Source organism: Pleuronectes platessa, chromosome 2 (assembly GCF_947347685.1).
Source record: "Pleuronectes platessa chromosome 2, fPlePla1.1, whole genome shotgun sequence".
In the NCBI taxonomy this organism is placed as follows: domain Eukaryota; kingdom Metazoa; phylum Chordata; class Actinopteri; order Pleuronectiformes; family Pleuronectidae; genus Pleuronectes; species Pleuronectes platessa.
The window spans coordinates 30,517,864-30,660,442 of NC_070627.1; the positions used below are offsets into that span (position 1 = coordinate 30,517,864).

Here is a 142,579-nt window from a genome sequence, read left to right on the forward strand (position 1 = left end):
AGGATCCTGACTCATTCGGATTGAGAAGCAAGTGACCCGCTGAGTCCAGAGGCACAATGATCACATGGTCAACAGCTGAGATGCTGAAACAGGAATACTCGAGCAGCAGCGGGGCAAGCAAAGGGAGTGATAGGAAATTATATCTGCTGAAATAGATGATTATAGAGAGTGAGGTATGCCAGAGAGGTGTAGACTGAGAGGTGTTGCCTTCATGGGTCTGAGATTAAGGTAGAGAACAAGAGTTTTTTACATAACGTTAAGTAAGTACTAGTAAGAGTAAGAGATATCTGAAAGTTGAGGGTTTTATAGCATTTTATGTTCATTCCATGTAGACATACAAAACATATTTACCTAAACACACACTTTACCCTCCTTGAATATGATAATAAATAATTCAAAGATAAGACCTATTGGGTTGAATCAGCTCAGTTTAACCGTAAACAGAACTTCTAAGAATAAAGGTTGCTGCTATCCACTGTTGCAAAGTGTTTGCTAATTGTGGGAGATGTTGGGTTTCTCTCCACACTATTCTAAGGTCTTGACCTTATTATGTGAAGTGCTTTGATTTTTTTATTCATAAAATTTGCTAATTTGACCATGTCATCCTACTGTGAACATAAAATGTTTGAGGTTAACTGATAGTTGAAGTGTTCACATTGAGGTGTCCTTCCTCTTCTTTGAGACTGTGTGTCACACCACTTTGAGTGTTCTAAGGTCGACCAGCCAGCTCCACTCTTATCTCATTGTCAGCGAGGGAATATTGTGGACCATAAAGCCAAATGGACAGCTGCGGAACATCTTGATGTTCAATGGTCATGGCCGTTGTGCAACAAAGTACAGAGATAAAGTGATCAAACTGTTAATCTGCTGTACGGACAACAACAAGAGAGCCCTGTTTAAGTTATTTTATAATGTATCTATATATTTGTTATGAATTTCATTGTGTCACATGTTTATCAGTAGTTAATTCAGTGGGAAAATTTTTATACCGTAATTGTATGAAATTATTTGAAATACAGCACTTTTTTATTTTGAAAGTCATAAATAAGAAAATCAAACTTAATTTATGAATTAATAATTACTTGCTCACTAAATAAAATAGTTGTCAGTCTATTACAACTATATTGTATTTTTTACTTTTATAAAATACAAATTTCGTGACCTGATGTAAGATACATACCATTTAAGTACAATATCTCTGGTTCATTTTTTATGCAGAAACATTGTCTAACACAATTTCCCTCCATCTCTCCATGTCTCCAAGTCATTGCCAACATACACCCATTGCTCAGTTTCAAATGATGAACTTTTACATACTTAAAATTACAGTTTAATCTCGAGTCAAGCTACCATACAACGGTCATAACAATTTACTCATCAGGGAATATGATCCACAGTATTCTAAGGTAATTTGGCTGATTAATGATATGATAATGAGTGATACATCCACTGACCTAAACAACAAACTGATAATGTGTGTACAGAGTGCTGCGTTGAGTAAATGATTGCCTACATATGTTTCATACTTAGCAGGATCTTATCAAAACATGTTCTAATAGTCATTGGGTTTATGACCCCAATTTATCAAAGGCTGATTCACCTCCTACTTTCTCTGTGCACACTCAACTGTATAAAAGCCCAAACTTAGCTGCTGTTGCTTGGCTCTCACATCTTGTCCCAAGGTTTGTTTACAGAGGAAAATCCGATGAATATATCATTTTAATTGTGATTATGTTGACAATTGCATCTTCCTTGTGTCTCTTGACCCTGGTACATTTGTTTTGGTTTTCATCTTATTTTACTTAGCATCCAGAGAAGGTCAAGCTCAAGATGACCAGGCTCACAGTTCTAGCAGGTACCTATCCTCCTCATTTTCTCTCACACGCACACACACACACAAACATACTCGTGTGTGCTTTATTTCTTAAACTCGTACCTTTGTATATTCTTCAGGGTTATGTCTGGTGATGTGCCACCTGGGTAAGTCATAATTGTTAACTTGCTTTAATACACCAGAATATGACTTAATGTTTTCATTTGAATTTCATTACTGAAATCAAAGCTTCAGTGCAGCTCTGCTCCAACACAGGATCTGCCAACCAGATGGTGTGCTACTTCACCAACTGGTCCCAGTACAGACCTGGTGAAGGCAAGTATATGCCACAAGATGTGGACCCCTTCCTTTGCACCACCCTGATCTATGCCTTCTCCATCATCAACAATAACAATGAGCTGGTTACCTATGAGTGGAATGATGATGTCCTCTACAAGTCCTTCAATGCTCTAAAGACTAAGTAAGTTGGCAGTGTTAAGGTACACTTGTATTGCATTGAGGAAAAAGTATCCATAGACTTACAAAAGGGAAGTTCCCACAAAAAAAGCCTTCGGTGGGTTAATTTTTTCTCAATGAGAGATTTTTGCTGACTCAAGAATCTTTCCAAAATGCTAAATGCAAATGCACTAGTTCTAATTAAGCCTCAATTATACATTGTTCTGGTAACCTGTTAGAGGCAATACAACGCTTAGCTTAAGTGTGATAGAAATGTAATCTAACCTCTCTGTTGTTTCCAGGAATCCTCATCTGAAGACTCTTTTGGCTGTTGGTGGGTGGAACTTTGGTTCAAAACAGTGAGTAACAGTTAAAAAAAAATTAACACAATGTATCAATTACTATAGTCATGTTCAGACAGGAGTTATGTCTATGCCCTATAAGCTTTACTGTTGAAACATTCTGAAAGCCTACCAAAGTTTTAAGTGTGAAATTCAGTTTTCTGTAAGATATCTTTCAACTAGTCCCTTCTAATTCTTGAATCTATTTTACTGCATGCTTAGAACAGCAATAAATAACTAACAACAGAATATGGCTTGGCAGCCATCAAGCTGCAAAAATGGGTTCTGCCTCATGCCTCATTTGATAACAAAGCTCAATGTTCCCTGCAGGTTCTCCATCATGGTATCCACTCCTGCCAACCGTCAGTCATTCATCCAGTCTTCAATCAAATTTCTGAGGACTCATGGATTTGATGGTCTGGATCTCGATTGGGAGTACCCTGGTGCTCGTGGAAGTCCTCCAGAGGACAAACAGAGGTTCACGTTACTCTGCAGGGTGAGTGTAGATCTCTTTTGCTTTACTTTTAAGCGGAAACCCACAGCAAAAATTGCATGGTCATGGTTTGCGACTTTGCAGGAACTTGTTGAAGCCTATGCAGCTGAAGCAAAGGCCACTAGCAATCGTCAGCTCATGTTGACTGCTGCAGTGTCTGCTGGAAAGGGAACCATCGATGGTGGATATGAGATTGCTGAGATTGCAAAGTGAGTGTCCTTTCTCAAATAACTATTTAAAGGAAAGGGTTCAGCAAAGGTTTTTGAAAATGTTTTTTAAATTTTATTAGGGAACTGGATTTCATCAATGTAATGACCTATGACTTCCATGGAACATGGGAGACGTTCACAGGACACAACAGCCCTCTCTACCGTGGCTCCCAGGATTTTGGAGACCTAATCTACTTCAACACAGTAAGTAGAAATTAAGGATTGAAAAAAATGACTCAAAAGAAACTATTTCAACAAATTTCACTGCACCTGCCACCAACCTTTGTAGGACTTTGCTATGAAGTACTGGAGAGATAATGGCACCCCAGTGGAGAAGCTGAGGATGGGATTTGCTACTTATGGTCGCACCTTCCGTCTAACATCATCAAGCACTGGAGTTGGAGCCCAAGCCAGTGGCCCTGCTTCAGCTGGTTCATTCACACGTGAAGCTGGATTCTGGTCCTATTATGAGGTGTCATTCATATAGATAGGGTGGAAGTTAACTTTTTATGATGTATAGAATATATTTGTTACACTGGCATTAAATGGTTTTAATCACTCATCATACTGTCTAGATCTGTGGTTTTGTGAAAGACACAACCATTCAGTGGATAGAGGACCAGAGAGTGCCCTATGCTACTAAGAACAATGAGTGGGTTGGATTTGACACCAGGAAGAGCTATGAAATCAAGGTATGTTGAATGTCAATACTATAACTTAAACACATTTACAATGTATCCAGGGTAATTACACCAATTTCTATTCAATTTTGCATCAATAGGTCCGATACCTGCAGGAGCAGAAGTTTGGTGGTGCCTTCGTATGGGCCCTGGATTTGGATGACTTTGCTGGACGATTCTGCGGAGAGGGAAAACACCCTCTGCTGGCTCACCTCCGCAAGCTTCTTGATATTGGTGAGTTTATTGTATGTTTCTCCCGATTTTTTTATAAAGTTATGTTTTTTTTAACATTTTTGATAATTATATCCTTTTATGATTTAAGTTTCATTTGTACTGAAATCTGGTACTTCAGACTCCTATAATTGCCAACATTCATTACATCAAATGTCCTCCCTTTCTCATCCAGAGCTGCCACCACTGCCCCCAACCACCACTCCCAAACCTGGTGCTACCACCACTACCCAAACCACCACCACCACCACGACCACCCATGCCCCAGGACCTGGCTTCTGCAATGGCAAACCTGACGGCCTGCATGCCAACCTAGATGACAATAACAGCTTCTACATGTGTGCTGGTGGTATCACCCACGTGAGGTACTGTGGAACTGGAACTATCTATAATGACAGCTGCAAGTGCTGCAGCTGGCCCTGAACCATGAATGAAAACCAAATGTATAACTGATGCAAATTCTATTAACATCTATTAAACAAAATATAAAAAAAAAGGTTTACAGTCATTTACATGAATAACTATCATTGGTGTATGGATACAATATATTTTCTTGTGAAATGTGAAACATTTAAAAAGCATTGAAGTCCATTCATTATTTCAGTCTGCTCATTTATTTGTTAATTTGAATCACTAGTTTCTCCCTGCACACAGTTCAGCTGTAACACTAGGTGTATTTCTTCAGCACTGGTGTATTTCTTCAGCACTGGTGTCAGCACAATACCTTTGTATTTGTGCTTATATACAGGTTTAATTAAATTTGTATATCATATAGTCATTATTATTACTCTTTAGTATCTTTCACAATGACGGTGAAGTGAGACAGGAAAAAGTGTAGAGGACTGACGTTCAGTAAATAGTTAGGGCAACTAAGTGGTAGTCAAACCAGCATTTCACTGATCTCAACAGGTCTTCACCAATGTCGGCGCGTCCATACTAGAAAGACGCACCTACAGCTGCGTCTTTCACCCCCTCCCGTCCCCAGCTCTCAAGAGCCAGTGGTCCTCAACATACTGTCGTCGCCAGGCACTAAACTTGACCTCGCCTCCGGCGATTGGAAAAGCGTGTTTGTTGATCCAGGATTTGAGAAGGAATAATTAGACACTTATACATGAAGTTCTGGAAATTGAACATTTATTGTATTCAATGAAATACTTACAGAGAGTCTCTGGGGTTCTGCCGGACACGTCACCAGGTTCACTGGATCATGTCGAGAAGACGCCCACACTCATCCTAAGTCCACAGTATATATAATCAGACACAGGGTGGGCACAGAGGCGGTTCTTTTTCCCTGAGGGAATTCAGCCATTGGCCAGATGTACACTGTTTCCTCAAAGTGCAGTTTTTTGCAAGCACATCACTTTCAACTGACCAGGTGTCCCACTACTGTGGCCTTGGCAAACAGGGAGCTTGCTACAGTGGAGAGACCCAGCAGATTAAACATTTCAGGAGGATTTCATATCTTTTTCTCACCACGTTTCATGAAGCACCTCATTGTATTAGTTCTGGCTCATACAATGAATTTCCATCACACACTTTTCTCCGAATTGTATTTTGGGTCAGATTGACATTCAGATTGACACCTGCTCTTTCTGTGGTCGTGCTCTGGGCCTGACCCTGCGTCTGAGTCGAAAAGATATACATCATTCCAAATATAAGAAACAGTTGTAGCATTATTGATTATATGGATTATACATCCAAAAATGTTCATAGGATATAGGTAAAATATAATCACAAGATACAGAGAAACATAAATATCTCAACAATCCCTCTGTTGACATGTGTTAATCACATGTCACTAAAATCAGGGTAAGGCTCCCAGCATTTCATCGGGCTATTGCATGAAGTAGTAAGTTTAGGGGTTCTAACGACTGTTAGGGCTCCTGTGAGAGATATTGTGTCGGGAAAGTCAAAACCGTGTCCTGTAAGGGTCCATACATCACCATTTGGGGCTATGTGACTAATCATAATTGAGCATCAACTTATTGGGGAAGTCCGAAAGCAGGGGTCAGAACGACTGAGGGGACAGTCTGTAACGCAAGAGCAAAGGCATGGTCAATATCTGGTAAGTTGTCACCATCTGGGCAGAAATCATAAGAAACGCAGTCTCTTATGTCCCTTGTCTCCTCAGAGTGAGCTAGCAGAGGCAGTTGTAATGCACGTTCAGTGTCATTCTTTTGTATCGCAGAGTCTATGACACGGATGCACAGGGCTCGAATGCAGGGAATACAACAACATCCGCAGATGGCGAACAGGGCTATGAACACTGCGACAGATAGTATGAAGGCCTTAACCAGTTTAGACCATTTGCCAAAGAATTAAGTCATAAAATCATCCCATGGTTTCACGCCAGAGTGTTCCTTCATTTCCACAGAGAGTGAACGCAGTCCATGGAGTGCTTTAGATAAGGTACCGTCTGGGGCTGTGTTGTTAGGGATAAACATACAACATTGTGCGCCCATCATAGCACATACATCCCCTTTCTCTGTTAACAGGAAATCAACTGCTACACGATTTTGAAATGAAATCAAGGAGGTGGCAGACAGCTGTTCGTGTATCGCAGATACTGCGTCTCTGGTGAAATTGGACAAGCGTTGGATGTTATAGTGGAGAGCTGATTGGGAGTAACTGGGAACATAGCACTAAGGATATACATGCTAAAAAATCATGCTGCAATGTTATTTGCCAGTTTATACTCATCTGGGACCCCCTTGGGAATTCCTATAGCATCCATGTACACCGGACTACTGGAGAATGCATCAACTGATCTGCGTGCCCTAGGGATGGCAGTTGGAGTCGGGGGGGACGTGGTGGAGCTTGGGGTTAGTTTCTTTTCGAACCATAGTAGAGGAAAAACTATCACTAAAGGGATTAAGGTCAAAAACAGTACTGTCCCCCTAAACCAGTATAACCCAGGGTGTCTGAAAGGATGCCAAGGTCTTTGCCTTGGTTCTATTTTTCCTTATTATTTAATTAAAACACATGCATGATATTGTGGATTTATTTCAGAGAGAAAATGGAACAGAAGAAACAAAATTAAACTCTAACACTTTTGACTCTGTTAAATGATTAAAATGAATAGAAAAATTGAACACAAAGGGTAAAAATAAAACTCTAATACTGTGGACTCTGTTAAATGATTAAAATGAATAGTAAAATAGGAAATAAAAGTAAAAAACTCCGTCGTCGGTTCACAGGTCCCGCCGAGAAGGTCTTTATCAGTGTGTGAGAGGGGGTGTGGTGTAGCTCTGAGAGGTTACTAGCACTTCAGGCTGTATCAGTAGTGTGCCTGGGGGAAGTGGCAGAGACCCAGCAGAACGCATCAGCACATCAGAACGCATCAAACAGCCGGTGTCTGTAAGATTTTATAACAGTAGGTCTTGGTTCTTCCTCCTCGAAAGTGCGCACGCGTAGTCCATCCTCTTGGCATTTGGAATAAGTAAGTGAACAGTAGACACTCTCAAGGCCTTGATACAGCTGATGCCATGAGGGCCAAACTGTTGTTGTTGGAGAAAAGGTATTATTGTGTTCCTGCTATATCGGCTAAAATGTTCTGTTTGTACAGAAATTCGAAACAACTAAGCCAAAACAACGAAACAGAACTGTGACCCACATACATTCTAATTTCAAGATGACACAGTAGGAAGGAAAAGGTTATTTAGTTATGATTTGTATAAAGGCCTAATATCTGGCTCAAACTGCTCATGCTTCCACCCCCCCTTTAGTTGCAAATAGTTTCAGTCAGACCCCCACTATATAGAATTATTCAATCCTAACAATCCCTCTTTTCACACCATTTAATGGTGTGAACCACTTACTGGGGAGTTCATGTACCCCTCAACCGTCATCCCATCCAGTGCAAACCCATCCTCATACATCATCATCATCGTCGCATCGTCATCTCCATCGTCCTCAGCTTCCTCAGCTTCAGCTCCACAGCATCCTTCATCAGAGCCGTGGCGATCTATTCAGCAATTTCAGAGTCTACATCCATGTTGTGTCATGGTGCGTAGAGGTGGAGAGGGCACTGGTCACCCAGCCACCAGGGGCAGTTTGGAAAAAAAAATTATTTTAAGAACTTCCTATAGCAGTGCACACACATAACCCTCTCCTGCCAGTAGCAGATCCAGGGCCATTCGTTTATATGTGACCACACAGGGTACAGGAGCAAGCTGTTCAGATATCAGCTTCTGTCAGATCTGCTCCAGGAACAAAATTGTCAAGAATTGTCAGTGAGGCTTTTTTAATTTTAAGAGTCCGTGATCTGGATCTCAGCCTTGTGAAGATCCTTTCGTGGAATTGATACTCGCCTACAGGACAGGTGTTTAAGCTTGCACTGTACAAGCCAGGCGCAGGGCGTAGTCGGTCAGGGTGGAGGAGGTGGAGTTGACACCGGATGGGAGTGGGTTGTGGAGACATGAAGCCCAGATCCCAGAGATTGAAAGGAAAACAAACTGAAAAGTGATTAATATGCTGCAGTGCGTAACTGAGTTTACAGTAGATTATATAAGCTTATATTTGAAAAGGAAAATAAACAAATAATCAAAACAAGACATACAGGTAGACCCATCTTTTTTTGGTCAACAATTTCTTTACAATTTTGAGGAGTAATAGCCAAATAAGTGGACATTAAAAAATAAAAGATTCAAAAAGTGGCAGAAAAGCGACAGAAATCTTTGGCATTTCATGAAATATTAAATGATTAACAAGCTGAATTTCAATAAGCAGCAAATTTAACAGCATTTGAGTATTTGTGTTCAAACCATTTTCCAAAAGTCATCGACTGCTTCATTACATCATAATTCAGAAGCTTTGACGTCAAACTGCCCTGTGGTAAAACAGGCATCACATACAAAGGACAAATGTGTGAGACAGCTGAAACAAAACAAAACAAAATTAATAAAAGTCATTCTGCCACACTTTCCTTTATGATAAAATAAAAACAAAAAGTAGAGCTTAACAACATCTTTCAAATTAAGAACATTGGACGTTAAGATAATTGGTGAAACAAAACAAACAAAAAGAAATTCCCTTCTTCTGGTTCTTTAAAAGTTAAAGTGTTGCAAAAAAATTTAAATATAATTATTGATATGGTATTCAATCAAGTGTGTCAACAAGGGGGCTTGTACTATGGTTTGTGCTTTTCATTTAAGATTAAACACGCTATGAGTTAAAGTGTTTAAGACATCTGTCCCTTTAATTGGAATAAGATTTATTCTTCTTTCAATGGTGAAACATATTTATTTTTAGGTCGCAAGAGTCTAACAATAATTACATGGAGGGTGAATCAAACTCCTATTTTAAAGGCCAACTGTAAATAGATTAAACATGTCTTGATTATTTAATCTTAAATGGATGATTTGAATGTGGAATTAAAGCAACTTCAGGTGAAACCAAAAAAAAAAAAAAAAAAAAAATCTAATTCTAGGCAGCACAGAATTAAGTTTAAAGTAAAGTTTGAATTTCTCATCATGATATGATTGATTTTGCTCATATAGAAAGCACATGAATGATTTTCAGCTCTAAGAAATACAAGTAAATAGAACAGCATTTCCTCTTCTCATCAAACCTGAGCAGAGCAAAGCAAGATCAGCTCTGTCTAGCTTCACGAGGCTCATTGCATCAGAGAAACAAGTTCTCCATACTAAAAACAAAAACAATTATCATCTTCATTGTCACAAAACCACAGTTGAGGGTGACACTTTTGTAAAGATGTAAAATGGCTCAAAAATAATACAAAACAGAGAAAGAAAAATCCCCCCCAAAAAAAAATTTAAAAAAAATTCACATTAACTGTACCTAGAGATGGACTTTTAAAGGACACATTAATGTGATTTGGTTAATCACTCATCCTTGAAGTTATATTAAGAATCAAATAATAAATTGTCTGAAATATTAAACTGGTGTATCCTATTATCCCTGCTGTGTGAGAATAAGCTATTTAATGATTGGATTTTGTGTAATAATTTGGAGGCCAAAAGCTTTTCTCCGTTCCTCTAATGGACAGGATATATTGGAAAAATCCAAAATAACAAATTGGTACCAAAAGTGTAAATTTAACAATTTCTTTTGGAGTTTTTTACTTCTGAATGAAGCAATAGTAAAAACAAACAAACAGACAAACAAACATCCAAGCCTCCTTATGGTCTCAATGCCAGTTGCAACCTGTAAGGATTCTGGCCTTTCCCAGATGGCTTTCCGACTCCCAAACACTCTTATCTCCCTCCTTTCATCCTGTGCACTTACAAAAACGTTCTATTCCCACTTCTCTTCCCCTATTTTCTTTGCCACTCAAGTTTTACATTCTATTATCCATCTCAGAGCAAGATATTACTGAATTGAAACATCTCACTCCTATAGATCTTTCTTATTCCTAAACATAGCTTTATCTTTCTCGTCCTTAGTTCATCTCTCAAACCTTCAGTCAACATTCTTTTACTTTCTTTGGCAAATCCTTTACACGTTTACCCTCACATCCATACATACAACATACATCAAATGGCAGGCGTATATCGCCTCTAGTCTAGTTTTTGTATTATTTCTGTCTTTCCTCTGTCAGTCAGTCGGTTTTCTCTCAGTCTCAGTCAGTTTTTTCTGTGTCTCAGTCAGTCGTTTCCCTCTGTGTCTCAGTCAGCAAGCTGACCTTGACTCTTTTTCCTCTCCTCCTCTCTCGTTTTCACAGACACACTTTTTCATTCACACTAGTTCTTTCAGAAAGAACTCCCTATATTATATAATCAATATTAATTTATAATTATTATATTAGTAATTCTTTCCCTTTTAGTACCGACAGCCTATGTGTTATTGGGGGAAGTGTTTTTTTTTTTTTTAAATGACTGGGATCATCCATCCCTGTTTAATCCACCTGTGTAATTTTCTCTGTTCCTCTTTTCTGGCTTTGTCACGATCCACAGAGTGTTCTATGGCTTTTAAAATGACCGCCTCTATTTTATTACGGCAGGTCGACATTTTATTTTCTTTCAAAAGGGCCAAATGAATCACCTCCTGGAATGTTGCATTAGTAGTCGTCATTTTGTTTGTTTCTTTAACTACTTTTTTCACAATTTTTATCAAATACTGTTGGCAGAACTTAGATGTGGAGGACGCATTGCCATGTATACTTGGTCAGAACAGGAAGCTTCTACTACAGAAATATTTTCAGTAGCGCCCGTTCTCTGGGTGTTTAACACAACCAAAATACACACTTTTCCACAATCTATTAATATTCTGCCAATATCTATTCCAACCCTCAATACCCTTTCAGAACTGTGACTCAAAACACTCTTTGTGTTCGTAATTACCTTGATGTCACAGGAAACCACCCCACACTTTTCCCCTTTAGTCCCAGACTAGGAAATCCCTGATTCCCTTTTTCACTTCATATCTGACTCCGGACACAGATATGAGTGTGGCCTCAGGCCATTGGATCCCAAATCCTTTAAATTATAGTGCGTGCCCCAAGCACCACTTTATCAGTGTTCCATACACTTCTCAGTGTGGCTCCTGGCCATAGGATCCCAAATCCTTTAAATTATAGTGCGTGCTCCATGCACCACTTTATCAGTGTTCCATACACTTCTCAGTGTGGCCCCTGGCCATAGGATCCCAAATCCTTTCAATAAATGTAAATGGTTCCAAACCATAGGGTCCCAGACCCTTACAATTTCCTTCACTTCACTCTTATATACTTACATCTCGTATTTCTCTTTGTTCACAGTTAATTTAGTTATTTTTCCAATCACAGCCGTTTTAGTTATAAAAAGGTCGCTGCTCGCCTGTTTTAGGTTGACCGGTCTTTTCACTGTGAACAACGAGATCCTCGAGATGTCATTTTATCGTCAATACGATCTGTCCTTTTTTCCTTCACTGGATCACGTCGGGGTCACCAATTTTGTCGTCGCCAGGCTTTTAAACTTGAACTCGCCTCCGGCGATTGGACAAGCGTGTTTGTTGATCCAGGATTTGAGAAGGAATAATTAGACACTTATACATGAAGTTCTGGAAATTGAACATTTATTGTAAAATAAAGAAATACTTACAGAGAGTCTCTGGGGTTCTGCCGGACACGTCACCAGGTTCACTGGATCATGTCGAGAAGAAGCCCAGTTCAATCCTAAGTCCACAGTATATATAATCAGACACAGGGTGGGCACAGAGGCGGTTCTTTTTCCCTGAGGGAATTCAGCCATTGGCCAGATGTACACTGTTTCCTCAAAGTGCAGTTTTTTGCAAGCACATCACTTTCAACTGACCAGGTGTCCCACTACTGTGGCCTTGGCAAACAGGGAGCTTGCTACAGTGGAGAGACCCAGCAGATTAAACATTTCAGGAGGATTTCATATCTTTTTCTCACCACGTTTCATGAAGCACCTCATTGTATTAGTTCTGGCTCATACAATGAATTTCCATCACACACTTTTCTCCGAATTGTATTTTGGGTCAGATTGACACTCAGATTGATACCTGCTCTTTCAGTGGTCGTGCTCTGGGCCTGACCCTGCGTCTGAGTCAAAAAGATATACATCATTCCAAATATAAGAAACAGTTGTAGCATTATTGATTATATGGATTATACATCCAAAAATGTTCATAGGATATAGGTAAAATATAATCACAAGATACAGAGAAACATAAATATCTCAACAAGACCAAATACATCGGCTCTGAGTTCATGGGCCATTCATATGTGCTTGATGTCGTTGGGAAAATGACCAACCTGCTGTCAGAGATTGGAGTCAACAACCTTATCCAAATCTCTATGGACGGCCCGAATGTGAACTGGAAAGTGTTTCGAAATACTCCAGAAGAGTATGCAAAGGATGTGAGAAAGTCGCTTGTCAACATTGGTTCGTGTGGGTTGCATATACTCCACAACACGTTCAGAGCTGGATGCAAATATACAGGTTGGGAAGTTGAACACACACTCTTCAGCATTTACTGGCTGTTCCAGGAACTGCCCTGCTCGTCACGAAGATTTTGTGACAGCAACTGGTTGTAGCACAAACATGCTACGATTTTGTAATCACCGATGGATAGAAAATGTCCACGTGTCGGAACGAGGAATGCTGCTCTGGCCGCACGTAAAAGCCTACGTTGAGGAAAAGGTGAACTATCCAAAGGTGAATGCATGTGAGGCTCGGAAGGACCGCTGTGCAGATCCACTCTTCACCGTGAAAGTGGCAATCTTCAATAGCGTTGCAAGAGAGGTCACTCCTTTTCTCACCGCCTTCCAAACAGACAAACCTATGCTTCCCTTCCTCAGTGAGGACATGTTCGAACTAATGTAAGGTAAGCGAAATATATTTTGAAGGAATACATGTTCATATTTGTTTGAAGCATTGCAATGAAACAGAATTATATTTTGGCTTTTAAATATGTCTTGTAACATTTTGAACATTTTAATTAGTCTTGGATTAATATGTTGGATAAATGCAATAGGTTAATAGAACACCGCCACATAACTGGATGATAACAAATTATGATTAAATATGTATGTCTTTGTAGAGCATTTGAACATCTCTAAAACTTTCTCTGTACTGTACCTATTAAAATGTAGAAGGTGGGTTGGGAGGGACCCTCCCTCTTCTGGTGTAATGAGGGTTAATTTGAGTTAATCTGCATCTGGAAAATGTATTTATGAATTGGGTGCTATTCAATTGTTTGATCAGATAGTGTATCACAGTGATTTTCAACCAGTGTGCCGTGAGAGATCGTCAGGTGTGCCGTGGGAAATTATCTAATATCTAGTGTTGCACCGAAGATGTTTTCCGACATCTGCACATCGGTAATAAACTTGACTTTCACTGATATCATTGGTATTTGTGGTTAAACCGCTGGGCACGTGCCGCAGCTGGGGGAGCAGTCGCCCCGTCGCCCTCCTCTCCACGCCTCCGGAGACCCGGCGTGCGGCACGTCTCAACGTTTTAATGGGGGGGGAGGTCCTCTTCCGCGGTGCCTCAAGGCTTCAGTGGTGCGGGGGCTTTCTTTCTCTTGGACCGCGGGGTGGTGTCCCCCGCCGGTGCGGAAGGCGTGCCGTTGGAGGGGACCGGGTACGGCGGTCGGCGGCGGCGGCGACTCTGGACGCGTGTCGGGACCTTCTCGCAGATCACCTCAGCTACAGCGCCCGCTGGGGGAACCCTCCGTTCGCGCGGGGGGCCCCTTCCGGCGGTGCGCCTCGGCTGGCGTCTAGCAGCTGACTCTGGTGCGGACCAGGGGAATCCGACTGTTTAATTAATACAAAGCATCGCGAAGGCCCACGGTGGGTGTTGACGCGATGTGGTTTCTGCCCAGTGCTCTGAATGTCAAAGTGAAGAAATTCAATGAAGCGCGGGTGAACGGCGGGAGTAACTATTGGCACTCAAAACAGGTCAATCTGTTTTAGACAGGGTTAAAATGTCCTGTTTTAAATGATCCTTGTGGTATTTTGACCAAAATATGTTACAGACATTTCATTAAGACCCCAAGGAACCATATCAACTGTGATAAAATGGGTATAATATGTCTCCGTTAAATAAAGTTTAGTTAAATCAAAGATTGTTTCATAAATCTGATTCAATACCTCATTAAAAGGTAAGAGTAATAAAGGGCTGCAATAATTTAAAATAGTGCTTTTTAATACATACACACACACACACACACTCGCCCGCTCCTGATATTTCATTTTGGCCTGATACGGTGATGATTTAAAAAATGTACGTGACGTTCACTCACGTTCATCGTTACGTTCATGTTAATAATATGAAAACTGATTCGTTAAGTTCAGCGTTCGCGTAACATATACACAACATTGTACTGTACAGCCACTGCAGAGGGGCCGAAGAGCCGCGGGTGGCCGAACCCTGTGTGGAACCGAATTTCTATGGTGTATTGGACGTTTTTGTGGCAGCAGTGTCCATCACTTTTAGCTGTCCCCTGGAAACACTTCCGTTGTGTTGTGGACTCTTCTTTCTGCGCGTTTGGCTTTTTGCAGCACGTTCCGGTATTTGCAACGCGTTCCGGTATTTGCTGCGCGTTTCTCTATTTGCAGCTCGTTCCGGTATTTGCAGCGCTTTTCTCTTCTTGCAGCGCGTTGCTGTAATGTGTTGTGTTGTGTTGTGAAATTGATGAAGATGTTTTTTTACTTTGCTGGTGTTTTGTCAACTTGCATGTGTTTTCTTAAGTTGCCGTTCGTTGAGCTTTCAGGGGCACCGTAATAAACAAGTTAGAGATAACCAAAGAGCTGTTGCTTTCAGCTGCAAGTGCCAGGCAGAAGTACCATGGGTATCTGAATGAACAGAAGATTAAGATTAATCAGCAGATCAATATGCTGAAGAACTGACCTTCATCACAAAATCCAACAGCTTCCGCCGATCTGCAAAGGAGAAGAAGGTATCTCTGCCGGAGACTGAAAAGCAGATAGATGCGAAGCTAGCAGAACTGAAACACTAAGCTGGCAAGTGACTGTTCAGTTAAGGTCCTGTGGACAGTAAGACACGAGAAATAACTTTTTTTTCTGTTTACAACTATGTCAGGTTTCCACCAGCTATTCTCTCTCACTAGCCTCTCAAGTGGACAGAACTGTTTGTATGTCAACCAGAGTATATTTATAAATGTTTATTCTTTTAATCAAACTACAGTCTCTGATTCATTTGTGTCATTTAAGGTATACTGTATGCCTTGGAATTATCATTGTTAGTTTAATTACTAAATTTTGTCCCTTTTTCATGTATACCACGAGATTTCACAAAATGTTTGGTCATGGAAATTGGTCATGGTTAACCCTAACCCTAACCCGTACTCGTCAAGCTACACTGGCGGAGTGCAGCAGAGCCGGTGCTCTGTCAAAAAGACGACAACAAATAAGCTAACTAATGCTATCGCTAAATGGGTCGCAATAGACTGCAGACCCACCAAAACGCCTTCGAGGAGAACTATTGTCACAAGAATCCATGAACTCTATGGAAGTGAAAAGGCAACGAAAGTGGAGCAGCTGGCACGAGCTTAAGTTATTGCACTGATAGGAGACCACTGGACATCAGTAAGCAACCATAACTGCCTCGGCATAATAGCTCATCTAATAGATAAAGTTCACAAGTTCATTGTAGAGTTTGAAAAGGGACTGTGTCTTCAAAGAAACCATGGAATTCATTTTCTTTTTAAACCTTAAGCCTACTCAATGAAAAAGTCATATGGATAAAATGTAATTTTACAAATTATTTACAGGCAAGCAGTTATTTTTGTACTTGATTTGGTTGTCTGCTAATTAAGTTTGCATTTTATGGTTGTTGTTGCTCAGTGAATTAAGATATTCTAATTGCCCGAGATGTAAAATAAAGTTTAAAAAAGCCTTAACCAGTTTGTTATACATTTCTTTATTCAAACACCGTACTTTTAAATAGTATTAAATATTATTTAATTGTGTGATTAATCATGATTAATCACAGCCTATTGACGTGATTACCGTGAAAAGTCATGGAAATCAATTGGTCAAAATGTGTATGAACCCTGGTTTTTACCCTTCTTGGTGTTAAATCAATGGGTTAAATCTAACCCATAAAGTAAAATAAAAGTAATACAAATATGTAAACATAATCATGATGAAGTTTTCATATTTTCCTTTTAGTCATATATTATAAGTGTCCATTTATGATACAAAACCTTAACTACGACAACATAAAGAAAAATAACTGGGGTGAATGGTCATATCCAAGTTACATCAACATACAGTATCTTATTTAAAGTCCTATCTCAGGGGCCTAATGAATTTGATCCACCTTAATCATGTACCGTTAAATATGTCTTGACTTTACTTTTTTACCTGGAGCCCACATAATTACCATAAGGGATCTATCCAGGGAACACAGCCTTTGTGGGGTATTTCCTAGATATATAACATCAAATCTATAAGGGATATCGATTCTTCCAATAGGTGGAAAGAATAGGGCAAGACCAAAATATATGATAGTGGTCAGCATTGTTGACCTGACATTGTCTCCAACAGTCTGAGTTACTTGTCCTGTCCTCCTTGTGAAGAGGAGTAATGAAGAATCGAACCAAACTATTCCAACTGAATTCTCTCAGAACAAGGGAACTTTTAGTTTTCCACTGTATTTTGCAAATTGTGTGCCACTTATCTCAAGGAAGAGCTCTGACACTTTCCATATCCCATTTTTCCTTAATATATAATGCCCCTTGTGATTTTCTATTCTAGTCAATAAAGAATTGTATATCCTTGAAAAAATGTTGGTATTGGACTCAGATTTGTATGCAGATATAAATATTTCCATTATTTCATCTTCTAAATCTTCCAAGCCAATGCCCTTCATGATTGTTCTAAAATAATGCTGCATATGGAGTAATCTGTAGAAATCTTGTTTGTCAAATTGATATGTTTCTCTCATAGACTGGAAACTCCTTAGAGAACCCTTGTCTATCAGACTACAATAAGCTGTCACCCCTTTTCTTGCCTGTGTACCAATCACTTATTAAGATACATTTATTTGAGATTAGCATACATTTATTTGTCCCAAACACATGCACAGACATGCACAGGCACACTCATGCAAGTAGGGAAATGTAACCTCTGCTTTTAACCCATCTGGTGAAGGACACACAGAGCAGTGAGCAGCCATGTACGGCGCACGGGGAGCAGATGTTGGGGGAGTAAGGTGCCTTGCTCAGGGGCACTAGACAGGGTAGGGAGAATCCTCTTGGATTTTTGGACAGATCAATCCAGGTTCGTCTTTTTGTTGTTTCTCTGTGGAGTCGAACCAGAGACGAACCAGAGACCTTTTCTGCCCATAGTCCAAGTTTCTAGCACTAGTCCACCATCAATCACATCGGGGGGAAAGTCGCTATCAAAGGCCCACCACCTTAATAATTTAGCTATTTTCTGTATATTGCACAGTTTTTGAGTTTCCTTCCAAATCTTTAGGGACTAGCTCATAAAAGGATTTGTTCTATCCAATAGATGTTTGATTAGTGTTAGTGTGATCAGAGATAATTGATTGAAGTGGGACCTTGTCATTGCTAGTTCCGTCCACCTAGCCGATTCAATTCTTGAATTTATATATAGGAAAGGAATGGTAAATGGTAAATGGTTTTGTATTTATATAGTGCTTTTCTAGTCTTGATGACCACTGAAAGCGCTTTACAGTACAGTTTTACATTCACCCATTCACACACACATTCATACAGTGCATCTATTCGCAGCGCTTTGTTATTCTATGGGGGGCCATTCGGGGTTCAGCATCTTGCCCAGGGACACATCGGCATGCAGATGGGTCAGACTGGGGATCGAACTGCCGACCTTCAGGTTGGAGGACGACCACTCTCCCCCTCAGGAATAACAACACCTCCTTATATCAGCCTTTAGTTTAGGGGTCAAAGTTCCAATATTAATGTTAAACCGATTTGTCAGGCTTTTTGGTGAGTACACCCCCAAATATTTTAATTAGTCAGCTTCCCATTTTAGGCAATATTTTTGGATAATATCCTTGGTAGGAGTATAATTCAAGGTGAGGACTTTTGTCTTCGATACATTACATTTATAGCCAGACATCAAGACATTTAAGTCTTCCTGTTGGTTTATCAAAAATTTCCACTGCTATTCAGATGACACCCAGTTATACTTATCAATAAAACCAGAACAGTGTAATCAATTAACTAGACTCCAAGCATGTCTCAAGGACACAAAAACCTTGATGATCCGCAATTTTCTCTTATTAAACTCAGATAAAGCAGAGGTTCTAACACTTAAACCTACACACCTTACATACGACATTGCCATTGCTTCAAATGAAATAGTCAGGAACTTTCTATCTTTAAACAAATTTCTAGGACCGCCTTCTTTCACTTGCGTAATCTCTCAAAATCCGACATGTCCTTTCTCATAAAGATGCAGAAAAACTAGTCTAGCCTTTGTGTCATCCAGACTTGATTATTGTAATTCCTTATTATCAGGCTCCAGCAGTAGGTCGATAAAGACGTATCATCTCCCTCTTTCAGTTCGGGAGGCCATCTGTACGTTTAAGAGTAGGCTTAAAACCTTAATTTACGATAAAGCTTATAGTTAGAGCCAGTCCAGGCTTGTCTTGGACCTACTCTTAGTTCTGCTGCTGTAAGTCTAGAATGTCTGGGGACACATGACACGCTGAGCTTCTCTTCCCAGCTTCTTCTTCCTCTTCTCCCTCCTTATCACATTAAAGAAATTAATATCTCATCAATACATGTTATTGACTTGACTTCTTCCCGGAGTCCCTTTGCCTTATCGTCAGAAGATCCAGGGCCGCGAGTGCAGCCACATCGTGGATTATGATGGTGAATAGCGTATCAGAGATCGTCATGGTGGATCCTGCATGGCGGATCCTGTATCGTGCTGGCTGATCGTGATAATAATGGTAGATCCTGTATCAAGGGGCTGACCTTTGCTCCCCATAAAATTGCGTGCCACCTGGATTGTTAAAGTAATTTGTCGGCCGATGTTCTGTTGTTTACCTGATAATGAATTGGGTTGATGTTCCAACAGTGTCAGCTAATAGAAACTATGCACAGTGATGGAAACTCTGGTCACCAACGGATGCAGGCTGATGGCCCCCTCCAGATTCCTGCTGGCACTACAGTTATGTTCTCAGCCACAGGCCCCAATGGTAACAAATACCACATACAAACCCTACTATTAGAACCGGATAACAACACAAATAAACTTCCTGCAGGCCTTCTGATCTCCACAGCATTGGTAGCTCTCAAAAATGGATTGGCCACTGTCTCAGTTTCCAATGTAAGCAGAGAAGTGGCTTACCTTCAGCCACAAGTTACCCTGGGCTTGTTGCACTCCGTTGATGTAGCTGAAACTAATAAGCCAAAAATAGTTTTCAGTGAGGAAGTCAATTCCCAGGGCACAGTGATATGCCTTTGCAATGCCACAATCACATTTCAAAGGTTTATGGAAAGGATATTGTCCCTTAAAGATCACTGGACGGAGGTACTGTATGTTGCAGACCTTTAAGACACTCAAAACCAATCTCACCACAGCACCAATATTGGCTTCAGCGAATTTTTACAAGCCATTTATTTTGGATGTGGATGCGAGTCATAATGGCCTGTGAGTAGTATGGTCACAGGATTGATGAGAGTACAACTCCATCCCTTATGGATATGAAGTTGGTGAGACAATGGGATAGGAATATATGTATATACGGATATGGAATTTTTTTAATTCTTAACAGTTCCGGTTAGGTTTAGGTGTGCGTTTTACTATCCTAAGGTAAATCAAATTTACGTGAGTGTTCTAGCTAACTATTTAACTTGAGTTACGTAACCCAAGTTATAACGTTATCAGTCCTCACACTTAATGTTAGCGTGCTACTTTCCAGCCGATGTTAAGTTTTTGTTGGTTGCATACAGGAAAAATACTATAAAGCGTTTAAGAGTTGTTGGACAAAATTGCTTTATAATGCCACAAGACGGTTTAACTTCAGCTTCTTTCAGACATACTTTTACATTCCTCCGGATTTTCTCTGGAGGAGCTGCATGTTGAACACAAATGTCAGAGTGAGAGACTTTCTTTGCCTGTCTTCCTGATATAAAGTCCATCGAAATCCAGGAATAGTTGACCTGTGAACACAGCGGAGAATCTCCACTGGATTCGCTGATTCAACGCAATACAGTGGGGGGCATTGATGACGCTTCTAACACATGACAAAGCAGACAATGAAAAAAACAAATAGAAAACAAATATCTCCCTGTAAGAACACACAGGGAAGACACTAACGTTTGTGTTAACAGAGTTTGTCATGATAAGAACCTGTGCAGAGAACCGCCTGCTGTGTTGTGTATGTGTGAAAGGCAAACTTTGGGTAAACTCTGTAGTGAATCTCCGGATTTTACCCACTGGTCATGTCTGACAACAGCTATAGTAAATGCAGACGTGTTGTGTGCCTTATTGTTATTTACAATGTTGTGCTGCAGAGCCATGACACATCAGGTCATTGTAGCTCCCAAATTCTCTGAGTCAAAGTGTATAACTTAATTGGGGCTGTTTTATATTTAGAGAGAATTGGTATCAAATACAACTATTACACTTGTTGCTATAGATAAATGTGCTATCTTTTTTCTGCTTATGAATGAATTTTGTAATTGTCATCAGTGTTGCTGGTGCAAGGTAGGCCCTTCATGACCAAACAGGTACTGTAAGTCAGATCTGTTGACTATCCGTTAACAATTACATGTCCGATTTATGGCTTGTATGCCTCGTTAGATGTACATGTGGTTTGCAATGTGATTTCATGGTGGTTTGTGATGTGATTATATGCTCCCTTGAGTAAGTATTATTTTGGATTTTTAAAATGCAAAAATACAGTAGTTTATTTTGCCACATGGCACGGCTGGTGTGTTTTGTTGTTTGTTTTTATACACTAAGGTTATCTGATCTTTTGTACATCCATATATATATATATATATATATGTATGTGCTGGCCCTGATATATATAGATATATATATATATCTATATATATGTATGTATTTAGGTTCCTGATCGACAACCCATACCAGCTAATGGCGGTAATGCACCATAAAACTGTTTGCCAACGATCATGAAAAACAACCAAAAAAAGAGGAAGACGTTTTAGAGGCTCCTCTCCAGAGGGTGGCGGTAATGCGCCGATAAGTTGTTTGTCAACCCCCATTAAACATCAGAAGAAGAATGAAAAAATTATAATAAGAAAAATAAGTAGTAGAAGAAGACGTTTTGCAGAGTCTACTTCCGGGATTTGTTACGCACAAACAGCGCAGCCCTGTTTGTGCGTCTCTCTCGGTTTTATCATGTCTGTTTAGCTGCATCGTAATGACGCCACAGAGGGCGCACTCGCTGTGCTGGCTCTGATATCCAAGTTAGGCTAAGATAACAAGCTAACATTGGCAGGACTTAGTACTTGTTTGTTTACATTTTTTCCAAGATGTATACTTTATTATCTGGTTTGTATAAATACATGTTCCAAAAGGACGAATACTGCGTTTTGATTCTTGGACTGGACAACGCCGGAAAAACTGTGAGTTGCATTAAAACCTTTACTAAATGTATGCAAACCTGATTAGAGAAGTCTGGATTAACTGATTTAACACAGCTGCGATTTCATAACCGTAAGAACTGTAAAAACTACGGTGCCCTGCCTCTTGCGAGCCACGTAATCTATATATGCTTTGCGGTGAAATCTCTCGCCAGTCCCGTTTTCCGTCTGCGAGCCACTGAAACAGCCTTATTTCCACACTCACTGGCCGAAAAACTGAAGCGGAGGAGAAAGGCTCGTTTAGTTTCGGATTCTGACCAGCATCGAAGAAGCGGCTCGCAAACCCACTGTTGCTCCATCTCTCAACTTCTATTAAACATTTTAATGTAGCCAAGAGTTTACTTCACTTTTACTGAGTCCATAGTATAAAAAAGACATGAAGAATGTCTACTTGAACCAGGATACGCTCCGTAATCAGAACAACTACCGTCGGTGACCCATCACAATATACGTCCCATACAGGTACACTGCTTATGATAACAGGAAACACATTTTATTTGAATGGCCTATATTCACAAATCACAATTTGTCTCATAGGGTTTTAACAAGGTCTGACATCTTCTGCCCATAACCCTCTAAAAGAATAAGGAAAAACTACAAAAGAAAACCTTTTAACAGGGTAAATAGAACATAGAAACCTCAGAGAGAGTAACACGTGACGGATCCCTCTCCCAGGACAGACAGAAGTGCATTAGATGCCACGTGTAATGGAGATCAGAAAGATAAGGGTATTTTACAGCATTGATCTTGCTGTAATATTGTCATATTCATTTGATATTTCTGACATATATGTGAGTCACTGCTCCATCAAAGGTTTGGTCGGGTGTAGTATTCACAACAGGAAATACAAATATAAATGGGAGACATGACATTGATGAAGCAGTAATTTAATAAAATAAATGTTACACAGCATATTGATTTCTCCTAGAGCAGGGTTGTCAAACTCAAATACACAGTGGGCCGAAATAAAAAAATTGCTACAAGTTGTAATAGAATATTTAATTACATTTCACAGCAATGACAATTATCAATTCTGGTTGTTTAATTGTTACCCAGCTGCGGCTGGGGGCAACTTGCTTGTACCACTGAAAGATCCGAGCAAGCGCACATGAACAGTGAACTCACAATGCTTTTATACAAGTCAAACCCCTCCTCACACAGATGCAGAATGTTCATCCAATCAGATCTCTGCTTTGTTGTAATCAGGCTTACATTTGGTCACCTTCAATCTGAATGAGGACCCCTTTGAACGTTACAATACAATGGCATCAGGCGTCTGCTTAGACTCCAAGTTTCTCTTAGACCCCCGTCTCTGCTGGATGACCCATAAAAGAGTCTAGGTGTGAAAACCTTTTGTCTCAGCAGAGGCACAGAGGAGTCTCCAACGAATACACATCTGAGTCTCCTAAGCTGCCCCCCACATGTTTGCAGTCTTAAAACACACTGGAACACATCTCAGAATAATATTCTCCATCTATACTTATCATTCCTTCATTCAACTTAACTAAATATAAAATCTGCCATCACAAAGTCAAGGGCCAGAAGGGTTCAACGTTTATTGAAAACTTATTGAAAGAACCTTAGTGCACATATTGAACCTGGAACTAACAAGGCCTATAGAGTATCGACAATGAAACAAAATTAATTATGAAATAAATTAAATAAAAATTAGGGATGCACCGATATGGAAATTCTTGGCCGATACCGTTTAAAACAACAGTCTAGCCGATAGCCGATACTGATGTTGGTTTATTGTGTTTTTGTTGTTATTCATTCACCCTTTTGTGCCAGGAAAATAATTAAATCATTATTTAAAAAAACACAATTCAAAAATATTTCAGCCCTTTATCACTCTTATCTTTTAATGAGCACAAATTCAATCAGATTTATGAAATAATCTTTGGTTTAACTAAACTTTTTTTAACTGAGACATATAATGCCCATTTTACCACAGTTGATATGGTTCTTTGGGGTCTTAATGAAATGTCTGTAACATATTTTGGTCAAAATACCACAAGGATCATTTAAAGCAGCACCTTTTTACCCTGTCTAAAACAGCCCTCCTCAGATTGACCTGTCTTGAGTGCCCCTCCCCCCTCCTTAACGAGATGCGCTCGCCCAGCTGTTGCTTTCCTAGCTACCCATTAGCTTTGAAGAAATATGGCTACTGCAGACGAAGATAGAATCTTGCAACCATAATTGCAGAAGAATCGCCCCGTTTATCAAGGAACATAAATATGAATTCAGTAGGTTTTTATAAATATCAATTCTTGAGTGTGAGTGATGACAAAACATCAGAGGAGCAGAGTCTCTTGTTGACCAAGGAATAATATTCATCGGTGCATTGATTATTCATATAACTGTATAAAAACGTACATGTAGTGTATGTTATTGTTTTAGACTGGTGGCATTCTGTAAAACATTTAGGGCTGTATCCTTGGACGTACAGGCCTAACGGCACCTATTTGGTGAAGGGACAGGGTATAGCATGCCCCTTAACATTGCAATATTGGGCATAGGGCTGCTGCGATTAGTCGACGTCATCGATGACGTCGACGCTGAAAATGCGTCGACATCAATATTTTAAACTGACGCGTCGGACCCACACATATTATGAATTTACCTTTTCGATTTCTAAAACGTTTAATTTCAATTAATTATAAGTTACAAATGTTCTTCTTCAATAACACTACGTAACGCCTGGTTTACACCGGACGCGGAAGCGCTGCGCTGCACAGCACAGCGCTATTCTAAAGCGTATGCAGGTGCCCGGCTGTTCACACAGGACGTGCATTTCTCAGCGCCGGTGAGCAAACGATTCTGCTTTCTCCGCTTGTTTTTGTATGTAACCCGTTCAATGTACTAGTTTGGGGGTAAATTATGATGGTCTTTTTTAGGCCCCCCCCCTCTCGCTCTCTGTCTATCTGCTTCTGTGCTTGTAGTGGATGGGCAGAGGGGGTCATTTAATTATGTGATTGGGGAAATTGGGGAAATTAAAACTCTAGGACAACAGAAGGGGAATAGAAAAAATGGGATGCATATTTGATCATTTATATCATATAAAATGTGTCATTAATATAGTTTAAAATCATTTTCCAGTGTGTTTCCTGGCGTGATACGCTTGCAGCGAGTGGAAAAAATAGACTGTGGTATCGTTCAATGTTATTCAGAACAGTTGATTGACATGTAGGTTGAGCTAATATGAAGCCCGTATGTTGTGGACCAATAGGATGAGGCAATGAATGTGGGGGGCGGGATCAGACACGGAAGTGAGGACCCGAATAAAGAAGTCAACATTGGTACAAAGTCTGTCTCACGCACATTATTAAGCAAACTCGACAGACTCGATGCTGAAACCATCGGTGCAGCCCATGTGAACCGCACAAAGGTTTAACGGGGGTGGATAGGAGGCGCCTGGCTTTCATTGGCGCTGAGCAGTGCGGTGCGGCGCTTCAGAAATGACATGAAATGGTCAATAAGATTTTTTTTGGAGGAAAATTAATCGTTTAGATTAATCGACTTATCGGTTAAAAAGTGGACAAATTAATCGATAGAAAAATTGTCGTTAGTGGCAGCCCTAATTGGGCATTACTCAACATTTTTCATGGATTTTTAAGAAATCATGTCACTTTCATTACACTTTGCTCAGATTTTCCTAAATAGTAATGCACAGCCAGTCAGTATAATTTTCAAGTCATCAACTGTTGAACAAACCTCCCAATGATTACAGTATTTTTTTTCAAAAATAAATAAATAAAAATGCAGTGTTCCAAATTATTATGCAGAATTGTCATTTGTTGAATTTGCAGCATTAAGAGGTCATATTTACTGAAATCAAAAAAAGTTTTAATCAAAAACATCTTAACAGGTCAAGTTACATGTTACCATAGGACCCCTTCTTTGATATCACCTTCACAATTCTTGCATCCATTGAACTTGTGAGTTCTCTGATAGTTTCTGCTTTAATGTCTTTGCAGGATGCCATAATAGCCTCCCAGAGCACCTGCTTGGATGTGAACTGCCTTCCACCCACATAGATATTTTGCTTGATGATGCTCCAAAGGTTCTCAATAGGGTTAAGGTCAGGGGAGGATGGGGGCCACACCATGAGTTTCTCTCCTTTTATGCCCATAGCAGCCAATGCCCCAGAGGTATTCTTTGCAGCATGAGATGGTGCATTGTCATGCATGAATATGATTTTGCTTCGGAAGGTACGGTTCTTCTTTTTGTACCACGGAAGAAAGTGGTCAGTCAGAAACTGTACGTACTTTGCCGAGGTCATTTTCACACCGTCGGGGACCCTGAAGGGGCCTACCATCTCTCTCCCCATGTTTCCGGCCCAAAACATGACTCCGCCACCTCCTTGTTGACGTCTCAGCCTTGTTGGGACATGGTGGCCATTCACTTATTGAAAGGAAGATGGCGCTGCGTGAGTGGCAGCCTGTTACAGCAGCTCTCACTTTTCGTACCTCTTTTTAGTGTGTAAATAGTGTTTTTAGTGTATTTTTCTTCTTTTTTATTGTGCTTCGGCACTGTTACTTTAATTCTGTTTTCCTTTATTGCTGTAACAAGTGAATTTCCCCATTGTGTGGATAAATAAAGAAATCTAATCTAAAAAATCTAAAAAACCAACCATCCTCTACTCCATCCATCAGGACCATCAAGGGTTGCACGGCACTCATCCGTAAACAAAACAGTTTGGAAGTTAGTCTTCATGTAGTCCTGAGCCCACTGCAACCTTTTTTGCTTGTGAGCTTGGTTTAGGAGTGGCCGAATAACGGGTTTAAGGACACTTGCAAACCTCTTGAGCATCCTACATCTTGAAGTTTGCGAGACTCCAGAGGCACCAGCGGCTCCAAACACCTGTTTGCTGCTATTCAATGGCATTTTAGTGGCTGCTCTCTTAACCCTACGCATTTGTTTGGCAGAAATCTTCCTTATTTTGCCTTTGTCTGAACGAACCCGCTTGTGCTGTGAATCAGTGACAAATTTCTTCACCGTCAGATGATCACGCGCAATTCTTTTGGAAATATCCAATGTTGTGATACCTTGACCAAGGTATTGCACTATTTGCTGCTTTTCAGCAGCAGAGAGATCCTTTTTCTTCCCCATTTTGCCTGAAACATGTAGCTTGCTTAATAATGTGGAACATCTTTCATAAGTAGTTTTCCTTTGATTGGGCTCACCTGGCAAACTAATTATCACAGGTGTCTGAGATTGATTTCAATCATCCAAATAGCCCTGAGACAAAATACCGTCCATGAGTTTAATTCAAAAACTAAAAAATGAATGTTTATGACCCTTAAATTCAATTTGCATAATAATGTGGAACGCGTTGTAATCGTGGAACTTCAGGTTAAAATTCTTGGTTTCCGGTTCTACAAAGTTTGTTCACTTCTTATCGGGGTAAATCACCATGGTAACTTATGCTGAACAGCTTACCTGCTTCAGAGCAGTTTAATTTGGAGATAAGAGCTCAAGCAGCAGGGAAAACTCCGCCCACTGACTAATCAATTTGTTTAAAACATGACATCACCGTTCTTAGAGGATCCTGTGGCGCCGGGTCTTAGAGGGTCTCTGTAGAGAACAAGGGTCTTCAGACAGACAAAATCCGCTTAGCTACTCTGATGAGTATCTTTATAAAAGATATAGATTCTTATCAGATGGAATAAGTTAGCTGAGCATGACTCTATGATTCCCTTTAAGTAGGCTTATCCTATGAAATGTAATATTTATTTGGAATGGGGGGGAAATCATTTACAGATTTACCCCTCTCTCTCTCGTCACAGAGTTAATTAGGTTGTCAGTAGTGTGTATGCAAATCTGCTGTTTGAGCTTTATCACCATGAAATGCCAGACTTACAGTCGCAAAAGTACTCACTCAGTGATAAACTTTAAATTTAAATCTGTGAGGCTGACCCTGAAATTATCTCATTCTTTTCTATTCTAGTCATGTGATCATATTGTACCCATGTTGCCCCGTTTTTACCGTTGTCTGGCATTGTTAGTGAGTTTAATCATTGTAATAAGTAAATGTTTCTGTATAACATAGGGTTGGTAATGAATAGGCAAATATTCGATTATTCGTAATTAAGAATTCATTCGAATAAAAATCCAAGCCTAAGGAATAATCGCTCTAGTCCCACGTATTATGAGAACAACATCTTCGGTATCTTGCGTGAGCGCGACTTCCTACAGCAAGTGTAACGGGTGCTAAATCCCTGTCAGATATCTTGACAGACTATTAGTTCAGGTCAGTGATGTGTACATCTAAAGAAAATATGTATTAACTCTAACCGCCCCATCCCTTCCTGTAAACTCACAGACCAGTGTTCCTTAACTGAAAAATAAACACAATTATTTATTGTATATATGTATATTTATTTATCATTCAGATAATGGAACATAATATATTTTCACAGTGAGCCTCTTTAACACAATTCAATTCAAGCAACAAAATGGAACTTCAGTATATATTTTAATTTAGTATCAGCGAACAGATAACCAAATATTACTTCAACAAGTCATTTAAGTGCACTGCACCACGGTGGGCATGAAGTTCAGATATCGCAATGGAATTGTCCATAGAATTCGTGCCGCGCACCTTGCTCTGTAAAGTCAGTCAACAGTGTCCATTTTACTCATCGGGCACCCGGTAGGTGAGATGTTTCGTTGTAGCAGGAGCTGTAGCAGGATCTAACTTCAAGCCCAGTGCTGCCGTGGAGAAAGTCAGCGGCAGAGTACTCACGGGAGGAGACATGAGGAGAGGAGGGGAAAGAGCATGAAGAGCGCAACACACTTGAATCTGCCGTGCGAATCACCGTTCACCGTGGACTCCGACGCCGTCTTCTCGTTAAGACTCGCCAGCCTGTGGAGATGAAAATACAAGCATGTCAAAATGTAGAATCTATTTTAAGAATACATTGGTTGAGGCTTAAGCAGAGAAATGTAAGGTTTTAGACCTTTTCTGAACTAGATTATTTGATATCTAGTGGCAGTCTGTTCCACAACGTTGGAGGGTATTAACAAAAGATGCATGTCTAATTTTCTTTTCAAGTAGACTTGCTGCAGATGATCTCAGTTAGGGCTGCACGATATATCGAAAATCTATCGTCATCGCGATATCAACGTCCGGGATAGACCTATCCCAAAACACGGCCAAAACTGTGATAAATGGTGTTTCATGTGCCATTTGGCCAATCAGATGGAGTCCTGCTGCCCTAGATATATACTAAAGACATTCAGATCATTTACAGGCTTTTCCATCAATGAATCATAGTCAGAAAAAGAGAATAAAGAGAAAACAGAGTATGACCACAGATTTGACGGAGCGACACAGGTCAAATCTCCAACAAAATTCTGCTGTCAAAACTTCTAGTGATCAAGTTTGTCCCTAGTCAGATCATCACTAGCGGTTGATTTGAAAGAAAAATTGTTTAGCTCATTTATGATCCCAGAACCTGAGGTAAAAGTAACAGTGCAAATACACAACACACAGTGTGATTGGACATACTTGTAAAGTCAGACTGGGTAAAAACAACAGACTTTGTAAACTTAGTAAATGTATGGAAAGCTGTAGGAGATGGGGTCGAGTTACGTTTGGTTTGAAAGTGCGGGTGATTAAGACACAATAGGAGTAACCCAATGTGTCATATATATGATGTGATCTAAGGACCTTTCTGAATATCTTAGCTTGTGCAATTAAATGTAACTTGTTACACAACATGCATGGTCTGACTTATCCTCTAGACTAACTGTTTTCTCTTTCTGCAGACCTTTCTGGAACAAACCAAAACAAAGTTCAGTAAGAACTACAAAGGAATGAATTTATCAAAGATCACAACCACAGTTGGTCTTAATAGTAAGTGAATGGTTCAATGAGTGTTTTTCATGAAGAATGATACACTTGTGACTACCCTGGGTGCATCACTGTTCGGTTAGACCCTCAAGATTGTGTACAGGTGTACATGTACACAATTTGTACTTACACTGCATTCGGAAAGTATTCAGAGCGCTTCACTTTTTCCACGTTTAGTTATGTTACATCCTTATTCTTAATTTGATTAAATTCAAAAGTCTACACACAATACGCCATGATGACAAAGTGGAAAAAGTTTTTTAGAAATGTTTGCAAATTTATTAAAAATCACATGTACCTAAGTGTTCACAGCCTTTGCTCAATACTGTAACGGACTGGGTTTATGTTTATGTGTGGTTTTGATGTTGATCAGTAAAACACTTTGTTTAAGGAGCGTTCTGATATCCTGAGGGTCAGTGAAGGGGTCGGGGTGGGACATGTGACTGTTTGGACCAATAGGATGGGGTTGTTTGGGGAAGTCAGGCTCTCGTTGGCTGGTTTTGGGGGGATCGAGGGTCAATGAGGAAGTGAAGGGGTTGTTGATGTGTGCGAGTGACGGAGTGAAGCAAGAAGTGGACATGTTCGTGCAAATGTTAATAAAAGTCGCTAAACGACGAAGAAGTTCTTTGTCCTCTGTAAGCGGGGACGCTACAATACTTTGTTGAAGCAACTTTGGCAGAAATTACAGCCTCAAGTCTTTGAGTATGATGCTACAAGATTGGCACACCTATTTTTGCCCTTCCTTATTTGATGGACCTCTCAAGCTCCATCAGGTTGGATGGGGAGCGTCGGTGCACAGCCATTTTCAGATCTCTCCAGAGATGATCAATCAGGTTCAAGTCTGGTCTCTGGCTGGGCCACTCAAGGACATTCACAGAATTGTCCTGAAGCCACTCCTTTGTTATCTCAGCTGTGTGCTTAGGGTCGTTGTCCTGTTGGAAGATGAACCTTCACCCCAGTCTGAGGTTCAGAGGGCACTGGAGCAGGTTTTCGTCAAGGATGTCTCTGTACATGGCTACTTTCATCTTTCCCTCGATCCCGACTAGTCTCCCACTTCCTGCCGCTGAAAAACATCCCCACAGCACGATGCTGCCACCATCATGCTTCACTGTAAGGATGGTATTGGCCAGGTGATGAGCGGTACCTGGTTTCCTCCAGACAAGATGCTTGGAATTCAGGCCAAAGTGTTCAATCTTTGTTTCATCGACCAGATAATTTTGTTTCTCATGGTCTGAGAGTCCGTCAGGTGCCTTTTGGCAAACTCCAGGCGGGCTGTCATGTGCCTTTTACTGAGGAGTGGCTTCCGTCTGGCCACTACCATACAGGCCTGATTGGTGGCGTGCTGCAGAGATGGTTGTCCTTCTGGAAGGTTCTCTTCTCTTCACAGTGCAACTCTGGAACTCTGTCAGAGTGACCATCGGGTTCTTGGTCACCTCCCTGACTAAGGCCTTTCTACCCCGATCGCTCAGTTTGGCCGGGTGGACGGCTCTTAGAAGAGTCCTGGTGGTCCCAGACTCCTTTCACTTACGGATGATCGGGGCTACTGGTCTCATTGGGACCTTCAATGCTGCAGAATTTTTTCTGTGCCTCGATACAATCCTGTCTCGGAGGTCTAAAGACAATTCCTTGGACCTCATGGCTTGGGTTGAGCTCTGACATGTACTGTCAACTGTGGGACCTTTATATAGACGGGTGTCTGCCTTTCCAAATCATGTCCGCCTTTCCAAATCATGTCCAATCAACTGAATTTACCACAGGGGGACTCCATTCAAGTTGTACAAACATCTCAAGGATAATCAGTGGATACAGGATGCACTTGAGCAAAATTTTGAGTGTCATGGCAAAGGCTGTGAATACTTATGTACATGTTTTATTCGTTTCTTATTTTTTATAAATTTGCAAAAATTCTAAAAAATAGAATAAATAATTTAATCCATTTTGGAATAAGGCTGTCACATAACAAAATGTGGAAAAAGTGACGCGCTGTGAATACTTTCCGGATGCACTGTATGTATGCGTCGACATGTACAACTCCTGAAGATGAAGTGATTAATAATTTGCAATAGTAATGATAACTTTGAAAAGTCATTAATGTCTCCTTTCCGAAAGACTTTTTATTTTACTTAACTCTTACGCTTTGATCACCTAATGCTGCTTATCTTATAGTTTACAATTGGCGCTTGATTATCATTGTCTCACTGTCCTCCCTAGTTGGTACAATTGACATGGGCAAGGCTCGTCTCATGTTCTGGGATCTGGGAGGTCAGGATGAGCTTCAGTCTCTGTGGGACAAGGTGAGTTAAAAATTACCACCAACAATATCCTGAGAGGAATTTTTCATTAGCCACATACTTTTTAGATTTCCTGAAGTATGTTTTAAATACCCTGACCAAACCAACATCGGACTGATGGCATTATATTCTGTAATGAATTATTCTAAATATATATATATATATATATATATATATATATATATATATATATATATATATATTTCAAAGTCAGGGGGCTAAATAAAGGAGTATTCAAAACAGTTTGGAGGGGGGGCTTGGATATTTTAAGATTAAAGCGGGGCTACATCCACATTACTATGTTTTAGGTTTAAAATGCATTTCTTTTTCTATGGTTATTCCTGGTATCCACATAACTCCTGAGTTTTCCAGCCCCAAAAATAAAGAGATGTGGAAAAACTGCTTGCCCAATTTATAGGTCCAGTGTGTAAGATACTCAACGTGTGTGTGTGTGTGTGTGTGTGTGTGTGTGTGTGTGTGTGTGTGTGTGTGTGTGTGTGTGTGTGTGTGTGTGTGTGTGTGTGTGTGTGTGTGTGTGTGTGTGTGTGTGTGTGTGTGTGTGTGTGTGTGTGTGTGTGTGTGTGTGTGTGTGTGTGTGTGTGTGTGTGAGAGAGATGGGGAGTGTGTGAGTAAGAGAGAGACAGAGAGGGGGAGTGTGTGTGTGTGTAGCTTAATTTGTAATATTTTTTATACCACTACTACCTAGAAAGTGTCAGACACTCAGTGTGTGAAGTAAAATAAAACTGGTTAGAGCCAACTGACGGTTTAAAAAAAAAAACTCCAACGACCGGCAGAGAGAGAGAGTAGCCAGACGCTAGATAGTAATCAGACACTCAATGCGTGAAGTAAAAAAAAAAAAAATCTCCGACAGGCAGAGACGCAACGCGAGTCGCTTTCTACCAGCACCACGTCTGAACGAACCCACGTTTAACAGAACTCTACTGGTTAATAAGTAAGTACAAACTGAAATAATCTTCAAGCTGAAGAAACCCTAAACGTTAACGGAAAAGACCCGCGAACCTGAGTGACTGAGAGACAGAAAGCTGTTCTGTGAGTGAGTGAGCAGAGCGGTGTGTGAAGGGGAGGAGCGCTGTGACGCTGTGTGAGGATTTTCATTCAGTCCGAGCACAGATATTGACTCGTATTACTCGTATAATACTCGTGCTCGGCAAAAGTGCTTTATCCGTACCGGATACCGGCTATGAGCCGAGTATCCGGCTCATCTCTACTAACCACACTTTGAGTTTTTATGAAAACTGAAGGTTACCACAGGTTATCTTTCATGTTTGGAAGGGGAGGATGAGGTGAGGGGTATTCAGCTGCTTAATGCAACTTCACCGCTTTTATGTCACTAAATTCTACACACTTCTGCAATGTTTGTGTGCCTGTGGCTGTGAGGTATGGCAGTTTGATTCCAGTCTTCCCCATTATTATTATTATATATTCATAGAGAAAGATGCATTGATGTACTGTAAAGACAAGAAAGGTTATGCATTAATACCAATAATTTACCACAAATCAAGCTGATTTAAAGGGCTTTTGTTCTGAAAAGTTGTAAACTTGAATCTGAAGATTGTGTTGATCACTTTACAGACTTCTGAAATAGCCGGCATACATTGTGTGCCAGCAGTTCGGTATATTCTTCAATTCTATAATTAATCCACACTGGATTTAATTTTATGAAAAACATGAACTAAATTATCTTAATTGCAGATAAACCAGATGTGATGAACACAAAATGATCTTACTTCACACTGTAGACTGTATATAAAAAGCTCTACACATAATATCCAGCACACAAACAATAAAATAGTGCCAGTATATTGTAAGACTGTTTTGAGGGGGAATCACTAAGGAATGATTCTGTAGTAGCTCCGGAGCATCAACAGGGGCAGCATGGTTGGAATCAGCACTGCACTAGTATTATATAGGTACTTCACTTCTGCCTTCATACCGATGCTGTTGGTTCTTTAAGAAAAGGACCCTGCTCTGACATCCTGTGTCTCTCTCATATGTGTTTGTAGTACTATGCTGAGTCACATGGAATCATCTATGTGATAGACTCAACTGATGAAGAGCGCCTGACCGAATCAAAGGAGGCCTTTGGTGAGTTACCCTCTGTCCTCCAGTATACTTAAATTGGTATCTGTGTCTGAAACAGTTGTAGTCAAACTTTTGATGCTGAATATAATGGCCTATTTATGGTTTGTATTTGCCATAACATTTCAAACTTCAACAGACCAGTGTTTGAGTTCAGTGTAACATAAGAATATATTTCAAAACAATACGTGCAACATAAGGTATCTGAGAAAGGTATGTGATGATAGATGATAGGTGTAGATTGTCTTCTTTTTTTGTGAATATTTGCATTTTGTCTCCTACAGAGAAAATGATCAACAGTGAGGTATTAGAGGGTGTTCCTCTCCTTGTGCTGGCTAACAAGCAGGATGTTCCGGTACTCTATGATGTTTTTAATTCATTAAGACCATGTCCAGGTTAAAGATGATGATCATTTAAAAAAATATATGATTCATTATGTTTTTACCCTTTGTCCACATTCCATTATGCCTCTGTTGTGGCCAGAGGAGTTTTGTTTTCAGTTTGTCTCCGTCTACTTTTGTCTATCCTATTCTCGAGAAAGTCCAGGATGAAATGATTAGACATTTTGTGGTTTAAAGGTCAGGGCCCCTGTGATCTCACGTATCACATTCATTCTTTGACTTCATGTTTGAACACGTACAAGGGGCCAGAGTGATTGTTTTTCTTAATAATCTTACTTAATAATAGGCATACAGCAGAGCAAGAAGATCAAAGCCAAATCAATTAGATTTAATTCATATATCACAGATCTACAAACATACCAAAGGTGCTCTAAATAGCTAGAGTTTTCATAAATATGAGTTTGAACAGACATTTATGTAAAGTTCAACTTGACTGGTTGGTGGAGGTATACAAACATAAGGCAGTAACTAGTTGTGAACTTGTTTGACTCATATCAAGTGAAAATGTACCATTCTCTGCTTCAAGGAGTTTTTCTCTTTTATATCATTGTAAACTAAAAACCTTTGTGGTTTTTGACTCTTGGTCAGATAGGCAGGGGGAACACATCATCGGGAGGCTTGTGATCTACCTTGTTTGTCATTTCAATCTATTTTATAGACTATTTTATGCATATATTTATCAATAATGAAAACAATCAGTTGCATTAGCATCTGCCCTATTATAGAGGTGACCCAGGTCATCCTAAGCTAAATTTGTATTTGAGATTTTTTTTTTACCATAGCAGAGCCTTCACACTGAGGCCACTTTGTGCCGCAGAGAGTTTAATCAATCAATGTTTCGAGAAGTTAACAGTCACATTTGTTGTTTTATCCAACTGACAGTAGATGTATATTTAGGAAAGAAAAGCATCAGTCACATCTGAGAACCTGAAACCAAGGTACTTTTTGTGTCCGCTTGATTGACTGGTTTTGACAGCTTTATCTTTGCAGTTGTAGCCTTCAGTCACATCTTGTGTTTCCTCTTTTTTCAGAACTGTTTGTCTGTACCGGACATTAAAACAGCCTTCAGTGACTGTGCCCCAAAAATTGGAAAGAGAGACTGTTTAGTCCAGCCTTGTACTGCCCTCACAGGGTAAGATGCTACTCTATGATAGACTGTACATAATTTGGGGATGGGAAGTGTATATTATTAACACCGTGTCACTAGTTAAAAAAAAATTACAATTCTCATCATTACCAGGATATCACAACAGCCCTAGCATGATTCTTATTGATTCCCTTATTCAATGTTTTTACATTCTTGGAACAAGAATCATTAAGTCGATTTCCAGCATCAAGTTTTATTATTTCTGACTGTGACACTGATTCTGTGACTCTATTTCTGGAGACTTGGGCTGCTTTCAGACATTCATGGCACTGTTCAGGATAATGCGTAACTAACTTAAGACTTGTTCTCTTGCAGGGACGGAGTAAACGAAGGCATAGAATGGATGGTGAAATGTGTGGTCAGGAACATTCACAAACCTCCAAGACAGAAGGACATAACATAAGAAGTCATCAGAACTCTCTACCCTCATTTGGAAGTGAGGGTTTCTCCTTGAGGACATTCCATTAAAACCCTTGAGCTGATGAAAACTCCACTCTTCTTTAGTCGGCTGTGACTTTTTGATGTCCTTAGGAGTTCATTAAAAACTTGTGGCAGTATTTTTATCGTGAAAAATAATTGAAGACATGCTTTGGAAAGCTGTCTCTTTTCAACTTGTTCTCCTTATTGATAATGTGGTTCACTGTTCTCCCTTTATCAAATTAACTTAGCCTATTTGTAAAAAAAAATGGTAAGTTGATTAAAGTAAAATATTACAGCTATCGTGCCTGTTTTAGACATTTTTGTTTACATACTTATGGGAACAGCAATTTACACTTAAAGGCTCTAGTTGTGTGGTGTTCTTAAACGTTGAAGTTGACAGAGCCAGGATTGCAACATCTTCAAGCGTGCTTTTCAGTCATCATTCATACTAAAGCCGTTTTCAGAAATGGCCTTGAGTGTTATGTTCTGGCAGTCTTGAAAGTTGTGTATTCAATCCGCTGCAGATATGAGTCGGTGTTCGAACCTGACCTCTGTATCACTTATTGATCTACACTTTTTAAAATTAACTTTTGTTAATCTGATATTTTGCCAAGACTCTACAGATGGTTTGGTAAATGGCCATGATATTCGTAACAACTACACCCAAAAAGAGTACTGAACACACAGGAAGCTGTTGACCTCTGTATACCAGCATGTGTTCTGTGGTTAAAAGGTGATCACACATGACTATAGTAAATGTATTATTTCAAATAAACCAAATAAACCAAAATATGTACTGTATGTTAGATTTGTGTGTGTGTACGGTCACATACGGTTATAACGAACTTTCATAACGGGGCTAGCGGGCTAGCCACCATGCTAACTGCGGGGCGAACAGCGCAAAAACCCGCTGCCTTTAATCCCACGGCTGTCATGACACTGTTTCTCAAACACCTGGTAGTAGTTAGTATCGGGTGTCCATGCTGACTGTGTAGAAGCTGGGGGGGAAGACAGCTGCTTCCGTGTAGCTTCAAGCTGTTGCAGCTGTTGAATTAGCAACGCAGTTTGGAAACAAGACCGGGGTACCGCTGCGCTAAGACACGCTAACATAAGCATTATAACCCGCTGGGTGTCACTTTATTTCAGGAAAAACTGTCGCGTCATCAACAGCCTTTTTCTGTTAGTTGCCATCGTTCACTGTGTGTGAGGAGCCGGGGGGACGTAAATAAACCAGCGTGGACTTCTTCTACAGTGCCTTGCATAAGTATTCACCCCCCTTGGACTTTTTCCCATTATGTACTGTTACTAACTGGAATTCAAATAGACTTAAATAAACTTTTTCCCGTTTGATCAACAAAACATGCATAGTACTTTGGAGGTGCAAAATAAATTTTATTGTGACACAAACAATAATGAGAACAAAAAAGTTGACATCTGTTGGGTGCATAAGTATTCACCCCCCTGTGTCAATACTTGGTAGAACCCCCTTTCGCTGCAATTACAGCTGCAAGTCTTTTGGGGTATGTCTCTACCAGCTTTGCACATCTAGAGATGGAAAGGTTTGTCCATTCTTCTTGGCAAAAAAGATGAAGCTCAGTCAGATTGGATAGAGACCGTCTGTGAACCGCAATCTTCAAGTCTTGCCATAGATTCTCTATTGGATTGAGGTCTGGGCTTTGACTGGGCCATTTTAAGACATTAACATTCTTTAATCCAAACCATTCCTTTGTAGCTCTGGCTGTATGTTTAGGGTCATTGTCCTCCTGGAAGATGAACCTCCGCCCCAGTCTCAAGTCTTTTGCAGACTGCATCAGATTTTCTTCAAGGATTTCCCTGTATTTGGCTCCATCCATCTTTCCCTCTATTCTGACCAGTTTCCCTGTACCTGCTGAAGAGAAGCATCCCCACAGCATGATGCTACCACCACCATGTTTCACTGTTGGGATGGTGTGCTCAGGGTGATGGGCAGTGTTGGGTTTTCGCCACACATAGTGTTTTGCATTGAGGCCAAAAAGTTCAATTTTGGTCTCATCTGACCAGAGCACCTTCTTCCACATGTTTGCTGTGTCTCCCACATGGCTTCTGGCAAAATCCAAACAGGATTTTTTATGGATCCCTTTCAACAATGGCTTTCTTCTTGCCACTCTTCCATAAAGGCCAGATTTGTGGAGTAGACGACTAATAGTTGTCCTGTGGACAGATTCTCCCACCTCAGCTGTGGATCTCTGCAACTCCTCCAGAGTAACCATGGGCCTCCTGGTTGCTTCTCTGATTAATTTTCTCCTTGTCCGACTCTTCAGTTTGGGTGGACGGCCTCCTCTTGGTAGGTTTGCGGTTGTGCCATATTCTTTCCATTTTCTTATGATGGATTTTATGGTGCTCAGAGAGATGTTCAAAGCTCTGGATATTTTTTTATAACCTAACCCTGATTCATATTTCTCCACAACTTTATCCCTGACCTGTTTGGTGAGCTCCTTGGTCTTCATGATGCTGTTTGTTCAGTAATGATCTCCAACAAACTCTGAGTCCGTCACAGAACAGGTGTATTTATACTGAGATTAAATTGCAGACAGGTGGACCCTATTTACTAATTATGTGACTTGCAAATGTGACTTTAAAAGTGAGGCGTGTGAATACTTTTCGAATGCACTGTTTGTGTCGTAATTCTAATTCTGATCTGCTCTCATCCATCAAGTTTGTAAGAGACATGGAGATGGCGATGTACAGACTCGGGAGTGCTGGTCTGTACTGGTAAATTGCCAGCTTCTGTTTCCTCTTCCTCACCATAAACATAAGCTTTACTTGCGTGACTGTCGTAAGTCGTTGCACTGACTTTGTGTCTAATTCGTCTTAAACGACAGAGCGATTATGGGTAGTGAACAACTACTTAACGTCAAGGAGGTAAGTTTAGAGCAGTGATTGCATCGAAAGGAACAGTGTCTCTCTCTGAGGAATAGGGCTGCAACTAACGACCATTCTGATGTCTGCATAGTCGATTAATCTATAGATTATTGAAATGATTAATCGACTAATCGGATTAGGAATCACACAAATACTCACTTGCTCTTATTTAGCCATCAGCTTTTAAATTTAGCATGAGGTTTTACGCGGCATGTGATGACTGACAATAAAGATAATAAAGATCGATACTTCATTCAAAGATGTATTTTAATATACTTTGCTGCATATAAGGCAACTATTGATACAAAAATAAAGAAATCTAGTTTTTGTCCATTTAAAACCAAGGACAGGCAAAGTGCTAATATACCAAAATAAATTAAAATTCAAGTTTACCTTTTTCCCGTGAATCAAGAAAAGGCAAAGTGCCGATACAAAAAATAAGTAAGAACAAATTAAACTAACAGCCTCTTATATACTAAAACATCTAACCCAGAGCCATTGAGTTTCACTGTTGCCTCAACCAAACCTGTACGGTTATGTCTTAATGTAACACACCTGTGTTGGTTGCCGCAACCCCCTCCTCACTTGTGCTCTGATCTGGCTGCCCACTGAAACACCTGCGCTAGCTGACGCTACCAATAAGCTGCGAAATGTCTCTCTCAAAGCTGAAGCGTCTTAAAGTTGACGGTGAAGCCTGGACACTAACCAGACAGAAGGGCCTCTTCTGTCTGTTTACCGAGTTGGAGACTGCTAAAGACTGCATGCTTGCAGTTATTGATGAGATGATTGTTGATGAACAAGTGAAGGAAAGAGTCACTTCATCCATTAAAAAAGTGCCTCTCTCGGACACATCAACTCTCCACGGAGTGGAGCTACTGGCAACGAATGTCGCAGGGAAGCTTTTGGAAAACCTTCGAAAAGCAGAGTTTATGTCTAACGCTGTGGATGAATCGACTGACTGTACCGACAAGGCCCAGCTGTGCATATATGTGAGGTTTTATGAATGGAGTGCTATTTCGGGAGGAACTACTGGGGCTCGTTCCGCTGGAGGAACACACTACAGGTGAAGTGATTGTTTAAAAGATTGTTACGTTTTTTAATGAGCATGAACTGGATATACAAAAAGTCTGCTTGTTGGTTACGGATGGAGCTCCGGCTATGACCGGTAGAGTGAAAGGGCTGATGGCCAGGTTGGCAGAATTTGAATTGAATTTGGTGAATTTCATCCGTTCAAGCCTTCAACATTGCCTCTTCCATATGTTGCTTGCTGACGCATCTGCAGAGCACACTGACTTGCTGGTTCATAGTGATTTCAGGTGACTCAGCCAAGGAAAGGTTTTGGACCGTTTCTGTGAACTCCGCCAGGAGATTTTGTCTTTCCTTTCGCACGTGTAAACACAAACGGTCAGCACACTTCTTGGAGCGCATGTTGGATGAACAGTTTATGGCAGAAGTCCACTCTCTGTGTGATAATTTTGGACACTTGAAAACTCAGAATCTGGAAGTTCAGGGGCGGAAAAAGTCTACAGCGGATTTGGTTGAGAGGCTGTGCGCCTTCAAAACAAAGTTAAAGATTTTCACGTCAGACCTAATGGCAGAAAGGTTGCTGCACTTCTCACAACTCTGTGCGTTCATGTGTGCATTACCTGGGGCACACATATTGCCAGTCATGACAAACTTTATGAGAAAACTGACTGATAACTTCACTGAGAGGTTCCAAGGCTTCAGTATTCTATTGAGGTACTGCAATTTGCTTGTGACCCATTCTACATCAAACCTGAGGCAAACTTCTGTGTAAAAGCAAAAGAGGTAATGTCTTGCATTGATGAGATCATCCTTCAGATTGAAATGGTTGATGTCCAGTCCTCATTTGCTTTAAAGCAGCACTTGCTGTCTGTGGGTGCAGTGAACTATTTGTGTAATCATGTTAGCCAATACCAGTACCCTACAATCAGGAAATTGGCGCTGCTAATACTAACAATGTTTGGTTCCACCTGCACGTGTGAGCTTTTCTCACATGAATGCAATTAAAACAAGGGCACGTTGCTCCATGACCAATGAAAAGCTACACGAGTGTCTCAGGGTTGCCCTTACTACTTATGAGCCAAACTATGCTGAAATTGCCAAATCAAGGCAATGTAGTTTCTCTCACTGAGTTAAACAGGCTCAAAACAACAGAGGTCTGATAAGTAAGGTAGTTTTGTAGTAGAAAAATACCCTGACTGAGGCATGTGATGCTATCAAACTGAAAATGCACAGACTACAAATCTGTTTTATTGTTCAGCAGGCTCCCCTTTGGTTTGCCTTGAGTTTTAGTTTTTACCTTTAATAAATATAGACATGAACCTGCTATACGTACCTTTTTTTTGGCTTTTTTATGATAATATCATGAGTCGGCCCATTTTTTGATAATCTGGTGGATGCTGTTTTACCAGATTCATCTGGCTGTTTGTGTTTATGGATATGAACCTGCAAAGCACCTTATTTCTGCTTGGAAATGTGGTTGAAGGCTTATTTACTATTATTGTGATGGATACTATTTCAAGATGTTCAGTTTACAGTATGTATTTTGGGATATGGACCTGCTGTGGGTACCTAATTTTAGCTTGGAATTGTTTTTGATAGTTTCCTGAACAGGCTCATTTATTGTCAATCTGATAACTGAATAATATTATACTATTTTAAATAGTTTTCGACATATATGGATATGGACATGTCAGAATAGTACTTTTATGTTTATGTTTTTTATGTAAATTTGCCCTTCTGTATCAAAGCTTGATAGCCTTCCTGTGTTTTGGAATGGAATGACAGTCTGTTACTGATTATATAAAGTGAAAGACAAGAGATGCTGTGTGATTGTTTACTTGTGGAAATATACATTACTGTTTATCATTTTTAGCCATTAACTGATCAATATTCTGTGCAGCCCTCACCACCCCCTGGGATTTTCTTATTTGGCCCGCTTGCTAATTGAAGTTGAATAGCCTTGATGTAAAGTATGATGCGAAGTAAAAGTCTGCTTCTTTTGCAGAAATAACTTTAAATCTTCTTCGGACTGCATAATTTTGATTAAAAAATACGTTTGTCAGGCAAAATGATAACATTACGCTTTTAAACTCGTTTTAAAACATTCAAACCGTATTTTTGTAATGGATTCTAGAATCCTGCACACGGATATTGAGGTAGTTGCCAAGACAACTCCGTATATAGCAAACTAGATAATGCTATCTTACAGAAACCAGTCTGCATCATCTACGTTATGATGTCCAACATGCTTCCTCTTCAAATAATCGCGCATAAAGGACGTGCTCCCATGGAAAGCAAGGTACGCCCTACAAAAATTGCAGGTAGTTTTTTTTCCGGGCTATGTTGAGGGTGAAGTTCTCCCATACTGTTGACTTTCTGGTACGCGATGGTGTTGCAACCGCCGCCTTTGTGCTAATTTTTGTCGGTATAGCACATGCGCAACTTTTGGAGATAGGAAGGGAGCGAGATGGCTACCTCCTCAGCTACCACCGGTAGAACGTTGTTTAGATCAACTACATGGCACGAAAACCACGTGCTATGACGTAACCAACGTATTTTTGTCGTTGATTAATCGTTGCATCCCTACTGAGGAGCAGAGCTCAATGACCGTTACATGGCAGAAGCCAAGTAAACTGCATTTGCACAATGTACCAGAGGGTGGGTGCAGTTTGCATGCTGTTTAGGCCTGCCGGTGAACATGGGTTTTTAGTGTGATGTTCCTGTGTGAGGCAGGCCTGGGGTAGGGAAAGAAAGATTCATGGTGTGTGTTGAGATTGAGCAATACCCCTGTCTGCTCTTCAGCTAGTTGAAGAGCCTCTCCTGCAACTGGATGGGCCAATTTAAAGAGCCATGCTCATCTATCGTGCCATAAACAGAGATATATACATGCTTGCAGAAAAAATTGAACATTTGAGTATTCTGAATTTATGGGTGGAGACTTTGTGCCAATTCAGAGAGAGGGGGGCGCTCTAATTCCATGAGCTCCTCAGCTCCTGCATAAATAGCGGTTCTATCTGAGCAGCTCACTTCTTACCATGTTTTCAGACATCCCCTAAAAAAGATCTGGGGGGATATTTACATTTTCTGTACGGCTATGTACCCCAGAGATTAAAATGTTCAAAAACACTGAAAAGTGAGGTTTTCTTGACATGACGCCTTTTAACTATGTAACTGCATATGGGACTTTTGAAATGTCAGTCTTCTGAGGAGCTTGAATGGTTTTAGAGCTTTAGTAAAACATTTTTTACAATATCAGTTGATATTGTCCCTAATTTGATTAGAAAGTGTTTACATGCACTGTAGTAATCAGATTAAACATGCAGATTTCCCCCTTACCCATTCATATTGCAAAAGAGGGTGCTATCAGATTTAGTTTTTTCTCACCAATTCCAGACATTTCCATAAGAGACCCTGCATGTTGTTTTTACCGGATCTCACATGCAGACAAACTCTCAAACTCTTATTTTTCTCTTGTCTCTGCAGACACGTGTTGCTGCCTGGAGCTTCTACAGCAGTGAGGGTCTCCCTGTGTTGATATAAAGCCTGAAAAGGAAAGAGATGAATGGCTGTCCACACCAAGAATGATAACTACATATAATAAATAAATCGTACTAAGAATTATTTTACCGAGTTCATACCAGTAATATACCAACAGTGTTTTCCTACAATGTTAGGATCACCTTGTAAATGGTAAATGGTTTTGTATTTATATAGCGCTTTTCTAGTCTTTATGACCACTCATAGCGCTTTACAGTACAGTTTTAGATTCATCCATTCACACACACATTCACACACCCTCCGCTTTGAGGTGAGCAGAAATATAGTGTTAGTACCTCAATTTTGGAGGCGGAAGTAGACGCGTATTTTACTGCCTTTGAGCGAGTTGCTACCTCACTGAAATGGCCAAAAGAGGTCTGGTCGATACTGCTTCAGTGTAAATTGACAGGTAAAGCCCAGGAAATTTTAGCTGCACTCTCTCTAGAAGATAATTTGTCTTATGAAGCGATCAAGACAGCCGTGCTTCATGCCTACGAACTAGAGCCTGAAGCATATAGACAAAATTCTAGAACGTTTAAAAAATTGTCTAGTAAAACATTCGTGGAGTTCGCCCGTGAGAAAGAGACTCTGTTTAATCGATGGTGCAAGGCAAGCAACGCGACTTATTTTGACACTCTATCACAATTAGTTTTCATCGAAGAGTTCAAGAATAGTCTGCCTGATCGAATGGTAACTTATCTCAATGAGCAAAAGGTTGGGACAGTAGCGCAAGCTGCTGTGCTTGCTGATGAGTTTGTGTTATCGCACAAGCAAACATTTGGGATTCCCCGATATGAGAGTAGGTCTTTTACTCCTTCTGCCTCAGATATAGCTGCAGCCTAATAGCTTAAAAAAAATATGGTTGGCGAAATATTAAAACAAAAAGCGAGAGCAGGACAGACTGGAGGCGACCACAGATACTGAAGCTCGGTAGAAACCAACTGTAGCTTCTGCTTTGATCAAGAAGCTGAGGCGCTGATCTCTGAAAAATAGTATTAAAGCATATAAGAAGATCCTCCACAAAGCAAGAGCCACCAAATATAGAGAAGAAAAATTAAAATCAACCCAGGTTTCTCTTCAGCACTGTCTCGATCCCTAAATAGCAATATCTTTATGAACTTCTTTAAAGATAAAATTCTGTTAGAAATAAAATCCGCTGTTTGAGTTTCTCCAGGAAAGTAATGTAAATGAAGACTTTCAGTCGGGGTTTAGAGCCAATCACAGCACAGAGACAGCCGTGGCAAAAGTCACTAATGACTTTCTAATAGCTTCAGATCAGGGATATGTGTCTGTCCTCAATCTGTTAGATCTTAGTGCAGTATTCGACACAATTGACCATCAACTTTTATTAGAAAGACTAGAACAGTTAATTAGCATTAAAGGAACCGCCCTAAACTGGTTTAAATCATATAATTTCAGATCGATTCCAATTCGTGCAACTTAATGATGAGTCATCTGTGCACAACAAAGTTAACCACGGAGTTCCACAGGGCTCTGTGCTCGGCCCAATTTTATTTTCCTTATATATACTTCCTCTAAGAAACATTATCAGGACACACTTTAAATTCCCACTGCTATGCGGATGACAACCAGTTATACTTCTCAATAAAACCTGAACAATGTAATCAATTGACTAAACTCCAAAAATGTCTCAAGGACATGAAGACCTGGATGACCCGCAATTTTCTCTCATTAAACTCAGATAAAACCGAGGTTCGAATACTTGGCCCTAAACACCTTAGAGGTACATAAATCGAATTATATACTTTAGCTGCACTACACGACATTTCCCTTGCTTCCAATGAAACAGACAGGAACTTGGGAGTGATCTTCTCACCCGATTTGTCCTTTAATTCTCACTTAAAACAAATTGGAGGACCATCTTCTTCCACTTGCGTAATATCTAAAAAAAATTCCTTTCTCAAAAAGATGCAGAAAAACGAGTCCATGCCTTTGTTAAATCCAGACTTGATTATTGTTATTCCTTGTTATCAGGCTCCAGCAGTAAGTTGTTAAAGACTCTGCAGCTTGTCCAAAATGCTGCAGGATGTGTCCTGACAAGAACCAAGAAGAGAGACCACATTTCTCCTGTATTAGCTTCACTACACTGGCTTCCAGTTATATCTAGAATATAATTAAAAATTGTCCTCCTCACCTTCAAGGTCCTTAATAATATGGCACCATTATACCTTAAAGAGCTGATAGTACCTAAACACACTAAAGCACTGCGCTCCCAGAATTCAAGCCTTTAAATGTAGAGTAGGAGCCAGAGCTTTCAGCTATCAAGCCCCTCTTCTGTGGAATCATCTCCCACTTTCAGTTCGAGAGGCAGACACCATCTGTATGTTTAAGAATAGGCTTAAAACCTTCCTTTACGATAAAGCTTATAGTAAGAGCCGGTCCAGGTTTGTCTTAGACTTGCTCTTAGTTATGCTGCTATAGGTCTAGATGTCGGGGGACACATGACACACGGAGCTTCTCTTCCCAGCTTCTCCTTCCTCTTCTCCATCCTTATCACATCAAAGAAATGAATATCTCATCAATACATGTTACTGACCTGACTTCCTCCCCAGAGTCCCAATTCCTTATCATCCGCAGATCCAGGGCCGCGTCTGTGGCAACAACGTGGATTATGAAACCTCTGGATCGCATATCAGAGATCGTGAACATAACTGTGGATCCTGTATGGCAGATTCTGTATCGGGCTGGCAGATTGTGATAATAATGGCAGATCCTGTATTGTGTGGGCATCTGATAGTGGTGGTGGACCACAATTGAGGTGGCAGCTGATGGTGAATCCTGATGGCGGCAGTGGACAATGACTGGCATCCGAGCTTGATGGTGGATCATGTTCATGGTGGCTGCTGACCATGGACTATGATTACAACAAGCTTGATATATAATATTTCTCCTCAGATACTCGACTATTATTGACCTTCAGTTATGCTACAAAGTGTGCATGTGGTGACCACAGACAATTGCTCTCTCCTTATCCTTCCTGATTTTTTTGTTTACTAGTGTCCTTGTCACTAATGGTAGCATGAGGCGGTACCTGCAGCACAGTTTGTCCAGTTCCTCCAGGATGGCACATCCATACGTGTGGTCACAAGAAGCTTTTCTGTGTCTCCCAGCACCGTCTCAAGAGCATGGGGGAGATACCAGGAGATCGGCTGTTACACAAGAAGAGTGGATGGGGCCGGAGAAATGCATCAACACAGCAGCAGGACTGGTATCTGTTCCTTTGTGTGAAGAGGAACAGGAGGAGCAGTGACTGACCTCCACAAAATAATCTACAGCAGGCTACTGGTGCGCATGTTTCCGATCAATCTGTCAGAAACAGACTCCATGGGGGTGGCAAGAGGGCTGGACGTCCTCTTGGGGGGCCTGTGCTCACAGCCCAGCAACGTGCCCGTCCATTGAGAGACAGAGAACACTGAGGTCATGTGACAGATTTTTTTTTTTTAATTGAATAATTTGTTTATCAAATAAAAAAATTAGGGCAGTGTACGTTCCTTTTTTCAAATGCATAACTAAATATGAAAAAAGGGTGCTGTCTCCACCTTTTCGCTAGGCTTTATCTCTCTACATTGACAGTTTGGGGTTATTTGATTCATATTTGCACTTTGATAATCAATCACAGGAACTGGTCCACAGGGCAGAGAGAAGCGTTAGAGTTTATGGTGATAAAACTTCTACACTGTGTGTGTTTGGAGAAAAAGCTCCACCATGTTTGATAACGTGATGTAAAGTTTTTTGATCGCCAACCCAGTTGTCTTGACTGTACGTTAATGTGAGTAGCTCAGTATTAATGTCATATTAAATTATTGTTGCACAAATAACTTTAGTGCAGCTGTTGCAGTGTTAAACTGGTTCAGCTGGATTTTGTTATCGGAGCTGTATGGTAAAGTAACATTGAATTTAAACAGTTTAATAATTACCTTAACAAACCAAGATTGTCATACTGCAGAAACGGATTTACTGTGATCAACTGAAATGTGAATATTTAACGTCACACCTGCATTTTAAGAGCAGTTGTTTAGCATAACTTCTCCTAAAAGTCTTTATTCAAAGTATTGGTTTGATGTGTAATGTGTCATAGTGAAAACTAAACCTGTCTGCTACATTCAGTTTTTACATCGTTAATTTCAAGCAGACCTTACTTTATCTTCAATTTGTGTGTTGAATAAGTAAACATGCAGATTGATGTCCTTGTTTGTGAAATGAAACTTTACTAGAATAGACAATCAAAGAGAAAACCTGAGGCTGATGTCAACCACCTACTTTCTTACCTGAAGTGAAGTGATCATACGATGAACTTGGAGCTAATGAACTTTTATCTTTATCATGTATCTCTTATGGCAACGAAGAAATTTAAAACAATGGGCTTTTATCTGAAGTGTATCAAATCAGAAGGTAAAAGATTAATAATTTTAATAAAGTAAATTTTTTGTATCCAACCATAATGAATATAGAAATTGACTCAATATTATCCATGAGACTTAGCAATGACTGCCAACTGTAAGCAGTTGCAAGTTCTCTTTAGAGATGAAGCTGATATCCTCATGTTGACCAGCCTGAAGCTGCCAATCTCCACCATGTTGATGCTGCCACATTGGATGCTAAGGTAAGGACATCAGGTGCTGCAGTGCTTCATGTAATGCATCGGTTCCCAAACTGGGGTACATGTACCCCCAGGGGTACGCGAAGTGGTTCAGGGGGTACGCGGGGAGAACATTTTATTTGCTTACATTTTATTCCCTTACATTTTCAAACTGAGCTATAAATAATCATGCAATATTAGATAGTCTGAATAGCCAAGTCGCTTGCCAAAAATACTCTTGTATACACATATTCAGCTAAATAATTTCGTCAATGAAATTTTTTGTCATCAACGTTATTCTGTTGCGTTCACTGCCAACACTGCGAAGCTACACGTCTCCATGAGCGCCTGAGGAGTATACTGCTCTTCTTCAAGTAGGACGGAATATCCGAGTTGCCTGGAATGAAGCACAGTGAGGATGCTAGCAGCTCAAGGAAGCCCGTAGCTATACTCTTAAGCCCGCTGAGAAAGCAGCAGCTAGCCGCTGAGAACTAGCTGGATTTGACAGTTCTCGACCTCACGTCCTCACTCCTGGAACCCCTCACCCTGACCTGGTTCTGTCCGGGGTTCCCTTCCATGTGGACTGAGGGTCCGTGTGGAGCTCCAAAGCTAGCCCCTTCGGACCTGGACAGAGCCGGGTCTCGGTGAGGGGTTCCGGGAATGAGGGACGTGACAACCCCCTGTTTGAGAGGTCGAGAACCGTCAAATAGAGCTAGCTCTCAGAGGCTAGCTGCTGCTCTCTCAGCTGGGCTTAATAGAGCAGCAGCGCATATTTTCAAGTGTAACCATTGAACGGATCCCGTTTAACTGCCACAAGAGTTGTTCATCTTGTAATAAAGATCTCAATGAGGAAACAGGCTGTGTTTTTTCTATTTTCCCTGCATTTTAATATAGCCTATAAAGAGTGGATTTTTATATAAAAATATTAACGATTAATCAAATATCGAATTGTTAATTCTCCCGACGATCGATTAAGACAATTTTATCGAATGGCCATCCCTAGTCAAAACATTGGCACAGCGGTTAGCTCCCCCGTCAGAATTTCGGGGGGGGGGGGGGGGGGGGGTACGTAGCTGGAGATTGAATGTCTGAAGGGGTACGGGACTGTAAAAAGTTTGGGAACCACTGATGTAATGAAAGAGAAAAAAAAGTCACTATAAAGGATGTTTTATGCTGAAATCACCATGTCACATCTGTAGGATAACATGGAACAAAGGAGCAACACCTCAGATTAAAGACAGTCTGTAAATACCTTTTGGGCTTTTTTGTGACATAAATTCTCAATCAATCAATCAATCAAATTTTATTTGTATAGCCCATATTCACAAATTACAATTCATCTCATAGGACTTTAACAGGGTGTGACATCCTTTGTCCTTAACCCTCAGCAAGAGTAAGGAAAAACTACTAAAAACCCTTTTAACAGGGTAAAAATATGTAGAAACCTCAGAGAGAGCCACATGTGAGGGATCCCTCTCCCAGGACGGACAGAAGTGCAATAGATGCCACGTGCAGGAGAACATCATCAATAATCAAAGTCTCTAGCAGCATTTGATGAGGGTAGACATCCCGAAGGACAACCCCAACATGACATGCCAAGCAGTCCCGCTGCAAGGAATGTCCATGCTCAGCAACCATCTAGACCACGATCCACCATCCAGACCAGACGCCACTCCAGTCCTCAGTCACCGTCCACCGCCGCCCACCAGGACCCATCACAAGCCACCACCGCGGTCCTGGTCCACCGCCCGTGCCCAATGCCAACGCGACACAGGGTCCGCCACCAGCACCACGATCAGCCCACATGACTCAGAATCCGCCACACTGGATCCAACACCGCGACCCCCGGTGCGCGATCCACAAACCGCAATCCATGGTGCGGCCACAGAGGCCCTGGATCTGCGGGTGATAAAGCAAAGGGATTCCGGGGAAGGGGGATAGGGATGGAGAAGAGGAAGGAGAAGCTGGAAAGAGAAACTCCGTGTTTCATGTGTCATAAAATAGAACAAGTAACGTTCTGGCGCACTAATTAGCTCTAACTATAAGCTTTATTAAAAAGGAAGGTTTTGAGCCTACTTTTAAACGAAAAGATGGTGACTGCCTCCCGAACTGAAAGTGGTAGATTATTCCACAGCCGAGGGGCTTGATGGCTAAAAGCTCTGGCTCCTACTCTACTTTTAGAGAATTTAGGGACGACAAGTAGGCTTGAATTCTGGGAGCGGAGTGCTCTAGCGGGTTTATAAGGTACTAACAGCTCTTTAAGGTAAAAAGGCGCCATATTATTAAGGGCCTTGAAGGTGAGGAGGAGAATTTTAAATTCTATTCTAGATTTAACTGGAAGCCAGTGTAGCGATGCTAATATTGGAGAAATGTGCTCTCTTCTCTTTGTTCTCGTCAGGACACGTGCTGCGGCATTTTGGACAAGCTGTAGAGTCTTTAACGACTTACTGCTGGAGCCAGATAATAATGAATTACAATAGTCCAGTCTCGATGTAACAAAGGCGTGGACTAGTTTTTCTGCATCTTTTTGGGAAAGGACATGTCTAATTTTTGAAATATTACGCAAGTGGAAAAAAGCGGTCCTAGAAATTTGTTTTAAGTGACTATTAAAGGATAAATCAGGATCGAAGATCACTCCCAAATTATCTTCTTTGTTAACCAACCAAGACTGGTACCTACAGTTTATGTACAAATATAAAATGTCTTTCTACCTCATTTGAAAAACAAAAGATATTCTATTCAATATTAAGCACCAAATCACATCATTACAGTCAAGACCTTCAAATTTATAGAGAAACCCTACAGTTCCCATAATGAGCAGCACTTTGGCGACGGTGTAGGGAAAAACTCAAGTAGTGATTTGGAGAGACTAAACAGGGAGTTCCAGAGCCTCTGGGCCCTGACGGAGAAAGTCTGGTCACCCTTGTTGAGGAATATTTAACCATCCTCACACATTAATGTATATAACTCAGACACGCCAGACAGAGAGGCATCAATTTCAACTCTCACCAGCTGTAACTCTTGCGTATTTCCCCAGTGGCAAGACGCAAGGACACCATGTAATTTAGTTATATATACTTTAGGCTTAACTATCTAATAGGATGCAAATGCCTACATGTAACATAGAGAGGGACAGCAATTCTAGCTATTTTTGGATGTGCTGTTGGAATGGGTGACACAAGTAGAGGGAATATATTGGGATGCTGTGGGAGACATCTTCAGACTTGGGGGTAGAAATTGCTCATGTGACTCTGTTAGCATTTGTATATTGTTTCACCTTCTGGTCTCCTTGATGCAGCAAGTCTACATTAAAACCATCTGCATAACACATCAGATGCTGCCTGAGTTCTCCTTTCACCAGCTTCCAGAAAATGTCCATAAGAACCCTGGGTAACCCTCATGGTTGAATGTACTTATTGTAAGTCGGTGTGGTTAAAAGTGTTAGCTAAATGAAATGTAATGTAATGCAACTGAAAGGAGGTAAGACTGGAATTGACCTACGGCATAGCTTCAACACAGAGGCAACAATCAGCCTTAAGGCGGGGTAAAGTTAGGAAACTTCCATCGGCCCAGCACAGACAGGGGCCCTCAGAGAACACTGTTGTTATTATTAGTTAGTTAATGTTTTTAGCAAAATTGTAAGGATAGCCTTTATATTTCACACCCCTCTCTATTCACTGTATGATTCAGTTTTGCTTAATTTCAAGTAGATGCTACAAGCAAAAAAGAAGGAACTGTCAGGCCCTGAATACAATGGCTGCGGTTGCGCAAAAAAAGAATGATTCAGTCAACAGAATAGCTTGAGACCGTTTATTTTGAAACGGGTATAGGAAGTGTTGCCAACGTTATGTTTGGTTTTTGATTCATTGGCACAGCTGGGAGAAAAAAGTTAAGAAAATGAAAATGTAAACAAAGTGATCTTTAAAAGACCTATTTTAATAAAATAACACTCTGCCGAATTAAGGATATATTGGCAGGTATAATAACAATTTTTTTATGCATCCATCCCCTCGAAGCACATTAGGACAAATTTATTGATGTAAAATTCACTATTTTTTTTTGTATGTTTTTCATCTCTATTGCACGAAAAGCTCCCTTAGTCACTTTGAAAATGTATATACTGGTTATTTAGCTCGTTTTGGGCGGACGAAGAGTGCTTATGTAGCTCATGTACGGTTCTAGCTTTTTGTTTTGTTTCTTTAATTTTCTCTATTATTAGACTATGGATCATCAAATAGGTTTCCCTGTTCGCACATACAGTCCCTGCGGAGAAACGGATCTCTAGAGTCCAGTGCATGTCTGGAAGCACCTTTATACAACACAAGCGCAGATCTTCGTAATGTGAAAGCATTCACAGAATCACTTCCTGTTTGACAATTTGTCTTCAAAGTAAAAGCATAACGTTCACTTTGTTGTTGCATCCGATGCTTTACACTGAGCGGAATTGCAGAGCTTTAATTTTGAAAAGCTGTGGACTTTGATCTGATGAGATTGATACAGACCTCTGATAATGAACAAATAAAAGCAATTCAGTAAATCTAAAGGTTTAATGAAGCAGACACACTTGCTGCGTGAGAAACAATATTAGTATTATCTGTCACACCAAATTGCAGCTCAGCGCTGACAAGATACCTGTATAAACAACAGACGCCAGTGACAAGAAGCAGACCCGTGGCGCAGGCGTCATGCGCTTCTCATGCAGCCAGTGTCGCCCGGGCATACTGAGGATTTCAGACTAAACTCCTGAGTCCAGCACATAGACTGTGGTCCAGCACTTAATTGCAGCTCTGTTTTAAACCTAACCTCGCGAGAAACAACATTATCGGAAGCAAGTACACGGATTTACGGACAGTTACTACAATTTGTTGGTCTGAAACCGTGCAGCCATGGGAGCTGTTCTGGGAGCCTTGACATTCGCCAGTTGTGTAAGTTCTGATATTAGGAAAATTAACTGTGCCATCGATGTAAGTCTTATACCTTGTGTTTTAAGTTTCAATACTGCCCTTGTTTTTGGGCTAAGATAGAGCAGAACGTTACGTACAGCATTTAGTGACTCTTGTTCGAGGTTGACGTATTCATAGAGCAATGGTTACATTCGTCATACTAAATCGATGAATTTCTTTATATTCATGTTGAGTGTTTGTATATTTGTGGGAAGAACGGAAACGAGCATATTCTAGTAACCGGCGTTTTGATCACTTGCCTTTCGCTCACTGCTTAGTTTGGCCAACACCGTCACTTTAGACAGTTTCCGTATTGATTTCATTTCACCAAACGTCCCGTTAATTACTGAAGATGTGGAGTCCTCACTGATCTCACAAGTCATTTATGTCTCATTAAAGAGATGGTGATAGAACTTGTTATATCTACAAGGACATAATCAAAACGTATAGCGACTGGTTCACAGCAATGTAGCAAGTTACACCGTGTGACCAGTATCTAACCGTTTAAAGACTGAATGGGCAGAGAAGAGGTGATCAATTATCGCTTTAAAACAAGGCAGAGTTTCAATCCTTTTCGCCGCTTCAAGCATCTTTACCGAATCAGCGCAAAAAGACGCGCATTAATAAATGATGCCTTACTTGACCAAATTGCTCAATCCATGTATCTCATCTAAAAATGATCACATCCGCCAAGTGGTGTGATTTCATCTGTTGCTAGTTAGTTTGCAGCAAAACGGAAATGTTGTGTAATATAAGAGAAGAATTCTGAAAAATTGCGTTTTATTGACATTTTAATGGATTTGCAAGGACATCATTTTAAAGATTCCTTATTAAATAAACAATTTATATTTAGGGGACTGATTTCTATAAGTATGTTTATTTTGGTACAGCTTGCTGGAATTGAATGGTACTATTGGGCCCTGGTGGAGGTATGTGCTCTACTGCCATTGTAGTTTCTAATAAACACAAAATAAAGGTGTTGTGTGTCTAATAATTGAAATCATAGTGGCCACTGCAATGTAAATAGTTGATCATAACAGACTTGGTCATCTGCTTACAGATTATTAATTGGATTAACTCGGCTCTGTTGCCTTGAGCAGGGTCTTGAAAAGTTATCAGAAATACCTTCAAAATAATGGATTCAGGTGATGATAACAGCAGGTATATGTACTGCAGCAGGAGAGCATATGAGTAGATAATCAAGAATATGGTAGAGGATCCATTTTAGATAAAAGGCTTGAGTAACAACAATTACCATGAGAGGATAATAGGCTTAGACTGCTGGGCAGTACAAATGCTTTATTCGGTTGTTGTTTACCTGTTCAATTCGGAATTTAACAACCTCACAATTTATACAAATGATTAAAAATAATCACCCCGTCACAAGCTTTGCAATAATCAAATATTAAAACATATATATATATAAATGATCATTATATTATGGAAATTGTCATCAATTTAATAAATTACTAATAATTGCAGCAATGTGGTTTGCTTGGCTCTACTCTTGAGTAAAGGATTATCTAAGGTACTGTAATATTCAAGCAAAATAAAGACCATGCCTCTGTCACTTTTACACTAATGAACACATTATCATGGTTTGTGTTGGTCTTAAGCTTGGTCAAGCTGGCCATGTGCTGTTATCTGGCACATATTACCATGACCTAGTCTGTGCTTGTACTAAGCTGACCTTGTCTGGCTAGGTATTAACTTGTTGACTATATCTGATCCTCTGTATCGCTTAACACCACCTTATCAGTGTTTCTCTGTGTGTTTGAGAGAGAGAGAGAGAGAGAGAGAGAGAGAGAGAGAGAGAGAGAGAGAGAGAGAGAGAGAGAGAGAGAGAGAGAGAGAGAGACTTTTATATAGTGCAAAAAGTATTTATCATGCATCTGGTGAAATTTTACCTGTTGAGGCTTAATAAAACATCCCTGGGGTTAGTCATTAGACAATGAAGCTGTCAACTAATTATTACTGTAATCTACATCTCAACATGAATGTTACAAGTGAAAAACTTCCATGTTTTTGTAGCTGGAATTTAAATGTAGACTGCTCGACTTGTCTAAAAGTGAGAAAGAGCGCGTCATCAAAATTAAACTTTATTAAAATTCTTTTTTTTTTCACAGTCAAACTGTATCCATGCCATCATTAGCAGCAGTTTATCGTATTTCTGTGCTGAATGTGGTTGAGCATTGCTGTGTTCAAGTGGAAATGGGAGTATACTCTGAAATCCCTTCAGAGGAAAATATGACGCAATGAGAAAAATATTAAAATAGCAGGCCTACCTTTGTTGCAAATGCCTGGGTTAAGTGTTAAATACAGAGATGTTCTCATCCAATCCTAAGCATCACACAGTTCCTTTTCAAAGTAGAGGAGGGCCAGGTTAGGGGTTGTCTGACAAAGACAGTTTATATATTACAGTATATAATTCTCTAGAGAAGAGGCATTTTCAGCAGTTGCGGGAAGCTCTAAAGATGCACACATTTGCATTTCCTGGCCACAAAATTGTTAATTAGGTAAGTCATCATATGAAAGCTTCTGAGGGAGTTGTGCATGGATGACAGCAAGACCCAATTCCATTCCTGTTGTGTTTGCGTGTCTGTGTGTGTGTGTGTCTGTGAAAGAGAGAGATAGAGAGACAGAGAGGGAGATGGAGAGAGGGAGCCTACCTACTGCCCATCACCTGAAGGTATTTAAGTTAACTTTTAAATAGCTACAGCCTTTGTGAGGTTTATGGTATGACAACTGTATGTCCTTGTTTAAAGTAGCAGGTACTCAAATAAATACCATACAGTTTGAATCAATCTCTCTCTCTCTCTCTCTCTCTCTCTCTCTCTCTCTCTCTCTCTCTCTCTCTCTCTCTCTCTCTCTCTCTCTCTCTCTCTCTCTCTCACACACACACACATTTAAGACCATTTGAACGCAAACCCTGTGTAAAAATAGTGCTGGCAGTAGCAGCTGGACCATGCTGCCAGTGGGAACAACACACAATCGCGACACACAGCAGAATCACGGCGCAATCACAGCCATGGGTCCTTGTCATAACGCAATGAGAGCTCAACAGGCTGCACCTGCAATCGTGGGGTTGGGGGACGGAATCACAAAACTGTGCACGTTTGGACCAGATGGTTACAGTCCTACCACAGATCTTCCAAGTCTCTGAGATGTAATATCCTGTCTCATGATTGCATTTCTCATTATCAGCTCCTCTGTTAGCTTTGTCACTTGTTCAAAATCATGCTGTAAACCGAGCAAAATTCTTGTTAAGTCCCTCAATTAGGTTGATACACTGAGATACTGACAGTTTGAGCTTTGTAAATAATTTGTGGCAAAATTTTCCAGGTGGGATGAGTAAATAATTTAAAAAAAATTGCATTTGGGAGCAGACAGAGACCACGCCTCAACTTTCACTAGACGAAAAAGCAGAATTTCAGTCGAAGGAAATCTTTTGGAACTCACCTAGTCCCCTGCAGTTTGTGACTGTTTACAGAACCTGAGTTCCGCTTTCTTCCGTGACGATAACCTTAGGGTAGCGGAGTAAACGAACCGTGGGGAGGGGGTCTGGAGAACAAAGGGGGAGAGGAGAGGGAGGGGGGGGGGGTCGCAGAGAAAAGGTGTGATACAATTAGCATATGACTCGTGATTGGCTATTAGAAGTGTTGCTATTGGTCACTCTGGGTCATTGCAGTACACACGTGGGTAAGCCCCTCCCACACAATATTAATAATACAAATATATAAATTTATAGTTGTTACTAGAGATGAGCCGGATACTCGGCTGAAACGAGTATCCGGTACGGATAAAGCACTTTTGCCGAGCACGAGTATTATACGAGTAATACGAGTCATTATCTGTGCTCGGACTGAATGAAAATCCTCACACAGCGTCACAGCGCTCCTCCCCTTCACACACCGCTCTGCTCACTCACTCACAGAACAGCTCTCTGTCTCTCAGTCACTCAGGTTCACGGGTCTTTTCCGTTAACGTTTAGGGTTTCTTCAGCTTGAAGTTTGTTTTTATTTCAGTTTGTACTTACTTATTAACCAGTAGAGTTCTGTTAAACGTGTGTTCGTTCAGACGTGGTGCTGGTAGAAAGCGACTCGCGTTGCGTCTCTGCCTGTCGGAGAATTTTTTTTTTTTACTTCACGCATTGAGTGTCTGGCTTCTCTCTCTGGCTTCTCTCTCTAGCGTCTCTCTCTCTCTCTCTCTCGCGTCTCTCTCTCGCGTCTCTCTCGCGTCTCTCGCGTCTCTCTCTCTCTCTCTCGCGTCTCTCACGTCTCTCTCTCTCTCTCGTTGGATTTTTTTTTTTTTTTAAACTGTCAGTAGGCTCTAACCAGTTTTATTTTACTTCACGCACTGAGTGTCTGACACGTTGTAGGTAGTAGTGGTATAACAAATATTACAAATTAAGCTACACACACACACACACACACACTCCCCCTCTCTCTCTCTCTCTCTCACGATCAGTGATACAGAATAATGAGTGATACAGAGAGTATTTCAGCTGACACTGAACCGCCAGTCAGAGTTTGCTTAACCTTGCAGGACAGTGAGGGTGGCAGTAGCACCCACCTTTCCCCCACTGAGACCAATATTGCATCTGGTGATGGAGGTCCTCCTCCACCAAAGACCAAGAGGACTTCTGCAGTATGGGACTCTTTCACTGTGTCTGAAAATGATCCCTCCAAAGCCATTTGCAAGCTTTGCAAGTCCAAGCTAAGCAGAGGTAGAGATGCAAAACATTACAACACAACATCTCTACATAACCATCTGCTATATGCCCATCACATTAGAAAGCCCACTGTATCAGCCACCTCCTCCTCCTCTCCTCTTCCTTCTCGGGTCACTGGTGTTCAGCTGGGTGCTACTAAGGGCTCACATTCATCTTCCTCTTCACCAATACTCACTGCATTTGCAGCAAAGCAGCCATTCTCAGCAAACCATCCCCGGTCAAAACAAATTACAGAGATGATTGGTAAAATGATCTGCACTGATCTTGAACCTTTCTCTGTGGTGGAGAGGAGAGGCTTCAAGACACTTGTTGGCTTTTTAGAGCCCATGTATAAGATCCCATCGAGGCACTATTTCAGTCGAACTGTAGTGCCTGAGCTGTATGGGGCAATGAGAGGGGAGTTGGTCCAGTCAATTAAGGCAGCTGAAGGAGGTGTCATCAACCTCACTACAGATCTCTGGACCAGCAATCACAACGCACATGCATATCTCTGTCTAACTGGGCACTGGTGTGAACGTGTAGGGGAAGCTTCAGTACAGAGGAAAGCAGGGCTGCTAAATGTTGGTGTGCTGGACATTGAGCACACATCAAACAACATTCTGTGCTGCCTTAAGGAAAAGATGAGAGAGTGGGAAGAGTCTGTTGGTCAATCTGTCACAATACGGTTTGTTGTTTCAGATAATGCAGCCAACATGGTGAAAGCTTTGACTGAATATGGGCACATCCGTTGCATGTCCCATACGCTTCACTTGGTGGTGATCAAAGCACTGGAGAAGGACAGGGTTGTGACATCCCTTCTCTCCAAAGCCAGGATCATATCTGGCCATGTTCATCGCTCAAGCAAAGCCAGCAACATGAGCTGCAAACACAGTTGAATCTCCCCCAGCACACGCTCATAACAGATATAAAAACAAGGTGGAACTATACGTTCTACATGCTCCAGCGGCTGCTGGAACAGCGCAGGGCTGTGCAGATTATGACACAGGAGTCTAACATGGGTAGAGCTCCAACAATCATCTATCCAAATGAGTGGAGGTTAGCATCAGACATGCTCACTGTTCTTTGTCCTTTTGAGGAGGTCACAAGGGCACTCTCAAAACACAGCGCCTCCATCTCTGAGGTCACCCCCCTCCTGCATGGCCTCTGCTCCATCATCAGGTCACTGCATGTGGGAGGTCTTGCAGCTGGTGAGGAATTTGAGGATGAATCTGATCAGTTCATGGCTGGTGATGATGATCAGGATGCCACAGTGGGGCTGGGCCAAGATGTTGCGGCTGAGTCCAGGGAAAAGTTAGGCACAGCAGCAAGGAGACTGGCAGCCAATCTGAGCAAAGAACTAGAATGGCGTTTCCAACCAATTTTTGCAAACTCCACATTTCTGCTCGCCACTCTCCTTGACCCCAGATATAAAGCCAGCTGTTTTCCAGACAATATTGATGTGGAGGCACTGAAGAGGACATTACTCCACAGGATGGAACTCTGTAACCCTGTGGCTACACCTGCAAGAAACACAGAAGAGACACCTGACACCAGCAGCACTTCAGTATTGTCTTTCCTGCAGAAAAAGAAATCGGCTATTCCAATGAGGACACATTTACCATCAGGTGATGTGGAGGCCTACCTGGCAGATGGGGACATCAGCCTTACCGATGACCCAGTGAAATACTGGTCAGGCAAGCTTCAATGCTGGCCCAATCTTACACGCTTTGCACTGCAGCATCTCAGTTGTCCACCTACAAGTGTCCAGTCTGAGCGTGTTTTTAGCACAGCTGGAAATGTGGTCAGTCCACAGCGTGCAAACTTAGACCCTAGCCATGTGGAACAACTGGTCTTCATTAAAGTCAATGCAGATCTGAAAAACAGCATCGGACTATTTGATCCGTAGAACACAGTCTCCCCGCCCCCCTCTCTCTCTCTCTGTCTCTCTCTTACTCACTCATACACACACATAAACATACACACACACACACACACACACACACACACACACACACACACACACACACACCTGGTGTGGAAATAAATTTAAAAAAAAATAAAAATACAAAAATCATAAAAAAATGTCAAAGTTAAAAAAGAAGGTTATGTTGATTATGAAAATACTTGTTATTACATTTCACTTCATAATTGCAACAGCATGTGTTGTATTCATTGTTGCAAAACTTGTTCTGTAAAAAGTTAATTTGCTATTGTGATCAAAATCATTGATCTGAAGCTCAATGCTGATGCTGCTGTGTATAGTTCTCTAATCAGCAATAAATATAACAATTTTTGATCAACCCATATCAATTGCATGCTTAAAATAACATACTGGTTAAAGCCCCGCCCGTTTCAAGACAACCCGGCATACTTCCGGGTTAAATCCCGCCCACTTCCTGGTTAAATCACACCCACTTCCGGGTTAGGCCCCGCCCACACCGAGTACGGATACGGATACAGATAATTCATATGGTTAACAGATACAGATACAGATACAGATAATGCTGTACTCGCTCATCCCTAGTTGTTACTAATAATATATATATTAATATATATTATAATTTATTAGTAAGCCTTTACCAAAAGCACTGCAGTTAATTAAGACTATTCGTGTGATGCTTGATGTTTTATGTGCAAATATTTTACAGGGGAAAAAACATGAACGAGGTATATGTTGAGTCAAAGCTTTATTTACATACAGCACAAATATTGTACAAACAAAATTGGCCTAGCCAGTGAAAAACTAATCAGGTGAAGCTTGAAATGTCTCTTTGCAGCCTCTGGGTCATATGTTCTTTGTGGGACTCTGTCCGAATCTGCCCCAGTGTGTAGACGTCTGTGGTGTGTAGCTGTGAGATCCAGTGTTGCTTCTAGTCTTATTTGAAGTATGGCACACAGGTCGGTGAGCTCCTGGCTGTGAAAGGATGGATCCAATTCATCTGCCCCGTTTCAATCAGCTGTAAACACAATCAGTACAATTAGCACAGTTCAATGACAACATACACTTATACATGTTACTGAAAAAATTATTTAATGAATCTTTATGAAAAAACTTACCGAGAACAAACTGTAAGATTTAAGTAGTTCATACATATTTAAACATGCACTAGTTCCGCTAAAGCATTCAATGCTTTATTCTACTTTATCAACTTTCGCGCTAATCCCACAGTTGTTCACACTTTTTTCTGATCTGAGAGTTAGCTTAACAGTTAGCAAAGGCTTCGCTCTCTAGCGGGGTCTCACCGTAATTTAGGGACTGTGCGCCCGTCTTCTCCGCCTCGACTCCTTCACACCGGGCCCGCGGCTTTGCTTTTCCACGCACTCATCTTCTCCTCCAGGGAAACAGTGTTGCGTCGACTTCAGCAAGTTATTTACACTGAAAACAGAGTCAGTCGTACGGAACAAACTTAACACGAGCCTCTCATGTCTGCGGCAGACAGACTCTGCATTCACGAGGCTGTGATCGGACGAGCCCGTCAGGTGATGACGTTAAAGACTGACGTGAGGTTTTCAGAGTAAAGTTTCACAAATGTCCTTTTCATCTTAAAGCAGCGGTTATAACAGCTTTTAAATTGTACTTTTATATGGGATGAGTATGTGACTGAGGACCCGTTTATTCTTTTTGGTGTTAAGTAATTGTACTAACATGATTTTGGCTGTTCTATGTTTGTTCCCTCATAGTTGAATGCACTTGTTGTAAGTTGCTTTGGATAAAAGTGTTTCGTGTTTTAATGGAATACTGAGAAAGTTTAATAAGAAGTTCAAATTATGAGGGAATTTCAGCAGAGTCAACAGCTTAGTTTGCCATGGACATGTTAATATGGTGCTGTATTTGCCAGTATTTTGGGAGGACAGATATTTTTATGGAGATACAGTAGAAGTTTAGATTCTACAGGGCACAGACTCACAGTACCCAGCATATTTTCTGCCTATTGAGCGGATTGCTGGTTGGTTAAATGCACAGTGGATGTGTGGTTAACACATCCACTGTGCATTTAACCAACACAAGAGAAAAAGTAGCTGTGATCATGCCACTCTGCACAGTGGTTGAGACTTAGGATAATGATCATGGGCAATTAAGGTTGAAGAGGTGGGTTGTCACTTCTGTCCAGGGAAACAGACTTACTGAAACCTCATTGCTTCGGATAATACAATTTTTTTTAAATAAAGTGCACTGTTTAAAAAAAAAATCCTAACAATGACCTTTGCTCATGGTTTAAACTGTAATTCATTATAGCACACTTACTAACTTAAGGCTGAATTATAGTCCTGCGACTGCAACCACGGAAGGCCACGCAGCTGCATCGACGGACTCGTTTTGGTTTATAGTTCTCTAACGTGCTGCGCGTGTTGCAACGCAATTCACCGCCAGAACCCTAGACGGAGTAACGTTTTTTTTCAAAGAAAAAAACACACAAAGAAGAGACTTCTTCTTCTTCGTCGACTGTTTATTTAGATCGCCACTCCGGCTCCTCATAGCCTATTTCTGGTGGACAAATCGGCCAGTCATTGACGGGTTATACAAGTGGTCATACTTTCGGATCTCTTCTGCCAAGTGCTCTTCTATTTGGTCCATATTCGTTCTTCTAAATCTTCCGTGATTTCCGCGTATTGTGGGGCATGAAACCGGAAACTAGACTCCGGACGGGATGTAGTAAGCAGACCAATCACAAGCCTTGCGGGCTGCGTGAGGCTCGCGTCGCTTTGTCGTGTAGTTAGAAAAATTGGCGGACGCACGCAAGCCCGCAGAGGGCACGAAAGGGGCGTGTTGCGTGTCTTGCGTGCATGCGTGCGTGCGTGCAACCCGACTATAATTCGGCCTTTAAGGGAAATAATTTCAGGTTTTATATTTATTTAAAGCCTTATGTACTTACGCCAGATAGTTTAGTTGGTACCTTTTAGAAAAAGATGTTGTCTGCACTGAGGGAAACTATCCTGATTTGCATTTGTAAAGCTCGAGCATTGTCATTTGCATGTGAAAGCCTCCCCAAGGCCTGGGAGCAGGGGGGTCACCTCCCAACATTCTGAGGCTTGTAAAAATTGAAAATTAAAATTACACTTTTTGTTAAAAATCTGCATCCTGGGTCCATCTGCTTCCCCAAATCCTGACAGTCTTGAGGTTGTCCTCATTAAATAGCTGATGCAGGTAAACCAATCCCATATCTGACTACTTTCTAAAGTCTGTTTCTAGATTGTTAGGTGTGAAGGTCTTCATGGATCCAATGCTTGTTAGTGATGAAATTAACTTCGGAGTTTTGTAAAGGCCGGCGAATGCTTCTGCAACTGCGTCGGCGGCTTTTCACGCAGCTGTGTCGCAAGACTCTTTGCCACTCATGCTTCCCCAAGTGTTGCGCCTCTTACAAAGCAATTCCCCTCCAGAACACTAGGCGGAGTAATGTTTTTTGTCGAAGACGACCTTAGAGACGCCTTTCTTCTTCGTCGATTGTTTATTTACATAGCCACTGCGGCTCCTCGTAGCCTTTTTCTGGCGGACAAATCCGCCAGTCAGTGACGGGTTATACAAGCGATCATACTATCGGATCTCTTCTGCCAAACGCTCTTCTATTTGGTCCATATTCGTTCTTCTAAATCTTCCGTTGTTTCTGCCGGTATTATGGGACATGAAACCGGAAACTAGACTCCGGACGGGATATAGTAAGCAGACCAATCACAAGCCTTGCGGGCTGCGTGAGGCTCGCGTCTCTTTGCCGTATAGTTAGAAAAATTGGGCGACGCACGTAAGCACGTAAGAAGAGATACACAAGCACATAAGGGGCCCGGAAAGGCTCTTGCGCTTGCGGGCCCGTGAAAACGCAGAAGCATGCGCCGGCCTTAAGGGCTCTGGGCATAGGTTTTTCTCAATATTAAGCCAGCGAGTGTATGTGCTATTCTGAATCCACGTTATCAAAGGTTTAATTTGTGCTGACCAGAAGTAATATTTTAAGTTTGAAAGTTTGAGGCCTCCGTTTACCCTAGATAGTTGTAAGGTTCTTAGTCTAATTCTAAGCAGGGCCATGTAAGAGAGACTCCCATTTAGCCTGTGACGAGGGAAGCATACGGAAGCTCATTCGCAGTCACTCACGCATGACGTTTCTGACATAGAGGAACCATAAAAAATCGCAGGAGTTGTTTTTTTCCAGAGTGGGTAGACATGCCAGATACCCAAATTAACGTGTAGAAGCACTACAAAAGTGGAATTTTCATAATATGTCCCCTTTAAACCCGACCCTCACACTTTAAGCAAGTCACTCACAGACCTCTCCAGGAAGTTTTGAGAAAAGGATGCAATACCTGGTAACTGGAAAAAGGGCTTAATTCTCAGCTCCCTTAAAAAGGCAAACTCCAGAACTACGAATGCTGATGAGGTAACACACTACTTTTCATTCCATCCAAAGTCTTCTGCAAAGTTCTCCTTGACAGAATTGATACTACTATTGACTAGAGGGTGAGAAAGGTGCAGGCCAGTTTTAGAAGAGGCAGTGGATGAATTGATATTTGCTCTTAGAAACATCATTAAGCAGTGCATTGAGTTGAACAGCCCTTTGTTCATTATTTCCATTGACTTCAGGAAAGACAGTCTAAGTTGTGACATTGTGAAGATCTTGTGATCATATAGAGTTCTTCCAAAAATGCTCACACTTATTGGGATGTTCTATCATCAGTTTTTGTGCAGAGTCACAGTGAATGGATACCTGTAAGATTGGTTCCCTGTAGCAACTAGTGAGCAACAATTATGTCACGTCAGATTTGTAATCGTCTTATTCAGGTCCTATGTATTCTTGAGTTTTTACTATAATTGTTTAAGCTTCAGTCACAAAATATGTCTCCTCCTAAATTCTGAAATGTATGATTTTGTTTGTTCCCAGGTGCCATGCCTTTGCAGCAGTGCATCATGTCTGATGTGCAGCTGCTGCCCAAGCAGTAGAAACTCCACTGTCACCAGAGTCCTCTATGCCTTCATCTTGCTGCTGGGGACCATTGTCGCTTGCATCATGCTGTCCCCGGGAGTAGGCGAGCAGCTCAGAAGGGTATGAGGGGATCTCTCTCTCTTTCTGTCTCTCTCTCTCTCTCTCTCTCTCGCTCTCGATGGAAATCTGGAAATACAAGAGACTGGAAACAACAAAGTTATCTATGTGTATTTAATTAGGGGCTTTCTGCAGAAAGGATCAACAAAGAGAGTCACCTGGATCTCAAAGTGAAGATGGAGAACAGTCAAATGCAAGGATCTTATATAGGAGGACTAAAGGCCGGCGCATGCTTCTGCAACTGCGTCGGCGGCTTTTCACGCAGCTGTGTCGCAGGGGTAAAAAGGGGGGACTGGGATTTAGTGAACTATCTTCAGACGTAAATACTGCCTCCTTACTGCTCGTGTGGTGTCATACGAGTGTCCGTAAGCCCAACATTCAAACTCGAGTTCAAACAGCTACATTTCCATGAGGGCTGAACGATATTTGGAAAACATGTGATATACGATATCCTTGTTGAATATTGCGATAATGATACGACTTGCGACACAGCCGAGAGAAGGCGCACAGCCCAGCCGCAGCAACACCAGGTCCGGGGCAGACCCCTGGGGAGTCATGCACAGCTCCACTAAGATCCCCTACAGTGTTTATGTGGGGTCTTTTAACTTGTTTGGACAATAGAAAGTAATTTTTTGAGTTTTTTGCGGCTCAGTCAGTAATTTACTACGTCTCTACCATTCGGGCTGTGAGCGTGTCCGGTCACACTGTGTGTGTGTGTGTGTGAGAGAGAGAGAGACAGAGTATTGATCATTAATTGATGATCAGTGTTGATATTGTGACGACAACAAATCAACTTTGCGATATGTCTATAGCCAAGTTTTGACATCACGATGACGATAGCCTAAAAGTCAGCTGATATCTTCCGATGAGGTGCAATAAGGGACCGTCGGAAATGCTAACTTCCTTTAACTTTAGCCACTTCTGGTGGACCTTTGGGCTTAAAACACATAGTAAATTAGAGGTGAGGAAATATCTTGAATCTTAGATGCACCGGGATGCAGATTTGAACGACTCTGCATCGATGCAGAGACCGAACATGAATGATTCATGTTTTCCGCTACGTTCAATGGAGCTTCCTCCTCACTCCCACTCTGACCTGTGCTTACTTTACATTTTAAAAATAAACACCATCACTGATCACAAGTTATTAGGATACGTACAGGACTGACATTTACTTTGTGTTTGTTTGATTCTCTAGAGTTTATGAGACAACTGTTTAAGCCAGCTACACAACACGAGACATTACGTTCTGAGCACAGTCAGGACATCAGGGTTAAAGGGACTGGAACGATCCATAGTCAAGATCCGACATCATCGATTCATAACTAAATACAAGTGATTATCAGTTCATGTGAAGCGGGACAGAGACGAGCAGACACACACACACTCACACACTCCTGCCGACAGAAGTTGTTCTCTCAGATTACAACGTAACGTGACGTGCACAGCCAGGACATCAAGGTTAGGACGTAACGCAATGTTTTAACTTCAGTGTTGCAGAAGAAGCGACGACCTGTTTATCCAGTAACATAAATATTGATCCAGCAGGTTTTTATAGAGATAAAATGTAAGTGTGATTGATTAGAAAAAATGAGAGGAGCAGAGTCACTTGTTGACCTTTCAGAGTAATTAGCCTCATTGCAGTGGTGCTGCTAAGGAGGGCCAGGGGGAGTTAAGCAAGGTATCAGTTTGTCAAGCACAAAAGTCTAAATTGAATGAATGTCAAATCAGTGCGGAGAGCACTGGCCACTGTCATAGACTTACTGTTGTAGTCTGATTTTTGAATTGAAGACCTTATTTAGTAAAAATACGTTATTGTTATAATGTTAACAGTCTATAATACTTTTTAAAGCACTTTCTCAATAAAAGTCATGTTTGTCTGAGTGATTGTATTAATCGTGCCAAATGCAGTACTATTGAAAATTGTAGATGTGATTCATTAAATGCATGGAAATGCATTGAGATGTGAATCTAATCATTGAATGCTAAATCGCAATCGAATCGTGAGGCTAGTTAACCAATGGAAATGACCTTGTTTCGATTTGAATGTCATGGCTTGCGGACACTTTGATGAAATCGCAAAAGCAGTATAGATGCATGTTATGTTTTTTTTAATTTTTATTACTTCTAAAGATAGGTCACCAATAACTTCAATTTTATTGAATTCTGCTGCTACACTGTTTACCCCTAAAACTCCAAAAGTGATTTGTGGACTCAGAAGCTTCACCCAGTCCTCCATCGGCATAGTAGATAATGAGTGAATTTTCATTTCTGGGTTAACTATCCTTTTAAGGTCGTTCATAATGTTTATTTTGTTTTGCCCATCCTTGGTCAACGAGGTTCAGCTCCTGATCATCTTGGTGTTGTTTATTGATACTTTGTACAGTTAAAATGTAAACTCCTTTTGTTTTGCTGTAGATCCCAGGCTTCTGTGAAGATGGGGCAGGTTCTTCTATCCCCAGCCTACAGGCTAATGTCAACTGTGAAATGTTTGTGGGCTACAAGGCAGTGTACCGTATCTGCTTTGGCATGAGTATGTGGTTCCTGGGATTTTCTTCTCTAATGATCAATATCAAGAACAGCAGAGACCCCCGTGCTGCCATCCATAATGGGTAAGGATTGAAGTTAACCCACAATGCACTCATTTATTCCATATGTGCTGAGCTTAAGCAAGGAGGTGTTTGTGGAAGAAGCAAACAAACATGTTGTTGAGCTACCGCAAAGAAATATTAATATAACGCAAAGAAATTAGATATGGGAGAGTATCTGCGAGAAAGTAAATGCTATGGGTAAAACAAAAATAGCGACTGATGAAATTAAGAGAAGAAGAAAAAGTTGCTATTAATAATCCCTCAGCAAATAAAAACTGGTACGGGTCCGTCTTCTTCCACGCCGTCTCCTTTTCACCACAATGAATGCAGCCATCTGTGCACAAAGCTGTGCAGATTAGCACCTACCTTTCAAACTTTAATATAGATGCAGTCACAACCACCAAAATTATTTTCAGGCTTTGTAAATCACAATGCTTTTACATTCAAGTATTTGCATCTATTCCTCACAATATTTTGCGCTCTCCGGTAGAAACGCCTAATATTGCATATTAATTTAAGTAAACGTACTAAATGGACAGTGTTATTGTTTCTGCACGCAAACGTCAGTGCCCACCGTCAGTAGATCAGCTTGCATGTTTTTTTGCGGGTGAAATCAAGTTTGCACATGCTTTGCACGTGATAACCTTTAGTAGATCAGGCCCCAAGTGTATTTAATTTGGCTTTTTGTGATCATTGGAGATCATAGGTTTCATAAGTTTTACAACATGTTAATCAGCAGCTACCTTTGTTCTGCATTCACATTTGGTGTATTTAGATTGATCTATTCATTATATTTTTGATGTTCAGAAAAAATTGTTCAGTTTGTTCATCATATTACTTGGTGAACAGCTTCATTCATAAATTATTTTCAGGAGTTGTGTACATAGCTGACTGAAAAATAAGATAAGATCATCCTTACTCAGACAGGGGATATTTGCCATGTTACAGCAGCAAAGATGTCAGTCAAAATAGACATCAGTTAAGTAATGATAAATAAACATGCAATACCTATAAATGTAAAGAAATATAAGAAATATAAAAAAACGTCATTGAATAAAAACTAATATATACAGTGTAGACAGAATATATACAATGATAGAATATAGTACAGATAAATGGATTGGCTATAAGCCATTGAATTGCACAGACAGAAATGAATATTGCTATTAGCAGAGTTAAACCTGAGCTAAAGTGCAGTCCATAATAGGAGTAGGGCTGCGTGTACAGTCTTCCTGTTGCAAAGAGGAACGACCTGCAATACCTCTCCACTAGACACTTAGGGTGCATTAGTCTGTCATTGAAGGAACCTCCGCTGGGTCATTGGGGTATCCCAGGACTGAGCTGGCCCTCTTGTCAGATGTTGAAATGCTGCTCCCCCAGAAAATCCCTCCAAAGAAGATGGCTGATGTCTTCACAGAGGCACAAAGACAATGATAATGTCTGCTCTGACCCTACTTGTAAAGTGCAATGGCATGATCAGTTCAGTCAAGATAATTTTTCAGTTGAAGTCCCTGAAGGGAGGGAAATCTATCACCAGTTCTTTAATTTCCCCCACATTGATCTAGGGGCAGTTCCGTTGGCACCAGTCCACAAAGTCTTCAGACACTAGAAATTTCTAATAAAAATTGTTTTCACAGCCATTCAAGTACAATCAACACAGAGTTCACATTTTAATCCACAGAAAGGACAGGATGTCACATGAAACATAAAATATAATGACTGACTTTGATGCACAGCTATGTCCTGCTTCAGTCCCCATCAGTGATGAGGCTCACGATTGCACAGTAATCAGAGAACATCTGCAGGTAACAGGCTGAGTTGTACAGAAGCCAGAGCCGTTCCTTGTGGGGCCCCCGTGTTGAAGATAGCTGTGTAAGACACACAGTACTGGGTCCACATATACTGTGGTAGATGGTCCAATATTCAGGATGTGAGGCGTAGGTCTACTGCAACATGCTCCAGTTTGTCTCTCAGAAGGGCAGGTGAAATGGTGTTGACATAACATGGAATAAGACAACAGAGAGAGAGAGAGGTAGTTGTTCATGATCCCTCTAACGCCGGGTTCATACCAGACGCGGAAGCGATGCCGAAGCGACGCCTAAGCGCAGCACCAAGCCAGAAAAGCCAGCTGGCCCCATCCACCCCCATGTTAAACCTCTGTGTGGTTCACACCGGACGCTGAAGCCCCGCCCCAAGGCTGCCTAGCGCCGTGCAGCGATCGTTTCGGCGTCAAGTCTATTTTTTCCGCTTGACGCGAGCGTATCGCGCCAGGCAACACACAGAAAAATGATTTTAAACGATATTGATGACATATTTTAAATGATATAAATGATCAAATATGCATCCCATACTTTGTATTCCACTTCTGTTGTCCTGGAGTTTTAATTTTACCAATTTTACAAATCGCATTATTATATGTCCCCCTCTGCCCATCCACTACAGCCACACAAGCAGTATAGATAAAAAGAGAGAGAGTGTGTGTGTCATGACATGACTGGATAACTTTCCAAAACATTTCAAAGTAAATCTGCACAATGGCTTCAACACTCTTACCCTTTATTGGCCATGACAGGGCAATTCCTTCATGTACATATGCTATAAGAAGCTACAAAGGGAGAGGCGGTGGACTAGTGGCAGAAACTTGGACTATGGGCAGAAAAGGTCTCTGGTTCGTCTCTGGTTCGACTCCACGGAGAAACAACAAAAAGAAGAACCTGATTGATCTGACCAAAAATCCAATCCCTACCCTGTCTAGTGCCCCTGAGCAAGGCACCTAACTCCCCCAACATCTGCTCCCCGTGCGCCGTACATGGCTGCTCACTGCTCTGTGTCCTTCACCAGATGGGTTAAAAGCAGAGGTTAAATTTCCCTACCTCCATGAGTGTGCCTGTGCATGTCTGTGCATGTCTGTGCATGTGTTTGGGACAAATAAATGTATCTTATCTTATCTTAAACCAGTTTAATGAGTTCATTTGTTACTTGAAGTCTTTTCAAGGGTCAATTTAAGGGTCAGTTTGTCAGTTTCATATGGAGCCAGAACAGTCTCAAAGGAATAAATGCACACAGAAATGAATACATGCGCAAAAAAGATCCACAAATGTATTTGGGGATTTATATATATATATGTGACTCAAAACACAAATACATTTTCAATGCACACACAAATATGTTTCATTCCATATTCATATTCATTCCGGTCTAAACCCGGCGTAAAAACCTCCAGGCTGCCTGCGCGCGTTTTAATGACTTCGTGTGGAGGCTCACTCACGTGATTGGCTGTAAAGGAGTGAGACATCTGATTGGCTACAGACGATCCCCTCTTAGAAAAAACGCATTCGTGGATCACAGTCACGCCAGGGGAGTCTCAAAAGTCTCACACACAAATGCAGCGAGGTTTACAAATTAAAAGCACTTTGCAAATGCAGGTCCAACAGTTTATATATGAATGTAACAAGCTCCAAATATGTATTTGATGAAGATTGCAAATACTTTTACATGCATTTTTTTTTCTATTTGTGTGTGCATCGGAAATATGTTTATGAATCTTGTGTGAATTTTTTTTACTTATATATGGAATGAAACATATTTGTGTGTGCATTGAAAATGTATTTGTGTTTTGAGTCACATATATATATAAATCCCCAAATACATTTGTGTATCTTTTTTGCGCATGTATTCATTTCTGTGTGCATTTATTCCTTTTGAGACTGTTCTGGCTCCATAGTTTCACAACCCATGTTCATCTCCATTGATTCAATTTGAAGGTAAATCAGCATTAAAAATTAGTACACAACATTTAATGTGGTGCAACTTCAAAAACGCAATCTAAAAAAATACATTTTATTATTTTTATAATTTCGGGTTTAAATCAAATTATCTTGGATCAAAGCAAATAAGGGTTAGGTGTATAGGGTCGTCTCAATATAGGTCAGTTAGTTGTGGCTTGTCAGGTCATGTTTTTGAGTAGGCACAGTTTTGTAATGGACCTGTCTATATCGCCTGGTCTCAGAGTTCCTTTTATCTGATTCCATTTCTGTCTATCCTGCATCAGTGGAAGATACTCTTGAGTTCAACCTTTCCAAAAAGAGGTCTGATGTATTGGACCTGTTTCCATCTTCTTCTTGAGTAAGTGTCCCATTTGTCCAAAAGTCTGTGTGGAAGAATTGGCATACCCTTTATTTGAAGCAGGTGGTTTGAAGTTAGAGGTCCTAGGCCTTCTGCATTGTTGGACAATGCTGTGAAAGGACAATTGTTAAGGACTGCCCTTAATTCCTCGAGCGTTGTTTGGAGACTTTTGACGCTTGAGGTTTGCTCCTTTGTGATTGAGTAGGGAATCTTTTTGATTGTTCAGATGAGATGCTCCCATACAGTTGCAATCAGAAATATTCAACCCCCTCACCTCAATAGACATTATAGTGATGTGGATGACAGATAATGACAATAAATAACAAAAAAACCTCATCAAACAACAAAAGATATTTATTGATGCGTATTTTCAGAATTTGACGTAACTTTGAAGTTCAAATGAAAAATGTAACTCTTTCAACACATGTGCATGCTCAGTATTATTCAACCCCCCAGCTTCTGTACTTTGTGGCGCATCCTCTAGATTTTATAACTTCTAAAAAATGTTTTCGGTAAGTGCGGACAAGCTTCTTACACCTCTCGATTGGAATCTTTAGCCTCTAGATCAGTGATGTTTGATGGCTTCCATGCTGCAACTGCCTTCTTTAAATCCCACCAAAGATTTTCAATCAAATTTGAATCTGGTGACTGTGAATGCCACTCCAGGACGTTCCAGGATCTTTTTCTCAACCAAGCTTTGGTAGACTTGGAGGTTTTGCTTTGGATCATTGTCTTGCTGGAAAGTCCAATGATCACCAAGGTCTAATTTGTCAACAGAAGGCATCACATTCCTCTTTAAAATGGCCTGGTATTTCTGTGAATCCATGATGCCATGTACACAATAAAGATTGCTAGTTCCTGCCGCAGAAAAACAGCCCAACATCATCTTTGACCAACCTCCATGCTGGACTGTGGGGATGGTATTCTTCTGGTCGTAAGCCTGGCCTTTCACACGCCAGACATACCGCTGGTCCATACGTCCAAACAGTTCCAGTTTGGTTTCATCAGTCCATAGAACTGTCACCCAAAACTCAGTAGTCTTATCCAAATTCCTCCTGGCATATTCTAGTCGACTTTTGATGTTCCTTGTGGTCAAGAGCTGAGTGTGTCTTGAAGCCGGCCACGAAGTCCTTTTTTATTCAGTGCACGTCTTATAGTTGCCACTGACGCACTTGTACCAGCCTTCATCAGGTCATCCTGTAGGTGTCTTGCAGTCACACAGGGGTTTATCTGAGTTGTTCTGACTAAGTTGCTGAGGGTCCTTGATGAAATGTTGGGCTTTTTTCCACGGCCAGGCAGGTTTGAAGGTAAAGCTAAATAGAGATAAGAGATGCGATTCTCAACAAACGTTAAAATGGGCTAACAAGTCTTATCTCTCACCTCAGACCAGTAGCCACAACATTGCTAGCTCTCAAACCAGTTATTGTACCTCAAGAGGAGAAGCTTCTCAAACTTTTGATCTGAGAACCTATTCCTCTTTGGAGAGAGAATCAGGTTCCAAAGGCTAAAGAGTCTTTCCACCAGGGCACTGGACGGAGTGGCTGCATTATATTTAAGTGATACCTTCTTTATTATGGGAAACTGATTCAGAGCCCATTCTTGTGGCTCCTGATTTAAAGTTATCAGCTACTTCATTTTCAACAGAGACATAGGCATCCTCCTCACTCTCATCAAAGTTAAAGAATTCATCCTCTTTGGTAGATGGCCGGCGCTGTGTTGTTAGGGTTTCCCCTGGGTGCTCATCCTGCTCTGTGACATATTTTCTGCATTCTGCTACTAGACTTGCTTTTACCAGGTCCTTCCTCTCCTGGTCACGCAGCCAACGTAACTTGAACTTGGGTATGGTTGCAGCTGCCAGTGGAGCATCATTATCCTCAAGAACACGTGCAAATCTTGTTTTGATTGCCTGAAATACATGACACAAAAGACATAACAAGAGTATTAAAACAAGTGTATTATACAATATGCATATTTGGCATATATCATAAATCTGACTACAGAGCAGTCACTACTAAATTGACCTGCACTTATAAATTCACATTATCTAGACCCAAATAAATGCAAATGAGCTATTGATTGGATAAATATAAATGCAAAATAAAATAGCAGCTCTTACCTGAACAAATGCCTCTGGTAGGCCATCAAGGATTGCAAGGTGTAATTTTAATTCCAGAGTCTTAGACATCAACGTCTCCAGAGTGGGCAAAAAAACAATTGTCCTCTCCTTGCAGAATGTCGAGAGCCACAGTAAGTGGCTTCCTCTCAACACAATACTCTTTAAGGACCCGATGTTCCCTTTCACTGATGCATTTCATCTGAAGTTGGGATGATATTGTATTCAATTCGGCCACAGGTATCTCAGAAATTCGAGCTACCGCGTCATAGAGCAAATTCCACCTGGTGGTGCAAGGTACAAGCAGCTTCTTAGCAATAACGCTGTTGATAATCTCCGAAGCCACCATTGACCGACTTGCCTTGTTCCACAGCCCTGTGCATTTTGTGGTAGCATATCTGTAGATAGATTTCGTTTCCGGCTTTGACACTAGCCACTTATCGACATCAGTGCATGAGATGAGGTTCAATATGTGCGATGCGCATCTGTGATGCGGGGGTAAACACACGTCATTGACATCGACAGCATTATCTAGCGCATCCCCAATGTTTGTAAAAGTCGCCTCATCCTCCTCCCAATGATCTTCAGTGTCTGATTCAGGTGGCTGGTACATTTTAAACGCCTTGACAAAATTAGAGCCATTGTTAGTAACAGTTGCTGTCACTTTGAAAGATTGCCATAGGATGAGTGGATGTTGTCTATTTTGGTTGCAATAATGTCATACGTATGTCGGCCCTTGAATCTCTGGCATGCCAGGGCTGATTTTCCCACGGATTAATCCAGTGTGTAGTTACACCTAGACAGCTTTTGTCCAGACGTCTGTTGTGGTAGAGACATGTTGTAAACCCTCAAATGTTTTTTTTAGCTCGACCTGCATTTTCGCATATTCTCTGTCTAAAAAGCTGAAAACGTCTTCCTGCACATTTGCCCTGAGCCTCCATTTAGCACTGGTATTTTGCTAATTAGTTGCCTGAAGGCAACTGACTCGACAGTTGACAGAGGATGCATGTCATCGACAACATACCTACCAATCAATTTATTCAGCTCTGCCTGGCTTAACGGCTGCACTGCAGTCCGTTTAATGCTCATTGATTGATTCGATTGGTGTATCTGTAACTGGCTGCTAAACCTGATAGGTTATGCAGATTGTTTCATTTATTATTTAGGTTGGGTTTCTTTTGTTATTTATGTTCAAAGTATGTATAATGTTATTTAAGGTAGAAATTTTTTGTCTTTTTAAGCAAAGCGTTTTTTACATTTGCTCCCCTCTAAGTGAGCTAAAATGATATATCAGCTAAATTTACACATTTCCCATTAATTCAGGATATTTTCTAGCAATGGAAATGATCAGAATGTCTTCAGGACAAAGGGCAGTGAAAATATGATTGTTTTAAAAAAAGTGGTCTTGTGTCCCACTTTACCCCAGCTACGGGGTAAAGTGGTCCACTTACTTTTTCCACTTTAAAACTACCATAACAACACATGTTGTAATAGTTAAAATCCTGACAACCACACATTCCAAAACTAATATCGGACTAGTAACAGAATCATGGGGATTGATCAATTAAGCACATTTATGCAGTGATGCCGGTAACGCGCTACTTAGTAACGCGTTACTCTAATTTGACCGCTTTTTTCAGTAACGAGTAATCTAACGCGTTACTATTTCCAAACCAGTAATCAGATAAAAGTTACTTGTCCAAGTCACCTTGCGTTACTATTTCGGTATTTGTGGTTAGCCCGCTGGGCACGTCCTGCGGCTGGGGGAGCAGTCGCCCCGTCGCCCTCCTCACCACGCCGCCGGAGGCTCGGTGTGCGGCACTCCTCGACGTTTTTTTAGGGGGGGAGGTGCTCGTCCGCGGTGCGGGGGCTTTCCTTATAGTATGCCGCGGGGCGGTGTCCGTCGGCGCTGCGGAAGGCGGGGACCGGTTGGAGGGGACCGGGTACGACGGTCGGCGACAGCGACTCTGGACGTGTGTCGGGCTCTTCTCGCGGATCACCTCAGCTACAGCGCCCGTTAGGGGAACCCTCCGTTCGCGCGGGGGGGGGGGGGGGGGGGGGGCCTCCGGCGGTGTCTAATAAAGTTAGTGTTGGCCAAACCGGTTGTCATTTTTATGTTGAGGCGGCGGGGGTGTTGTCGGCAGCTGCTGAATGTAACTAATAAAGTAACTTGTAATCTAACTTAGTTACTTTTAAAATCAAGTAACTTGTAATCTAACTTAGTTACTTTTAAAATCAAGTAACTTGTAAAGTAACTAAGTTACTTTTTCAAAGTAACTATGGCAACACTGCATTTATGATTATTATGATTCATGTGATTTCTTGCACACCCTAGCTCAGTGGTTCTCAAATGGGGGTACGCGTACCCCTGGGGGTACTTGAAGGTACTCCAGGGGGTACTTGAGTTTTTTTTTTAAATATATTTAAAATTAGCATCCATTCAAAAATCCTTGAAAAATGGTTATTTATCAAATATTCAATAAAATATAAGTGTAAGTTCATGAACAAAATGTTATATTAAGTAGGCTTTTCAATTTCATTATCCTAAAAAAACAGAGTCTCCCCCATACCGATGGTTTGACCCAACTTGGCACACGCCACCTGTCATCACCTGTCATCACTGCCGCCTTGAAAGCTTCAACAATGGAGTCGAGTTGAAGTGCAGCAGCAATGCTGCTGAAACACGGAGGGACAAGTACCAAAGAAGGCGAAACCAGAGCAGAGAGCCTTCCCTAAACAACACCGTGAGAGCTTGTGCCTCTTCGGAAGGTTGCTACAACGTAAAAGTTTTCCGTTGTGAAGTTAATGATTCATAACAAGAAGTCCGCGTCTCTACCGGTACCCTTTCAAAAATAAAAGCATGTAATACAAAAACGGAAATGAAATTGTATGACCTTAAAGCGAGCAAATATTTTCACAATAAAATAACAGAAAGACACTTCAACAATATTAACAATAACATAGATTGGGTTATTTACACTACGTTTTTTTCTGTGGGGAGAGATTAGCCAACAGTGGCATTAAGCCACCACATCTTCAGCGGTATCTCCAGACAAAACATGATAGTCATGTTGATAAGCCACCTGAGTTCTTTAAGAGGAAACTTTCTGAATTCAGGTCATCTCCAGACACGATGCGAAAAGCCTCCCAGAAGCAAACGGAAACAAGCTACCTGTCAGTATTCTTTTCGATCCTTAAAGAAGATATTTTAAGATGATAAATATTGAAAAAATATGTTTTGAGCTAATCTTTTATTTAAAACTAAGTTAATGATTTATTTTTTGGGAAGAAGTGTTTAGCTATAATTAAGTTCATGAGTTCAGCTTGAGAACATGTCTTTATTATGATCCCAAAAGAGGTCACTTTAAGTTGATAATTATTTTGATGTACACAAATATTTATTGATATTGAGATAATAATAAAAGTCTTTAGTTATTTTTATATCTTTTTATTTCCAAATAGTTCAAGAGAGACCACTACAAATGAGCAATGTTATGGACATTGATGGTGTTTTAAATTTGAATGTTTCTAGTTACAAGGATTAATAAATCACATTACATCTTTCTTTCAAGCAAAAATGCTTTACGCTGGTTAGGGGGTACTCGGCAGAATTTTTTTTTTCAAAGGGGGTACGTCACTGAAAAAAGGTTGAGAACCACTGCCCTAGCTTACCTGCACAGGGACAGGGATATTGTTTTTCTCTGCGAATTCAAATGCCAGTTCACGGCACTTAACTGGAGCAAGGCCATGGAACTGGTCAGCTAGTTGTTTATAGTGTTTGGCAAGCTCCTCCTCCATCTCATCTGTGAATATTCTCTTTACCTCAGCTACTGCACCCCAGGCTACTGATTTAACTTTCCCTTTCTCTTTTTTCTTTATGAATCTTTTGAGGGTTGTCTTATCAATATTTCTATCCCTTCCAGCTTTTCTTAGGGACTTCTTTCCTTGCATGACCTCAGCGGCTGCACTCTCCATCTCTGCGAGGGGTGTTTGGCCCCAGGTTGTCTTCCTGGTGTGTACTTTCTTGGCATGATGGCTTTTCTACAATGTTTATGACATAAAATTAAAACATATATAATGTAATATAACACTAAAATATATTTAAGACTAAACTTAACTTGTGCTTTATGGTGGGGTAAAGTGAGACACTGTCCCACTTTACCCCACAGCATTTGTCCCACTTTCCTCGAAGCCACAATTTTAGAAAAACAACATCTTTTAGCAATTCAGGCTAATCTTCAGCTAGCATCAATCACATGGTTTTATATGTTGGAAGTTCACCAACATGTATGATATAATTTTTTCTACCTGATTCAATTTGTTTTGACACAACAGTTGATTAAGTTCAAAGCAAGAAAATTTACTTTTACATGCAAAAAACAAATTTTTGTGAAAAAATATACTTTCCACAGCACCTGCACCAACTTCTCCTTCATGGCAAGGGGGAAATGGGAGGGGCTTGAAAACATAAAAGTCACATGACCACAAATGTGTTCCGTTGCCTAGATACAGGGGGTGTTTCACATCACCCGATGTCCCACATTACCCCGCTCTCCCCTATTGGTATTTTACTAAATGTTTATGTTTACTTGTTGTCTTTTAGTTTTACGGTGTTTTCTACGGCGCCTCGATGTGATGTTTAAATAAAGAGCCGTGACTCATCAGTTTGAAACTCTCGTCATGCTTTGCCAGCCAGGGGCTGTTACAGTATCATTGCGCCACCAAGGTCTTGTGACATCATATCAGAAGCAGCTAAAGTAGGCCTATCTTGTCTTCTTGTCTGCAAGTATTCATTTTTCACAAAAGGGAGTAACGCGAGTAATGAACTCATTTAAATTTCAGTAATTGTAACTGCGTTACTTGATTTAAAAAAATTAGGGCTGTGAAATGATTCAAATTTTTAATCAAATTAATCACAGGTTTCTATGGATTAATCATGATTAATCACATTACCGATTTTTTCGGAATATTTTTGTGAAAACAAGATTTATGACATTTAACTTTTCTTTTGTGCTGCAACTCAGCAGTTCTTCAGCAGTTATCATTGCTTTTCCATATGGAACATTAATATAATCTTCATCCTAAACAGAATTCGGGTTCCTTAGCCATTGTGTGGTTGAATAAAACTTTTTTTAAAAAATTAAACAGAAATTATTTGAGCTTCTTAGCCATAGGATGGTTGACATTTTTTATATTTTTTGTCACACAACCATTAACCACACCATGATACAATCTAATGCCTCTAAAGGCCCTCTTAGCTACTCGGTCTTTAGCCAGTTAGTGAGGCAAACTAACTTGTTCAAATTCTCTGACAGTAAAGCTGACCGCTTCTTTTGCACAATGTGTCCGGCGAGTGAGTCTGGTTTGGCGCATTCCACTTGAACGCCCCTCGCCGACCAACACATGCTTCGCGTTGCGGTGGTTAGGTGGGTATTGCTACGGTGAAACGATAACGTCTTCTCGCAGAGTGTGCATATCACCTTGGTTTTACTGAATGTTCGATCTTTGTTTTTTTGGAACACGATCTTCCCGTCCAGAAGGTCCTCAGGTTCATCAGAATTATCCATGTTGTTTGTTTGTTTGAATGGCAGCTGCCGTCTGACTGCATTACGCCGGGTTCACACTGGACGTGGAAGCGACGCCGAAGCGTGGCGTAAGCGCTAATCCCTGGCGCGCCGGCGCTTGGCTGGTCACACCGGACGCGGTAGCGACGCCGAAGCGCCGCGCATTACTAATAATATCACATACTTCTGCTGTTATCAGCCTGCAGTAAAAACGGCATTTAATCATTTTTTTCAAGCATATACTTACTTGTTGCTCCAACATTAAGCAACAGCATCCCAACATGTCTTTTTTGGTGTTGTCTTTATACAACAAATGCTGAGAATCAACAACTCAGGTTACTTCTCCACTTCAATGATTAATTTAATGTCATCCATGTTGAAGAACTTCTCCGCTGTTTGCTCCGGTAAATGTCGGGTGTCGAGGGTAAATTACGTATTCTCCACTCAAGCCTATGTGGAGAATACGTAGCCCCCCCCCCCCTCTCTCTCTTTTTATCTTTATGACTGCTTGTGTGGCTGTAGTGGATGGGCAGAGGGGGACATTAAATAATGTGGTTGGTAAAAGTGGTAAAATTAAAACTCCAAGACAACAGAACGTGAATACAAAGTATGGGATGCATATTTGATCATTTATATCATATAAAATATGTCATCTATATCGTTTAAAATCATTTTTCAGTGTGTTTCCTGTCGCGATACGCTCGCGTCAAGCGGAAAAAATAGACTCGACGCCGAAACGATCGCTTCACGGCGCTAGGCAGCCGCGGCACAACGCTACACTTCAGCCTCCGGTGTGTTCAGCGCTGCGGTTTAACATGGGAGTGGATGGGAGCCAGAGGATTGGCGCTGCGCTTACGCCTCGCTTCGGCGTCGCTTCCGCGTCCGGTGTGAACCCGGCGTTAGAGCGGCGACTAGTGCAGAGGCGGCGGAATTGGAAGGTCCTTCTGCGCATGCGTTAAATGCGTTAAAAAAAACAAACAAATTAATCCTGTAATTTAATCATAACGCGTTAACGCGTTATTTTTCACAGCTCTAATTTATTTATTACTCTTGCATACTTATTGAGTACATTACTGAGTGGTGGTAACTGTAGCAAATAAATTTAATTTCAGGATAAAGTTTTTTTTATTACATTTTGCTTAGAAATTAGAACAGTTTAGAAGATTATTCTCTATTTTCAGCATGTAGAGACTATCTGTATCTGTGCTCTCTTTTGGATCTGCTTGAAGCTCATCTATCTTTTTGTTAGTGTAGTGTTTTGACATAATGGAAAAAAACTGTTTCTCAATTTTGTTTGTCATTTATTTATTCCATTTTGCTACATATTTTCAGCCTTAGTTGCTGTTAAATTCAAGATAAGATTTTCACTCAATGGATTAACTTAACTTGTGTTCTGCTGCACTGTAAAGCTGAGTTCATCCCAAAATGTAGATTTCACTATTTTTCCCATAGTTGCTTGTTATTGTTTTAATAAACATATTCATAACAGTAACAAGACAATTGTTTTACCCAGTTAAGAGAAAGAAATCCAGTTGATCCAGACACTGCAAGAAATATATGAGCAGGTTCAGCAGGCTGGACAGTTTACACTACACAATGTCACAACTGCTGTAAATCTCAAATATTTATTTTACTTTAATATTTCCACATTATGCTACTTCATACTTCTACTCTCATACATTTCAGAGATAATTATTGCATTGTATACTCCGTTACATTAATTTGACAGCTTTATTTCCTTTTTAATGAAGCTTTCAAACAACAGATAATATAAGAAGCTGTTAAAGACAAAATCTGTGGTTTCGAAAAAAATTTCATTCTGAAAAACTTGCTGACAAAACTTGCACCATGTCACTAGAATTGTCAGCTACACAGGCTGTGACTCTTACCGTTTAGCCTTCATTGTTCAGTAGAGCTGCAAAGCCCAATCAAAAATAATAATAATACATTCCATTTATATAGCACTTTTCAAAGTTCTCAGAGACGCTTTCCATAGTGGGGGAAAATAGTGAAAATATCAAATACTCTTTAAAATCAAAAAACGCTAAAAAGTCAGGTTTATTAAGAAAGATATAAAAATTTAATTGAAAAATAAACAGAATAAAATGATGGGGTGGGGAGGTTTAGCTGGGGGTGGCGGTGGCAAGTCTGAAGAGGTGGGTTTTGAGGGCCTTTTTGAAAGATAGCAGTGTGGGGTCATTTTTAAGGTTGGGTAATATAGAGTTTAAATTTCAGATTGGGGCGGGTAAGGGAGGCTAGGATTTCAGATTAATTTCAATTTAGTTTTAGAATGTTTCTTTGCATCCATGTTTTAATGTACATTAGGCAATTAGTGAGGGTGGAGTGAGTGGCAGCAGTGATGGTCTTGGAGGAAAGGTAGTTATGAGTATCGTCGGCATAACAGTGTAATTGGAGGCCATGGCTGCGGAGGATCTGTCCAAGTGGTAGCACGTAAATGATGAAGAGAAGGGGACCAAGCACTGAAACCCTGGGGGACACCAAGGTTGACAGGAACGTTGATAAACTTGCAGTTGTTGATTAAAATGAATTGATGTCTGTCGGAGAGGTAGTACTGGGGAAGAGAGGGAAGTGCAGTAATGCCTAGTTAGGGTCCGAGCACTGACAGTGGGAGGCCCTATTGAAATTGTAATGATTATTAGGGCCTGAGCACTGACAGTGGGAGGCCCTATTGAGATTGTAATGATTATTAGGGCCCGAGCACTGACAGTGGGGGGCCCTATTGAAATTGTAATGATTATTAGGGGCCGAGCACCGAAATCAGTGGGAGGCCCATAATGAAATTGAAATGATTATTATTAGGGCCCGAGCACCTCCGGTGGGAGGCCCTATTGAAATTGAAAGGATTATTAGGGCCTGAGCACCTCCGATGGGAGGCCCTATTGTAATTGAAAGAATTATTAGGGCCCGAGCACCGAATGGTGAGAGGCCCTATTGAAATTGTAGGCATTATTCTTATTATTAGGGCCCGAGCACCGAATGGTGAGAGGCCCTATTGAAATTGAAAGGATTCTTATTAGGGCCCGAGCACCGAATGGTGAGAGGCCCTAATGAAATTGAAAGGATTTTTATTATTATTAGGGCCCGAGCACCGAAATCGGTGGGAGGCCCTATTGAAATTGAAAGGATAATTAGGGCCCGAGCACCGAATGGTGAGAGGCCCTATTGAAATTGAAATGATTATTATTATTATTATTATTATTATTTTGCTAGGCTTAAATTAATTGGCTTTTTGAGGGCTTTAACATGCTTAAAAAGTTTTAAAAGTTTGCAGTAAGTTAGAAAGTCGTGAAAATGTACGTATTCTGGGGTATTTGGAAATGGGCGTGGCAAAATGGCTCAACAGCGCCACCAACGGAGAGCCCCTCATTTTTTACTTTAATGCACTTGTCGTAGAGCTTTCATCAGATCAACTTAAAATTTAGATGACTGTCATCACAACAAAATGAAGATCTAAAGTTATCAAAAAAATCTACTTTTCGTCACACCGTCTGACTGTGGCGAGGCGTCAAATCAGCTCGCCATGACACACGAAAACGCTTTAACTTCTGTTTTCATGGGTCCATCTCCCTCAAACTACATGTGTGTATCAACAGTCCCCCCCCCTGACGATATTCAGATGGATTTAAGGAATGGGCGTGGCAAAATAACTGACTAGCGCCCCCTAAAGGGCAGCCCCGGCACTACGATTGGTCTACATCTACAAAAATGCATAGGGACATGTGTCTTTTCATGACAAAGAAATATGTCTCTTGAACAGATAATCTACACCACACAGGAAGCCCGCCATTTTGAATTTGGAGACCATTTTGCCCATATTCCACACTTTTACTTTGATGTACTTGTGGTAGGGCTTTAATCAGATCAACTTAAATTTGAGATGAGTGTCATCACAACAAGATGGAGATAAGAAGTTATTAAAAGATACATTTCTACTCAGACGGTGTGACCGTGGTGTGGCGTCAAAGTCTGATCACACGCCATCAAAACACGAGCTTCTGTATCTTGGACATATTTGGTCCAATCGAGTCCAAACTAGACATGTAAGACAAGAGTCGCGACAAGATGACATCTACAAAGACACCATGACTTAAAATCATAGCGCCACCTGCTGGCTACAGGAAGTGAAGCGTTTATCCTTGCTGCAGAGCTTAAAATGCACGCAAGGCAGAGACGTGCGCTTGGTCATCGATCACGCTCTCTTCCCCGACCGCAACAGACTTGAAATCGCCTGTGCTCGGGCCTGTTAGTGCTACAACGTAGCCCTAGTTATTATTATTATTTTTCTCCGCTTAAATGAATTTGCTTTTTGAGGGCTTTAACGTACTCAAAAAGTTGTAGGAGTTTGCAGTAAATTAGAAATGTGTGAAAATGTACGTATTCTGGAGTATTTTGAAAAGGACGTGGCAAAATGGCTCAACAGCGCCACCTACGGAAAAGCCCCTCTTTTAGCATACACCGATCCTCACCAAAAAAGACAGTTGTGTATCATGACTAGATGCATAAAAAAGTCCACCAGTGCATTATGAAAAACGCAACAGGAAGCCCACCATTTTCGATTTAGTGGCCATTTTGGTCATATTCCATAATTTTTTACTTTAATGCACTTGTCGTAGAGCTTTCATCAGATCAACTTGAAATTTAGACGACTGTCATCACAACAAAATGAAGATCTAAAGTTATCAAAAAATCAACTTTTCGTCACACCGTCTGACTGTGGCGGGCGTCAAATCAGCTCGCCATGACACACGAAAACGCTTTAACTTCCATGTTCATGGGTCCATCTCCCTCAAACTACATGTGTGTATCAACAGCCCCCCCCCCCCCCCCCCCCCCCGAAGATATTCAGATGGATTTAAGGAATGGGCGTGGCAAAATAACTGACTAGCGCCCCCTAAAGGGCAGCCCCGGCACTACGATTGGTCTACATCTACAAAAATACATAGGGACATGTGTCTTTTCATGACAAAGAAATAAGTCTCTTGAACAGATATGCTACACCACACAGGAAGCCCGCCATTTTGAATTTGGAGGCCATTTTGCCCATATTCCACACTTTTACTTTGATGTACTTGTGGTAGGGCTTTCATCAGATCAACTTAAATTTGAGATGAGTGACATCACAAAAAGAAGGAGATAAAAAGTTATTAAAAGCTACATTTCTACTCAGACGGTGTGACCGTGGCGTCAAAGTCTGATCACACGCCATCAAAACACGAGCTTCTGTATCTTGGACATATTTGGTCCAATCGAGTCCAAACTAGACATGTAAGACAAGAGTCGCGACCTGATGACATCTACAAAGACACCATGACTTAAAATCATAGCGCCACCTGCTGGCTACGGGAAGAGAAGCGTTTATCCTTGCTGCAGAGCTTAAAACGCACGCAAGGCAGAGACGTGCGCTTGGTCATCGATCACGCTCTCTTCCCTGACCGCAACAGACTTGAAATCGCCTGTGCTCGGGCCTGTTAGTGCTACAACGTAGCCCTAGTTATTATTATTTTTCTCCGCTTAAATTAATTGGCTTTTTGAGGGCTTTAACGTGCTCAAAAAGTTTCTAAACTTTGCAGTAAATTAGAAAGTGGTGAAAATGTACGTATTCTGGAGTATTTGGAAATGGGCGTGGAAAAATGGCTCAACAGCGCCACCTACGGAGAAGCCCCTCATTTATGGAGAAGGCCCTCATTTAGAATTCACTGATCCTCACGAAAATGAAGACAGTTGTGTATCATGACCAGATGCACGAAAAAGCCTCAAGGGGCATGAAAAACGCAACAGTAAGCCCGCCATTTTGGATTTAGTGGCCATTTTGGGCATATTCCATGTTTTTTACTTTGATGGACTTGTCATAGAGCTTTCATCAGATCAACTTAACATTTAGACGAGTGTCATTACAACAAGATTGAGATAAAAAAAATTAAGGGATTTATTTTGCGTCACACCGTGTGACCGGGGCGTGGCGTCAAAGTTTGATTAAACGCCATCAAAACACGAGGCTCTGTATCCCAGACATAAACGCTCCAATCGAGTCCAAACCAGACATTTAAGACAAGAGTCCCAGCCTGATGACATCTACACAGAAATTATTACTTGATATCACAGGGCCCCCTGGTGGCTACAGGAAGTGACATGTTTTATACTTTGATGAACTGCTCCTGGCTGCTTTACGATATACAGCTCAAAAGAGCTCAGTCAAGTCATTGGATCATAGTCAGAATTGTGACTTTTCCACAAACCGTGTACACATTGATGTGCGGCGAAGGATTTTCCTTCGCCAAACGACACGATGTTGTCATAACTCCAGTGTTCATTGTCCTATCACTACCAAACTTCTGTCACATGATTAGAGTACAAGCCTGAAAAGCTTTATGTGTCAATATTTCCTCAGTATCATAGCGCCACCTACTGATTATCCATGAAACAGGAAGTACTTTGTTAATCCACTCTGCCTCATCCAGCCGGCTCCAAACTTCTGACCTATGGTCACAATCGTGACCTGAACAGCTCCATATGTAAACATTAGTTCAGGGTCATAGCGCCATCTACTGATCAGTGTGAAAATGAAGTTGTGTTAACATTGTCCAATTGACACAAAATTGCTCACGCTACATCAGAGCGGCTACTTGAACAGATCTATATGTCTGTGCGTAATAATAGTGATGGCGCCACCTACTGGCAAACCTACTGCCGCAGAGTGCAAAATGGATGCAACACGGAGACATGCGCTTGGTCATCGATCGCTCTCACCACCGACCGCAACAGGCTTCAACGTGCGGGTGCTCGGGCCCGCCAGTGCTACAACGTAGCCCTAGTTATTATTCTTATTCTTATTACAACCCCAATGAATTGGCTTTTTGAGGGCTTTAACATGCTCAAAAAGTTGTTTAAGTTTGCAGTAAATTAGAAAGTGGTGAAAATGTACGTATTCTGGAGTATTTGGAAATGGGCGTGGCAAAATTGCTCAACAGCGCCACCTACAGAAAAGCCCCTCATTTAGCATTCACTGATCCTCACGAAAATGAGGATAGTTGTGTATCATGACCAGATGCACAAAAAAGCCTCAAGGAGCATTATGAAGCAGTCCTGCTGCAATCATAGTCTATGGTCAGGGTTAGGGTTAATATAAAAATATACATTACTGCCTGACTAATCCCATTTTAGTTTTATTGCAGATATGTTTATGTGCCTCCTGTATGCTTAATAACTGTCAGTTCATTTGTTTTCAGATTTTGGTTCTTTAAGTTTGCTGTCTTGGTAGCAGTTACTGTGGCCGCCTTTTACATTCCAGATGGGCCTTTTACCTACTGTAAGAACTTTATATTTGAACTTTTTAAAACACAGATCAGTAAATCCAATATACAATATTACGATAATAGATAATTGTAATGGATAATAACAGATATTATATGATAGATGAGTAATTTAATGACCTGTGGGCCTATTTCGTTGCAGTGTGGTTTGTGGTGGGCTCTGGTGGAGCTTTCTTTTTCATTTTGATCCAGCTTGTGCTGCTGGTGGATTTTGCCCACTCCTGGAATGAGTCCTGGGTAGACAAGATGGATAATGGCAACTCCAGTTTCTGGTATGCAGGTAAAAGACTGAGCTCTGGCCTACTAACATGCTGTATATGAAAACATGCATTCACAGTGCAATATACAATACAATAAGACTGCTCACAACTGAAATAAGTGACAACTATATCAAATTAACGCAGATGCATAGGTTGAACACCAAATAATTGAGATACATATCTTGAGTTTTTTTGTATACCTATTGCTGAATAACTAACATTTCTGCATTCTGTTTCTAGCTTTGTTGGTGGTTACAGCGTTCAACTACATCCTGTCATTTACTGCCGTCATAATATTCTTCATCTTCTACACCAAGCCTGATGTATGCTTCATCAACAAGTTCTTCGTCAGCTTCAACATGTTGTTCTGCATTGTGGCATCTGTTGTCTCTGTCTTTCCCAAAGTACAGGTACAGAACAGAGAACAGTGCTTCACCATCAAACATCTAGTCAGGCAAATGTAGTCATTTGATGCAACATTGCCAAATTGTGACATGCACAGTTTAAAGAATATGTTTACAGTCTGGTAATATTTACCATATGTACAGGGATTGCAATACAGTAAGATATTCTTAATACAATTAGGGATGAAATTTGTCCATCACTTTGATAGATTTCCATCAATTTGAATCCAGACAGGACATTTATGAGATCAGTGTTGATTGAAATGTTATTATAACTTCAAAGGTCAAAACCTGGAACTAATTTGTTGCTTAAATTGCTATGCACTTGTTATGTCAATAGACTTCTGTCAAACCAAACCAGGATTTAAGTGTGCCGAATGCAAGCTACATACCATGAGCCCAATTACTGATTAAGAAGCATATAGGACCAGTTTCTTAACAGTAGAAAAATACCAGACTGTTATGAATGGTACTAGCATGTACTCACCCCTTGCCCTGGAAGTTGTCTGACGTAACTTAAGCCATTTTCAGACATGCACTCAAGATAAGACAGGATGTCTGTTGACATTCTCATGAGCTTGCCTTTTCATACATGACTGTTCTATCTGTGTGTGTCCCTAGGAATCTCAGCCACATTCAGGTCTTCTACAGTCCTCCTTCATCACCCTGTACACCATGTTTCTGACCTGGTCTGCAATGACCAATGAACCTGGTGAGACTGTTTGTCAGTTGCAAGAAATATTCCTTTGATTACAAAATCTGTGGAGTTATGGGTTGCAGAAACAACAGTGATCTATTAGAGAGGGAGCGAGACAACGACAGCATGGAAAAGAGCACTACACATGAAATGACACTATTATATTTCAATAAAGTAACTATCGGCTGATTTGGATATAACGTGCAGGATATGTATCACCATGCTGATTCTTTAAATTTTGTATGCAATAAATGTTGCTCTTGGTTCAACTCAATGTATTTGGTTCATGTTCACATGCTATAGTTAGTGGACTTTCTAGACAAAAGTACTAGAAACAAAGCATTATTATTACTTGAAACGGTTTAAGTAGAATTTTCAAGCTAGTGTCCTAGAGCTCAATCATTTTCTCTCAAGAACATCTGAATGTGAGGAATGTATCTGCAAATGAGGTCACACTTTTTCAGAATATATCTCATTACATTCCATCTCATAAACTATGCTATAGATAAAAACATGTACCTTTTTTCCCTCCTCCCAGACAGAGTATGTAACCCCAGCCTGCTGAGTATCTTTCAGCAGATAACAACCCCCACGCTGGCCCCTCTTGAGATAGAGAACCAGACGGCCGTGGTGATCATTGGCACAGAGGAACCTGTCCTATCATCTCCATACCTGCAATGGTGGGATGCCCAGAGCATTGTGGGGCTTGTCATATTTGTCCTGTGCATTCTCTACTCCAGGTAGGGTTATTACCCCGAAGTAAGATTTTAGATGTCATGATACCAGTAGTTCAGTAGTATCAATATCATTGAAGTTCAATACCACAGCAAAAATGTGAAAGCAACAGAGTTTGCTGTACACAAGTGTGCATGCTGTAATGTCATGAGAGGTCACTAGGGGGGGTTAGGGTTGGTTAGTGCAATATAATTGAAAAATAACAGGCAAACATTGAAGGTTCAAAAGAAGGTGAAGTCTTATTCTTCCATAAACAGGTAACTCAGGTAATTATTTTTTTCAAAATTCTAAATCCAACAACAAATGTAAAACATCCCAGAGGAGAACAGGGTATCCGCAGGGTCTTGAATTTTTTTTAAGTTGATATATCAATTTAGGGAAAATCAAGACCCTTAAAAAGTATTAAAAAGTCCTGAATCTTTTTTAAATTCAAGACTCTTTAGATGTGTAGGCGATGTTTTTTACCACTTATACCAGGAGTCGGCAACCCGCAGCTCTTCAGCCCCTCTGCAGTGGCTCCCTGTGCATGTTGCGCATATTTTTCGCGAACGGTGAACTTAACGAATCAGTTCTCATATGATGAACGTGAGTGAACTAGCCTGGATGCCAGACAAACTTAGCCCCGCCCACAACATTTGAGGTCGGGAAGTTTGGTCTGGATTCGCTCTGTTGGGGAGAAATTATGCCCGAACAGAAACTGTTCGGACCAATCAAATTGTCAGGGCGGGCTTTATACGATGATGGACAGATGATCAACAGTAACGTAATCAACTACGTCATCAAATTGCGTTTGGGTTGAATTCATATTCAACAAACATGCCTGCCGCTGGAGAGCTGAGATGTGTAGATGCTGCCATTGAGTTTGTTTTAGAAGACATCGACAGCGCATTCATTTTGAAAGAGGAACAGAGAACGCGGAGGCGACGCCAAAGCACCGCGCAGCGCTAACCCCTATCGCGCCGGCGCTTGGCTGTTTACACCAGACGCTGAAGCGACGCTGAACCGCCGGGCAGCACTAATAATATCACCCATTGATCCAGTAGTATTCAAGCATATACTTATTTGTTGCTCCAACATTAAGCAACAGCGTCCTAACATTTGTCTTTTTTGGTGTTGTCTTTATACAACATGTTCCGAGGATCATTCAACTCACTGTACTTCTCCACTTCAATTATTAATTTAATGTCATCCATGTTGAAGAACTTCTCCGCTGTTTGCTCGGTTAAATGTCGGGTTTCGAGGGTAAATTACGTATTCTCCACTCAAGCCTATGTGGAGAATATGTGGCCCCCCCCTCTCTCTCTTTTTATCTTTATCACTGCTTGTTTGGCTCTAGTGGATGGGCAGAGGGGGACATTTAATAATGTCATTGGCACAACAGAAGGGGAATTCAAAGTATGGGATGCATATTTGATAATTTATTTCATATAAAATATTTGATCAATATCGTTTAAAATTATTAAAAAATAGACCCGACGCCGAAACGATCGCTGCACGGCGCTAGGCAGCCTTGGCGCAGCGCGGCGTTTCAGCCTTTCGGTGTGACCCGCACAAAGGTTTAACATGGGAGTGGATGGTAGCCAGCTGTTATTTAAGGCTTGGCGCTGCGCTGCAGCGTCGCTTCAGCATCCGGTGTGAACCAGTGGTTACTAAATAACTCACAATGCATCGCTTAACATGCGTCACATACTACGTTGCTCTGATTGGTTGTAGGTCTATCCAAATGAGACAAGAGGCATTTTTTTTTCTGGTTCGGTTGAAACACGCCCCATAATCACAGCCCAATGGAGTGGTATCAGACTCACATTCTGACTAGAATTGTGAGTATGACAACGTCAGGCTATGAGTGAACGTCACGTTCACGTTCATTTTTTAAATCATCATCGTATCAGGCCGCCATGAAATACCAGGAGCAGGCGAATGTGTGTGTGTCTGTGTGCGCTCCCACATCGCGCACACATAGCCGGGGCTCCGCCCCGCTCACTCGCTCAGAGACACAGTGAGATCAGAGCTCGTTCGTTCTTAACAGTAGAAACAGTGAAAACACCAAGTTTCTCTGGTCACAGCTGCTCAGAAATCATCGCTGCAGCTTCTTGATTAGAGCAGAAGCTGCAATTGGTTTGTACCGAACAACAGTTGTTGTTTCCGCCTCCAGTCTGACCTGCTCTCATGTTTTGTTTTAATATTTCGTCAACTAAAATATGCGTCATATCCTATTACGTCCCGGCGCTCTTCCCTGCAGGTCGCTAATCTATAGTGTCCGGCCCCCGGCATTGGTAAACTAACAAGGGACCAATCCCCAAAAAGAAAAATCTGGGAGGAAAATAGAGAGTTTAATTCTGCATGGACAGATTAATTTGCTTTTACTGCCAACGATGCAGGTTTACCTGTATGCTTGATGTGTGGCGAAGAATTGGCAAACAACAAAAACATTTATGTTTAAAGACATTTCCAGAGCAACCACAAAGCATCTGCTGAAAAGTACCAAGCTGGAGATGAGCAAAAAAAGCATAGTTCCGTGTTTCATTTATTTCAAAGTAGGCCTACACATGTATTTTATTCTCCTCCTCATGAGAGTTTGGTGTTTTCCTTTTTTGTAACAGGTAAAAATAGCAATAAAATGTCAAAAGTTTGTTTATTGATGTTCTATAATTTAATAAATGCAAAAAACTATAGTTTTTATATATATTGTATAACTTTATATAAAATTGTATTAACTGTGTTATCAAATATGTTTTGCGGCTCCAGACACCTTTTATTTGGGGAAAGAGGGGGCAAAATGGCTCTTTCGATAGTAAAGGTTGCCGACCCCTGTCTTATACTGTCAGGAGGCCTCAGCCGAAAAATGACACGAGAGATGGTTATTGAATCAGGACATCACACACGTTGAATTTCCTTCACACTTCAAAACTTCTCTCTCGACAACACCCCCATCCGTTAGAACCCCCCTTCAAAACAAGTCCCAACCAACACCCTGCTTATAACAGGAACTACACATCAACCTTCCACAATAAAGCCACTAAATAAAATAGCTTACAGATGTGTTGTTTTTTCGATGTGAATAGCATATTTGTCAAAAGTTGTTAAAAGTTTATGTGAATTAATTTATTCTAGCCCTCACAACAGCGCAACAAAAACATACCTGGCGTTCAAGGGGGGGCGGGGCTCGAGCGGCCTTGCTAGGCAACGTCTGTCCCAGAGCGCGATTCGAGAGAGGGAGAGAGAGAGAGAGAGAGAGTAGCCAGACGCTAGAGAGTAGTCAGACACTCGATGCGTGAGGTAAAAAAAAAATACTGTTTAAAAAAAAAAAATCTCCGACAGGCAGAGACGCAACGCGAGTCGCTTTCTACCAGCACCACGTCTGAACGAACCCACGTTTAACAGAACTCTACTGGTTAATAAGTAAGTACAAACTGAAATAAAAACAAACTTCAAGCTGAAGAAACCCTAAACGTTAACGGAAAAGACCCGCGAACCTGAGTGACTGAGAGACAGAGAGCTGTTCTGTGAGTGAGTGAGCAGAGCGGTGTGTGGAGGGGAGGAGCCCTGTGACGCTGTGTGAGGATTTTCATTCAGTCCGAGCACAGATATTGACTCGTATTACTCGTATAATACTCGTGCTCGGCAAAAGGGCTTTATCCGTACCGGATACTCGTTTCAGCTGAGTATCCGGCTCATCTCTAATCTTTACTTTAAAATGTACTATATCCTCTTCCAAGAGGGTCCAGGGTCCATCCAACATGATCTCAACTAATCCTGTGGGAAACACTGTTGTGTGCATGTGTGAGTGAGTGAGTGCGTGAGCATTTTATTGTTATAAATAAATTGAGCCTTTTGGCTTAGTAACTCAATTTATTCTTTTGAGCTTTATTCCGTCCCGGCCCATCTGAATTCTGTTGTGTAGACACAGTGCTACATAGAAGTTCTGGCAAACTTCATTTAATTTTGCAATCTCAAACTCAATTGTGTCGCTGATGTAACCGGTTACACCTCCTAGTGGCGCTGGGTTCTTGAAAAATATTAGAAGGGTCTTGAAAAAGGTTTTGAAAAGTATTGATTTTAATCTCAGGATTGCTGCATATACCCTGGGAGAAAGTGGTTCTATAAACTCAAAAGAATTCCCCCAAAAAACTCAACTTAGAATGTCCATTTTTCTCTGGCTACTGGGTCTTCTTCCTCTTAATAGTTCTTAGGTGTCGCGGCTGGCAAATAGAGGGCACTTCCTTGTGGAGAGCATGATTATTTTTAAATTTTATTTCTTTATAAAATGAAATCTAACATTAACTATGATAACTTATTTATGTGTTTAAAATTCACAATAACGTGTGTTGTACAAAATATATATAAATATATTCAGTGGAAATGTGTGGGAAATGATCAGGGCATAGTGTATGGTTCATGAGCGCTGGAAATGTCGCCCATAAAGCAGAGACGAGTAGCCAATAAGTGACTATTGCTGGGGTAGATACGTGTATAGCAAAGTAAATTTGGCCAATCAACACTTTAGAAAATAATGCCGAAGGGCGATTCTGCCAGCACCCAAGCTCAGTCGCTCAGTGTCGCTGGTGGAAGAAGTCAGACGGTACTAGTGACAATGATGGCCGCGGGTACGCATTAAACAGCATCGCAGCCGCCAAATACGTACATCGGAGGCTTTTCCCGTAACTGGTACAGCACAAAGGCTTGGCAAGCAGGAAGTAGCCATGTGAATGCTGTCTTTTGCTTTAAATGGTTTATTTTTAAAACTACTGGAACAGATACAGCATGGACTGTTACTGGAGTAAGAGATGTGAAACATTTATCTGAAGCCTACTCTTAAACATAAAGAGGGTGTCTGCCTCCCGAACTGAAATTGGGAGATGATTCCACAGGAGAGGACCTTGATAGCTGAAAGCTCTGGCTCATACTCTACTTTAAGATACTTTAGACGTCAAGTAAGCCGGAATTCTGGGAGCTCAGTGCTCTTGTGGGGTGATATGGTACTATGAGTACTATAAGGTATGCGTCGAGGCATGGTGTCCTGGGGGATCGTCTCAAAAAACCTGGATATGGGCAGCAGTGAGCTCCTGGACAGTCTGTGGCGGTATTTGGCAGGGTCGGATACACCTATACATTATGTCCTATAGGTGCTCAATTTGATTAGGTTAGGGGAACGAGAGGCATCCAGGAACTGCCTTCACACTATGGCCTATGAGGCAGGGAATTGTGCTGCACCAGGAGGAACCTAGGGCCCACTGCACCAGTGTATGGTCTGATAATCGCTCGGAGGATTTCACACCTACCACATTAGCTCAGTGTGAGCCTGCTCTCATCTGCGAGGAGAATGTGGTGTCAGTGGCAGACCTGCTAATGCTGGTGTTCTTTGGCGAATGCCAATTGAGCTTCAGGGTGCTGGGCTGTAGGCATAGGTCCCACTAGAAGACATTGGGCCCTCATTGAGTCTGTTTCTAAGACTTTGGTCAGAAACATGCACACCAGTAGCCTGTTGGAGTTCATGTTTTAGGGCTCTGGCAGTGTTCCTCCTGTTCCTCCTTTTTGCAAAAAAGAGATACTGGTCCTGCCTCTGGGTTGATGCCCTTCTACGGCCCTGTCCAGCTCTCCTCCCATAATGGCCAGTTTATGATACTGAGACTGTTTGGAGACACGGAAAACTTAAAAAGTATGGATTTGTCATCCTGGGGGATCTGGACTACCTGTGCAGCAAACTGATTGGGCAGCAGGTACTGGAGTGCTCTAGTGGGTTGGCATGGTACTTTAAGCTCTTTAAGGTATGATGGTGCCATATTATTAAGGGCCATGTAGTGACAAGGACACTAGCAGAACAATTATTTATTGTGGCCACCACATGCAAAACCATTCCCTTTTTGGGGGTTGTGTTGCTTTTGCCTCTCCATTGCACCTGTTGTCACTTTCATTTCCACTAAAGCAGGGGAAATTGATTCATAATCACTTGCGCTTTCTAAATGGACAGATTGATATCCCTGACGTTTAGCTGACTTGGTGTTGCTGTGACGATTAAGTGTTCCCTTCATTTTTTTGAGCAATGTAGTAAGAGCTGGCTCAGTTCTGCCTTGGACCAGCTCTTAGTTGTACTGCTATAGGCCTAGTTGTCTGGTGACACATGGCACATGGAGCTTCTCTTTCTTTCTCTCCCTCTTCATCACATTAATTTCTCATCAATACATTTTACTTACTTGACATCTGCGCCCACATTATAGCCTGACGTTGTCAGACTCACAATTCTAGTCAGAATGTGAGTCTGAGACCGCTCCATTGGGCTGGGATTATGGGGCGTGTTTCAACTGACCAGGAAGTAAAATTCTTCTTCGCTCAATTGGATAGACCTACAACCAATCAGAGCAACGTAGTATGTGACGTATGCTAAGCAACGCATTGTGAGTTATTTACTAACGCCGGGTTCACACCGGACGCTTCAGCGCAGCGCCAAGCCTTAAATAACAGCTGGCTCCCATCCACTCCCATGTTAAAACTTTGTGCCGGTCACACCGGAGGCTGAAGCACCGCGAGGCAGCCTTGGCGCAGCGCAGTGCTTCAGCCTCCGGTGTGACTGGCACAAAGCCGTGCAGCGATCTACTGGATCAACGGGTGATATTATTAGCGCTGCCCGGCGGTTCAGCGTCGCTTCAGTGTCCGTTGTGAACAGCCAAGCGCCGGGGCGATAGGGATTAGCGCGGTGCTTTGGTGTCGCCTCCACGTTCTGTGTTCCTCTTTCAAAATGAATGCGCTGTCGATGTCTTCTAAAACAGACTCAATGGCAGCATCTACACATCTCAGCTCGCCAGCGGCAGGCATGTTTGTTGAAAACGAATTCAACCCGAGGGCACTTTGATGACCTGGTTGATTACGTAACCGTTGATCATCTGTCAATCATCGTATAAAGTCCGCCCTGCCAATCTGATTGGCCCGGTCGGGCCATAATTTTTCCTCAACGGAGCGACTCCAGACCGAGCTGCCCGACCTAAAATGTTGTGGGCGGGGCTAAGTTTGTCTGGCATCCAGGCTACCCACATTATGGATTGAGATATATTGTTTAGATATACAATATGCCTGGCCTGCCAACAAATACTACTATTACTGCCAATAACACTATCATCAAATTGTCATTGCTGCATTTCTTTATTTTTGTCACACATTTTTCCTTTTAGCAACCAACTGAAACAACTCAGTCAGTGTCAAATCTTTGATTGGCAAGACTGCACTATAGTGAAAAAGAAACTTTCAATACTGTCAACTTGGGGATTACCTAGGTCTCCCCAAGCTGATCAAAAAATGTCCGCTTTGGGCGCCATATAGCTCTCCTGGTAGAGCTGGTGTTCCATGTAAAGAGTTTTTAAGCCTCTCTCTGTAGTGGCCCAGGTTTCGCTTCTGGTCACTAACCCTAACACCACTTTCGCACACATAACTCTGTCCTATCCAAATATAGGCAAAAAAGCTGAAAAATACAAAAATGTGCCCTGTCATTCTGTGCACACATCTAAAGTTCTGTCTTTGAGGTGATTAAATAATTTCATGGGTTTTCCACCTCCATCAATTAATCCTTAACTAAACTCGAACTCATTTGAAAGCCTTGTTCTAAGTTCATCACACCCATCCTGGATAACACATCAAGCAATCTTATTAACTGTATAGAGGAAAGTGGATATAGTCATCATGGATATAATGATCGACCGTTTATATGGATCCAATGCTTGGGACAGAATCGTTCCTATACAAAAGGTCTTTTCTTACAAGTTTGGGCCGTAAAAAAATATTTGTTACAGTTTTTACCAGCTTTGTCAGTAATTTACTGTGCCTCTCTGGGTCTCTGTGGTCCGCTCTGTGTGCTGTCATTCGAATCATAAGGAACCCATCGCGCCCCGCCATCTCCTCCGGCTCTCCATACATTGCCCAAGTTACCAAACTTGGTGTTTTTTTCCCAGAGTTTGTCCCAGGTTCCTCACAGTGGAGCTGGGGGCCTAACTAATACCATCAAAGATGACCATCTGGTTTCTCTGAGATGTTTAGGGCCAATAAAAATGACCTCAGTTTTTCTTAATTTAGAAGTAAGAAGTTCTGGGTCATCCAGGACTTGAGGTTTTTAAGACATTCCTGAAGTTAAACCAAGTGATTAGATCAATCAGTCGTCATAGATATGTACAGCTGGGTGTCATCTGCGTATCAATGGAAGTGTATGTGGTGTTTTCCGATTATGCTGCCTAAAGGGAGCATATATAAGGTGAGGAGTATCGGTCCAAGGATGGAACCTTGTGGTAATCCATGACGATGATTGTGTGTTCATGGAGGAGCCATTGTTAACATTAACAAAGTAAAATATATCTGATTATTTTGACTGAAACCAGCCTAGTGCTGTTCTTTTAATCCCTACATGTTTTTCCAGTCTCTGTAACAGTATCTTATGATCTATGGAGTCAAATGCAACACTAAGATCCAGCAGGACTGGTACAGCCACAAGTCCATAATCTGATGCCATAAAAAGGACATTAATACTTTTTAACTGTGCTGTGATGGATTCTAAATCCTGACTTAAAGTTTTCCAACAAACTAATACTATCAAAGTATACCCTTTCCTCGCCAATGTTCGGTCTCTGGCGAACAAAATGGATGAGCTGCGGCTGCGGATCAACACACACAAATGGATTATGGACTGCAACATCATGATTTTCACAGAAACATGGCTCAACAGAAGCGTTCCCGATAGCTTCGTCGAGCTAAGGGGGCGCTACCTCCTCCGGACAGATAGAACAGCTGATGACTCCGGTGAGACCAGAGGCGGGGGCCTGTGAATCTATGTGAACCTATGTGAACAAAGCTTAGTGCATGGACACTGTCATCATTGAGAGTCACTGCTCTCGTAACCTGGAATATATCATGGTTAAGTGCAGACCGTTCTATCTGCCCAGAGAGTTTACATCTACTGTTGTGACTGCAGCCTATATCCCCCCTGATGCTAATGCTAAGCTGGCAATAAAATAACTGCATGCTGCCATTAGCTAACGTCAGACATCACAACCGGAGACAGCCTTTATTGTTGCGGGTGACTTCAACCACTCCATCCTGAAGACTGTACTCCCCAAATTCCACCAACATGTCTCCTGTGCAACGAGAGGAGTCAAGACTTTGGACCATATTTACACCAGCTTGGCTGGTGCTTACAAAGCCTTCCCCCTCCCCCACCTAGGACAGTCTGACCACCTCTCTTTGTTCCTACTTTCCAAATACACACCACTCATCATACGTGTGAAACCCACAGTGAGGACAGTTAAAGTGTTGCCAGAGGGAGCAGACACTGCACTCCAGCTCCGGTTTGAACACACAGACTGGAGGGCATTTGCCGTTCAGGCCACACTGGACTCCCACACGGACATCGACTCCTATGCCTCTTCTGTTCTGGACTTCATCACCACCAACATCAACAGTGTCACCACCCTCAAACGTATCACTACATTCCCTAACCAGAAGCCATGGATGAACAAAGAGGTCCGCCTACTGCTGAAGGCACGAGACATCGCTTTCAGATCAGGTAATGCTCAGGCCTACAGTTCATCCAGGGCTGACCTGAAGAGGGGCATCAAGAAGGCCAAGTACTGCCACACGCTAAGGATTGAGGAGCACTTCAAGAACAACTCAGACCCCTGACGTATGTGGCAAGGCATCCAGGCTTTAACTGACTACAAACCCACCAACACCACCCCCCAAGACAGCGATGCCTCATTCCCTGACGAGCTTAACAGCTTTTATGCTTCGACAGGGACAACCAGGAGGCGGCTATCAAGGCGTTGCTCACTACAGACTACCAGCCCCTCACACTCTCCTCCATCGACGTGGGTGCTGCACTGAGCAGGATCAATGCACGTAAGGCTGCTGGCCCTGATGGCATCCCCGGACGCGTGCTCAGGGCCTGTGCTGGGCAGCTAGCTGAGGTCTTGACTGACATATTCAGCCTGTCACTGGCCCAAGCAGCTGTCCCCACGTGCTTTAATACCACCTCCATGAACACCGGCGTGCCACAGGGCTGTGTGCTAAGTCTTCTCCTCTACTCCCTCTTCACCTGTGACTGCACACCTGTACATGGATCTAATACCTTTGTCAAGTTTGCAGACGCTACAATGGTGATTTGCCTCATCAGCAACAACGATGAGTCGGCCTACAGAGAAGAGGTCCAGCATCAGAGTGGTGCGCTGACAACAACCTGGCTCTCAACACCAAGAAGACCAAAGAGCTCATTGTGGACTTCAGGAAGAAAGGTGGCACACACACCCCCATCCATATCAACGGGATGGAGGTTGAGCGTTTCACCAGCTTCAAGTTCCTGGGTGTCCACATCTCTGAGGACCTCTCCTGGACCCTCAACACCTCAGCCCCGGTCAAGAAATCACACCAGCGACTCTTCTTCCTGAGGAGACTGAAGAAGGCCCATCTGTCTCCTCAGATTCTGGGGAATTTCTACCGCTGCACCATCGAGAGCATCCTCACCAACTGCATCTCAGTGTGGAATGGCAGCTGCTCTGTTGCGGACCGGAAATCACTGCAGAGGGTGGTGAAAACTGCCCAACGCATCACCGGTTCCTCACTCCCCACCATTGCAGCTGTCCAGAGCAAGAGCTGTCTGCGGAGAGCGCGCAGCATTGTAAAGGACAGCTCACACCCCAGCAACAGACTGTTTGCCCTCCTCCCTTCTGGGAGGCGCTACAGGGTCCTCCGTTCCCGGACCAGCAGGTTCAGGAACAGCTTCATCCCTGCGGCTGTCACCCTGCTGAACTCTGCACCACAGTGATAGCAGCAGCCGCCCCCCCCCCCCCCCCCCCCCCCCCCCGCACACACACCTTCTCCAGTGACTATACTTCCCCCCTCCACCCTGGCTTGGACTGCCACACACCCTCCTCCAACCTCTGAACATTTGCACTACACTGTTACTTTTTTTTAATACTGTATTATCCCGCCTATAGTATATTCATATTTATATATTTTTATATATTTATCTTGCTCATAGTTCTGATATCATACAATACCTGTTAATACTGTACTATTCCATATATATTTCTTACTGCGCATAGTTCTTATATCTTACAAATACAGTTAATACTGTACTATTCCATATATATTTCTTACTGTACATATCTATTTATTTACATTCCACTTTAAATACGAACAATACTCTGCACTTTACTGCCTTTTTTTGCACTTCTGGTTAGATGCTAAACTGCATTTCGTTGTATAAGTACTTGTACTGTGCAATGACAATAAAGTTGAATCTAATCTAATCTAATCTAATCACATAGCTGGTTAGCAACAGCTTTTCAAGGATTTTCGAAATTAAGGGCAGGTTTGATATTGGTCTATAATAAGCTATAACATCTGGATCAAGAGTGGACTTTTCTATAAAGAGAGAATGAATATACTGCTACCTTAAGAGCTTGTGGTATGTAGCTGGTTAACAAAGATATATGAATATGTATTAATATGAAAATATATAAAAAGTCTATTTTGGGTTGATTTTAATAGACAAGTTGTTGGTTTAGATGTTAGAAGTAAATTAAACTTGATTTAATTTACAGGGTTCAGATAAGTATGAACATTTTTTGTCATCTTGTTTTGTCATATGCTGTTGTGGTTTATGCTTTTGGGTCTTTGAAAAACCATAGTAATCTATAATAAAAATAATTGTACAAACTATTTATTTTACCCTGTTTAGCATTCGTTCATCCAGCACCAGTCAGGTGAGAAAGCTGACCATGGCCTCCAAAGATTCAGCCATTCTGGCTGAGGGTGGCAGCAGCCCTGACCTATCAGAGGAGTTGACAGGACCCAGGCGGGTGGAGGACAATGAGTGGGACATGGTTCAGTACAGCTACTCCTTCTTCCATTTCATGCTCTTCCTGGCCTCACTGTACATCATGATGACCCTTACCAACTGGTATAGGTCAGTACACCCCCTCTCAACAAACCACATACATTGTTTTACTCTGGGTCTACAATACAGGAGTTCAGTTAAGACAGAACATTTAAGTGATACATATTGACCTGTTAAATCTAATATTTAATATAATGAATGATTATGGTGTGGTGATAAAGATTAATTCAACCACTGCTATATTTCTAAAGTGTCCCCATCTACTACTCCTACTAATGTTTTGCAACTGAAAATTGATCATTAACAAATAATAATATCTTATTTCTATCGGTAACGACTAAGGTAGTTGCTGAAAATTTACTTGTAGAAGTATACTTTTGCACCTTGAGAAATTTTGATTTCAGACCAACCAAAAGGAGCAATTTAGCTGCTATAGCTAACTGCACAGTGACCAACTTTCAGTGTCGTTATTTTTTCATTTAATTTTTATGTATATATTGCACCTTGGGGATTGCTGCTAAAGTACATTGCACACTGTGGAATGACAATCAAATGATTCTATCTATTCAATCTATTTATCTAAATGGTCTGTATTTATATATTACTCTAATTGCTTCTAATCTAGAACATAAGTGCTAAAGTAAATGGACTGAAATGCTCAAATAATATAATAACATGAGGGCCAGAGTAAATGGTATTCAGACGTAAGTACAGAGTTGGCATCTAATCTAATCTAATTCATGGCCGTTTTTAAATACATTTGTTAGGTGAAGATTCTGCATTCTGCATTAATCAATCAAATTAAATTGTATAGCCCATATTCACAACTCACAATTTGTCTGTTAGAGATTTAACAAGGTGTGACATCATCTTCCCTTAACCCTCAACCTGAGGAAGGAAAAAAACAACCTTTTAACAGGGTAAAAATATTGTAGAAATCTCAGAGAGAGACACATGTGAGGACGGACAAAATTGCAATAGATGCCAGTTGAATGGAGAACATCAGAAAGATAAGGGTATTTGCAGCATTGATTAGACTAAACACTTTGTAGCATAATGGAAGGTCAATGAATTGATTGATTATTGTCAGTAATGGTTGAGTATCTTAAGGAGACATATTGTATATCAAGCAGTCTTGTTGTAATCATAGTCCATGTTGTGCAATAGTAAGCAGACTTGATGTTTGCTAATTATTAAAAATCACAAAATATGATTATTAATTTAATACAATTATTAATTACCAACGATAAAGTTATCAATTAAGAATAATGAAATTATTAATGAAAAACAATAAAATGATCAATAAAGACGGGGCACCACGCTTGTATCATGGACCAACAATCAATCTGTAAAGATCAGTCTGAGTTTGGAACGGTTAAATTAGTAATCTCAATATTTATTATTAATGATTATATAATGAACAGTTAAGGGTTTAAGTTCGAGCACAGGCTATCATAATCTAGCTGTATTCATATACATATGCACAAATAATCACAAAATACTGGTACTTTAAATACACTAGAATTTATTACAGATAATAGCATCAATGTCAATCAATGACTACTATTCTAACAAAACTCCACTATATCAAAGATAGCAACACCAGCACTTATCACGATTTATAACACACATGCAATACCTATGGTATGTCTATATATGTGTGTGTGTGTGTCAGAGGAGGGGAATAAAAATGGCATACTAAGTGACGTTGATGACGTTGTATGGCCAAATTCAAGATGGCGGTAGAACCGCGTGGTTTGAACAAAGGGAAGTCGAGAACAAAGGATACTTTAATCTATCTCGTGGTTCAAAGTGCAGAATGGCGTAGAGATGCGACCACACTAACTAGGTCCCAGAATGTGTATAAAACGTGAATTGTGTGGATGTAGGCAAGAACGTGTGTGTAGGTGGGTTTAGGAGAAAAGAAAGAGAGGGAGATAAAGGAAACTATCAACGATTTGATCAGAGGAGATCTCAAACCCCTCCAGAGACAATTTTGCGGTAACTTTACCACTCGGTACCAAGCGGACCAACTAAGGTCCGTTCAGCTGTGTACTTGTCTTTCAATAGGTAAAAATCTCCGCAAAATGGGTCTGACGATAACAGTGGGGCGATGCTGCCGGAAACGCAGATTCGTCACAACGCGCTTGCACTGAACAATGTGGACACGGAGGTCCTACACAAAACATACACAAATAATGACATGCTTATTATTAAACTAGTCTCTTCCCAGACATAAGCCACCTACTTGTAGCTGTTCCAAGGTTCATTCATGCGCAAGCAGCGTTTTCCGGGAAGAAAATTGGATGGTGTGCATGGCCTCGAGAGCAAACGATCAGCTGGTACGGCGGTTGCAGCGGGGATCGAGCTGGGGCCGAAAACAGGAGAGAATTCGTCTCGTTCTCCTTGAAGAAGTTTCTCCGTCCTTCTGCAAGGATAAGCAGCTGTGGAGCAGCTGACTGTGGATCTGGGAAAAGTCTGTGAACTTGGCCTGCGACTGAAAAACCTTTGCTGCGGTCTTTACAAAATAAAATCAATAAAAAGAGTTGAAAAAGTTAAATAAGTTCAAAATAAAAATACAAACGTCTGGATGATTGTTCTCTTTGAGCGGCTGGATCATCTGGAGTAACCGGGAGAGGTTCTCGTCTAATCTTCAGCGTACGGAAAAAGCAAAGAGTTGCTCCTCTATTTATTACCTGAGAGGTGTCCGGCCTCCCTCCAGGGGGGGCCGTGGGGGTCTGTTGGCTCTCATTCAATGAGTGCCAGAGTTTAAACTCCAGGAGTGGTAAGAAACAGTGGGGGGTCCACAAAGGAAATTTGGGTTTGTTTTGACCAAATGGTGAAAACTAGAGATGAGCCGGATACTCGGCTGAAACGAGTATCCGGTACGGATAAAGCCCTTTTGCCGAGCACGAGTATTATACGAGTAATACGAGTCAATATCTGTGCTCGGACTGAATGAAAATCCTCACACAGCGTCACAGGGCTCCTCCCCTCCACACACCGCTCTGCTCACTCACTCACAGAACAGCTCTCTGTCTCTCAGTCACTCAGGTTCGTGGGTCTTTTCCGTTAACGTTTAGGGTTTCTTCAGCTTGAAGTTTGTTTTTATTTCAGTTTGTACTTACTTATTAACCAGTAGAGTTCTGTTAAACGTGGGTTCGTTCAGACGTGGTGCTGGAAGAATGCGACTCGCGTTGCGTCTCTGCCTGTCGGAGATTTTTTTTTTTTTTTACTTTTTTGAGTGTCTGACTACTCTCTAGCGTCTGGCTACTCTCTCTGCCGGTCGTTGGAGTTTTTTTTTTTTTTTTTTAAACCGTCAGTTTGCTCTAACCAGTTTTATTTTACTTCACACACTGTCTGACAGTGGTATAAAAAATATTACAAATTAGGCTACACACACACACACACACACACCTGGTGTGGAAATAAATTTAAAAAAAATAAAAAAGTTAAAAAAGAAAGTTATGTTGAGTATGAAAACACTTGTTATTACATTTCACTTCATAATTGCAACAGCATGTGTTGTATTGATTGTTGCAAAACTTGTTCTGTAAATAGTTTGTTTGCTTTTGTATCTAAATCATTAATCTGAAGCTCAATGCTGATGCTGTCCTGTAATAGTTTTCTAATCAGCGATAAATATAACAATTTCTGATCAACCCATATCAATTGCATGCTTAAAATAACATACTGGTTAAAGCCCCGCCCGTTTCAAGACAACCCAGCCTACTTCCGGGTTAAATCCAGTCCACTTCCGGGTTAAATCACATCCACTTCCGGGTTAGGCCCCGCCCACTCCGAATACGGATACGGATATCATATGGTTAACAGATACAGATACAGATACAGATAATGCTGTACTCGCTCATCCCTAGTGAAAACTCTAGGTCAGGCTTTTAAAGTCCCATGCAGGCCTCTCCTTTGTCCTTTGTCTGGCTTCGATCCCAACATCCATGGTCAGCAGCCACCACTATCATGATCCACCATCAAGATCGGATGCCAACGCGATACAGGATCCGCTACTATTATCATGATCAGCCAGCTAGATACAGCATCCACCATTATTATCACTATAAAGGATCAACCACTACGATCTCTGATTCGCGATACCATCACAATCCTCAAAGGGGCCACGGCCCTGGATCTGCGGACGATAAGGCAAAGGGACTCCAGTGAAGAAGTCCAGTCAGTAACATGTATTGATGGGATATTAATTTCTTTGATGTAATAAGAAGGGAGAAGAGGAGGGAGAAAGAGAAGGAAGGACATTCTAGAGCAGAGGTAGCCAAAACGGTGCCCGTTGGCATCTGGGGACCCCGCGAGGCGACCGCAAGGCATGCTCAAAATTTTAATTTGAAAAAATGAAATTTGAAATTTGAAAAATATGTAAAACCGTTACCCCCAAACTAAAGAAAACATGGCAGAAAAGCGAAAGAAAACATACTATTTTCATAATGATTAGGACGAAGAGTTTTTTTTTATGACAGTGAAATAAAATGTGTGTCTCATTTGCGGGGCAGCTGTTACGACTGCAAAGCGGCAGAAGGTGGAGAGACACTTCAGTACGTGTCACAAAAGCTTCCATGCTAACTACCCACTTGGCAGCGCACTACAAACAGAAAAAGCCGGTGACTTAAAGATAGCTTTGGGCAAACAACAGTCTTTTTTCACGAGGCCGATGATAAAATCACAAAAAGCAACTGAAGCTTTGTTTAGAGCCGCACATTGTTTGATAAAGAACAAGAAAGCCTTTTTGGACGGGGAGGTCTTGAAAGAAGTAATGATGATAGTTGCCATCACTGTGTTCAAAGACGAGAAGAATGGTCCCGATGCCATCTGCTTTCTCTCCGATGTCAAACTGGGTGCAAGTACGACGGTTAGAAGAGTGTCGGCTATATCCAAAAACCTGACGGAGCAAATGGACTGGGATTTGGTTAAGTGCAGGTGGTTTATCATCCAGTGCGACGAGTCCGTGGACACCCCCAGTACAGCTCAGCTGATGATGTTTATCCGAATGGTGTTTGATGCTTTCTTCCTAAAAGAAGACGTCCTGACACTTCTGCCCCTGAAGACAACAATGAGGGGAATCTACATCGTGGTGAAGAGGTTCTTCGTGTAGAAAAATGCACCATTAGAAAAGCTGATGTCGGTGACAACCGACGGGGCTCCTGCCATGACGGGCCGGCATGCAGGCTTCATTGTGTAATGTAAAGGTGAACCTGACTTCCCAACATTTCTACATTACCACTGCATCATTCACCAGCTGTTATGTGCAAAAGCAACCATTTTTGATCATGTGATGACTCCTGTCGTGAAGATGATAAATGGCATCCGCTCCAAAGCCCAAAAATACAGGACAATCGAGGTGCTATTGGAGGAGCTGTCAGCTGAATATGGTGACCTATAACTACATACAGAGATCTGAAGGCACAGCAGGGGACGAATTTTGCAGCGTTTTTTGTCACTTTTGGGCGAAATCAAACAGTTCATGCAATCGAGGACACTGAGTTGATACTTGACCTTGCATTTTTAACGGACATCACTGGGAAACTGAACCATTTAAACTGTGAGCTGCAAGGCGAGGGTAAGACTGTCGCTTACATGATAAGCTGTAAACGCATTTAGAGCTAAGATGAAGCTTTTCTATGTGCATTTACAGATAAAAAAAGTGCTGCACTTTCCCTCCGTACAGTCAGTGTTGAATGACAATGCTTCTGCCTCTGTGGCCTTTGACAAAGCTGTAGAAAAGTACTCTCAAATCATAAACAGACTAGGGCAAGAGTTTGAGAACAGGTTGTGACTTTGATCAACTTGAGCCATGTGTGTCATTCATCATAAAATACTTTCATGCAAGTGAACATAACATGCTTTGCTGAGCAACTAAGTGCTATGTTCAACTTGGATGCTGGACAGGTGGAGATTGAAATCGTAACGTTGCAAAATGACCTCTACCTCAAAACCCATCAGTCTGCTGCAAACTTTTGACGCCTTGTGGACACAGAAAAGTACAAAGGTGTATGCACAGCAGCTTTGAAAGTTGCCTGCCTTTTTGGTTCAACCTATCTCTGTGAATCAGCCTTTTTTTAACATGAACTTCATCAAGAACAAACACAGAACACGCCTTACTGATGCACATCTACAAGACTCACTCAGAGTTGCAGTGTCCAATTAAAGACCAGATTACAGTACATCGGTGAACAGGATGCAATGCCAGGCTTCCACTAACAGACATCTGCAGATAATTTGTATAAACATGGGACAGAGTTCATGATTTGTTCGAAAATGTTACAATGGTAGTGGTTAGTACAAATGAGACATGATTTGGAGATATGACAGTTAATGATTTCCTTACATTTTTTACAAGTGGTAATTAAAAAAATATATATATCAGGTGTGATTTTGAACCAATGTGCTTATTCATACAAAATAAAGATATTTACATAAATATCAGAGATGTGTTACCTCTGACTTTCAAATGTTGAAACAGATTAACTGAAATAAATGTTGTAGAAATCATTGTTAATAATTATTGTGAGGAATAATGAACATTGACGTGATCCAACAGTCTCTTCACATATATTATTATTATTATTAAAAGGTGATCTGTGCAAGTTTGTTATTCAGGAAGTTTGTATCAAACAAGTAGCCCTTCGTACTATTCAGTACCTTTGAAGTAGCTCAGTTTCAAAAAAGTTGGTGACCCCTGTTCTAGAGCTATAGCAGTATAACTAAGAGCATCAGGGGATGGAAATGTCATTTGTATTTAGGTCTGATGAGGACTTTCTTAACTATAAGTAATCGTAATAACTCCTTATGGCACATCTGCATGTCCCAGTTATAAAAGTCAAAGAAAAATTTAACATTAAATACCTCAATTGAAAGCCCTATGGTAAGGGTCATTCTCTTTTTAAGCTATGTGAAATATTATTATCCAGCTTGAATCGTGACAAGTAGATCAATTATGATTACTGAAAGGCCTTTTGTGTGTTTTTCCCGACAGCCCTGACGCAGACTACACCATAACTAGCAAGTGGCCAGCAGTGTGGGTGAAGATCACCTCCAGCTGGGTATGTTTGGCCCTGTACATCTGGACCCTGGTAGCCCCCATGATCCTCACAAACCGAGACTTCAGTTGATCGACCATTCTCTCTCACTCCACTTTATCTTGCACAAACTTGCGGTCAAACTCCAGCTAAATATTGATAATATATCAGAATGAAACAAAACATGGTATGGTTCACAGATGCCATAACAACTGTGTAGGTACATGTATAATATATGTAATATATGCCAATCACATATTTTGTGTTGAGGCTCTTAACACAACAAATATTATTCAGAATTAAAATCAAATATGATATCTACTTTATACATTCAAAGTATATTATTCATTTTAGTATTGCAACTCTCCTCATTCATTACTGTAGTAAATACTGAGGGTTGGTTTGTGAATTGCATATACTTTGCTGCTACGCCCTCCAATGCCTTGTTTGTCTGTAAAAGGATGGAGATTTTGGAACATGTTGAGAGTAATCTTAAGTACATCAGTGTATTAAACCATGGTGGATAAACATGACAAATATCTGCAATATGACTTGACGTCAGTTTAAGTTTCTGCCAAATATTAATGGTCAATGTAAAACATGTAAAGGTGTCTTTAAGATGTTGTGGTTACATTTCAGTATGTAACATGAACCCAAGCACAACAGAACTGCACTGACAGTCACATAGTTGTATAACTCCTAATAGTTTGGAAAAGCTTCCAAAAAGGTTAAAATAATTATTTTGACTTGTTTTGTTTTTTTTCTTTTCTTAATGAATGTATTTTGTTAAATGGTTAATGTTTATGCATCAAACAAGATTTACTTGAAACACAAACACAGGCCAAATGATGTTTGATTTACTTATTGCAATGTGATGAGTTCAATGTCAGTACTGCTTCAGTTTCTGTTTAATTTTTGGGAAGATTTGTCTTGCTTTTACATTAATTTTTTCGGGCAGCCCGCGATTCTGCTTTCTCCATTTGTTGTTGTATGTAACCCGTTAAATGAAGGTGTTCGGGGGTAACCCTAACCCTAATTTTTTTTTAATATTTGTTGATGGGGAAGCTGGGTTAGAGTATCATATTAATTTATTACAAATTTTTTATAAATAAAAATAAAAAAGCATACCAGAAAAAGGGCACTTTCTCTCGAAGAAAAAAAAGGGCAGGGGATCAAGTCTCCTTTGATGTCTGTGTGTGCGTGTATGCGCATGAGCTACTAGATAATGTAATAAGATAGGGCATACAGGCTAATGTAATGTACTTCAGGGTAGACACTACAGGTGAATACAGTCAAATTTGTACCTAATGATGTCATCAAAATCGCCCTCTTGATATGCATATTAGACTTTAACTAATAAAAATGTGTTACTATTTGAATACATTTGCCAGTTGGCACTGCAGGTGAATAGGATAAAAAAAAATACTAAAACATATAACTACAGAACTTTCCCAGCTAATGACTTACATCAAGAAATGGTATATTTAAATATGCAGATTAGTTTGTTTGGTGAATTTATGACAAATATACAGATGCAGTTAGAGGGTAGTAAAACAAACACAATCAAAATGCTTCCTTTTTAACTTTTCTTTCCATTAGAGTGAAAGAAGACATGGAACCAAGATAGACCAACATCTAAAAATGTACCAGCACATGAAAAATATATGTATGATTGTAGGTTGATATATCTTTATTAATAAACGATACAGACAGCCCTCCCTCAAATGTGAAAGGAGGGAATTGTAGATACACTGAAACTAAGGTCCAATCCTATTTCACCCCTTGGCCCTACCCCTTAGCCCTTCCACTTCATTTAATGCGTTCACGTGTAGGGGTAGGCTGTCCCAATAGGGGAGAGCGGGGTAATGTGGGACATTTTTTACAATTGCTCCCCTCTAGGTGAGCTGGTCCAGTAAAGTGGTCCACTTAGTTTTTCCACTTTAAACTACCATAACAATACATGTTGTAATAGTTAAAATCCCGACAGCTAGATTGACAACCACTAATATCGGACTAGTAAAAGGATCATGGTGAGACACTGTCTCACTTTACCCCACAGCCACCGTTTTAGAAAAACAACATCTCTTCCCAATTCAGGCTAATCTTCAGCTAGCATCAATCACATGGTTTTATATGTTGGAAGTTCACCAACATGTATGATATAAGTTTTTCTACCTGATTCTATTTGTTTTGACACAACAGTTGATTAAGTTCAAAGCACGAAAATTTACTTTTACATGTAAAAAACACATTTTTTTGAAAAAACATACTTTCCACAGCACCAGCACCGACTTCTCCTTCATGTCAAGGGGGGAATGGGAGGGGCTTGAAAACATAATGGTCAAATGACCACAAATGTGTTCCGTTGCCTAGATACAGGGGGTGTCTCACATTACCCGATGTCCCACAGTACCCCGCTCTCCCCTACCTGTTGGGACGGAGAGGTAAGGCTTTATACCCCTCAAACTAAGTTTTTTGGGACCCTCACTTCAAACAGAGGGGTACCTAAGATGTCTTGCCTACACCGGCAAGCTGGGACAGAGACCCTAAAATGTAGTATTTTCTCAAAAAAAAAGGATTTAAAAATTCGTATATTTATTATAATATCGTTTCAATGTATTATGGTAACTTTATTCACAACAGCCTTAAAATAAGATTGCGAGCGCGTAGCGGTAGCATGCTAGCAATCTTTTTTGGGTATGATAATACCGTATTTTCACATAAAGTCTTGTCGTTCATTAAATAATAATCTTCAGAACAAACTTTACAGTGAACAAAAAATGCAAGCCAGAAAAAAATCTTTGAACACTGCTGATATATATAAATGTCTGTATTCTAAAGAAATATTATTTCATGATTGAAATGTTAACAACAACCATGCAAATACCATGAGAAAATAAAGGGAACAACAGCAACCATGCTTTAGTCATTATTACATTTTTGGGGGGGCTTTCTTGTAATTCTACCTGACCGCAACCGTGAGTGCAAAATAAAGATTTCCAGTATGTCATTAGTGCATTAAAAATGATCCAATATACATTTAGCTTAAAAATGTAAAAAAAATCTAAAAGGTTTTAGAGAAAAAAATATGATACTATTTTTTTAGAGTTCAAATAATAATATTCACTAGGAAAATTGAGGTACAAGTAAAAAAGCACCTGTAACTTTGCTTTAAAGAAATTCTCTGGAATATTCCCTCCAAATAAATGTATCTTCATAAAACATTCAAACTAGAATGGCACCAAGTCTCTTCTCCAGGATAGTCTGTGTTTCCCACTCCTGTGATTACCTGCTCCTCCCTAATTTGTTGCACCTTTTGCAATTGTCTTGTCTCTTGTGTATTTAAAACCTGCGCTACTCTCCTTCTGTGCAAGATCGTGTCAGCGCTCCATTATTATCTTCCTCTGTATGCCCTCCTGTTACGACCAGTTTTCTGGACATTCTAACCCGTGTTTGCCTAGGGGATTTTGGATACCTCTGCCAGATTTCTTGGACTGCCTTTTTGTGTATCGAACCTTGCCTGATTCAGTAAAGCCTTTGTTCTTAATTCAAACAAAATTAAAAAAATATGCTCCTAATTGTTCACACAGACACTCTCTAAACAAGGTTTCAAAGTGCTTTACAAACTCAATTGCAAAAATTAATGAATGAAAATAAAAGTTACTCAATTCAGATTAATTAATCAGTCCCCTACATAAATCAGATTTTCAATTTGCTTAAACCCTACAGGACCAGTGGCAGGTCTCAATCAACTGTATGCTGCCCCCTGGTAGGTTTTTCTTCCTGACATTTGCAGAAACTATGCTAATTAACAGCACAGACTGGCTCATAATCAAATGGCCATGTTTTACAGATATACAGTAGCTTAAAGCAGCCAGATCAGCTTCAAAAAGAGACTGCAAATAATTAAGTTTGTAATGCAAAGGGAAGGGAACACGGTCTAATAATCCCTGGTCTCTGTGAAGAAAATAGAGTCCAAAAGTTTCCATACTCCATCCTTGTTGAAGGAGCCCTTGCACTTCACGAGGTCTAACAAACTGAGAACTCAAGGCCAGAATGCTAAATCCTCCCATTAGGCTGGGAAAGGAGGTCCATCCTTGCTGAGTGGAGCTGCCATGGATCTCCATCCAACAGACTGAGGATTGTAGAGAATCAGTGGTGTAGTGCATATGTAGCAGGTATTAGAACTAATAGTGCATTCCACCAAAAATCCCTCTGCTTTTGTTAATTATTAGTTTATTGTATTGGGTTTTTACATGAGTTTGGCGCCCTCTATTGGTCGCGGGTGGACATTGTGTTTATTTTCCAAGCTCTCATCAGAATGCATTGGAGCTGGCTGAGCGCGACACTAATGGTTAAATTTCTTAGCTGAAGGTATATGTTAGTTGTTTATATGTTCATTTGTATTGTAAGATTATAGCAGTCGAACCGTTAAATTTTGTTATGGTTAATTTTCATTTGTGAGTTAGTTCAGAGTGTTTCACCTAGATAACGATAAAAATAAGATAAAGTATCTTTATTGTTAATTTCTGAACATGTTCAAGACATACAAGTAATCGACACAACGTTTCTCACTCTCCCACAGTGAAACATATACAGTGCTTAGGCACAACAGATAACACAAGACATTTCCTAATACTAAGTAAACATACAGATTTTTTTAGTAAAGCAGCAAACATGTGTAATGTTTCTGTGCATGTGCGCTGGCATTCGCCATTTTCTGAAGTATGTCCTGAAGTATGCCTGTTGAACCATATATTTTTTTATGTTAATCATGTGACCAAATGACCAACATTGTTTTCTTTTCTTCTGCTGAAACTCTGAACAGGTATGTTTTGTTGTATAGTACTCTTATTGAGGTAAATAGCCAATGTGAATCTTTTCATGATGTGTGACTGTGGTTTGAGTGAATGTGATACATTCAAAGACAATTGTAAATTTTAGTTTTGTTATTTATTTTTATGAATACTTAAGTTTTTTGGCATGTGTTATTTCTTATATAGGCCTTTTTGTTTTTATTAGGCAAGATTTGTATATGTACTAAGAATGCATTGGAGCTGGCTGAGAGCGGCATGTGACCAAATGACCAACGCTGTTTTCTTTTCTTCTGCTGAAACTCTGGACAGCAATAAAAGTCCTGTGCCGAAAATGTCCCGGTCTTCCACTTCATAAATTGTTACACAACGCAGAGCATCCGACACAAAGGAGAGACCGGTTACACATTTCCATCAGCACAGCCTATGCCCAGGCTGGGGGGGCAAGGCCATGTAAGAGACTCCCATTTAGCTTGTGACAAGAGACAGGTTGGTCTCATCAAAATTTCGTAGGAAATGCTACTTAAAAAAATGCACTAGAATTCGTATGACTTCCACTAAATCGTGAGTCAGGAGGCTGGGGACACGTGACCTATGCGCTTCTCTCTCTAAGTGAAAACAAAAAACATGGCGGACATTCATCTAACCCTAACCCTAATATGAAAAATACATCTGTAGTCTGTACCACGGTGATCAGCAGAGTGACAGCCACAAGAATAAGCTGTTCCTGAACCTGCTGGTCCGGGAACGGAAGGCCCTGTAGCGCCTGCCAGAGGGGAGGAGGGCAAACAGTCTGAGGCTGGGTTGTGAGATATTGGGTTGTTAATGAACAAAGGTGTCTCTAGCTTGGTCCAAAGTGAAACACATGATTGTGTATAAAGCAAACACACATATTTTGACCATATCTGGCCATTAAATACCACTTAAAACAGATTTGACAGATTTGATCCAGCTTGGACCTTAAAGGGGTCTGAGAAAGTTCACCCCAGAGGGTCTGTGCTTGGAGCAAGATGAAATGTAAATAACTTTGTCGTAGAACAAAAGCAAAGAACTTATCGTAAAGGTCTTGACCATTGGAGTAACATTATGTCAGGGGTAAAATTGTGGATGGCTCCTCAGGGATGACCTTTGAACCTTGCACCTGAGTCCGTTTTGATCCGTTTTGATTACAGGAGGGGTTTTCAACTGGGGGTCCGCGGCCCCCTGGTGGTCCGCGATGGCGTTGCAGGGTGTCCGCGAAATTCGCTTTGATATTTCAATACATTTGCAGATTACTCTTGAATATCGTGAAAAATATCTAAAATAAGAAAAATATGTCTAAAATAAGAAAAAGGTGATGGTGAAACCTTGATGCGGCTTGGGGCTAGAAACTGACATTAGTTTTTCCCTGTGCATGTGTGTAGTTTGCACAGGTTTGTATGATGGGAATTTTCCCAAAAAGAAGGCCCAAAAGGGCATAATTAATAATGAAAATATTAAATAAAAAAAAAGAGCAAAAAACAAACACTTTGTAATAAGAAAAATAAATTGGCATAATAGCCAAAACAATTATTTGCAATAACAGTCAACTTTACCACGTTCGCTGGTTGAGAAACAATTTGTTAGGAGAGCTCTAAGACATACGTCTATCCAGTAGCAGTTCTCCCGACAGAATGAATAGACACACTTAAATCGGGCCTAAGCACGCCCCCCTACAATTGGCCCAAACCATTATTGTAATTGATCACCATTACTTTAATGTTCTCTCAACATGTCAGCTACATGTCTGTACATTTAAGTCATGAACGTTATATATTGATGTACATATGGTTCTGAGATGCAGTACAACTACAAACTCTATTTTAATTGTGTTTTCAATTCTCAAGCACTGAAAATCAACCGTTTTAGTTTTTTCTAGATTTGTTTGAGGTTTTTAAATAAAACCAACATGGAAAACCAAATGTTAAAACTTCCTTCTATCCACATGCACGCACGCACACACACACACACGTAGGCATGCGCGCGCGTAGGCACATCAGTAGGCCGCGGATTACTTTCTAGTCAGAATGATGGTCCTGGGGACAAACCAGTTGAAAACCCCTGGCTTACGGGATGGAAATTAAATATGCAACATACATAGTATGAACTGTTTTGGAAAGGTCTTGAAATCCACTACCATAGCCCAATGCAAAACTATGGGGGGGCTGTAATGGGAATTTCTGTATCTAGATATGTTTAATGAAAGAACAGACAATAATATAGGATTATATGACAAATGTGTTTCTGTGTTTAAGACTTGAAGCTTAAAGAGAGTTGCTCATAGGACTTAGATGTGTATTGCTTTTAGACTCCTAGGTGGCGCTAAGCAAAAGCTTCACAGCAGGGGCCACTCAAGGAGGGGTCGCAGATGGGCTATAGATACAAAAAAACATAAAGAAGCATGCAAGGTTCCGGGTCGCAATCTCAAATAATAGTGAAAGCACATTAGAACTACAAAAGATGGGAACAACACACACACACGTATGGGAACGCCATTCAATTTGTAGTTCTCTGTATGGTTGAGATTAGGGTTGTGAAAATAGGGTTAGGAAACATATTACCGTTTTTTTTAACCATGAATGAAAATATTGAAACCGAAACATACATATCTCCAAATAGATATCATCAAACACATTTTTATTAAGAAACATTGCGAAAATATAGCCTTTTTTCACAAAGAATAAAGCAATGTCCGTCATCTTGCTTTATCAGAGTGTGCGGAGGTCTGCGCAGGCGCATTTCGTTGGATTCTTTACGAAAATTTGGACATAACTTTTAGTACGATATCTTACAAACCATTTCATGAGACCACGTTGCAAGAGAAGCACACAGAAGCTCATTCACAGTCACTCAAGCATGACGTTTCTGACTTTGAGGAACCATAACAAATCGCAGGAGTTGTTTTTTCTAGAGTTTTTGGGACGGTAGAGATGCCAGATACCCAAATTAACATGTAGAAGCACTACAAAAGTGGAATTTTCATAATATGTCCCCATTAATGTCCATTAGGCAAGTGGTGAGGGTGGAGTGAGTGGCAGCAGTGATGGTCTTGGAGGAGAGTGTAAGCAGACAGCGTCAGCATAACAGTGGAACTGGAGGCCGTGGTGGCAGAGGATCTGTCGAAGTGGAAATGTAATTGATGAAGAGAAGGGGACAAAGCACCAAACCTTGGTAGACAGCATGGGTGACATGAGCTGTGATGGATTTGCAGTTGTTGATTGAGATGAATTGATGTCTGTCGGAGAGGTAGGACTGGAACAAGGAGAGGGAAGTGCCAGTAATGCCTAGTTAGGCCCCGAGCACTGACAGTGGGAGGCCCTATTGAAATTGTAATCATCAAACAATAATCTGGTCTGTTTAGACAAGAATAATACATGTATGGAAAAATGTATAGGGCACCCCAAACTTACCTAAAGTCCTCATCCCTTACTCTCCATACCTTTAATGAGCATCAAAGTAGGACTTAACAACAAAACACATGAGGCAGGCAGCAAGAGACCAAAAACACAAAATGCAAGGTCCTTTTATATAGGGCCCTGAAGGAAAAAGAAAACACCAACATTCAATAGGTAACCGCTGCTGTTTCAGTGCAAAGAAAAAACTACTTTCCTGTCATTGAGCAAGCATGTACAAAGAAAAATGGAAGGTGTAGGAGGATATCAGGTTACACAACATCATCATTATCACCCAAGTCTTTTGACGGAGGTGAAGAGGACAACAATGCAAAGAGAATCTTATAAGGTGAAAGATTAGACCTGGTTCACTGTGGACTTCACAGCACTTTGCTAGCTTAGTTTGTGCCGTTCTCTCGTTCCACAGCTCCACCTGTGATAATCTGTTCTGTCTGTTGTTATTTGTATTCACTTATTGTGTTGTCTCAGTTCTTGTGTGTAGGGTCTAGTTTTACTTCCTGTTGGTTTCCCCCACACACCTGAACCTGAACCTGCATCCCCTATTTATACCCTGTGTTTCCACTCACCCTCTGCCAGATTGTCATCGTCTCCTTCGTGTGTACATGCTCTCCAGAGTTAAGTTCCGTGTGTTTGCTTGCCTGGTTTTGGACTCTAGCTGGATTACGGATTTTGGATTTTGTACCTTTTCCCTGAATGGATTTATGGGATGTTTGTCAAATTTAACCGTGCACGGGAGAGGTTTTGTGAAATTTTCCTTTACTGTTGGTGTTGAGCCTTGAGAGAAAATAAAGCGACCACTCATTTCAGGAGATGTGGGTAAATCAGACATCCTAACCACAGAATGACCTGCACCAGAGTCGATCATGAAATTGAGTTTGTGACCCTTAATACACAGTTCGAGAAGAGGAATTTTCTTAAAAGCATAATTATTATTATTATTTAACATTGTGTGTGTGTGTGTGTGTTTCACTTCCCTTTTTCTGCACCTCTGCGTAGGCAAGTTGTCTGCTATTGAGCTCTAACATGAAACCTTACAGGAAGTGTACGTGGGGCTTTAGCCTAACCCAATCAATCATCAATCAAATTTTATTCTTATAGCCCATATTCACAAATCACAATTTGTCTCATAAGGCTTTAATAAGGTGTGACATCCTCTGTCCTTAACCCTAAACAAGAGTAAGAAAGAACTACTAAAAAACCCTTTTAACAGAGTAAAAATAACGTAGAAACCTCAGGGAGAGCCATGTGAGGGATCCCTCTCCCAGGACGGACAGAAGTGCAACATATGTCAAGGGTAAAGGAGAACATCATCAAGATAAGGGTATTAGCAGCATTGATAAGAATACAAATTTTGAAGCATAACTGAAGTTCAATGAATTGGTGGATTATTGTCAGTAAGTTTCTGAGGAGTAATATTGAATATCAGAATCAGAATCAGAATATATTTATTTTTACACCTACCTGGAATTTGTTTTGGTTGAAGGTGCATACAATGAACATAATACATAAAGCACATTAAGTACTACGGATAAGAAAGAAAAAAAATATAGAACATAAAAAAACCCTGGTGGGAAGGATCAGCCACAATGTTACCTGCACGCCTCAGGGTCCTAGAGGCAAACAGGTCCTGTAGAGATGGCAGATTGCAGCCAATCACAAGCAGTCTTGTTGTAATCATAGTCCATGGTTAGCTGCCACCACGATCATGATCCACCCTCAAGATTGGATGCCACTATAGTCCACAGTCATGACAGATGACTCATCAGTAATTTGAATGATTTGGAATCAATCTGAAAAATGTGATTTAAACCACTTTAAGGCGGTTCCTGTAATGCTAATTAATTGTTCTAGTCTATGTAATAAAATGTGATGGTCTATAGTGTTGAATGCTGCACTAAGATCTAACAGAACGAGGACAGACACAAAACCCTGATCTGAAGCCATTAGAACTACAGACCGGTACTCAAGCTCCCGTTCCTGTCTAAAATCCACGAGAGGGTTGTAGCCAATCAGATGTCTGAGTGTCTCCAGAAAAGTAATGTATATGAAGATTTCAGTCAGGGTTTAGACCTCATCATAGCACGGAGACAGACTTGGTGGTCGCTCTCTGTATTAGCTCCTCCGCTAAACACAGCTGTTTCTCTGTGTACTCTACGGCTAAAATCAGTCATCATCTGTAGTTAAACACCCACACATAACAACCCATACTCTATCTTGCTTAGTGATTCTGTGTTCTGTTTGAGCTCACCCTCGTCGCTCTATAGCAGCGATGTCTTCTCTCTCTCCCTGTTGCTCCACTGCTCTCTCTTGCTCCGAGTGTCTTATGTTTACTTACTCCTCTGCCTCCCTTAACAGTAGAGGTACTTGTAATAAATGTAGTGTGTTGGTAGCGATGGAGGTGAGGCTTAGCGACTTAGAAGCTCGGCTCAGCAGCTTAGAAACTCCGTTAGCTGTAGTTAGCCGGCTACCGCTAGCCGCGGAGCCACCTAGCTTAGCACGTAGCCTAGCCTTAACTAGCAGCCCCCTGACTAGTCCCGTGCAGTAGGGAGCCCAGGGCAGCTGGGTGACGGTCCGGAGGGGGCATAGTGCTAGTCTTAAAAAGCCCAAGATTAAAGAGCTACCAGCTCACGTTTCAAATAGATTCTCTACACTCAGCGAGGCACCCGCTGATAAACAAACTCTGATTATTGGCGACTCGGTTCTGAGAAACGTCAGGTTAGCGACACCAGCGACCATAGTTAATTGTATCCCAGGGGCCAGAGCCGGCGACATCGCATCTAAACTAAAGCTGCTGGCTAAAACTAAATGTAAATACAATAAAATCGTAATTCACGTCGGCAACAATGACTCCCGGCTTCGCATGTCGGAGGTCACTAAAGTGAATGTTGAGTCGTTGTGTGCTTTCGCAAAAACGATGTCAGACACAGTAGTTTTCCCTAATACAACAGGTGATGACATGTTTAGCCGCATGTTGTCTTTTAACCGCTGGCTGTCGAGGTGGTGTCCTGTAAACGGCATGGGCTTTGTAGATAATTGGCTAACTTTTTTGAGAAAACCTGGTCTTGTTATGAGAGACGGCGTTCATCCCACTTGGGATGGAGCAGCTCTCTTATCTAGGAATATTACTAAGTCTATAACATGACAACCCATAGTTGGGACCAGGAAGCAGAGCTGCATACCAAAAACTTCTCTGCGCTCCCTCTGGATCAGTCACAAAAACCCATAGAGATAGTGTCTGTCCACTGTCCGATTAAATTATTGAAATTAAACAATAACAGAGCGAGAACTCCACACAATAATCTCATACAAATTAAAACAACCTCTGAAACAACACAGGGAACTAAAACTTTTAAATGTGGTCTTTTAAACATTAGATCACTGTCATCAAAACCTATTTTAGTTAATGAAATAGTCTCCGATTACAACATAGATTTATTATCCCTCACTGAGACGTAGCTGCATCCTGATGAATATGTCAGTCTAAATTAATCTACTCACCCCAGTCATATAAATTCAGGTTCCCAGAGAATTTGGACGAGGAGGTGGAGTTGCTGCTATTTTTAACTCCAGTCTATCAATTAATCCTAAACCTAAACTCAGCTACAAATCATTTGAATGTCTGGTTCTTAAGGCCGATATATGCTTCTCCGAGTCCGTTACGGACGGACGCACGGACGGATCAGACGGACACTTTTTGATTTATAGTTCTACGATCCTTTTTGTTGTGAAAACAATTCACCGCCAGAACAGTAGTTGGCGCAACGGAAGTCGAGCTTAGAGAAGCCTACCTCATGAGGTACAGTAGAAGAAGTCCACGCTGGTTTATTTACGTCCTCCTGGCTCCTCACACACAGTGAACGATGGCAGCTAACAGAAAAAGGATGTTGATGACGCGACAGTTTTTGCTGAAATAAAGTGACACCCAGCGGGTCAAAATGCTTATGTTATCGTGTCTTAGCACAGCGGTACCCCGGTCTTGTTTCCAAACTGCGTTGCTAATTCAACAGCTGCAACAGCTTGAAGCTACACGGAGGCAGCTGTCTTCCCCCCCAGCTTCGACACACAGTCAGCACGGACACCCGATACTAACTACTACCAAGTGTTTGCTTCTAACCTGACGGTGTTTGAGAAACAGTGTCATGACAGCCGTGGGATTAAAGTCAGCGGGTGGTTGTGCTGTTCCCACCGCAGTTAGCATGGTGGCTAGCCCGCTAGCCCCGTTATGAAAGTTCGTTATAACCGTATGTGACCGTACACACATGCCGTAAGTGCTCTAACCAGCCACCGTCAGCCGGACAACGCCGCTGGCTTAACACACTTGTCACATTAATCATAGAGTCGTAGTTGTGATTTTGGTTTATTGTGATTTAGGGAATGGAACAGGAATTTGAGGTCCCAAAATGCTGGCGTTAGCGGACCAATCACAGCCAAGGGCTATCCGTGGGCTATCCGCCATGCCGACGTGTAGTTAGAAAAATCAGAGCTGTCCGAAAAGCTCTCCGTGGAGCCCCGGAGAGGCCCGGAGACGGCGTTCCACGGCAAAGAAGGCAGTCCTATCTGTCCGTGTCCATCAAAACGGAGAAGCATAAATTGGCCTTTAGTCTTCCACGCCAATCCAGGAAACACCAACAAACAATCATATTTGCTGTAGTTTACCGTGCTCCCAGGGCTTATACTGAATTTTTAACGGAATTCCCAGAGTTTTTATCAAACCTAGTCCTAAAGACAGATACAATTATTATTGTTGGTGACTTTAATATACATGTTTACAATAAAAAAAGATTGCCGTAGCGTAGCATTTAGTTCAATACTAGACTCAATTGGTTTCAATCAGTGTGTACACCAACCTACTCATTGTTGTAACCACACACTTGACCTTATATTATCGTACGGTGTCGGAATTGAACATTTAACAGTACTTCCGTGTAATCCAGCTCTATCAGACCATAATTTAATAACCTTCGATTTTTCAATAATTGAATATATGCCACTAATAAAAAACTCATTTTCTAGATGTCTACCTGATAGTGCTGTAGCTAAATTTAAGGAAATAATTCCAATTACATTTAAACCCGTATTATCCGTAGGTATAAAGAACAAATTCTTTAAAAACCCGAGCTCCATTGAGATCGACCACCTCGTCGATAGCTCTGCAGACTCTTTACAATTAACATTAGATTCAATAGCCCCTCTAAAAACGAAAAATGTCAAACATAGTAAATTAGCTCCGTGGTATAATTCCCAGACAAATGAGTTAAAACAATTATCAAGAAAACTAGAAAGGAAGTGGCACTCCAGCAATCATGTTGAAAACCTCATAGACTGGAAGAATAGTGTTAAAGAATATAAAAAGGCTCTCCACAAAGCAAATAGAAGAGAATAAAAACAACCCCAGGTTTCTCTTCAGCACTGTAGCCAGGCTGACAGAGAGTCACACCTCCACCGAACCCAGTATTCCTCCATCCCTAAATAGCATTATCTTTATGACCTTTTTTAATTATAAAATTCTAACTATTAGAAATATAATCAACCATCACCTGCCCTCAATTGGCACTAATACCCTCCCAACAACAGATATCTCAGAAACGGCTGAGAATCCTTCCCATTACTTAGACAGCTTCTCTCTGATCACCTGTGATCAGTTTACCAAAATAATCTCAGGTTCTAAACCAACAACCTGTATCTTAGATCCCATTCCTACAAAATTACTTAAAGAAATTCTGCCCCTAATTGATAGCTCGTTACTTAATACAATCAATCTGTCATTATCATCAGGTTATGTACCACAGTCTTTTAAAAATAGCAGTAATCAAACCCCTTCTCAAAAAACCCACTCTAGACCCAGAGGTTTTAGCCAATTACAGACCAATATCTAATCTCCCCTTCATGTCTAAAATCTTAGAAAAAGTGGTAGCCAATCAGCTGTGTGAGTTTCTCCAGGAAAATAATATATATGAAAACTTTCAGTCGGGGTTTAGAGCCAATCACAGTACAGAGACAGCCTTGGCAAAAGTCACTAATGACCTTTTAATAGCCTCAGATTAGGGACTTGTGTCTGTCCTCGTTCTGTTAGATCTCAGTGCAGCATTCAACACAATTGACCATCACATTTTGTTACAAAGACTCTAACAGTTAATTAACATTAATGGAACCGCCTTTAACTGGTTTAAATCGTACTTTTCTGATCGCTCCCAATTCGTGCAAATTAATGATGAGTCATCTGTGCGCACCAAAGTTAACCATGGTGTTCCCCAGGGCTCTGTGCTCGGCCCAATTTTATTCTCATTATATATGCTTCCACTAGGAAACATTATCAGGACACACTCTGTAAATTTCCACTGCTATGCGGATGACACCCAGTTATACTTATCAATAAAACCTGAACAAAGTAATCAATTAACTAAACTTCGAGCATGTCTCAAGGACATAAAAACCTGGATGACCCGCAATTTTCTCTTATTAAACTCAGACAAAACAGAGGTTATAATACTTGGCCCCAAACTCCTTAGAGATACATTATCTAATGATATAGCTGTGCTAGATGACATTGCCCTTGCGTCCAACAAAACAGTCAGGAACTTGGGAGTGATCTTCGATCCTGATTTATCCTTTAATAGTCACTTAAAACAAATTTGTAGAACCGCCTTTTTCCACTTGCGTAATATCTCAAAAATCAGACATGTCCATTTGCAAAAAGATGCAGAAAAACTAGTCCACGCCTTTGTTACATCGAGACTGGACTATTGTAATTCATTATTATCAGGCTCAAGCAGTAAGTCGTTAAAGACTCTACAGCTTGTCCAAAATGCCGCAGCACGTGTCCTGACGAGAACAAAGAAAAGAGAGCACATTTCTCCAGTATTAGCATCGCTACACTGGCTTCCAGTTAAATCTAGAATAGAATTAAAAATTCTCCTCCTCACCTTCAAGGCCCTTAATAATATAGCGCCTTTTTACCTTAAAGAGCTGTTAGTACCTTATAAACCCACTAGAGCACTCCGCTCCCAGAATTTAGGCCTACTTGTCGTCCCTAAAGTCTCTAAAAGTAGAGTAGGAGCCAGAGCTTTTAGCCATCAAGCTCCTCCGCTGTGGAATAAACTACCACTTTCAGTTCGGGAGGCAGACACCATCTGTTCGTTTAAGAGTAGGCTCAAAACCTTCCTTTTTGATAAAGCTTATAGTTACAGCTGATTAGTGCGGCAGAACGTTACTTGTTCTATTTTATGACACATGACACACAGAGCTTCTTTTTCCATCTTCTCCTTCCTCTTCTCCATCCCTATCCCCCTTCCCCGGAACCCTTTGCTTTATCACCCGCAGATCCAGGGCCTCTGTGGCCGCACCATGGATTGCGGTTTGTTGATCGCGCACCGGGGGTCGCGGTGGTGGACCCAGTGTGGCGGATTCTGTGTCATGTGGGCTGATCGTGGTGGTGGTGGCGGACCCTGTGTCACGTTGGCTTCGGGTACGGGCATTGGACCAGGACCGCGGCGGCGGCTCATGGTGGGTTAGCGGTGGACGGTGACTGAGGACTGGAGTGGCGTTCTGGTCTGGATGGTGGATCGTGGTCCTGCTGGTTGCTGACCATGGACTGTGATTGCAGCGGGATTGCTTGGCATGTCATGTTGGGGTTGTCCTTCGGGATGTTTACCCTCATCAATGCTGCTAAAAACTTTAATCTTTAATCTTGAAGACTTTAATCTTGATGATGTTTTCCTGCACGTGGCATCTATTGCACTTCTGTCCGTCCTGGGAGAGGGATCCCTCACATGTGGCTCTCTCTGAGGTTTCTACGTATTTTTACCCTGTTAAAAGGGTTTTTAGTAGTTTTCCTTACTCTTGCTGAGGGTTAAGGACAGAGGATGTCACACCCTGTTAAAGCCCTATGAGACGATTTGTAATTTGTGAATATGGGCTATACAAATAAAATTTGATTGATTGATTGATTGACTTGGCAAAAGACACTAATGACCTTCTAATAGCCTCAGATCAATGGTTTGTGTCTGTCCTTGTCCTGATAGCTCTTAATGCAACATTCAATACTTTTGACCATCACATTTTATTACAGAGACTATAACAGTTAATTGGCATTAAAGCATTGGTTCCCAAACTGGGGTACATGTACCCCCAGGGGTACGCAAAGTGGTTCAGGGGGTACGTAGGGGAAATATTTGATTTAGGTTTTGCATAGCTCAACATCTTTTGTTTCCTATCGCACATGCTGCGCGGGGTACGTAGCTGGAGATTGAATGTCTGAAGGGGTACGCGACTGTAAAAAGTTTGGGATCCACTGCATTAAAGCAACCGCTGAGACTGGTTTAAATCCTATTTTTCAAGATCGAGTCAATTTTTGCAAATGAATGATGAGTCATCTATGGACAGCAAAGTTAACCATGGTGTTCCACACAGTTCTATGCCTGGCCCAATTTTATTGTAATTATACACTCCTGATCAAAATCTTAAGACCAGTTAAAAAATTGCATGAATTTGCATTTTGCACTGTTGGATCTTAGGAAGGTTCTAAGTAGAGCTTCAAAATGCAAAAAGAAGAAATGGGAACAAGAGACCAAAAGTTGTGAGCAGGCAATTTATTGAAAACAACAATTTAACTGAAGTAGGCTGTTCATCAGCTGATCAAAAGTTTAAGACCACAGCCTTTAAAAGCCTAAATCTGTGCAAAAATTTGGATTCCATGTCATTTCCTGTCAAATAATCACACTGTGAAGATCTCTTGATGGCAAAGGCCAAAAAGCTCACCGTCTTTGAACGTGGTAGGATTGTTGAACTGCATAAACAAGGCCTCTCACAACGTGCCATCGCTGCTGAGGTTGGACGCAGTAAGACAGTCATTTTGCATTTCTTAAAAGATCCTCAGGGTTATGGAACAAACAAATCAAGTGGTAGACCCAAAAAAATCTCACCGGCGCTGAGCCGGAGGATCCGAATGGCTGTCCGTCAAGACACGGGACGATCCTCGTCCCAAATTAAGGCCATTACTGGTGCTGACTGCAGCCCAATAACCATCAGACGGCATCTGCGAAGGAAGGGCTTCAAAAACAAGAAACGTCTTCAAAGGCCACGTCTCCTTCAACGCCAAAAAATTGCCCGTTTAGACTTTGCAAGGGAGCACCAAACATGGGACATTCAAAGGTGGAAGAAAGTTTTATTCTCTGACGAGAAAAAATGTAACCTTAATGGTCCTGATGGCTTCCAACGTTACTGGCATGAAAAGGAGATGCCACCTGAGATGTTTTCTACGCGGCACAGTGGAGGGGGCGCCATCATGATCTGGGGTGCTTTTTCCTTCAATGGAACAATGGAGCTCCAGGTTGTGCAGGGGCGTCAAACAGCAGCTGGCTATGTGGAGATGTTGCAGCGGGCATCCCTCATGACTGAGGGCCCTCGTCTGTGTGGTGACGACTGGGTTTTTCAGCAGGACAACGCTCCAATTCACAATGCCCGTCTGACCAAGACTTTTTTCCAGGAGAATAACATCACTCTTTTGGACCATCCTGCGTGTTCCCCTGATCTTAATCCAATTAAGAACATTTGGGGATGGATGGCAAGGGAAGTTTACAAAAATGGACTTCAGTTACAGTGGATGCCCTTCGTGAAGCCATCTTCACCACTTGGCGCAATATTCGCAATAGCCTTTTGGAAACACTTGCATCAAGCATGCCAAGACGAATTTTTGAAGTGATCAACAATAATGGTGGAGCTACTTATTACTGAGTCAGTTTTTGACACTTTAATTTCTATTTTAGGATTTTTTAAAATTTTTTTTTAGCCGTGGTCTTAAACTTTTGATCAGCTGATGAACAGCCTACTTCAGTTAAATTGTTGTTTTCAATAAATTGCCTGCTCACAACTTTTGGTCTCTTGTTCCCATTTCTTCTTTTTGCATTTTGAAGCTCTACTTAGAACCTTCCTAAGATCCAACAGTGCAAAATGCAAATTCATGCAATTTTTTAACTGGTCTTAAGATTTGGATCAGGAGTGTATATGCTTCCATTGAAAAACATTATCAGGACACACTGGGAAAATTTCCACTGCTATGAACACAACCAGTTATACTAACGTCAATAAAACAAGAACAGTGTAATCAATTAACTAAACTCCAAGCAAGTCTCAAGGATACAAAAACCTGGATGACCAGCAATTTTCTCTTATTAAAATCAGAAAACACTAGAGGTTCCAATACTTGGCCCTAAACTCTTTAGAGATACATTATCTAATGATATAGCTGAGTTAAATGACCTTGTGTTGCATCCAATTCAACATTTAGGAACTTGGGAGTCATGTGGCTGAGGGGTAGAGTGGTCGTCCTCCAACCTGAAGGTCGGTAGTTTGATCCCCAATCGGACCCAACTGCAAGACAAAGTTACTTGGGCAAGAGGCTGAACCCTGAATGGCCCCCCATAGAATAAAAAAGTGCTGCGAATAGATGCACTGTATGAATGTGCGTGTGAATGGGTGAATGTAAAACTGTACTGTAGGGCGGTGTGGCCTAGGGGGTAGAGTGGTCGTTCTCCAACAAGAAGGTTGCCGGTTCAAACCCCACTCTTCCCCATCTGCATGCCGAAGTGTCCTTGGCAAGATACTGAACCCCTAAATGGCCCCTCATAAATGTTGGGTGTACTAATTGTAAGTCGCTTTGGACAAAAACGTCAGACAAATGACATGTAATGTACTGTCAAGCGCTTTGAGTTGTCATCAAGACTAGAAAAGCGCTGTATAAATACAAAAACCATTTAAACCATTAGATCCAAATTTGTCATTTAATTCTCACTTTAAATAAATTTCTAGGACTGCTTTCTTTCAATATCTTAACATCGCAAAAAACAGACATGTTGTCACAGTCTGCTCATCTCCTGTCTGCTGGTATTTTTCCACTCACCTGTCTCTGCTCCACTCTGCCAGTCAGCCACACCTCCTCATCAGGCCAACTCTCCACACCTGTGACAGCCCTGGGTGCATTTAAGCCTGCTCCTGTCTCTGCTTCAGTGCCAGATTGTCTTGTGTTATGCCTGACTTCCAGCGTGTTTTCCCCGGACTGATCACCTGTTGCCGACCCCGTCGATCCCCGACCTGCCTGCCTCGTCTCTGACCTGGATATTACCTCAGCCTTCTGTCTTCGACCACGAGTTTCGCCTATTCCCTCCGGGATACGCTCCTGCTCGGCTCTGTGGCTACACAGCTCACCACTGGACCTGTCTGCCAGCTAGGTAACCCATCAGCTGTTGACTTTACCTTCAGTCAGCGACACCAGGCTCGCTCCTGCTCAGATCTCGCAGATGATCACTGTGAGCAAAGACTTTTCACCCTGCCACTGTTTGAACTGTTAAAGACTGCAGTGAACAATAAAGGTCATTACCGACTGGTATTTCGTCTGCCTGTGCTGCTTTTGGGTCCTCACCATATCCATGACACATGTCCTATTTCAAAATGATACAGAAAAATGTGTCCACACCTTTGTTACATCCAGACTTGATTATTGTAATTCCTTATTACCAGGCTCCAGCGGTAAGTCGTTAAAGACTGCAGCTTGTCCAAAATGCTGCAGCACGTGTCCTGACAAGAACCAGGAAAAGAGACCCCATTTCTCCTGTATAAGCCTCACTACACTGGCTTTCGGTTAAATCTAGAACAGAATTTAAAATTCTCCTCCTCACCTACAAGGCCCTTAATAATATCGCACTATATCTTAAAGAGCTGATATCACCATATCAACCCACTAGAGCACTGCGCTCCCAGAATTCAGCCTTACTTGTCATCCCTAAACTCTCTAAAAGTAGAGTAGGAGCCATAGCTTACAGCTATCAAACGCCTCTCCTGTGGAATCATCTCCCACTTTTGGGTCTGTTTCATGGAATGTTTGGTTTATTGACTTACCTGGGTTTTCTTGTGTTAAATTTGTGTTTAGTTGTTTTCCCCTGAATTCTTCGCTTCCTGTTTCATTTTGAAATTATGTTCCTTGTGTGTCTGTAGCTTAACCCCCTGTCTATCTGCACCTGTTCGTTATTTGTTTTACCTGTGTTTAATTATCCCTGCCTCCCTCGTGTATATAGGTTTCTGTGCTTTCCTTTGTCGTCTTTCCGTGGTTCATCAGGTTTCCTTAAGTGATCTTGTCAGGCTGTCACCTTGTACACAGTTGACCTTGTTCGGCATGGACCTATTCAGTAAAATGTTCTGCAGTCCTTTTAAGGTTTCCAATATTTTTCTTTTTTTGACTTTGTTTTTTTTAACCCTGTTATCTGTAAATACCTTTGCTGTAATTAAAAGGCACTTCTGACGGACAAATAGTAGTATTTTGCCTGTAGTCTAGGTTCTGGGGAAGATATGTATGTGCTTCATTTAGCGGAGAATCTCAACTGTTATAGACTATTATTACTCCATTGAACAACGTGGGATGGGTGCCAAAATCTCTATCCGGGACGAAAGTCCTGAAAATGACCACTATAGGTGACACTATTATCACACTACAGGTGAAATGGACTTTTCCCCCTCTTTATAGATATCCTCATCAATTTCTACCAGATTAATCTTCATATTGAGATAAATACTTTTTGTATTACATTTTGTCTCTAAAATAAAATACAATATGCAAATTAGGCAATATCTCATTAAATATGCATACATATAAACTCTTGACGCTACAGATTTTCTTAGGTGATCACAATGTTTACAGTGTAAGAATTCTGGTTTGATATTTCTAATTGTGTCTCTGTAGATGTCCAGGGTGGATGCTGTTTGTGTGTGTGTGTGTGTGGGGGGGGGGTTATAAATACAATTGTATACAAACACAGGACTTTTTTAAAAGAAAGAAAACAAGCATTTAATTGATATACAGATATTTTATATCCAACCTTGCTATTACCATTGGAGCGTTAACTTAAAGTGAAAAATACAAAACAGCAGGTTTATTCCCTGTGTTGCAAGGTAACACTTCAGGTCCAGGTACTGGTAGGGGTGGAGGTATGGGGATGATGATGATGAGAGCTCATTCAGTGATAGGATTTTTACAACTATTGCCTCCCTTGCATTTGCAGTACTTGCAACAACGGATACCAGCTACCCGACAGGGACATCCATTCTTGTGTGCACACTTGCCCCATAAGCAGGGATCTGGCAAACCTTCAGGTTTTGAGATGAAAATCTCAGGGGCTAATAAACTGCCCTTTTTTACAAAACCATAAGCATCTGCATTTAACATTGAGGTGGCGTCTGTAAATGGTGCTTGGACCCAAAGCTGCTGTTGATAATAGGCTCTTTGTATATGTTTTCTTGCATTTGTTGAGGTGCAAGCGGTCCTCTCAAAGTCCATCTTAAGGACATTACTATACATTACAAGTTTTGATTTGGCACTCTTCCTCAAGTAGCCATCTTTGTCAACCAAGAATAATGCAGAGTTGGTGATCTCGTGCTGGAATAGCTCCTCAACTGTGAACCCCCGGTGACACCCATACTCAAAAACATGAGAGCTTTGATTGTGTCATCTTTGATGTCTGCTTTGGAAGCCAAATTCAAGGTGGTCTTTGGCAAAAAAACTAAACAAAAACACTAGCAGCTAGCTAGGTAACAAACTGTAGTTAGCTGGCTACAATAAACACCACATTAAATATAAAACTGATACAAATTCATTATAATTATTTAAACACACAAAATAACAACTCATATAATAATGACACATTATAAGTGTACATGCCAACACAGAGAATAAAGATTAGATTTCCTTACTTTTCTTGATCTCACAAGTCATCTTGCTTGACAGCTATGTGCTCTGCTATGACCTCAGGTCACTATGGCTGCCAAATAAACTTTTGTTGAAAAACAAAGTTGGAGGTGATGACGTGATGACAGCAATATATATAAATATTTATTTCTAACTCCCCCGTTTAAGCGATATAGAGGTTTGAAATCCACGTGACGTCACACTCAGCTCGACGACTGCAACTCCTGGCCTGCTGCCTGCTCGGCTTCACCTGAGCTAACAGGCTAACAGGCTAATCCCCGTCAGCGAACACCACCTGAGACCGTTGAGAAGCTTCCACTCACATATCGGATGAATAACATGGTTTGATGTTCTGCTTGTTCTCCTGACGGAGAAGTTAAAGACGTCTGCGCTCCTGTTTCTGTGGTAAGACAAGTTTAGTATTTTATTTAGATGTGTTAGAAGTGATTCGCAGGTATCGGTGTCTCTGTACCTGCAGAGCTAAGCTTGTTAGCTTAGCTCCGCTAGCCCGGAGGCAAGATACAGCAGTAATGCCAATGCGAACAGGAGTTATTACCGACACACACCCACATGAACCGACATGAGCCGGTCGCCCAGCAGAGAGAAGCGTTAGAGTTTGTTGATGAATCTTTTAAACCGAGACAGGAGACTGTGTGTGTCCGGAGAATAAGCTCCAGCACGTAAGATATCTAATGTTATGTAAAGATGTTTTACTCGCCAAACCATTTGACTTGACTACGTTACACAGATTCTTATTCTGCAGAAACAGATTTACTGTGGTCAACTGAAACCTGAGTATTTAAAGTCATATCTGCATTGTAAGAGCAGCTGTTTGAAGTAGCATTACGTCTCCTAAAGCTCTTTATTCAGACTATTGGTGTTAATGTGTTGTAACGTTTTACAGTGAAAACTAAACTTGTTTGCTACCTTCAGTTTTTACATCGTTAATCTTAGGCAGACTTCACTGAATTATTGTGTTAAATATAAATAAATTATAGGAAGTGTAACTTTACTAGAATAGACAGTCTCATAGAGAACTTGAGGCTGATGTCCACCACATATTTCCTAAGCTGAAATGATTATGATCTGATGAACTATGAAGTGATAAACTTTTATTTTTACCATGTAAAAGTCTGTTAAGGAGTTAATCTGGCACATGTATGACTTTATATCTCTGTGTATTTGTGTTGAATGTTCCTCTAGGATGTCCAACATGAGACACAACTGGAATCCAACCAGACTCAACACTGAGTCATCACTTCAACACTGACTCCAGGTACCGACCTGTTTTCATTACTTACAAACCATCAAAGCAACGTATTGCACATAATACATAATGGATTAAATAAAATATGCAATACTTTTATGCCCATTTTACCGCAAGTTGAAATGGTTCCTTGGGGTCTATATGAAATGTCTGTAACATTTTTTGGTCAAAATACCACAAGGATCATTTAAAACAGCCCTCCTCAGATTGACCTGTTTTGAGTGATTCCTGATAGTTGAATATCCAAAGAAAATATGGATACAAACTTTGCTCATAAGTAACACTTCCTCTACAATCATTTTATTAGGGACTGACGACCCTGAAGGACACAGCTGTGATGACCGTGTTCTGTCTCTTATGGCAAAGAAGAAAAATAAAACACTGGGCTCTTATGTAAAGTGTATCAAATCAGAAAGCAAAAGATAAACATTTTTCTAATAAGTGTCAATTTTTTAACCAGCCATAATGACTATAGAAATTAACTCTATTATCCATGAAACTTAGCAATGACTGCCAACTCTAAACAGTTGCAGGCCGTCTTTAGTTAAGGGAGGAAATCATGAAGCTGGTGCAGTTGTCCTCGTGTTGACCAGCCTGAAGCTGCCGATCTCCACCATGTTGCTGCTGAGGACATCAGGTGCTGTAGTTCTTCATCTAATGAAAAGAAGAGACTCACTGTTAAAGAATGTTGTGTTGTGTATGAAGCACCACAGATTTCAGACAGAAACGATGTACTGGGCTCTGGGTTTGTACCCTCATGGTTAAATCCACATATTTTAAGTCGCTTTGGATAAAAGTACTGAAAGAAATAAAACATTTTACAAATAGATAAAATGTCTTTCTACCTCATCTGTAATATTCAAGGTGATAATCTCCCACAGAACTGTTGATAACAGTCCACATCAAGTCTCTCCACTTCCCTCAGTGTGAAAACATAATTATACAATTAATATGAGAACTGTCTAAACCAGGGGTGTCCAAACTTGTTATCCCAAGGGCCACATATAGAAAAAAATACGAAGGTCTGGGCCACGCCCCCCTGCCCTGGAGCGGACTGTTGACAGTGGGGGGGCGTGGTGGCGTTCTGAGGGACAGCTGCAATACAGTGGGCCATAGTCCATCACATTACATTTCATTTAGCTGACGCTTTTATCCAAAGCGACTTACAATAAATGCATTCAAGGGTACAAAACCAGAACAACCAGAATCAGGAAAGTACAATTTCTTCAAAAATAGAGCAAAACTACAAAGTTCTATAATTAAGTACCATTTAAGTGCTAATAAATTGTTAGATAAAAAAATATATATACAGTGCCTTGCATAAGTATTCACCCCCCTTGGACTTTTTCCCATTATGTACTGTTACTAACTGGAATTCAAATAGACTTAAATAAACTTTTTCCCGTTTGATCAACAAAACATGCATAGTACTTTGGAGGTGCAAAATACATTTTATTGTGACACAAACAATAATGAGAACGAAAAAGTTGACATCTGTTGGGTGCATAAGTATTCACCCCCCTGTGTCAATACTTGGTAGAACCCCCTTTCACTGCAATTACAGCTGCAAGTCTTTTGGGGTATGTCTCTACCAGCTTTGCACATCTAGAGATGGAAAGGTTTGTCCATTCTTCTTGGCTAAAAAGATGAAGCTCAGTCAGATTGGATGGAGACCGTCTGTGAACCGCAATCTTCAAGTCTTGCCATAGATTCTCTATTGGATTGAGGTCTGGGCTTTGACTGGGCCATTTTAAGACATTAACATTCTTTAATCCAAACCATTCCTTTGTAGCTCTGGCTGTATGTTTAGGGTCATTGTCCTGCTGGAAGATGAACCTCCGCCCCAGTCTCAAGTCTTTTGCAGACTGCATCAGATTTTCTTCAAGGATTTCCCTGTATTTGGCTCCATCCATCTTTCCCTCTATTCTGACCAGTTTCCCTGTACCTGCTGAAGAGAAGCATCCCCACAGCATGATGCTATCACCACCGTGTTTCACTGTTGGGATGGTGTGCTCAGGGTGATGGGCAGTGTTGGGTTTTCGCCACACATAGCGTTTTGCATTGAGGCCAAAAAGTTCAATTTTGGTCTCATCTGACCAGAGCACCTTCTTCCACATGTTTGCTGTGTCTCCCACATGGCTTCTGGCAAACTCCAAACGGGATTTTTTATGGATCCCTTTCAACAATGGCTTTCTTCTTGCCACTCTTCCATAAAGGCCAGATTGGTGGAGTAGACGACTAATAGTTGTCCTGTGGACAGATTCTCACACCTCAGCTGTGGATCTCTGCAACTCCTCCAGAGTAACCATGGGCCTCCTGGTTGCTTCTCTGATTAATTTTCTCCTTGTCCGACTCTTCAGTTTGGGTGGACGGCCTCCTCTTGGTAGGTTTGCGGTTGTGCCATATTCTTTCCATTTTCTTATGATGGATTTTATGGTGCTCAGAGAGATGTTCAAAGCTCTGGATATTTTTTTATAACCTAACCCTGCTTCATATTTCTCCACAACTTTATCCCTGACCTGTTTGGTGAGCTCCTTGGTCTTCATGATGCTGTTTGTTCAGTAATGATCTCCAACAAACTCTGAGTCCGTCACAGAACAGGTGTATATATACTGAGATTAAATTGCAGACAGGTGGACCCTATTTACTAATTATGTGACTTGCAAATGTGACTTGTGAATGCAATTGGTCGCACCAGATCTTTGTTAGGGGTTTCACAGTAAAGGGGGTGAATAAATATGCACTCAACACTTTTCAGATTTTTATTTGTAAATAATTGTGAAATCCATGTAATATTTCCCCCCACTTCCAAATGATGCACTATTTTGTGTTGGTCCATTACATAAACTCACGATGAAATAAATTTTAATCTGTGGTTATACCATGACAAAATGTAGAAAAGTCCAAAGGGGGTGAATACTTATGCAAGGCACTGTACTTAATTTTTTTTTTTATTTAATTTTAATTTTAATTTTTAAATTTAAATTTTTTTTTGGCGGGCCAATTTCAAATCAGCAAATCAGACCAGCTAGCCGCTGAGAGCTAGCGGAGGCTTAGCTCCGGGCTGCTTGGTTCAGCTGCTAACAACATCGCTGTGCTGCGTTCAGGGTAACTCGGATATTCCGACCTCATGCAACATAGCGAACATGAAATAGCTTTCATCGATATACATACACACAGACACACAAACACACACACACACACACACACACACACACACACACACTCACACAGACAAAGGGATCGTGGAGGGGCTACAGCTTTGGAGGCTAACACTGCTGCAACTTTTGCGGCGAAATGCACTTAAAACCCCGGGTATGAGTCTATTTTAAAGCGAGCGACGGAGGCGGCAACAAGCTGCTGGTGACCGGCACCTGTTTGTGCAGCTCGGGGTGCATGGAGCCAATCTGTACGGGCCACAAAAGTTATAAGGCGCAGCTCTCTCCCCCCTCTTCCTCCTCCGCTTCGCCGCCCGGGCATTACAGGAGAGGCTGTCGGCTGCAGCCGGAGACCAGGGGGGGTCCTGGAACACGTTCCGGTGCTATTTTCTAACAAAGCTCCACAAACAGCTGTTTTAAGTTATACCTGCTGTTTCAACTGGGCGCCACACACAGAAGCAACGTCTCGGGCTAGCCTCCCGGCCGGGGTTCCACATGCAATACTGCTGTAAAAACGTGCACAAGCACCCATTTGAAGCAACTTTAAACACAAACTAACAGCCAACTAGCGTTAGCTCCCTGCTGCTAACCGTAGCGGGACACACACAGGGGACACACAGGCTGTAGATTTGTCACAGATCGATAATGATCAATGATGAAAATGAGACATACCCTGCAGACGTGGGGAACCCTGAGCTAGTGAGACGTGTCCGGCTCTCAGGTGTGTGAAATCAGCAGTAGCATCGCCAGCCTCGCAGTGAGCCGCCGGGGACCAACCCGTCACCGAGCAGCCGGCTGCGGCTGCCGATGACGCCGGCCGGCAAGCCGGCCACTGATTGCTATGAGGCTAACGCCACCTAGCTTACATGTCACCGTCAATTACCGAAACAAAACAACAGCTTTTCTAGTTGAAGACACTCACTGCGACACGAGACACGCACCGTCAACGCTCCCCTGTCCATGGGGAGATCAGTCAGGCGGCTGCTGCCAACCGTAAACAAACACTGACAGGTCCACCAAAAGCGAGCCGCAGACATGGGTCCAGTAGCCAAACATCACCTAACGAGCCCGAGCTGAGGAGGGGGCTTTGGCATGTAACCCCGACCGCAGGCTCTGCTTCTCGGCCAGATCTCCGCTGCTTCCCTGGTGGGCTGCCACATGCAATACTGCTGTAAAAAGGTGCACAAGCAGCCATTGAAGCAACTTTAAACACAAACTAACAGCAAGCTAGCGTTAGCTCCCTGCTGCTAACCGTAAACAAACAACGATAGGTCCACCAGAAGCGAGCCGCAGACATGGGTCCAGCAACCCGACATCCCTTAACGAGCCCGAGCTGAGGAGGGGGCTTTGGCTCGTGACTTACCCCGACCGCAGGCTCTGCTTCTCGACCAGATCTCAGCCTCTTACCCCGCTCACCGGCTGGTTAGTTTCACTCCTCGGCTAGCTTCCCAGCCAACACCCGCAGCCTCGAGCTGAGGAGGGTGCTGTGGCTAGTAACGTAACCCGGTCTCCTCCTCCACCAGATCTCCGCCTCCGGGGGGGGGGGGGGGGGGATGGGGGCTATGCCATGTAAACTGACTGTGATATAAATTCTGGTCTGATCTATCTCTGACATCCTAGGTATACCTGTTAGTCCTTCACCACAGATAGCTATTTTTGGGGTGCAGCCTGATGAACTTGTAACCACATCCCTGCAGGAAAATGTCATAGCTTTTGCGTCCTTGAGTGCACGTAGAAAAATTCTTCTCCTATGGAAATCTTCCCAGCCACCTTCCTTCAAATCCTGGCTACATGATTTATTATTTCTATTGAAGATCTCTGGGATGAGTGGGATGGGCATGGGGTTATACAAAATGGAAATGAAACTGTCTTTGATTGTATTGTCTACTGCAAATATGAAATCAATAAACATTTTGAAAAAAAAATAAGATACTCATATTGTCCACTGGGAGTGTTGATTGCAGTCTTTCATTCATTCCCCTTCCTGATGTGAACCAGGTGATAGGCGTTTCGGAGGTCAAGCTTAGTGAAAACTGTCGCCCCTTCCAACAGTTCGAATGCAGATGAGATTAATGGGAGAGGGTACCTGTTCTTAATGGTGATGTCGTTCAGACCTCGGTAATCAATGCAGGACCGGAGGGTCTTGTCCTACTTATCAACAAAAAAGAATCCTGCTCCTGCAGGGGATGACGAAGGACGGATAATTCCGGCAGCCAATGAGTCATTGATGTAGTTCTCCATGGGGAGGTACCAGGGAGGAGATCGATGGCGCAGTCATACGGGCGGTGTGGGGGTAGCGAAGTGGCCCGTGCTTTGTTAACTCTTGTGTTGTTCTTGGGTCGAATTGACCCAGAGTGTGCGTGTGTGTGTGTGTGTGTGCATGCGTGTGATCATCCGCAAGCCCTGGCTGTTGTCATTCTCGATTCTTCTGCGGGGGGCAATTAGACCCCCAAGGAGGGCGCTGGGGTGCTGCAATGTGGGGTCAGTCAGACCCACACCTGATTACAATTGTAATCTAGAGGGATATATAGAGAAGCCGGTGTCCCATTCACCGTGTGCCACCCTCCCTGACCATGCCACAATATCACGTCGGCGCGTTTGCACGATTGAAACAGCTATTGTCCGAGGCTCCCCAAGAGGATGCAAAAGAGCCAGACCTAGAAGCGGACGGACAACCAGATGGAGTAGCAGACCGGGATGAAGACAGAGACGACTTTGAGGACGACAGGGAGGACAACTTGGATGATGAGGTAGAAGACAACGGAGACAACAGGGACTACGACCCAGTGGGTGATGCTTCTGCAAATTTGTCCTCCTTGGACGAAGAAAAAGAGTGACAAGACCACGGCTGCACCACCACCCCCACCGGACTCGTGGAAAGAGAGACTTTCAAGTCAAGAAACGGGGAAATAATATGGGGATTGCGGGCGTACGGCCGAGAGGGGAACCGCTGCTCCTCCTCTGCCATTGATGCGGCCCTAAGCGGGGTTTGTCCGGATCCCGAGATGCACCTGAAGTCCCGTGCCGTGTGGTCACGGTGTTCATCACGCCGACGGTGGAGAACATCATCCTGGAGATGACGAACCGGAAGGGTCGTCAAAAATATGGTGACGAATGGAAAGGGATGGATGAGACCGACCTGCGCGCCTACGTAGGGCTGCTGATCTTAGCGGGCGAGTACAGGTCCTAGGGCGAGGCTGCTGCCAGCCTGTGGCACCCCATCAACGGCCGGGCAATATATCGTGCCACGATGCCCCTAAAACTATTTCCCACCTACTCCAGACTGCTGCGCTTCGACGACCGCTTCGACGAGACGCTGGAGACGAGCCACGGACAAATTGGCGGCAGTTCGAGAAGTCTGGGACACGTGGGTGGTGCGGCTACCGTGTCTCTACAACCCGGGAACCGAAGTGACCGTGGATGAGCAACTGGTGCTGTTCAGAGGTTAGTCTTCATATTTTATTATTATTATTTAGTGCTGTAAGTTAAACGTGTTATTAAAGGCGTTAACGCAAACCCATTTTAACGCAGTAAATTTTTTTAGCGCGAGATTAACGCAGAGCTGCCAACTCTCACACGTGTGTGTGTGTGTGTCCTCCCAGATAGCGCACCGGTCCGGCGGCTCCGCCCACCGCCACCGCGCACTCGCTCAGAGAGACACAGTGAGATCAGAGCTCGTTCACGTGAATTCGGTCACGCTCAGTGACTGACTGCCTCTTAACTATGGAAACAGTGAAAACACAGAGTTTCTCTGGTCTCAGCTGATCAGAGATCAGCGCCTCAGCGTCTTGATCAGAGCAGAAGCTGCAGTTGGTTTCTACCGATCTTCAGTATCTGTTTTCGCCTCCAGTCTGACCTGCTCTCGCTTTTTGTTTTAATATTTCGCCAACTAAAATATATATTTTTAAGCTATTAGGCTGCAGCTATATGTTTTTATTTATTTAAAAATAGGGTACTTCTTATTTCATACATTTTCCACAAATATGGGGAGGACTCAAATAGCCCTACAAAGTTCTGTGTTTAATTTATTTCAAAGTAGGCCGACACTTGCCTGTGTATTTTGTTTGCTTGTTATTTTGTTGCTTGTCTGTTTGAGTAGCTGACTGAAAGCAAAGAAGTAGTAGGCTTATCTTTTATTGGTAACCATACTGTTACGGTTCATTGTTTTTGAAATAAGAGGCCTGACTGCTATGTTCACAGCAAAGAAATTTAGATATTAAGCCATGTTTTAGCTGCACTTTAGGCTGAGTCCTTGTTTACCTGAAATGTGCACTTTATAATTTTATTTTGTATCGCCATGTTTGGCAATGTTGTTTTTCAATAAAATAAAACATTTGCATAAAGCAAGCCAATTAACTTTTCCATGTTCATAAGAGCATTAAAAAGAAAAAAAAATTATGGAAAAAAAATAAATGAAGGGACATTTAGAACAGATACAATTTTTCGATTAATTGCGATTTATCGCGAGTTAACTATGAAATAAATGCGATTAATCGCGATTAAATATTGTAATCGTTTGACAGCACTATTATTATTATTATTATTATTATGTTATGTTATTATGTTATGTATATAGCGGCTACTAGTCCTCGTCCTCATCTCCTCTCCTCTCCTCCCCTCCTCTTCTTCCTCTTCTTCTTTCAGTCAGTACATCACCAGTAAGCCGGCGAAATACGGGATCAAGTCATGGGGGACCTGCGATGCAAAATCCAGCTACGCTTGGAAGCCGGGCAACAGACGCCCAGCACAGATATTGGAGTTGCGGGTAGTGCTTGATGTAACGGAGGGACTACACGGTCGTAACGTCACATGCAAGAATTACTTCACCTCCTACGAACTAGCATGGCATCTGCTGGAGAGGAAGATCACCATGGTCGGCATAGTTCAGAAGAACAAGCCCGAGCTCCCTATCGGGCTGCTCACGGTCAGGGGAAGAGAGGTGTTCTCATCCAAGTTTGCACTCACGCCCAAGCCACTCTGGCGTCTTACATCCCAAAGAAAAACAGGAACGTGTTGCTCCTGAGCACGCTGCACACCAAGGCCGACGTCAGCGACCACCCGGACGGGAAACAGGTCATCGTCCTCGACTACAACCGCAGCAAAGGTGGCGTGGACAACCTAGACAAGGTGATCGGAACATACAGCTGCAGGAGGATGACCGCGTGCTGGCCCCTGGTTGTCTTTAACAACATTATCAATGTCTCCTCCTACAACACCTTCGGGATATGGAGAGAGATCAACCCATCCTGGATGCTGGGCAAGCTGAACAAGCGGAGGGTGTTCCTAGAGCAGCTGGGAAAGGCTCTAGTTTCTCCGTCCATCGAACAAAGGGGGCGTATCCCCGGCACGGAAGCGTCCGCCGCGGTTATGAAAGCCGTAAAAGCCGCCGCCGCACCGAGAGCTAGAGTCTTCATATCCGGCCTCTTCCACGGCCCTAGCAGCAGCCCCGCTCAGGGCGGATAAGATAACCGTGTGCTGCTGGTGTAACTAATGCTGCTGGTGTGACAATTACATCTGCAAGAGCTGCTCACGTGTCTATTGCCCTACTTGTGTGTCATAATATGCCGGGGGAAGCATCCCTTACCTCCCTTACAGCCAGGTGATCTGATGGAACTCCTGTAAGATCTGTAACCTCATTAGAATGAGAGGGACCGGAGGCAAGTGATGACACAGATCTGAGGCAGACAGCATGACAGAGATTACTCCACTGGAGAATGGAACCGGAAACCCAGTCAATGTGAGGATTTTGTCTTCTTAACCAGGGGTGCCCTAGGATAACTGGTTGTTGAGGTGCATGAATCAGGAGAAACATGATTAGCACTGTGTGATTACCTGACATGCCCAGACGAAGAGGAATGGTGCGGAGGGTTACTGTGCATAAGAGTCGCCGACTCCCCTGGGTCAGGTTGAGAAGCCCCCGAGCAGCCTCTCGGCCGGAGGTAGCATGGTCAAACACCTTCCGGAGACCATCGGAGAAGGCTGACATGGAAGAGCTGATCACTGACTGCTTCTCCCACTCGGCGGTTCCCCACTACCGTGCTCGTCCCGAAAGCTGGGTGATCATACAAGCCAGTCTTGACCTCTCTGCGGGATATGTGAGAGGCTGTAATTCAAAAGTCAATGAGCAGATAGTAAGGAAGGACCGGCAGGTACCCGGAGCTCCGGAGAACCGGTCAGCAGCGTTGAGGCGAGGTTCTGGGCCAGCGGTAACACGAGTGGGAGGGCTGACCAGACGTGAAACAGTCGGTGGTTTACAGACTTGTACTAACCGCTGGAACTGGTCATCGAGGGCCTCAAGATGTTGGTCATGGCATGCTGAAGCTTCATGGAAGGCCTCTGCCATGGTGGTAAGTTGTCGCTCTTGTTGGTACAGAAGGCTAGCTTGTGCCGCCACCTCGCTGCGGAGTCTCTCAGAGTCGGCTGGGTTCATTTTTGGCCAGATTGTACTGTCAGGGGTGGCAAAATGGCAAGCGTGAACCCAAAAGCATAACAAAGAAGCAGTCTTAGAATAAGCAAAGTTATAGGTTTATTAACGGAGCAGTTGTCAGAAGCCAGGCAATCAGTCACAGGAGGCAAACAAATCCGGTAAGGAGCAGGCAAAACAACAGTCTAGGGAATAGCAGGCAGGTCACAATGGAGATCAGGCAGAAGACAAGTCAGGTGGGAAAACGCTGGAAGGCTAGGTAGAAACACACTAAACGATCTGGCAGAGAACTAAGGAAACAGGCAGGTAGATATACCGGGGGACTAATATTTTGATAGAAGGCAGGTGCGTCTGTGGGTGGGGCCGGTAAAGGGATATGTGGAACGAGGAAGGGCAGAGCAGTGGCTGAATCCTGAAATGAGAAATGGATTAGTATTTAAAAATAGGATAAGACAAATACAATTTTCAATAGCAAGGTGAATTTGTGAAAGTGATGGAGGTTGGGGAGTTCATGGATGATCCACAGTAAGTTATTCACACCATGAAATGGTGTGAAAGGAGGGATTGTTGGGATTTTAAATTTTTGCTTGTCTGTGTGTCTGTGAAGATGTCTATGGAAATGTACTCTAAACAAATGAAAGGAGGGTGGGGGCAGGAGCAGTTTGGGCCAGATATAAGATTTTCCCACCATGACTTATAATAACCATTGTTGCGTAGTGTTAATCTTTAAGTTAGCTAGAAGTGTGTGTGCGTCACATTGCTTGACAGTCTCACACCTGTCTTGATAAAAGGACAGACAGAGTAACGTTGTTTACACAAACAGAACATACAGCCGATAGAGCAGGAACACAATATTCTTTACTCCAATGGACAACAACACTGACCCACAAGGCTTCAGCCGAGTCAAGGCTAGTTTATGAAACACAAAATCGAACTGTCATGGTAGGGAGATTTGGATTAGATCAGATTAGTAGCGTGACTGGGAGCGGCTCCTTGTCACTTCATGGTTCCAGTGCCAAGAGGCGTGGATCTACGCCTGTGCACCAACAAGGGAGAACCAAATTGATTTGCGGCGACACCCCTCCATTATTTTAACCAATCAAATTATACCTACTGTTATAAATATTACAAACGCCTTCTCCTGCTCATGCTCTCCCCTCGCTCCCACACTTGAGCTCCAGCTTAATGAGGGCTGAGGCATTGGAACCTCCCCCAGTAGTGCCTTCTGTGAGATGCAGTCCTCCCGGCAGCCGTCTTTTGGCGTGGTAGCCACTCCCAGGGTGAGGAACATTCCAGCTGAGTGCTGCTGTCATTTATTGATCTCTCCGTAATGCATATTAACCATAAACCCATGTGACTATCACAAATATTATCAGGAATGATCTAAAAAATGTCTATTAAACTAATTAAATCAAATATTTTGGGGCATACCACATACACATTGGACATTTAGAACAATGTAAACAGCTCAAAAATCGGTTACAAATTAAGGGTAAGTAACATTCTAATTGTGGAAATACCCCTTCACGTGTTTTTGAAGATGCAGTTGCATGTACCAAGGTGGCGTGGGTTGGATTGAAGATTCAACTATGACACAAAAAAACCAATATGCTGCCTTTTTTAAAGTAAATGTGTATTATTCTACTGAGTGGTCGGATTAAAGCAACGTGTCTGACACATCCTTTGCTTTAAGTTATTGTACAGCTGCGACTTTCAGGAAGTCAGTCAACTCTGAGAGAGAGAGAGAGAGAGAGAGAGAGAGAGAGAGAGAGAGAGAGAGAGAGAGA

The 142,579-nt window shown here is 41.5% G+C and overlaps 3 protein-coding genes and 1 long non-coding RNA gene across 10 annotated transcripts in view; all 4 read left to right on the top strand.

Moving 5' to 3' along the window:
- The first annotated feature begins 1,830 nt into the window (after nucleotides 1-1,830).
- On the top strand, nucleotides 1,831-4,646 carry LOC128456358 (acidic mammalian chitinase-like). The gene is made up of 11 exons (XM_053440508.1): nucleotides 1,831-1,855; nucleotides 1,954-1,980; nucleotides 2,090-2,294; nucleotides 2,572-2,628; nucleotides 2,941-3,106; nucleotides 3,188-3,312; nucleotides 3,393-3,516; nucleotides 3,602-3,784; nucleotides 3,888-4,004; nucleotides 4,094-4,226; nucleotides 4,399-4,646. Exons 1-11 carry the CDS (start codon nucleotides 1,831-1,833, stop codon nucleotides 4,644-4,646), a joined length of 1,410 nt encoding a protein of 469 aa, XP_053296483.1.
- A 17,286-nt stretch (nucleotides 4,647-21,932) lies between these two features.
- On the top strand, nucleotides 21,933-37,275 carry arfrp1 (ADP-ribosylation factor related protein 1). The gene is made up of 7 exons (XM_053433482.1): nucleotides 21,933-22,250; nucleotides 30,042-30,129; nucleotides 32,338-32,420; nucleotides 34,442-34,523; nucleotides 34,802-34,872; nucleotides 35,950-36,050; nucleotides 36,381-37,275. The coding sequence occupies exons 1-7, from the start codon at nucleotides 22,158-22,160 to the stop codon at nucleotides 36,466-36,468; spliced, it is 606 nt and encodes a 201-aa protein (XP_053289457.1). The 5' UTR covers nucleotides 21,933-22,157; the 3' UTR covers nucleotides 36,469-37,275.
- A 15,942-nt stretch (nucleotides 37,276-53,217) lies between these two features.
- Nucleotides 53,218-113,103, top strand: si:ch73-267c23.10 (serine incorporator 1). 5 transcript variants are annotated; one of them, XM_053433517.1, is made up of 11 exons: nucleotides 53,218-53,474; nucleotides 56,117-56,181; nucleotides 65,070-65,231; nucleotides 67,647-67,840; nucleotides 86,869-86,948; nucleotides 87,095-87,232; nucleotides 87,453-87,622; nucleotides 88,238-88,328; nucleotides 88,852-89,053; nucleotides 100,762-100,989; nucleotides 107,924-113,103. In XM_053433517.1, the coding sequence occupies exons 2-11, from the start codon at nucleotides 56,143-56,145 to the stop codon at nucleotides 108,057-108,059; spliced, it is 1,440 nt and encodes a 479-aa protein (XP_053289492.1). In that variant the 5' UTR covers nucleotides 53,218-53,474; nucleotides 56,117-56,142; the 3' UTR covers nucleotides 108,060-113,103. The 5 variants fall into 5 exon arrangements, with proteins under 5 accessions (XP_053289492.1, XP_053289485.1, XP_053289468.1 ...); XM_053433510.1 differs by lacking the exon at nucleotides 56,117-56,181; XM_053433493.1 differs by lacking the exon at nucleotides 53,218-53,474 and having other exon boundaries at nucleotides 54,893-56,181.
- Nucleotides 113,104-141,941: 28,838 nt separating this feature from the next.
- The window catches only part of LOC128457592 (uncharacterized), a 16,134-nt gene continuing 15,496 nt past the window's right edge, over nucleotides 141,942-142,579 (top strand). For 2 of the 3 annotated variants that reach the window (XR_008341941.1, XR_008341939.1), the window contains exon 1: nucleotides 141,942-142,072. This is a non-coding gene — a long non-coding RNA (uncharacterized LOC128457592). The remainder of the gene's footprint in view (nucleotides 142,073-142,579) is intronic. The other variant, XR_008341940.1, reaches the window with a different exon arrangement.

What these genes read in the sequence shown, in the direction of transcription:
- LOC128456358 (XM_053440508.1), top strand. Translation starts at nt 1,831, where the DNA reads ATGACCAGGCTCACAGTTCTAGCAG. An exon ending in GGTTCACGTTACTCTGCAGG is followed by an intron (nt 3,107 to 3,187) that starts GTGAGTGTAGAT and finishes GCGACTTTGCAG; the next exon opens with GAACTTGTTGAAGCCTATGC. An exon ending in CCGCAAGCTTCTTGATATTG is followed by an intron (nt 4,227 to 4,398) that starts GTGAGTTTATTG and finishes TTTCTCATCCAG; the next exon opens with AGCTGCCACCACTGCCCCCA.
- arfrp1 (XM_053433482.1), top strand. Translation starts at nt 22,158, where the DNA reads ATGTATACTTTATTATCTGGTTTGTATAAATACATGTTCCAAAAGGAC. An exon ending in CGAATCAAAGGAGGCCTTTG is followed by an intron (nt 34,524 to 34,801) that starts GTGAGTTACCCT and finishes TGTCTCCTACAG; the next exon opens with AGAAAATGATCAACAGTGAG. An exon ending in CTAACAAGCAGGATGTTCCG is followed by an intron (nt 34,873 to 35,949) that starts GTACTCTATGAT and finishes CTCTTTTTTCAG; the next exon opens with AACTGTTTGTCTGTACCGGA.
- si:ch73-267c23.10 (XM_053433493.1), top strand. Translation starts at nt 56,050, where the DNA reads ATGACAGCAAGACCCAATTCCATTCCTGTTGTGTTTGCGTGTCTGTGT. An exon ending in CTACTGCCCATCACCTGAAG is followed by an intron (nt 56,182 to 65,069) that starts GTATTTAAGTTA and finishes GTTTGTTCCCAG; the next exon opens with GTGCCATGCCTTTGCAGCAG. An exon ending in CGTGCTGCCATCCATAATGG is followed by an intron (nt 67,841 to 86,868) that starts GTAAGGATTGAA and finishes ATTTGTTTTCAG; the next exon opens with ATTTTGGTTCTTTAAGTTTG.